The 137,690-nt window shown below is 35.7% G+C and overlaps 20 protein-coding genes, 1 long non-coding RNA gene and 1 other non-coding gene across 39 annotated transcripts; 9 read left to right on the top strand and 13 right to left on the bottom strand.

The window, feature by feature from the left end:
- Window positions 1-5,824: 5,824 nt before the first annotated feature.
- LOC106420604 (protein BASIC PENTACYSTEINE4) lies at window positions 5,825-7,649 on the bottom strand. Of its 3 annotated transcripts, none has more exons than XM_013861463.3 (3): window positions 7,394-7,649; window positions 6,893-7,024; window positions 5,825-6,796 (listed from the first exon to the last, which is right to left on the bottom strand). In XM_013861463.3, exons 2-3 carry the CDS (start codon window positions 6,950-6,952, stop codon window positions 6,002-6,004), a joined length of 855 nt encoding a protein of 284 aa, XP_013716917.1. In that variant the 5' UTR covers window positions 6,953-7,024; window positions 7,394-7,649; the 3' UTR covers window positions 5,825-6,001. The 3 variants fall into 3 exon arrangements, with proteins under 3 accessions (XP_013716917.1, XP_013716916.1, XP_048612221.1); XM_013861462.3 differs by having other exon boundaries at window positions 6,893-6,953; window positions 7,394-7,526; XM_048756264.1 differs by lacking the exon at window positions 6,893-7,024 and having other exon boundaries at window positions 7,394-7,505.
- Window positions 7,650-15,504: 7,855 nt separating this feature from the next.
- On the top strand, window positions 15,505-17,676 carry LOC106420772 (ubiquitin recognition factor in ER-associated degradation protein 1). 3 transcript variants are annotated; one of them, XM_013861616.3, is made up of 10 exons: window positions 15,505-15,604; window positions 15,823-15,865; window positions 15,939-16,016; window positions 16,117-16,141; window positions 16,245-16,277; window positions 16,366-16,487; window positions 16,568-16,698; window positions 16,812-17,035; window positions 17,126-17,379; window positions 17,455-17,676. In XM_013861616.3, the coding sequence occupies exons 2-10, from the start codon at window positions 15,863-15,865 to the stop codon at window positions 17,551-17,553; spliced, it is 969 nt and encodes a 322-aa protein (XP_013717070.1). In that variant the 5' UTR covers window positions 15,505-15,604; window positions 15,823-15,862; the 3' UTR covers window positions 17,554-17,676. The 3 variants fall into 3 exon arrangements, with proteins under 3 accessions (XP_013717070.1, XP_022556865.1, XP_048612223.1); XM_022701144.2 differs by having other exon boundaries at window positions 15,546-15,666; XM_048756266.1 differs by lacking the exon at window positions 16,117-16,141 and having other exon boundaries at window positions 15,560-15,604.
- Window positions 17,677-17,755: 79 nt separating this feature from the next.
- On the bottom strand, window positions 17,756-19,968 carry LOC106420771 (epimerase family protein SDR39U1 homolog, chloroplastic-like). The gene is made up of 11 exons (XM_013861615.3): window positions 19,827-19,968; window positions 19,695-19,751; window positions 19,519-19,594; window positions 19,344-19,403; window positions 19,120-19,238; window positions 19,003-19,047; window positions 18,816-18,894; window positions 18,687-18,748; window positions 18,425-18,588; window positions 18,281-18,351; window positions 17,756-18,191 (listed from the first exon to the last, which is right to left on the bottom strand). Exons 1-11 carry the CDS (start codon window positions 19,917-19,919, stop codon window positions 17,950-17,952), a joined length of 1,068 nt encoding a protein of 355 aa, XP_013717069.1. The 5' UTR covers window positions 19,920-19,968; the 3' UTR covers window positions 17,756-17,949.
- A 113-nt stretch (window positions 19,969-20,081) lies between these two features.
- LOC106420667 (30S ribosomal protein S31, mitochondrial-like) lies at window positions 20,082-20,544 on the top strand. Its single transcript, XM_013861515.3, has one exon. The coding sequence runs from the start codon at window positions 20,129-20,131 to the stop codon at window positions 20,411-20,413; it is 285 nt and encodes a 94-aa protein (XP_013716969.1). The 5' UTR covers window positions 20,082-20,128; the 3' UTR covers window positions 20,414-20,544.
- A 7,847-nt stretch (window positions 20,545-28,391) lies between these two features.
- Window positions 28,392-33,859, bottom strand: LOC106420783 (kinesin-like protein KIN-7E). 3 transcript variants are annotated; one of them, XM_013861630.3, is made up of 14 exons: window positions 33,242-33,859; window positions 32,935-32,995; window positions 31,865-32,135; window positions 31,699-31,788; window positions 31,526-31,626; window positions 31,325-31,438; window positions 31,169-31,250; window positions 30,998-31,065; window positions 30,854-30,919; window positions 30,654-30,778; window positions 30,247-30,583; window positions 30,067-30,165; window positions 29,060-29,961; window positions 28,392-28,971 (listed from the first exon to the last, which is right to left on the bottom strand). In XM_013861630.3, exons 3-14 carry the CDS (start codon window positions 32,082-32,084, stop codon window positions 28,647-28,649), a joined length of 2,529 nt encoding a protein of 842 aa, XP_013717084.2. In that variant the 5' UTR covers window positions 32,085-32,135; window positions 32,935-32,995; window positions 33,242-33,859; the 3' UTR covers window positions 28,392-28,646. The 3 variants fall into 3 exon arrangements, with proteins under 3 accessions (XP_013717084.2, XP_013717083.2, XP_013717085.2); XM_013861629.3 differs by having other exon boundaries at window positions 33,247-33,858; XM_013861631.3 differs by lacking the exons at window positions 32,935-32,995; window positions 33,242-33,859 and adding an exon at window positions 32,280-32,514.
- Window positions 33,860-36,231: 2,372 nt separating this feature from the next.
- LOC106420760 (fructose-bisphosphate aldolase 1, chloroplastic) lies at window positions 36,232-38,312 on the bottom strand. Of its 2 annotated transcripts, XM_013861602.3 has the most exons (7): window positions 37,904-38,312; window positions 37,541-37,810; window positions 37,341-37,450; window positions 37,169-37,259; window positions 36,949-37,087; window positions 36,729-36,859; window positions 36,232-36,655 (listed from the first exon to the last, which is right to left on the bottom strand). In XM_013861602.3, the coding sequence occupies exons 1-7, from the start codon at window positions 38,081-38,083 to the stop codon at window positions 36,377-36,379; spliced, it is 1,200 nt and encodes a 399-aa protein (XP_013717056.2). In that variant the 5' UTR covers window positions 38,084-38,312; the 3' UTR covers window positions 36,232-36,376. The 2 variants fall into 2 exon arrangements, with proteins under 2 accessions (XP_013717056.2, XP_048612225.1); XM_048756268.1 differs by having other exon boundaries at window positions 36,949-37,259; window positions 37,904-38,255.
- Window positions 38,313-39,206: 894 nt separating this feature from the next.
- Window positions 39,207-40,167, bottom strand: LOC106420705. The gene is made up of 2 exons (XM_013861539.3): window positions 39,564-40,167; window positions 39,207-39,457 (listed from the first exon to the last, which is right to left on the bottom strand). The coding sequence occupies exons 1-2, from the start codon at window positions 40,092-40,094 to the stop codon at window positions 39,299-39,301; spliced, it is 690 nt and encodes a 229-aa protein (XP_013716993.2). The 5' UTR covers window positions 40,095-40,167; the 3' UTR covers window positions 39,207-39,298.
- Window positions 40,168-40,197: 30 nt separating this feature from the next.
- TRNAP-CGG lies at window positions 40,198-40,269 on the top strand. Its single transcript has one exon. It is a non-coding gene; the product is annotated as a tRNA-Pro (tRNA).
- Window positions 40,270-48,953: 8,684 nt separating this feature from the next.
- LOC106420732 (protein SHI RELATED SEQUENCE 3-like) lies at window positions 48,954-50,603 on the top strand. Its single transcript, XM_013861566.3, has 2 exons — window positions 48,954-49,683; window positions 50,254-50,603. Exons 1-2 carry the CDS (start codon window positions 49,419-49,421, stop codon window positions 50,559-50,561), a joined length of 573 nt encoding a protein of 190 aa, XP_013717020.2. The 5' UTR covers window positions 48,954-49,418; the 3' UTR covers window positions 50,562-50,603.
- Window positions 50,604-56,179: 5,576 nt separating this feature from the next.
- On the top strand, window positions 56,180-58,459 carry LOC106374813. Its single transcript, XM_013814752.3, has 4 exons — window positions 56,180-56,721; window positions 56,822-57,342; window positions 57,429-57,528; window positions 57,610-58,459. The coding sequence occupies exons 2-4, from the start codon at window positions 57,092-57,094 to the stop codon at window positions 57,997-57,999; spliced, it is 741 nt and encodes a 246-aa protein (XP_013670206.2). The 5' UTR covers window positions 56,180-56,721; window positions 56,822-57,091; the 3' UTR covers window positions 58,000-58,459.
- A 680-nt stretch (window positions 58,460-59,139) lies between these two features.
- LOC125586311 lies at window positions 59,140-61,613 on the top strand. Its single transcript, XM_048756269.1, has 5 exons — window positions 59,140-59,304; window positions 59,614-59,740; window positions 59,828-60,116; window positions 60,188-60,397; window positions 60,530-61,613. The coding sequence occupies exons 3-5, from the start codon at window positions 59,976-59,978 to the stop codon at window positions 60,842-60,844; spliced, it is 666 nt and encodes a 221-aa protein (XP_048612226.1). The 5' UTR covers window positions 59,140-59,304; window positions 59,614-59,740; window positions 59,828-59,975; the 3' UTR covers window positions 60,845-61,613.
- A 5,957-nt stretch (window positions 61,614-67,570) lies between these two features.
- Window positions 67,571-72,480, top strand: LOC106420755 (V-type proton ATPase subunit a2). The gene is made up of 18 exons (XM_013861597.3): window positions 67,571-67,830; window positions 67,916-67,960; window positions 68,050-68,172; window positions 68,266-68,373; window positions 68,634-68,744; window positions 68,825-68,998; window positions 69,084-69,221; window positions 69,330-69,437; window positions 69,536-69,643; window positions 69,736-69,884; window positions 70,208-70,361; window positions 70,622-70,782; window positions 70,865-71,071; window positions 71,173-71,356; window positions 71,440-71,523; window positions 71,624-71,817; window positions 71,924-71,983; window positions 72,070-72,480. The coding sequence occupies exons 1-18, from the start codon at window positions 67,672-67,674 to the stop codon at window positions 72,272-72,274; spliced, it is 2,472 nt and encodes an 823-aa protein (XP_013717051.2). The 5' UTR covers window positions 67,571-67,671; the 3' UTR covers window positions 72,275-72,480.
- Window positions 72,481-76,738: 4,258 nt separating this feature from the next.
- On the bottom strand, window positions 76,739-79,542 carry LOC111213433 (probable cysteine protease RD19B). Its single transcript, XM_022715188.2, has 4 exons — window positions 79,060-79,542; window positions 78,816-78,935; window positions 78,483-78,729; window positions 76,739-78,398 (listed from the first exon to the last, which is right to left on the bottom strand). The coding sequence occupies exons 1-4, from the start codon at window positions 79,516-79,518 to the stop codon at window positions 78,133-78,135; spliced, it is 1,092 nt and encodes a 363-aa protein (XP_022570909.2). The 5' UTR covers window positions 79,519-79,542; the 3' UTR covers window positions 76,739-78,132.
- Window positions 79,543-79,741: 199 nt separating this feature from the next.
- LOC111213435 lies at window positions 79,742-80,298 on the bottom strand. The gene has a single exon (XM_048756280.1). It carries the CDS (start codon window positions 80,296-80,298, stop codon window positions 79,996-79,998), a length of 303 nt encoding a protein of 100 aa, XP_048612237.1. The 3' UTR covers window positions 79,742-79,995.
- LOC125575677 (RNA-binding protein 28-like) lies at window positions 79,742-84,470 on the bottom strand. 8 transcript variants are annotated; one of them, XM_048756271.1, is made up of 17 exons: window positions 84,295-84,470; window positions 84,154-84,214; window positions 84,038-84,067; window positions 83,823-83,953; window positions 83,521-83,717; window positions 83,268-83,401; window positions 82,880-83,017; window positions 82,753-82,805; window positions 82,613-82,653; window positions 82,446-82,500; window positions 82,251-82,365; window positions 81,590-82,103; window positions 81,283-81,496; window positions 81,174-81,210; window positions 80,897-81,065; window positions 80,694-80,823; window positions 79,742-80,490 (listed from the first exon to the last, which is right to left on the bottom strand). In XM_048756271.1, exons 6-15 carry the CDS (start codon window positions 83,356-83,358, stop codon window positions 81,046-81,048), a joined length of 1,278 nt encoding a protein of 425 aa, XP_048612228.1. In that variant the 5' UTR covers window positions 83,359-83,401; window positions 83,521-83,717; window positions 83,823-83,953; window positions 84,038-84,067; window positions 84,154-84,214; window positions 84,295-84,470; the 3' UTR covers window positions 79,742-80,490; window positions 80,694-80,823; window positions 80,897-81,045. The 8 variants fall into 8 exon arrangements, with proteins under 8 accessions (XP_048612228.1, XP_048612229.1, XP_048612230.1 ...); XM_048756272.1 differs by having other exon boundaries at window positions 80,628-80,823; XM_048756273.1 differs by having other exon boundaries at window positions 80,596-80,823.
- Window positions 84,471-86,677: 2,207 nt separating this feature from the next.
- LOC111213436 lies at window positions 86,678-88,110 on the bottom strand. The gene is made up of 2 exons (XR_002663334.2): window positions 87,513-88,110; window positions 86,678-86,974 (listed from the first exon to the last, which is right to left on the bottom strand). It is a non-coding gene; the product is annotated as an uncharacterized LOC111213436 (long non-coding RNA).
- Window positions 88,111-92,607: 4,497 nt separating this feature from the next.
- Window positions 92,608-96,025, top strand: LOC106420798 (SUMO-activating enzyme subunit 2-like). Its single transcript, XM_013861649.3, has 11 exons — window positions 92,608-92,916; window positions 93,003-93,092; window positions 93,262-93,345; window positions 93,429-93,647; window positions 93,731-93,832; window positions 93,918-94,382; window positions 94,469-94,698; window positions 94,782-94,875; window positions 94,968-95,150; window positions 95,238-95,335; window positions 95,450-96,025. The coding sequence occupies exons 1-11, from the start codon at window positions 92,878-92,880 to the stop codon at window positions 95,736-95,738; spliced, it is 1,893 nt and encodes a 630-aa protein (XP_013717103.2). The 5' UTR covers window positions 92,608-92,877; the 3' UTR covers window positions 95,739-96,025.
- On the bottom strand, window positions 95,759-99,657 carry LOC106420799 (probable receptor-like protein kinase At2g21480). The gene is given in 3 exon segments (XM_048756281.1): window positions 95,759-98,251; window positions 98,371-98,992; window positions 98,994-99,657. Coding segments are annotated over 3 exon segments (2,598 nt in total). The 5' UTR covers window positions 99,021-99,657; the 3' UTR covers window positions 95,759-96,302.
- Window positions 99,658-100,384: 727 nt separating this feature from the next.
- Window positions 100,385-103,587, top strand: LOC106420629 (phosphatidylinositol/phosphatidylcholine transfer protein SFH8). Its single transcript, XM_013861485.3, has 9 exons — window positions 100,385-101,041; window positions 101,318-101,664; window positions 101,732-101,998; window positions 102,138-102,215; window positions 102,317-102,418; window positions 102,485-102,534; window positions 102,622-102,721; window positions 102,810-102,893; window positions 102,975-103,587. Exons 1-9 carry the CDS (start codon window positions 101,023-101,025, stop codon window positions 103,032-103,034), a joined length of 1,107 nt encoding a protein of 368 aa, XP_013716939.2. The 5' UTR covers window positions 100,385-101,022; the 3' UTR covers window positions 103,035-103,587.
- Window positions 103,373-107,414, bottom strand: LOC106420582 (phosphatidylinositol/phosphatidylcholine transfer protein SFH3). 4 transcript variants are annotated; one of them, XM_048756283.1, is made up of 14 exons: window positions 107,260-107,414; window positions 106,359-106,427; window positions 105,897-106,243; window positions 105,533-105,799; window positions 105,369-105,446; window positions 105,169-105,270; window positions 105,041-105,090; window positions 104,849-104,948; window positions 104,675-104,764; window positions 104,558-104,575; window positions 104,355-104,469; window positions 103,902-104,251; window positions 103,740-103,811; window positions 103,373-103,654 (listed from the first exon to the last, which is right to left on the bottom strand). In XM_048756283.1, exons 2-14 carry the CDS (start codon window positions 106,402-106,404, stop codon window positions 103,640-103,642), a joined length of 1,650 nt encoding a protein of 549 aa, XP_048612240.1. In that variant the 5' UTR covers window positions 106,405-106,427; window positions 107,260-107,414; the 3' UTR covers window positions 103,373-103,639. The 4 variants fall into 4 exon arrangements, with proteins under 4 accessions (XP_048612240.1, XP_048612239.1, XP_048612241.1 ...); XM_048756282.1 differs by having other exon boundaries at window positions 107,068-107,278; XM_048756284.1 differs by having other exon boundaries at window positions 107,150-107,276.
- Window positions 107,415-112,576: 5,162 nt separating this feature from the next.
- Window positions 112,577-113,593, bottom strand: BNAC04G33410D. Its single transcript, XM_013861512.3, has one exon. It carries the CDS (start codon window positions 113,499-113,501, stop codon window positions 112,788-112,790), a length of 714 nt encoding a protein of 237 aa, XP_013716966.1. The 5' UTR covers window positions 113,502-113,593; the 3' UTR covers window positions 112,577-112,787.
- Window positions 113,594-116,464: 2,871 nt separating this feature from the next.
- Window positions 116,465-118,116, bottom strand: LOC106420632. Its single transcript, XM_022701963.2, has 2 exons — window positions 117,265-118,116; window positions 116,465-117,193 (listed from the first exon to the last, which is right to left on the bottom strand). Exons 1-2 carry the CDS (start codon window positions 118,114-118,116, stop codon window positions 116,465-116,467), a joined length of 1,581 nt encoding a protein of 526 aa, XP_022557684.2.
- Between the last annotated feature and the right edge of the window lie 19,574 nt (window positions 118,117-137,690).

Consider the following 137,690-nt stretch of genomic DNA (forward strand, 5'->3'; position numbering starts at 1 on the left):
ATGTGATCCACGCATATTAACCGTTAACATTTTTCGGCCAAAAAGTTTTATTACGAATTAAGATCAACCGTAAAATGAAGAAAATGCCCCTGGATTCTAAACCTGAAGAAGATATATCATTTATATATTAAAGCACAAGTCACTTTACCAATCAAAATATGCCATGTAATTTATATTGTTAAAATTAAAAAATCAATCAAAACAAATAATGCTAAGAAAAAAAACTGTAACAACAGTTCAACTCCTAGGAACCCTAACCACGGACCACGATCTCTTTCCTTCCTCCACAGACTTTTTGTGGCTATTCTTATATATTTCTAAAATTTGATAGACAAATAACAGCGATTCTCTCAATTGATCGAATGTAAATTAGGAAAAGTATACACTCCTTCAATTTGCATTGCTGGAGATTCAATCAAAACAAAGAGACTTGGAAAAGAAAAAAAAAAGGAAGATATAGAAAGCAAACATGGTGGAATCAGGAGAAAAACATGGGATAAAAGGTAAGAGCACCATTAACCCTATCACCCCAAAAATGGGGTGCTTAATTTTATTTTATTTTTAAGTTTTTTTTGTCTGATTAAAAAAAAAAATTAAAAACAAACCAATCACGGACCGCCACGTGTTAGTGGGATCCGCGAAACAGTGCAAACACTGAAAAAACACGGCGCTTAAATAGAACTCAGAGGCGATAGTGTTTAGTTTTTATGTGAGACCCACCCATTATTATAATAATTTTTTTTAAGAATGTTTAACGAGATCTGGTGATTTAGAAAGGAAAAATTCCCTAAAAATATCTGAACTAAATTTTCATTTGTTGTAATAATACATAAACTATTTTTGTTCCGTTTAATACACAACCTATTTTCCGATATCCAGTTAATACACTGCCAAGCTGACGATGTCAATCGCTTTAACAGATTCCTTGAAACGTCGTTAGTTTGGTAGTGTAAGACTTTCGATTTTTAAAGTTTATATATTAATTGGGTATCAAAAATATGTTGTTCTTAAACAGGAAGCCAAAGTAGTTTATCTATTATTATAACAAATACAAATTACTTCATGTATTTTTAGAAAATTCTTCTACAATTTTAAACCGTAAAATTAATGATAATGACATCAACATTTTTTACAAAATTGATATAACTTAATTGATATTATTAAACACATGAGCTACAGTTTAAGTGGAAAAACATAATTTACAAAATGAGTAGGTGATGTGCTCGATAAGCAAGACGATTCAAAAGTATATGATGTGTTTGATATCTCGTTAACTAGGTGATGTTATCTCTTAAGTTTTTTAAAAAACTATATTAGAGAAGAAAACAATGACCCGTAAAAGGAGTATCTCATAATTTATTGTCTTTAGGAGACTTTAGGCACGCCCGAAACTTCACGAGTAGATAATGCACTTGATATTTCATCATTTTAACGTCGACCGCAAACGAAGGATGGCCCGGCCCGGTTCCCAGGGTTATAGCATTACCTATTATGAGTCTACTCAAATCAGAACTAGTTGGTTCTCTTTCGCCTATCGGCCGGCCGGCCGGCTTGTTGCAATCTTCCGAGGAACGTCTGCTGAGATCCCAAGTCTCCAAGTGGGCCCTCTTGGGCACCCGCGACCTTGGCTTTTTAGAGAATCCCGCTCCTGAGTCGTGGAACTTGTAGCTTGGCAGTCCACCGGGTGGGTTTGTTTATCCTTTCAGTTTGTGTTTACTAACTAACTTGGTTTAGTAAATTCGTAAAGAAAAAATCGTTTGGAGGGAAATTTTTTTTTTGTCAACATTATTTTCATTGAAAGAAATTCAATAGGACAGAGTACAAGCATAGAAAAGCCCCGATTCTCTCTTATACAACTTGATTTAATGAAAAGCCCAAAAGTAAACTAAGCCCAATATATTGACTCAATTTACTAATTCGCGTAACACCTAAGAAGACACGCGTCTCACATGCGCACACCCAAGACATCATCCTTTGATATTATACCGTTGAGTTGTTCCGAGACGCGCCTGCACGCGCCACCGCAAGAAAGAGGGAACTCCGAAACTACTTTACCACCACCGATGCAATGACATACCACCGGCGTTACTTTGTCCATGACTGCGCTTCATCAAACTTTGCTCAAGTCTTGTACTCTCCTAGATTGCTTTCCACCTTACCCGTTGATACTTAAGACAGAGAGGCCTTGCTTAACCGGAATTAAATATGAGGAGACTGAAGTCGAAACGAAGGAAAACCCTTTACCAGACCGTTTTGAGAATGCGAGTTCTTCTGAATCCTCTCCAAAGACAACTTGAAGAATCCTTCTTACCCAACCTTCTTCCAATCAGAGAAGCTTCACATAACGCCGTAGATGGATAAATCAATAGCGAAGTCTGATTCTCCTATGGAGCGGTTGAAGTGAGCGATGGACAAGGCATCTGAATTAGAATCAAACGGAATAGATTTGAAGCTCCGGGTGAAAAGCTGATTGATGATAACTTGACTTTATTTAGGTTCAACCAAATCATAAAAATATCAGAATGATAAGCGGCTCTGAAATTGGTTGAAACTAACACAACAAAATCGCCTAACAAAGGAAGATCAATCATAGATCGAAGCTTTTTACAGACAAAAAACAAAACAAAAGGATGGTAACCAGCGGCAAAAGCCACGGGCCACCGCTGTGAATTTTGATTAATTAAGAACTTTACTTTAGAGAGAAGTGGGAGAACCTTGGAGATAGTTGTTTTGGTTTAGGTAAGTCATGTTCTTTCTAAAAATATATTTTTCGTTAAGAGTTTTAGTTTAGATTTGTAATATATATCTTGGAATTTGTATTTGGATGGAAATTCAATGCTCACTTTATTTGTCAGATCATTTTGTTTGTTTTCAATTTACATTGTTTTATGTGTAATGCACTTTTATTTTCACCTCTTTCTATTTGATTATTTATTTTTTGATGTAAAACTTTGATTTTCAAAAGTTTAGGAATTAATTGGATATCGAAAAATAGAGTGGGTATAAAAATAGGAACCAAAATTGTTTATATATATTTTTTATAGCAAATGAAAATTAGATGAGGTATTTTTGGAAACTTTTTCTATTTTAAACTAGCGACAGTTGACGTCATGGAGGTGTATAACTTGCGATTTTTAAAAGTTTATATATTAATTTGGTATTAAAAAATAGGTTGTATATTAAATGGGAAGCCAAAATCTATTATTATAAAAAAAAATTTTTTAACTCCTAGACCATCCACATGGAATTCCATATCACTAAGTCGAGATCTGTGGAGGCGACATTTGCCTGCGTCCAAAACACATCGTTTCATTAACTTGGAGATTGTGTGGGCTTTTGGTGTAACTCATAAACTTGCGGGAATATTGTCGTCTGATCTTTAGAGCAAATTAGAAATAATATTTTAACAGTATACATTTTTTTTAACAAACAAATAATGTAGTGTTCTTTGTTTTATGAATATGTCATAAAACAACTCTTATGATATTGTTGGTATTCAATCCGATCATATCGATATGACAAATTAATTTTAATCAACATAACGATGATTTTAATTGGATTTACATGTAATCAAAAATACAATAAAATGTTTTTATTTACTTTAATGTGCAAAATAACCCGTAAAAACCAAAAAACTAGATGAACCAATAGGTTTATAGGACCTTGATTGGTAGAGCAGCTGTATGCATTTGCTAAGTTTTTTAATAGAATGATAAGTAGAACAGTATGAATATGTTATTTAAAATTATTATAAAAATTAATATCTAATATATATAATATATTTATTTTTAATGAATATTATATATATATATATTAATATATTAATATATAAAATTTAAATATGTATAATTAATTTATTTTATTTAATAATTTAATATTTACGTTTATATCGAAAATAAATTACTTTAAAATAAATTTTACAATAAAAAATATATTTTTATTGTAAATTTATTTTAGAAATAAAAATTTTATTTTCTGGATATAAAAATAATTTTATGATGCTATTAAATAAAAATAAATGAATTAATTATATATTTTTTCTTAATTTTATAAATTATAAATGCAAATGCTCTTCTAAAAGCTTCATATGAGAGCATTTGGAGAGCATTAACATTTAGTAAATGCTTTTCTAAATGCTTTTATAACAAATATTGATTGGATAATATAGACCATAATGCTAATGCTCTACCAATCAAGACTTTAGTGAACGTACATATAAAATGTATAATATTATATAGTGAATGCAAAATTGAATTTACTAATTTGATATACATATATTGAGCATTTAAACATATGAATAATGTTTTAGAAAAAGAACATAAGAATAATTATTTGCTTTACTCATTTACATCAATTTATTTTTTAAGGTCCATGATTTCACGATAATAGTGGTCCTAACTTCTTCTTTTTTATACAATAACGCAAACATATTATTATATATTACTCCTACTTAGCTATTTGAATAAACGAACACTCTGATATTTGAAAATTTTGAACGATTCCCTTTGTACGGTAAACGGTTTTATTTCAAAGTATTAATACACCAATGCAAAAATATATTTTGCAAGATAATTACACGCATCTGCAGCATAAGCTCTTTATTACATACGAGCATTGGTTCTATAAAAACATCTATGCAATATTATCATTTAATTTAAATATATTGTTAATTCATAACACAAGTTTCCACGGTATTAATAACTTCTAAATTAATAGTAAAACCTATCTAATAAATTCTAAACTTATTTAATAACGACATACCGTTTTCAATTTAAAGAGTGGCGGAGAGGTTGAATTATGACTTTCATTAGGAGAAAACTATCACATTTTAATTAAGACATACACAGACCAAGCTACTCACACTAACAAAAGATTGTTTTGGCTTAGATAATATAAGCTTTTCTTTAACATATTTCTCTATCATGATCATTGTTTAATTATATGCACATGAAGGACATCATTAATCCTATTATATTAAATTGTTCTTCATAGAATAATGAAAGTTATTATCATTAATTCAGTCCAAAATTATTTATTAAAAATAAAAACAAGATCTCTGGATTCTTTTTTTTATATAATATTGTTTTCAATCTACAATTTTTTTTTTAAATGCTTCATAAAATTAATGTAAATTCATATAAAATCGTTTTTTTTTCTAACTACGGGCGGGCCAACCCTAGTAGTTTATATATTATTATAGCAAATGAAAATTTGTTTAAGTATTTTAAAAGAATTTTTCCTTTTCAAAACGTTAAATCTACTTTTTCAAATGTCAAAATAACATTTATTATTAATAGATTCCCAGAACGGTCTGATCACTAAACCAAAGACATCTCTAATTTTTTTGGGCTAACGGGTACGACATGATGTTACTTTACCATGCGACGGAAATGAAATGGCGCGTTTATTCTAGGAGATGACGCGTTTATTCTAGCTGAAGCAACCACAACGGTTAAACTCCGGCAACAGTTTCTCTCGGTTTCGTCAACTCGCTGAGCCTCAGCACAAGATGAGAAAAAGAAGACACATCAAGAACAATGCGTAGTAGATGATCCACCCGAATCCCGTGTGGCTCCTGCCGTGAAACAACCATTCATCGGCCAAGGCAATTCCGTATGTGAACGTAGCTGAGCTGCTTATGACCAAAATTTTCAGAATCGCTGGATTCGGAATTTCCAAGAATGCTCCTCTTGTTTTGGCAAGCCACCCCATCTCTGGCAGCTGCCTCTGAGTCTCCTCCAGCGCTACACTCCAGCATTTTGTTCATTCATTTTTAGAAATTTTTATTGTACTTTCCTCTCCTCGTTATAATAGAAGAGACTAGTAAAGTGAACGTTTAAGTTATAATATAATCACCAACTGGAAAATGAAAATTAAGATTTTGTAATCTGAAAACAGTTGAGATTTGTTTTTCAAATAAAAACATATTTAACATATTTGGTTTTACCATAGACAAAACACCTAAACTTAAGAATTAAGAGCCGAAGACAGTTGAGGCTGGTTACTTGATAGTGATGTAGCGGTTGGTGCCGTGCCTAGCCCAATAGTCTTTTAGGTCAACATGAGACGAGAGATCACATCCTTCTGCTGCTAAATGGCTTAGTAATCTGGAGAAAACGTTTCCGCTCATTTTCCTACCGCCCACACGAGAATGCCTCTTGTTTGGCATCTGCGGTAATGGATACTGCGACAAGTTGGTCGTGCAGCAAGACGATTGCCAACCTCCATTACCCCATTTGTAACACTGATGCGCAGAGCCTGTGCATGTGCAAACCGGCACGGGCATAGTCTTTTCGTCGAAGGTGACCAAGTTTAAACCGAAATGGTTAGTGTCCCAATCTTTTTTACATTTCTTTCCGGGAGCAGCAACTAGAAGGTTCAGATCTTCACCCACTTTCTTTCCTTTTGGTTTGTTATCTTTTTTCCTTTTGATAGCCTTGGTCGTGTTAGTTGATGTAGTAGGGCAGAGATCATCAATAGTGAACAAAACATCATCATCATCCCCTCCTTGACAGCGCTTCCCACCGGACAAAGCAAAGTTGAGACTGTTTTCATGGTGTTGAAGGGCAGCAAAAGCATTGTCCCTCTCAATCAAAGCTTTATCTCTTTCGGCCAGGGCTTTGTCCCGTTGCTGAAGGGCTTGGTCTCGAGCTGCGAGGGCTTCCATTTTGGCGGAGACGGCTTGGTTTCGTTCGTGAACAGCAGCGTCTCTTTCGGCGAGGATGGACATGATCTTTTTATTCATGACCAAGGCATTGTGTTGCTCTTTGATCTGATGGTGAGGCAGCATATTCCACTGTACACACACACATGCACTGGTTGTCAATCAATGGGAGTAAGAAAAATTTGAAAGAAAAGTAAAAATAGATTTTTTTTTTCTTTTTTTTTTTACCATAGAGTGTGCTCCTTTTAAGTAATCAGACCCATTTGCATACTGCCCACCATTCTCCATTCTTATTCAAAAAAGGGAGAAAAAGCGAATAAAAATGAAAGCTTCTTCTTGCAAGAAGCAGAGCATATAATCCTACCAAAAAAAAAGAAGCAGAGCATATAATCAATCTAGCAACTGTGGTAACTTTCCGTTTACTTTTTGTTCTTTCTTACCTTAAAAATCATGAGTCATTTAAAAAAAAACAATTGTTCTTAATTAACGTAATCATTTCCTTGCTAGGGTTCCATCGTCAGTATAATAATCGAAAATCACCAGAAAACAGGTCACAACGGATACGAAAAGTGTAGAATTGAATCAATCTTACAAGCCTTTGCGCCCTAAAACAATAAGAAATTGAAAAATACAAAAAAAAAAAAAAAATCCCAAGGAGAAAAACTTTCAATACCCCTGAACTGAACAGACAAATTAAAAAGATAAGAGATAAAAGGCGCGAAAGCTTACGAGCTTGTAGAAGAAACAGGCAACCCGATATATTGATTGAGAAGGAGATCTTAAGGCAGGGAGACGAAAGTTGAGTGTCGAATTACAAGAAGAAGCAGAAAGAGAGAGAGAGAGCTCAATACTTGTCAATTTACTAACATGCCCTCGTCTCTAAAGGACAACCTCGTCTTTTCCTAACGATCTTTCATTGTGGAAATCAGAATCTGTTTAGTTTTTTTTTATATCATCATGAGTTTACAACAACAATTCAGAATGTCTCCGGTGATGCTATAGTTTCTTTCTTTTATTCATTTTGATAGAGAGACACGAACGTGTGATCATCATCATCAATCATCATTATTCAAGCGTTAGGCATCAATGCCCCCAAAACTTGGCCGGTTGGTTGGTACGGTACTTTCTGTCCATGCTCTTGATCACTTCCATGTGCTCTTGGGCTTCGAATGGTAAAAGCATTGAAAGTCAAATGTTTCTATTGATTTGAACAGAGCTTTTACAAGAGTATATATTGACTAGCTTGTTACAAGATCACAGACTATTCCTAGATAATACGAGCTGTTACAAACTGATTATGAATATTTAAGGGGATATTCTTTCACCTTCCCTGAGTCTAATCGGCAGGAGGCTTGACGGTTAGACTGTTTCGAAATTCCGTGAACAGCGAGGTTGGCAGTCCTTTGGTAAATATATCAGCGTATTGTGAAGAAGAAGGCACATATAGTACCTTTACTTGACCAAGAGCCACCTTCTCGCGAACAAAGTGAAGATCTAACTCGACGTGTTTTGTGCGATGATGCTTCACCGGGTTGGCTGATAAGTAGACCGAGCTTATATTCTCGCAGAAGACGAGAGTAGCCTTGTTAAGCGGTTGATCGAGTTCTAGTAGCAGGTTGCGTATCTAGCAAGTTTCTGCAACAGTATTTGCTACACCCCTATACTCTGCTTCGGAACTCGAACGCGAGATCGTGTTTTGACTTTTTGATGACCAAGATAGAAGGTTGCTGCCTCTGTATACACATTATCCTGATGTAGACCTTCGTGTGTCTGGGCACCCAGCCCAGTCCGCGTCTGAGTATGCCGTCAAGGTGGTATTGTTGGATCTGTACATCTGCAGGCCGTGCTCTTTTGTTCCTTGAATGTACCTGATAATCCGTTTGAGAGCTGTAAGATGTTGTGTGCGCGGATCATGCATGAACAGACAGATTTGTTGCACATCATAGGTGATATCCGGGCGCGTAAACGTCAGGTACTGGAGAACTCCAGAAAGTATTCTGTATTGAGTGGGGTCTGCTATTTTGTCACCAGCTTCTGTTGACAGTTTGGCATTGACGTCTGCAGGGGTTGATAGTGGTTTGGAGTCCTTCATTCTGGCTCGGTCGATGATCTCTGTCGCGTATTGTCGTTGAGAAAGAAAGAGACCAGCTCGGTTATGGTCCACCTTAACTCCCAAAAAATAACTGAGCTGTCCCATATCAGACATGGGAAATTCGTCTTTTAATTGGGAGGTGATACGTTGGAGCAGAGCTTGACTTGAACCTGTCAAAACAATGTCATCTACATATAGTAATAGGTAAGCGAGATCAGCCTTGTGCTTGTACACAAACCGTGACACATCTGATTTGGTAGTGACAAAGCCAAGGCGTAGCAGGAACTGACTGAACCTAGCATTCCAAGCTCTTGGCGCCTGTTTGAGACCGTAGAGAGCCTTATTCAATTTGCAGAAATAATGCGGCTTCTCCTTGTCAACAAAGCCAGGTGGTTGATGCATAAATATATCTTCAGAGATCATTCCATGTAGAAACGCATTCTTGACGTCCAACTGTCGTATGTCCCAACCCTTGTTCAGCGCCACATCAAGAACTGCCCATATAGTCGCTGGCTTTACTACAGGCCTGAACGTCTCCTCAAAGCCGATGCCTTCTTCTTGTGTCTTGCCGTTTGCAACCAGTCGCGATTTATGTCGAGTTACCTGTCCATATGCACCAATTTTGTGCTTATACAACCACATTGAGTTAATAATATTAGCACCTTGAGGTCTTGGAACTAACCTCCATGTCTTATTTTTAATTTGAGCATCATACTCTTCAAACATCGATGGGTTCCAATTCGGATCAAATAAAGCTTTTTGGTGAGTGGAAGGTAAGCGGGAAACAGAGGAAGTGTAACGAGAATAAATTTTCTGGGTTTTACAATTCCCGACTGGCCTCTCGTTCTCATTCTTTGAATTTGAGGATCGAGTGGAGTCGGTTGCGGGGGAGCTTGTGAAGCCTCTGGTACCGGAGCAAGATGAGGAATATGACCAGAGGAAGGAAGGCTTTGTCTTTGAGGATGGATTGAAACATTGGTGATTGAGAGTCTGCACCGTCGAGGAAATTGAAAGTGTTTGAGATCGACGAATGCTTTTGAGCTGCAGGAAAGGTCGATTCATCAAAGACGACATGCCTTGAGATGATGATCCAATTAGTTTTGAGGTTGAGGCACCGATAACCCCTGTGATTTGTCGGATAGCCCAGGAAGAGGCAAGGCGTCGACCTCGGTGAGAGCTTGTGGAGATTTGAGTAGTTGACATTAGGAAAGCACATGCAGCCGAACACATGCAGCTTGTCGTATGTTGGCGTTACGCCGAACATAATTGAGTGTGGGCTTTTTCTTTCGATTGATGAAGATGGTAATATGTTGATGATATGGGCCGCAACATGGAGAGCCTCGGCCCAAAACATTGGAGAGAGCTGGGCCTGAAAAAGCAGAGAACGAATGGAGTTGTTAACGGTTATGATCATCCTTTCGGCTTTGTCATTCTGTTGCGACGTATGCGGGCAAGAGAACCGAAAGGCATTTCCATGTTCAGCGAAGTGCTTATGAAACCTGGAATTGTTATACTCTCCTCCGTTATCACATTGGAGAGTTTTGATCATTGCTCCATGTTGCGTTTTGACAAGGTTGGAGAAGTGAATGAACTTTGAGAAAACCTCACTTTTTAGTCTGAGAGGGTAAACCCACAAGTAATAAGAATAATCATCCAGAAAAAGCACATAATATTTGATTCCACTTAAACTTGGAATTGGTGATGTCCAGAGGTCAGAGTGAATCAGTTCAAAAGGTTGAGAATTTTTAGTAAGAGATTTAGAAAAGAGAATTTTTGTGTGTTTACCCAACTGACAAGCATTACAGAATTGTATGTTGTCCTTATTACAAGAAAGAGAGAAAGTAGAGATGAGAGATCGCAAAGTCTCATTATTTGCGTGAGCAAAGCGTTTATGCCATAAAAAAGGAGTTTCTGAAACCAAGGTAGTGTGTTTATTAGCTTGATGTAGAGGCACATACGAGAGTAGAGGTCCCCTGAGCTATCACTGCGGAGTAAGAGTTTCTTGGTTTGAAGATCCTTCACAGAAAAGCCAAACGGGTCAAATTCAATAGAACACCAATTATCTCTACTGAATTTGCGAACAGAGATCAGATTTTTCACAATATTTGGTGCAACAAGAACATTTTTGAGATGCAACGGTTTTGAATTTGATGGAAAGGAAGAGTTTCCAGTGAAAAGAATAGGAATTTTTGAACCATTACCAATGATGATTGAATTTCCGGTGCGCAAGTTAACTACAGACTGGAGGTTACCTAGTTCCGAGGATACATGAGATGAAGCACCCGAATCCATGTACCAGTGTTGACTTGGTTCTGCTAGGGTCATGGTGTTGAACGCTTCCGCAAAGTCGCGTGTTGTCTGAAAGTTGTTGTTGACCATATGGGCTTCCTGTTGCATCTGGCCAGGAGGGCGTTGTTGTATCATGCCTTGAGCAGGCAGAGCAGACTGGTATGTCATCCATGAAGGCGTTTGAGGCTGGTTCCCATTGTTGTATGGCGTCTGCCAGTCTTGCTGCGGCATGTTCCAGGGCTTGTATTGAGGACGATAGTTGTTGTAGTTGTTACGTCCTCTGCCTTTGTAATCCCGCCTGTTGCCGCGATTGTTGTTCTTTTGTTGTTGACGTTGCTGATTGTCCGACTTTGGGTCACGCTGAGTGGTAAGGAGAGCTGTTGACGACGATGGCGTGTCTGTGTGAACATCAGCTATCTTGGTGTGCTTCTTGTGGCGGGCTTCTTCAAGCTCAAGCATGTTGCGAGCTTCCTCGAAGCTTGGGAATGACTTTTGATGTTTAATCACGTTTATGATGTGATCAAACTTTTCATTTAGGCCATTAAGCATATACATCACAAGTGTTTTATCACTCACTGGCGCTTCAATATTTTCCAGAAGATCGGCTGTAGATTTCAGACCTTGAGAATAGTCACGAATGGACTGATCACCTATCTCCATTGTTCGGAGATCTTTGTCAAGTTGGATCGCCCGAGACTCTTTGTTGTTTCTGAACTGATTCTCGATCCTTAGCCATATATCTCTGGCGGTTCGACCTGTCTTGAAGGAGGACTTGAAGAGGGGAGGAGCTAACGTCCCATAGATCCACAACTTCACAGGTCCGTCACGCTTGAACCAGATAGCGTCAGTATCATCAGTTGGGAGGGATGATCCATCGACGTGTCCAAGCAGATCGAACGTTAGACAGTGCGTCAAAAACAGCTCTCTCCAAGCATCATAGTTAAAGACATCCAAATTAAGCGCTAAAGGGATGTGCGTTTTGATGTTTGTTACTCCAAAGGCTCGCTCAATTGTTGCCATGACTGACAGAGAGAAGACGAGACGATTGAGAGATAACATGAGAAAAAGAAATCGAACGGATGAGAAAGGATCAGGATGAGCCTTGCTCTGATACCATGAAAGCTCAAATGTTTCTATTGATTTGAACAGAGCCTTTACAAGAGTATATATTGACTAGCTTGTTACAAGATCACGGACTATTCCTAGATAATAGGAGCTGTTACAAACTGATTGAGAATATCTGAGGGGATATTCTTTCAAGCAGTTCAAGCAGGACAGATCAAGCAGATCATGCAGATCAAGCAGGACAAATGCAGATAGCGGGACAAATGCAGATCAAGCGGATCATGCAGGAGAGAAGCAGATCAAACCGATCAAATAATTTATTATAACTTATGAATGACAAAATCAGTTCAAAACTATAGATCATATATTAAAACAATAAAAATTATACCTAAATATCTAAATAAATATCTTAGATGTTATAGGATCGGCCGAAATGCCTGTAAATCTCTTATAAGATACTTATACTTTTTTTATTTTCTTTTTAAGTGATAAAATTTTTCTTGAGAGAACCGGTAGGTTACACTAATATTGAACTTTTGGTTAAATTTACCACCGCGAAACTCTCTACCAGTGGGTGTAAGATATTTGAAACGGTAATTAGTCATGAAAATTATTTGATCGTACAACTCAATAAATACACGTTCTCGGTTAAGATTTCATTAAAAATTGTCTTCTCTCAATAGATTTACAAAATTACAATCATTTACCTACATATTAAATATTTTAAAACATTAAAAAATATTAACTACTTACTCTTGTTGATATTTATGGAGGAAGATTAATATCTTTTTTCTTTGAAAATGTTATGTTTTGTTGGCGATTAAACGTCATGCTTATAATTTTAAAACAACACAAACAATATTAGTGTAAACTATATAGTTTGAGCTAATCATTATATATTATTTATAAAATCAGATAAATATATTTTAAAGTTAAGTGTTTGTGAAAAAATTATTTATTATCAAAAAGAAAAAAAAATAGATCAACACCACCAAATGTTAGCGGATGAGATCTGCATGCAGATCTTCCGTTTTTCCACAAAAAGACAAAAATATTGAAATGTATGCAGATCTCCCGTTTAAACTGCTTTTGCAAACAGAAAAACGTGAATGGTGAAGTATTGCGGGAGAACTGCACGTGCAGCAGAATTGTACTTGTCATGCCCTTCCATTCATAACCTAGTCAAAGTATTCTTCCAACCTCTCAGGCTTCAATGTCTTTGGTATCACCACCTCAGCATGCCACTGTCTTTTTGTACTTCTCCGCCACTTCCTGTTTTTTAATATCAAGAACGAGAAGAAAGATTCAGACATCTACACAATGCTTTTTAACAGTCAGTCAAAGGGTTCAATCTTTTTAACTCTTTCAATCCAAACAATAATAAGCTTACATTGAGACCTGGGTCATCCAGACATGACACTGTGCCAAATTGCCAAACCACTCGGCGGTGGAAGTTGCATCTCCCAGAGGAGTATGAGCGGGTGACACAGATACCGTGCTTCACTAGAGAATCACATTGGAAGTAAGGATGTGTCTCTCTATCTGATTCACTGCAGGCTTTATTTTCGAGTAAGCCCAAGCAGTCTCTCTTTAGTAACACGTCATAGTTACTGCAAATGGTAAGAAGAAAATCAGCGACTAAAACAAAAAAAGGAGTTGTTAAGATTTTTTTTTTTTGTGAAAACTTGAACGCCATATCCCATCATTAATCACACTGCACACTGTATAATCCCTTATATATTATTTGTGAAATATTACGACTTCTTTTTGTAGCCACGTGTCATCATTAGGATGATTCTTAGAATTATTAGAGAAATATGTTGGTCCATCTAATTATATAATAAGATTTTTATTAAACTAACCATAAATTCATTATTAATGTCATCTATTATTTCCTTAAATAAAGATTACAAAATTGCCTAATGTGCTAAAGTATATATGACAATTAATGATTTTGAATAATAAAGATCTGAAAAAAAATAATGTATCTTCTATCAAATTTGTTTAATTTTAAAATATTAAAATAATTTAAAAAAATCACAATAACCATATTATAAAAATTTAGATTTTTCTGTACATGTTATATTTTGAATTTTAAAAAACGACTATAAATTACTAAAACTGTTAAAAGTCTCACATTCAAATTTTGCGATCCATGGTTTAAAATTTTTGTAATGACAAAATACAAATGATTACAAAATCATATAAATAAAAGTCTAATTTAATTAATCATTAAGATTTAAAATATATATGTAAATATATCATTCTAAATTAAACTATAAACCATATTGAATAAATAAATATTTTAATTTCAAAATTTACTTTGAATAATTTTGTTTGATAAAAGTTTTGAACTAACATTGATAAATTTTTTTAAATTATAAATTACTAAAATTATTAATCCCACGATGAAAATTTTGTTATCAGTAATTTAAAGTTTTTGTTATTAAAGATACACATGATAAAAAAAACACATGAGTAGAAAGCATCATTTAATAGACATTAATATTAAAAATATACTATGTATGTTAATATCATTTAAAATTAATTACATATCCTATCAATTTTTTTAAAAAATTGTTTGGATTAATAAAATTGATTTATACGTTCGCACCAATTTAATTATATATGTAATAATTACTAACTTTTAATTATTAAATATATATTTATTATTTCATAATATGTAAGAACATATAATACATAAAATAATTTATATATTTAATGTTTATTCCGCGCAAGGCGCAGATCTTAATCTAGTGTATAATTAATAACCAAATATTTAGATGATTGATAGATAGAGCCTCCTATGCCTCTGATACCAATGCTGCGGACCAAACCCATAGAAACAAAGCCTTTTTCCATGTCATCATGCCATGTAGTCTCCAGAGATATATATTCCCCATCACCGCCCAAAGCACTACCTTTGGTTCCAACTCCTGCAAGCACACATATTACTATTAGAGAGGGAAATGCTTATCATGTAACAACTTATTATTATTATTCGCTGTGCCAACTGCTAGAGAACTTTATTTTAGCCGGTCAAATAGGAAGGGATTTGGTTATGCAACAAAATGCAGTGGTCTCAACTTATAACACATGGAATAAGGCAGAGATCTCGCCATGATCTGAATTCAATAGCTGCGAAACCAAGACATATCGGAACTAAGATGATAGCTGAGGCACCATAGTTAAGTAGAATCAGGGCCTCAGCTTCGATTTTTCATAATCAGCTGCACCATCACGCCACATAAAACGTAAGATGAAAAAGACTCATAAAAATCAAACTTGATGATTCCCAACAACAGTTCATAGCTAGGCCCGATGGGCCAATCAATAACAAAAGCTGTAATGGGCTGAATAATATCGTATGTGCAGCAGCAATACGCAGCGTATGGTATATAAAGGGAACGTGATCACCGATTCTTAACTTAACTTTTGCTTCGGTGGTTGGGAAACATCAAACATCAATTGATTCAATTTCCCTTTGCTCGCAGGTAGTAGCTCAATCCCTCCTAGTTTTGGACTTTCTGGTTTCTGGGGATCTTGATTTTTGTGGGTAGGTTCGAATCTTAGGTTTTCTTTATCTGCTGCTGATATTCGAATCTGAGGTCTTAAGTTAGCTCGACTTTTGATTTTCCGGCTGGATAGGAATTGGTTTTATTCGATGACTCTTTGAATTGACTCGACTCGTGTGTTATCTTTTTTTCTGTAGGTTGGCTTTAACTTATATCTATCTAGCAAGCATCTAAACTATGGTAAGTGTGGGTTTTGTCCACAAAGGTTCAATCTTTCAATCTAGCTCACTCACCGCTTTTTGGGACATTGCAGTTTTTCGATGGATACCATTATCCCGGAACCACCTTTGAGCATAGTTACCGCTGCTACCCTGCTTCTTTTATCGACAAGGTCTCCTTTTTATTTGTTTTGATATCTGATTTTCAAATTTGGAATTATGCATATACTTGGCTTGCCATTACTTGTTGTTTCTAATTTCTCTTCCCTGCAGCCACACATTGAAAGTGGTGACAAGAGTAAGACCCCCTTTTTTCATAATATACACACTCATCTCTGTTTCTGTTCTGTGTTACTATTGATATTGTTCATGTCTGACTTGTGTTGTTAAATCTATTTCAGTTATAATGCCACCATCAGCCCTTGATCGTCTCGGTACGCCAATACTTGCTCTCTCTCTCTCGTTTCGAATGTGTTAACAAAACTATTTTCAGAGTCTTATTATTGTGGGAAACTTTTGCAGCCTCTTTGCATATTGACTATCCTATGCTGTTTGAGCTTCGTAATGCTGGAAGTGAACGTGTTTCACACTGTGGTGTCCTTGAGTTCATTGCTGAAGAAGGCATGATCTACATGCCATATTGGGTATGTTTCCTTTTGGATTGTTTGTTGTAATACTCGGGATCATGCTGCTTATATTGTTTGCTACTTTGATCTTACTCCAGATGATGCAGAATCTGCTGCTGCAAGAAGGGGACATTGTGAGAGTTAGAAATGTCACTCTTCCAAAGGGGACTTATGTTAAACTACAGCCCCACACTACTGACTTCCTTGATATATCCAACCCTAAAGCCATGTGAGTAGTCCTCATCCACACCTCTCTTTATCTCGTTCATTATTGCTTTCTCGAAAGGTATTTCCGTATCTATATATATATATATATGACTCTGCGAATGGACCTTCTTGCAGCTTGGAGACAGCTTTGAGAAACTACTCATGCCTAACCACTGGGGATAGCATTATGGTTCCATACAACAATAAGAAGTACTTCATAGATATTGTTGAAACAAAGCCTGCTAATGGAATCAGCATCATTGAAACTGACTGTGAGGTTGATTTTGCACCTCCCCTTGACTACAAAGAGCCTGAACGTCCTAAAGCACCTGCTGCTGCTGCTAAGGCTCTGGCAAAAGGTATGTATCGATGAAAGTAAAGTCATCATATGTAGTTTCTATTTGCTTCAAGTATTTTAATGGGGTTTTCTTCCTTCTCAAAATTCACAGCTGAGGAGGTTGTGGCTGAACCAGAACCAAAGTTTAATCCTTTCACGGGATCTGGAAGACGGTTAGATGGGAGACCTCTTTCCTATGAGCCACCTTCTTCCTCCTCCTCTAGCTCAAAAGACAAACAGCCTGCTGTTGCTAATGGTAATGGACAGTCGTCTGTAGCAAGTGGCTCAGAGAGAGCTGCGCGACAAGCTCAAGGAAAGCTTGTGTTTGGAGCCAACGCAAACCGTGCTCCAAAAGAAGCTCCAAAAGTACTCGATTCAAATTTTTTTGGTAAATGCAATGGAATTAAGAGATACGTTACTTATTGATAAATTTGTTTTCAGGTTGGAGCTGGAAAGGAGACAAAGAAAGAGGAAGAAGAGAAGAAAGAAGAGTCCAAGTTCCAAGCTTTCACTGGGAAGAAGTATTCATTGAGGGGTTGATGACTAACTCAGTCTGCCGGTCTATTTATGATCCCTCTCATGTTATGTGTATTATATAAGTACTAGTGCCTGGATTTAATCAAGGAAACAAATCATTTAATAAAGCTCTCTGTTTTTCTTCTATGGTTGGTTTGATGGTAGAATCACTTGTTTTTGTTTTCTATTCTCTGCTCTTCCATTTATGAGCTAAGAACAGTAGATATGAAATAAGTTATGTGATTTGAATTAATACGTTCTCTACAGTTCTGAGATTTCACCGGAAAACACTTGGATCATACTGTATGATTCATACATACATCGCCTCTGAGTTTTTACTCAAAATAACAAATAGAAAAAGAATCTCTTGTTTTTCTGTGACCAAATCTAATGCTGGAAGATGATCTCTGTGTTGTCCCCTTACTGCATAATGGCCCTGAGTGCATCTTTCACGTATTTGTATTTGAATTCAAAGCCAAGCTCTTTGGCTCTTACAGGTAAGACCTTCTGTCCTTCAAGAACCACAGTTGCACCTTCTCCGAGCAAAGCTTTGAGTGCAAAGTCAGGAACTGGTAGCCACGACGGTCGACCAAGAACGCTGCCTAGCTGCTGACACATCTCCCCAAGCCTAACCGGGTTTGGCGCAGTCCCGTTTATAACTCCTGCAACGACCAACACCAGAATAGCATTCATCTTTTAAACATAAGTAGGTAAACAACATAGAAGAGAAACATGTATGTGATGTTGTTACCTTGATAGGATGGTTTAGTGAGGGCTTCGCAGATCAGATTCACCAAGTCATCCACGTGAATCCAAGAGAACCTACTCAGTGAATTATGCGAAAAAATGGTCAGTTAGATTAGCAGAGAGGCAAGAAGGAATTGTTGGAGTTTACCATTGTTGTCCTGAACCCAGAGGTCCTCCAGCAAACATTTGGAAAAAGGGTATCATCATGGCTAAAGCCCCACCATCTTTCCCCAGAACAACACCAATGCGGATAAGAGCAACTTTTACATCCTTATTGGCTTTCAGCGCGGTTCCTTCCCATTCTCTGCAAACCTAAGCACACACATGTACATATTTTAATCAAAGAAGCAAAACTCTTTTACACAAAGAGTTAGATTCATGAACCAAAACCGGAAGAAAGTGATTAGTACCTCTGAAAGATAATCATTTCCTGATGGACTCTTTTCATCAAAGACTCCTGTCTCACTAGCACCTGTTAATGTAACGTTAATTAGTATTCTTGTTGGCATGGGTCAGAGTGTGAAACTTAGGTGACAGACCATAATAACCAACAGCTGTGGCGCTAACTAGAACGGTAGGTCGAGCATCCACTGGTGAATTATTAATCAACTCAACAACCTTGATGAAGTTTCCACAAAAATAAGAAAGAAGAAAGTTATGAATCAGAATAACTAGTCAATATGCGAAGAGCTAAGAGCAACAATCAAATGAGTAATCACTACTAACTTTAGAGGTGACACGGACTCGGCTGTCCTTGATCTCTTTCTTGATCTGCAAAGCAAGCAAAGATATCAGAAGCAGGATAAAGGAAGAAGCCATCAAAGTTTAGGGAAGAAAGCTGACCTCGGGAGACCACCTAGTACTAATAGGAAGACCAGCCAAGTTGACAACAGCAGTAGAGCCTTGAATGCTGTCTCGCCACTCCCCTTCTTCAGCAATCACGATACCTGGGAAGTCCTTGGCTGCCATCAAGAAGTAGATGGATCAGATCAGAAGAAGATAAGTTTTTAATCACATACAAACAGCGTTTATGATCCTAGCAGAATAGTTGATTACCTTCTTCTTACCAGGAAAAATAAGCTCAGCTTTGGATTTAGAGCGAGTTAAGACACGGATAGAGTGATTATCTGCGTAATGTAATGAGTAAAGCATTTAAGAAACTTGAATGCTTGTTTTAAAAACGTCGTCATCACTCTGTATATATATAGATAATAAGCAAAAGAAGAAGAAGAAGAAGAGTACCAGAACGAAGTCTGTGAACCAATCGTCTGCCTATAAAGCCAGTTGCTCCAGTTACTGACACTGTCATCTTATCTTCCTACAAGTAAGAAACTCTCTAGTCTTTGCTTGGTCTTTGTTTAAATTGTATATAATCCAAATGCAAAATGGGGTTTAGGTAAAAAAAATTAAAGAAATACCTTCTCGGATTTTTCAGAGCTACAGAGAACCATTAACCTCCTCTTTGTACCTCCCACCTAAGGTAAACAAAATCCAAACATTGATCCACGCAAGGAGAATGTTTTACACAAAAAGATACCAAAATAGCGTACGGAGAAAGACGGAGGAACAGATAGAGCAGATGAGAGAGCGAAGGAGGAGGAAAGAGACGTTGGTGAGCGGAGAAGCTCCATCGTGTTTCTCATTTGATCGTTAACACTGAGTGGTGGACGGGACACGACACATACATATTGAAAGAGGAAGCGAACCTAACGGGCCCTTAATGGGTTTTCCATTATTGAATCTAATAAAATCATTAAGGCCCATTTATCTCCATTTGGGCCCATAAGTGTTTTTAGTAGTAGTCTTTGAAATGTTTCCGTCTACGTAGAGCTAGAGCTAGAGCTAGAGAGAGATGGCGGCGGCGATGCAGTGGTGCAGCTCGATGACGCGGCGGGTTATGATGACGCAGCGTACATCTCCAGCACTGACTTGTTCGGCGAGGTATTCTTCGTTATGCCCGGCGGCGGCGTCGATGGAAGTGTGCGGGAGAGGGGACAGTAAGACGAAGAAAGGGAAAAGGTTCAAAGGATCGTACGGGAACTCGAGAGGGAAGAAGCAGAAGATGATTGAGAGAATCAAAGACAAGCTCGAAGTCCCCAGATCCACTCCTTGGCCTCTCCCTTTCAAGCTCATCTGAAGAATTTCATCTATTGTTAAGGTTTTCTCGTTTGCTACAAAGAAAAAAAATGTCGCCGTGAGTTTCCAGTTATATAACTGTCTGTACACTTCTTCTTTCTTTATGAATCATTGATCTGTGTTTTTGTTTGAGTTTCATTGAGCTATTTGGTTTTCAGAACCTAGAGAGTCTTTTAAGTCATCTTCTATAGATACCCATTAGTTGTGTTCTGTCTTGTTAAATTGGATTTGTCCTCTCTCACTCACCCCTTGTCTAATTACTTTATTGTATGAAGATTATAGAACCAAACCACATCTCATGGATTGTGTACCATTTTTGGGTAGTAAGATATGGCCCAGTGACTCTTGCATTTGTAGTTTTATAACTTGTTTGACAACCCGCCGTGACTGTCTAATGCCTATAGCTCAGTTCATAGGACAGGAGAGAGCAGAAGGTTTCCTGATCAGAGCTTACTGTTCCAATATATCATAATTGAGTTTAATTGATCATAGGTTGCTCTCTATAAATCTTTAGAGATATTATGGTTGTTTCCTAGTCTAGCATTTGATTATGATTCTACATCTCCCCCTGCCCACAACATCTTTGTTTTCTTGAGTTTTGGCTCTTCTTTTATTTTGAGTATTTGAACTTTGGATTCCTTTCTTCTCGTGGCTTCTTTCTATGCATATGCATCTTGTTGGAATTAAGTGTTGCTGTTGTTGTCACAAATTATGTTGGTTAATTAATGTGGAAGCAAACTCATTGAAACGCACAATTATGCTTCAAAATATTTGGCTGGGTGATTGTTTAAACATGTCGGACATGCTGAAGATGTTTTAAGCTAATCTTATATGTAAACGGGTATGATTGACCATATGTATTATTTGACTGGCCTTATAAGGGTTGGCATTAATTTTCCACTATTAGCACCAATGCACAGTATATCCAAACTTATTTGCTTTTCAATTGTCCCTTTAAATTAATAATTTGATCTTTCGCAAAACAAAACAAAAAACTAATAATTTGATCATTTTCCACAATTTTTACCAAATTGTATTTAATTAATATAATCGTGTCTGGTAAAACTGATTACCCATTTTATTCCTTACCCACGAACTATCAAACTCAATTTCCCAATCCTACATCGATATATTTCTCATTTTTATGAAATAAAAAAAAAAGGTAGTGGGTGATCCTCCCCGGAAAAAGAACGTGAAAACTCCGGTGACCATGCGCCGTGTTTATTTGGGTTAGCAGCGGATTTGAACTCGAGTCTTTTAGAGATCCACGAAAACCACGAAGCCTTGGGTTCGAATACTGGTCATTGCCACCACCATACTCCCTTTGTTTCCTTCCATTATTATATTTATGAAATTAGGGTTCATAGAAAGTGAATTATGGTTCTATTTCAAGGCAATAAATCGATCTAGGGAAGTTTTCTGAAAAAAATACTTGTGGTTTATCTTCAAGGTGACAAATCGAGTTTAGAAAATCATTCAATGTTCCCACAAGTTGGTGGTGAGTAATTTATAGCAGCGGATAACGAATAATGATTGGATTTAAGTTTTAATCGGAAGGACAATCATTTTTTACTAAATGCAATAATGTTAATTAAGAGTTAACTAATTTGATAAAATTTATGAAAAGTTGATCAAAATATTAATTTATAGAAATAACTGAATAGCAAAAAGTTTGGATATATAGCCTGTTGGTGCATGTAATAAAAAAAAGAAGGAAATTGACGTTAATCCTACCCATTAAGAGCATCTGCAAAAAAAAAACTATATAACTTCAAATATAAAGTTTTTTTTTGCTCTCCAAAAAGAAACTTCAAAATTTCAAATTTGGAGTTTTTCACTTCTCAAAACTTCAAATTTGAAGTTTTGTATTTTTATTTACATTTTGATCCTTATAATTAATTACACATCACATTTATGATTCTTAAATATTTTTTATTTATTTTTTAATCCTTAAAATATTCATATATCATAAATATTTCAAATTTATTTTATAAATTAATTTTTCACATGAAATCAAATAAATTTTAAAAATAAGATTTATAATATTTTAAAACTAGAATTTGACAACAAAAATATTACAAAAGTAACTTAATTAAAAATATTTTTAAAAGATACATGAAGAAATAACTTTTACACAAGTTTAAATATTATAATACCAATAATAGCCTGGTAAATTTTCTCCAGAACCTCCAAAATTTCTAAAATATTGTTCAAACCAATTTTGTGTAACCGAAAATGGAACATTACATAAATAATTATATGGAATAATATGGTATTTTGCTTGTAGTTTAATATTTAATTATGTATTCTATTTATAATTATAGATATTAAGATTTTATTAATTAGTATTACCTTAATATTTTTATATATGTGCTAGTTATTTCGAAAAGCTTAGTGGATTTATATTAATTATAACCAATATAAGGATCATAGTGTACAATATAAATAATTTTGAAGTTAAGTTTGATGTTTCGCTCTTGGAGAAGAAAATTTTGAAACTTCAAATTTAGAGTTTTGTAAACTCTAAGCATCTCCAAAAAGACTCTCTATTTCAGAGTATATTTCAGAGTTCCAAAATTATATTTGAAATTTAAAAATGTTCTTTTCTAAAAGCAAAACTTTAAATTTAACTTCAAAATTATTTATAATTTACACTATGGTCCTTATATTTGTCATAATTAATATAAATCCGTAAAAAAATTTATAAATAACTAGCACATATATAAAAATATTACAGTAATATTAATAAAAAAATCTAACACTAAAATATAAAATTATAAATAGAAATAAATAATTAAATATCAAAATACAAGATAAATACCAAATTATTCCACAAAATTATTTCTGTAATGCTCCATCTTCGGTTACACAAAATTTATTTGGACAATATTTTAGAGGTTCCAGAGCAGATTTACTAGACTACTAGTGTTGTTGTAATATTTAAATTTGTGTAATAATTATGCTTTCATGTATCTTTTTAAAATGTTTTTATTAAGTTTCTTTTGTGATATTCTTGGTGTCTAATTTTAGTTTTAAAATATTATAAATCTTACTTTAATTTTTTTTTTAATTTTATGTGTAAAATTTGAATTTATAAAATTTAAATCGAAATATTTATGATTTAAAAAAGTTTTAAAGATTAAAATGATAAATGAAAAAATATTTAAGAATCATAAATGTGATGTATAATTAATTATAAGGACCAAAATGCAAATAAAAGATGAAACTTCAAATTTAGAGTTTTAAGGAGTGGAACTTCATATGAATTTAAAGTTCATTTTTAGAGAACAAAAAATTTTATATTCGAAGTTATAAAGTTTTTTTTGAAGATGTTCTAAAATAAAGAATTTTTTTTGGAAATGGTCTAAGATGCTAGAAACCAATAATAAATGGAGGTTCGTTCTTGTAAATTTTCATAGAAACCAATTAATTTACCCATTTATGTTTTTCTAAGACAAAATGTGATTGAAATAAAAGAGCTTAGAGGAAAAGTTGTGTTTATATTTCAAAAAAAAAATAAGAATGGTACATTATATGACATCAACTTTATATTGCATTGATTAATTTATAGAATAATGATGTATAAATTAACGATCGATGAAACAAAGAAAAAAAATGAAGAAACTAGACTTGTTAAAATGTAGAATGTCGGTTTCAGCTTTTCCAAATGTTTGTATGGTTACTGATTTATGTTTATTGTGAATGGTTGAAAGATGAATATGAACACAATTGCAATGATGTTACTCAGAAACTTCATGACGGTTTTGTTTATTATAGGCAAATTACTGCATCAACCGCTAAACATGCGGAGAAAAAACAAAACTGAAAGGTTCCACCTACTCAATTGCAAGTAATAAACGGTCAGGAGATTTTTTGAAGGGTTATAATCATATGATAAAAAATAATAAGAATTAACACAGTTTGAATCATTCTATTACTTCAAAATTAAATCAATTATTAAAAAATGATGGAGAAATTTAAAACTATAGTTAATCATATTTCTGAAATTTCTCTATCATTTTTTTGTAATTGATTAATTTTTTGGAATAATAGTTTATTCTATTTTTTCTGATATAGTTGTGATACTTAGAAAAGCTTTTCACGACCATTTACCATAATATATAACGATTTTCAAACTATTTTTTTCTACGAAAGTCAAGAATTTTCAAAAAGTCTAGAGTTTTGCAAAATCGTCATGATACATTTGAGAAACATCAGTCGTTGTTTTCTTATCTTTCCATCACTTACAATAACCACAAACACAAATTTGTTGCCAGAAAATTTCTCTCGTAAAATTGAAGACTGCAAAAAGAAAATTCTTTCAAGTTTTTTATTTTATATGACATCTGATTAACAAGGGATTTGAGGGTACCGGTTTTTTTATCAAAACTTTTTTTTTTCATCTTCAAGCAAGTCAATTTGAAACAAAGAATGAACATCAATAAATGTTTAATGTTAAAAATATTGTGCCTATAAGATATGTTAAAGTTCGTTTAGATTAGTCATGCTAGTACTCATTTAATTGGTTGAGTTATTGTCAACAAATCCACCATGACTCATGTTCAAACTATTTTTTTTTTTACGTTGATCAAAATTATGTGATGGTTTCACTTTTTCTGAAAATACGATTTGCTTTTGAAAGGTTCAAATTTTGGTTTTTTTTTTTTTTTTCACCGTAGAACTATTTAAAGTCCAATAGAGATAGTAAGGTAAGTAGGTAACTCACTCTTTTTCGGTGTCCTTCAATTCTTAATTGATTTCTGTTTTTTAACTATTCAACCAATTAACTGTTTTACAAAATCAATTTTTTTTGCTTAAATATTTCTTTGTTTTAGAAAAATAAAAATAAAATATTTCTTTTTAATACAAAAATATTTCCTTTTTAAATACAAACAAATATTTCTTTAGATATTTCAAATTAAAAAAAAAACTCAAATAACTTATAAGTATTGGGTGAATATTGTGCATAAGCATAGGTTGTTTTGCAGATATATTTGTTATATTCTTAGCGTATTACTGTTTTTTTAATATATGAACTGATTTCCATAGAAAATATTCAATGTATATCTTGGAATATCATATTAAATTTTATAATATAATATAGTTTTTTTGTTTTAGGTAAAGATTTTTAATGTTTTATGTCCATCTAATTGGTTTGATTTAAATGTGTTTCAAACCTTTTTTACATTTCTAGTTTCACATTATTTTCATATGTTTCTACGTTAAGTTTAGTGGACACGGAACATTTGATATCCTGGAAAAAAAAATCACAAGTCTTAGATTCAAGATATCACTACAAAAACAGAAATAATGATACCAATGTGAGAATTCATACTAAACTGAAGAACAAATGACTCTAGCAGAGAAGATAGAAAACTTAGACTCACGAGAATGTTAAGGATGAGAAATATGTATTTGTTAGATGATCGCAAAGAAATATGAAAGCCCACAGTAAATAACTGAAGAATTTTATCCCTAAAGGTATCATGCCTATATAAAGAGAGATGTTGCAATAGAGTTAAGGTTGCAATATGGTGATCCATTCATTTTCATTATCTTTCAGTTTGTGAACCGATTTCTGATTTTGAACTGTTCAGCCATTCTATTGTTTTAAAGACAACAAAAAGCTTTTTTCTATATTTTTTTTTTAATATTTCAAACAATTCTAAAAACGTATATAGCTTATAAGGACTAGTGAATATTTGTGCATATGTGTAGCTTTTTGATGATACATTTGTTATTTTCTTAGTGTATACCGTTTTGTGTTAATATATGAACTTATAAATGAATTGATTTTCATAAAAGTATTTAATTCTTATTTTGGGGATCATATAACTAAATTTTCTAATATAATAACATATTTTACTTTTAGATAAAATATTTTAATTTTTTATGTCCATCTAATTACTTATTTTAAAATGTGCTTCAAATCTTTTTAATATTGTTAGTTGCACATTATTTTCATATGTTTTATGCCAAGCTTTGTAGACACGGAATATATGTTATCCTCGATTTTTTTTTTAAAAAACTCTTGAATTAGATATTTATAAACAATCAAGGTGACCAAAATAAGTTTATCAATGATAATCATCAATAAATTAAAGTAGAGCAGAATTTTAGACTAATAAATCAAAGGGGAATTCTATAGAAGTACCCCAACTAAATTTCGTTAAAGTTTTTTACTATCCAATTTAATATCTTAAATAATTATTTTGCTCATGTTAATACATAAATTTTTAAATGTGTGCTTATTTTTAATCAAAAAATATTAATAAGGAAAATTCTCTCAAATAGTCTTTTTAAGTTTTTGTCACAAAAATAGCTTTCAAGGAAGAAAAATAGCTCATTTTTATTTTGAAAATTTTAATATTTATTTTTTATTTTTTAAAATTTGAAACTTTATCTCCAAAACTTCACCACTTAACTCTAAACCTTAAATCTAGTTTAGTTAAACCTATCATAAAAATGTATTTTTACCCTTTAATAAAACTTGTTTTGGTCATTTTCTTCATTGAAGACTATTTTTGTGAAAATAAACTAAAAAGAAGTTATCTTTGGGAATTTCTCTAATAATAAGTTTCAAATGATTTTTTTTCAGTTAAAAAAAATTCTTAAAATTTCTTCTTTTTTTAAGTTTTAACTTTACTTGAAATTTTAATGATAATCATCAATAAATTGAATCAGAGCAGCAAATGTAAATAAAGAAAGTTTACCTTGATTGCTATGATAGAGTGCTACGTTACAGATGACCCGCCACCGTCAAGGTCCGCTTTTCAGTATGGAGTGCTTCCGTGTTTTTGGCTTAGGAGCGAAGCATTTGGGCGGGTAGTGTTGGGGATGGTCAAGAGATGCACCGAAATGTGTTGAGGTGCTTCGCTCCAAGCTTTTATTGTGGTATCTTGGTCTGTCATTAACACCTAGTGTCTATAATGCGTTCGTCTCGTGAGGTCTAATAAGTAGGCTATAGGAGCTAGGCAAGGGTCTTGATGAAGCTGAAGCTAGTCACAAAAGGCTTGAGTTTTGTCTGTGTGCTGCATTCATATCTTTGGAGACAAAGGCTTGAGTTTTGAGCAGAAGTTGTGACTAGTTTAAAGTATCTCAGGTTTCATTGCTTACGCTCATTTGGTCAAAGTAGGTGGTTTAAGAGACAACTCTTTCGGGTCTTAGGAAGAGTTTTTCTCATAGGTTGTGGAATTATAGCAAAGTTTGATTTCAGGTAGATTAGAATCCAATGAATCCAATCTAGTGATGTTAAGTGATACTAGAATAGTTTGTTTGTAAGTGTGGTTGAATCCATTGTGGTGAAATCATGTACTCCCAATTTGTTTAATATGAAGTTGATGATGAGTTAAAAAAAAAAAGAAGGGTGCTATGTTACCACATCAAAACAACTCACAGTCAACCGTACCTTTCAAACCTTCCCATTTTCACCCTCTATCCCAACCTTCTTTGAAGAAAGTACAAGTACTGTAATATGTTTCTTTTGATGGCCATTACCATCAATGTAAATACATACATATCACACATAAGAAGCTAACAAAACTTCAAAATTTGTATAAAAAAATATATGCGCGGGATGAGGTCTTCTTTCAACAAATTTTAATCTCAGCATTTTTTTTTTTGTCTCATCAATTGTTCTTTTAGCCATCTTCATCAACTATAAATTAACCAAGGCAATGGAAAGTCAGTGTCATACGTTGTCCATTCTTATATTTCCGAAATAGAAACACATTTTTCCACAAAGCTCTTTTCTTTTAGTCACATTTTATCTTATAGAAACATAGCAAATCCAATCACTTTTAGTATTGGTTTCTAACATCATTATGAGTAACTCCAGTCAAATAATGTATAAATAAATGTCTTTACATTAAAAACTTGGCTCAAAACATCTTCAGCATGTCAAACCTGTTTACAGAAACACACGGTCATTCACATAAATTTCATTTATCCACTAATCAGTAAGCAAATCTCGATTCCAGTTCACAAAAAAATGGTTCCCAGTAATATTTGGTTCGATTGAAATCAATTCCAACCCTGAGTTTTAGGCACATGTGAGGAGGTTTTTCGTTGCAATAAAATAGGACAAGAGTCGATGACTGACCAACGCAGACAGAACATCAGAATCAGATAAGTCTTGTCTATTTTCCAAATCAAAAGCCCCTGTTAAAAAAGCAAAAGAAACAGACCTAGAAGATTTACACAAATTCAACCTCATACTCCAACGTGTTTCACTATCAGAAAAGCGTTGCCATGCTTTTTCTCCAGCTATGAGACCTCCGACTTGTCGGAAGCGGAGGCGTGAAGCTAAGACCAAACATCTCCTTCATAGCTCTTCCTTGCTCCACGAACCTGACCAGCTTCGCTACAACGGCTGCACTATCTACCACATGGATTATGTCCTTGGGTTTACTCCACAGCTGGTTCGCCAGCTGCAACCGCCTGCGTTTCGAGTTCACATCGATCCCAAACTTCTCGTAAAGCCTCTTCCTTTCTTCTCCAGAGAACCTCTTCCCCACCAGCTTGCTTAGCATCCGTCTCTCCCTCTGAAGTGCCTTCAGGCTACACAACGAAAACCAATACGAGCGGTTAATGAAAAAACTTTAGCTGTCCATTGATGATGCAAAAACACTAAAAAGCGCTAACTAACCTGGAAGCCACGGTAAGGGTTTGTCCTCCTCTTTCAAAGGCTTGGTTACCCTGAGAGAAGCTTTCTTTCATAAAGGAGAGTCTTCTTAGCTCTACTCCCATGTATATCGAATCTGCTTGATCTCCCTTGAAGAGCAAGAAGAAGTATGTTCTGTGCACCAACGAGACGTTACATGTCTCCCAAAGTTCCAGAATCTGTTCCCTCTTTCTCTCAAATTCCTCCGACCAGTTCGTCATTGTCCCAGACACCTCTTCTTTGTCCAGACCAATGTCATCATTCCTCATCTCCTTGAGGCCTTGGACAAATGAACTGATGCTGGTGATACCTCCATCGTCTCCCACCATTGGTGTTCCAACGCTGTGAGCCTCAGTGGAATCGCTTCCGCGAGAAGACATTGAATCACTCCTCATCAATTTCATAACAGAGCCAAACTCTAATCCAGGCAACGCAACATCATGAACCTCCGGTCTTCCAGGGTAGTAGTCAGTCTCCAGTGCATCAGGAGGAGTACTTGTCCCTTCTCCGCGGCTCCAACTCTTCCTCACCCTTACGCTTCTAACACTTGACGGATTCCTGTTCTGAGCGAGACCTGTTTCAGGGTTTACCTCCAGATGTGTTTCTGCTTCTGTCCTTTCTTCTTCATCGTGGTTAATAACGTCACTGGCTAATGATTCTTCCATCTCAATGCATTGTACTTCTTTGCAGTATTCTTCTGACTGATCACCAGGCGACAATACCTCCTCCATAACTTCGTCAGAGTGAGACCTAAATGCAGTCGACTGAGGCGTTGACGTGCCATCTGATATGAAACTAGTCCTGTCTGGATCGACAACGCCTGATGTCTCTGACACTGAACCATCCTCCCACTTGTTTGCACGGTTACGGAAATGTGGAGTTCCAGCCTTTGTAAGAGGAGAAATGAAGAAAAATAGCAAATGATTGAGCTTAAAAATGCTATAAAATTTACAGATTATTGGATTATATGTCAATTGAATGAACTACGATACCTTCGAAGACTCATCGTGTGCAACCATCTTCATGAAATCTTCAAGCGGAGATTGAGCAAGATCCCGCTGTTTGGTCATATCTGCGAGCTGCTTCTCCATCTGCACAACATCAAACCTTAATCAGAATAAATCCAACTATCCAAACTCATGCCAAAGGATCTGTGGAAACTAAGCACAGACCTTTTGTATCTGAAGATCTTTCTTTCTTAGCGCAACCCCGCAGTCGCAACTTGAGGTGGCAGGGGCTGGGTTTCTCAGCTCGCTTTCGAGCCTGGCTAGCTCACGCTGTAGCTGCTTCACCAAAGCCTTGTCTGACATGACAACATTGATCTGTGCCTTGGTGGTGACTTCCTTGGCACAACAGGCGAACAAAAGCGTGTTTCTAGTCTGCTCAACATGGCTCCTTGCTGGACTCAGCGTGCAGACTATGGCGGTTCTGGCATTCCCACCCAAACACGGCTGAAGAATGCGTGTGAGCTTGGAGTCTCTAAAGTTGATGTGTCCTTGTCTTCCATTGCTGCATCATGTTGACAGTTTTTATATTAATGCACATTAAGTTACAAAATGACAAAGTATCAGTTACACACCTGAGTTTGCGTATGACAGTTCCTAGAGTGAGCAAACTTCGATTGATATGACAACCCTCCTTAAGTCTTGCACCAGCTGATAATGCCTGCGATGCGCGCTCGCTCCCCGCCAAATCAATGAAATTCTGTACACGAGCACAACCAAGATGATTCGTCAAAGCTTAGGACCAAAAGTAGATAAAGAGCAGATGAGTACATACCACACTCGCCAGGAGAGTGGTTGAGTTTTCTTTGCCTAGGAACTCACGCGCAGAGCTTTCAACTGTCTACAAAAAAAATTAAGAGTTTAGATAAGTTACAAAGCAAAAAAAGAGAGGAATCTTAGTGGTAGATTAGAGATTTACTAGTTTGATAATTTGATGAGATCTTGAACTTCTCTCATTCAATGAGGTTTCACCAATCTTCCGCTGGGCTGCAACAAGTACAACAAGGAAACGTGACAAGAGATTCTTTTCAGGCAGCACTTTGTACTTAACTATCAACTGGTTCGTGGTAATGGAAAATGAGGTTATTACCTTCACAAATAGAGATAAGATCCTTAAAATGGTTCCAGTCTCTCAGGACTTCCTCTCTGGTTTTTTCAACGACGGCCCCTTTCTGAATCGCAGGAAAATAAAATATTATCAACTATAAAAGAGTTGGCGCAGCAAGGAGAAACAACAATATTTCACCTCAGGGTCATCACGTAGCCTCAGTGGAGTACTATCCGGGCTGAGAAGATCTTGGATGGCCTCATTGTAGATCTCTATAGCCGAAAATTTCACAACAAACGCCCTGTCTTCATGCTGCAGCAGTCCGGTACAATTAGTGAAAACGAAGAATAAAAATATCAAAGTAGTGTGTGTGGAAAATATGAACTTTTTTAAGCGTACCTTAAATATATAGTCAAATATGTCAGCGACAGCAAACTCAGTTATACCAGTCATGGTGTATGTCTTTCCACTACTCGTCTGACCATATGCGAATATACTAGCTGCGAACCAATAATTCTTAGCTTTTAATGCCATTGATGTTTATGTCATCACAAGAATCAAAGGAAGCTTACAGTTGATTCCTTTGACTACCGAGAGAGCAACTTCCTTGGGGCCATCCTCGTAAACTTGTCTTGTTGGAGATTCACCTCGGTACACTCTATCTGTCATCAAAATGTCAAAAGAGAAATGGCATCGATAAATCAATTGAACTAAAAAAAAAAACAGTACAAGTCTTACCAAAAGAGTATGCAGAAGGAAAAGTTGAGCCTTCACGCAGAGTGTTTCTGTACAAGACGGTGGTGTCGTTGATGCATTCCCAATCAGCAGCTTCCTTAGCCAAGATCTCTTTGTCGTTGAGAGGTCTGAGTCTCACCAGAACCAGTATCTTCTCCTCGCGGGCTACATGCACCTGTGTCTTGTCCATTTTCTTCAGCTCCTCTCCAGCAATCGCCCCCATTGGTTAACTTTTTTTAAGGTCTTTGAGCAGAGGAAACTCGAACTCGCTTTCCTGAAACAGTTCAGACGTTAACATTGATGTATTTGCACATTACATTCATATTTTTAAACAAAAAGAGCTCTGGGAAGAGACCCAAAAAGAGTCCAACTAACACAACCATAAAGAAATGAAAAAAACTCAGACATGTCGTCTTACCAAACCAAAGACAAGAGGTTAAAACAAGAGGCATGCCTAGAAAATCCCTCTAAAGAAGAGAAAATATAAAGAGTTAAACAAAGCAAACTGGTAATGTCAGAGGACGTGGATTGCAATGCAAATACAGCACTAGAGTTTAAATGTATACAAAAGAAATCGAAAGAGAGAGATGACTTATTAGCAGGGATAAGGTTGTTATAAGAATGTATATGATAACAGAGTTTACTTAGAAGGTGATCAACAACCTTTTAACTGAAGAAGAAATAAAAAAAGAAGAGAGTAGTGGTCACCCACTATGCTTGAGAAGGAAGTCATGCACCATCAAAGTTTCTTTCTTTATTGGAGAATATTAAGTAATAAATGACCCCACAGTGTTCCACCCTTCTCTGTTGAAATGCATATATATTTTATTGGAAAAGCTATCATAATTTAAGTACTTTGATTGTAATCTTTACACACGGAAAAGCAGACAGAACAAAAAAAAAAAGAAAGAATTAATAATATTAATTGTTGCATTCACAAGACTTTCTCCACAATTGGTATTAAACAATCATGAGAATATTTTTAAAATATTAGACATCACAAATCTCAGAACTAAACCCTAAATCTTATAATCTTGTTGTGTATGAATTTACATAGAGAGAGGCTTCTGTACCTAGTGGTGAGTAGAGTTGTCTTCTTCCCTAAAGTGATGTCGTTTCAACAGAAGCTCTGATCTGAAACATCCACCACATAAAATCACAGCATTAATAAAACACACATGGAGAACTAATTTTAAGATAAAATGCCAAAAATAGCAATCTCTCGATCTATAAAGAAAATCAAAGTATTTGGCCAAATGGGAGGAGGTCCCCGATGAAACAGTGATATCGAAAACTCGATGGGATCTCTCTAAACGATAGCGCGAAATAAGCGGAGAGAAACAGATGATAAAATAATAGGAGAGAATCAGAGTACATTACAGTACCCTTCTTCTTCTTCTTCTACTCCATTTTCCTTCTTCTTCTTCCTCTCTCTCTCTCTCTCTCTAAAAAGAGGGACCAATGGGGGTCATTGATTTGGTCCCGCAACTCGCCTCTCTTTTTCTATTCGCCGTACCGAGAGAGAGCGGTGGAAGAAAGATACCAACCGAGTGAAATTTCTATTTTACCCCTGGAACGTTGTCGGGAATCTGAAAAAAACTGCCACGTGCATTAAAAGCAATGGCCGTTCCCTTTTTCTTGTTTTCCATCTTCTCTTTTTCACACCTGGCACGAGGACCGCTGCTTTTTTAGCCGTTGAACTGTCCGGAGCCCAAGGGTTTGTTTTGATACAGAGCGAGACTCTCTCCACTAGAGAGAGGGTTTCCCTTCTCATTACTATGATTCTATTTTTTTTGTTCTTTTATATATTCGACAATGCTCGTGAAAGATATACATACTCAACCATATTTACTGACATCCCATTCTACTGAACAAACGTGAAATAAGTAACATCCCGAAAATCACGCCTCGCTTTTCTACTTTTGTCGGTCCATCAACCTTTTTTTTTTTCTTTTCTTGCAGCTGATAAAACTTAAACTTCACAAACAACAAAAATATAAAGTCAAAAGCCAGAAATGGTTTATAAGCTCATAACCTCTGTTTGATCTCAGACCATAAACATTAATCAACTGTAGTTAATGCCCCCATTTGTTTAGTTAGTAACATTAACTATATTTAAATTTATCCTCATTTACAAATTAAAAGTTTACCCTAATCCCAGCTCTCTAAATTGATAAGAGCATCTTTATCGCTCTAAGAAAACAGTTGCTTATGATCTGGGTCCTACCAAAAACACAAACGCCGTTGCTTCCGCTTGCAAAATAAGCACCGAGCTTTTTTTGTTGCTTGTACTGTTCGTGGGCTCCACCAACACGTGACGGCCCGCGATTGGTGCCCTTTTTAATTTTTTTTTATTCAGACAAAAAAAAAAATTAAGCAACCTATGATGATACATATTAAACACACAACATCATACATATTTAGTTATTTACTAATGCAATTATGCAAACCAGTGGTAGGGTTTACGCATGAAAGCCCATTATTATTTTTCAAGACCAGAACGTAGACATTGAAAATTGCGTATTTGGATGTTGAGAGAAGAGTGGGAAAAATATGGGATGCTTGTGTGGATGGCTGAGCAGGTGCGTATCCTTGAATTTTGGATCACCATTACGAGTGACCGATCTATTTCGTAAACTGTGTTTTTTCAAACAAAGTTAAACTGTATGTATTTCTTTGAAAACGACTATTTGAAATTTTGTTATCTGATTAAAACATGCAATAAACAAGATTGCATGTTTTTTTGAGAAAACAAATCTATTTTTCATCTTAGCTTAACTCTTCTCTTGCATATTCATAATGTAAGCATTGGTTGCATATTCATAATGTAAGAAACTAGGAAACAAAATTAAAATTGTATGTTGCCTAGTTGCATTTTCATTGTTAAATATTCGATAACAAGATCTGAGATCCTAAAATCTACGCTAAATATTTTATAGTGATTAAAAGTTTAATCTGAGGAAGAAAAAATGACGTGGACAACGATATCTTTAAAACACAACGATATAATCAGATTCCAGTAGGCAAAGATTGATTTTATTGATGAATAAGATCAAATACAACAAGAGAAATAAGATTTGACGTTACAAATGAAGTCATAAAAGAAAAGACTTAAAGCGAGGTGAAATGAGGTCGATGTGTGTGTATAGCTCTCTCTAAGGTTTTCTTTGTGTTTTTCCTCGTGCCCATCGATCTCTTCTTATAGTGGATTAGTCTCGGATTCTTCTCAACTTCTCCACGATCTTCGTAACCACCATCTCGATCTCCGATCTTCCATCTCTTCGGAGAGCTCATAATGGACCTCATTTCCCGTTCTGGATCGCGCGGCCCAAACCTATATATGCCCAATTCGGTATGTGGACCAAAATTGGGTCTAACAATCATCATGTGTTGTATGTCTTCACATTTTTTTGCATATAGTCACCGTAACCAAACAGTTTTACTGGGTAAAAAATGCAACTAATATTACATTGTGATAAATTTCATTATATATATAACAAGTATATAAAAAAAATGGTTTTCATATTTGAAATATGCATAATTTTAAGATAATGAGTGAAATAAAAAATAAATGTATAATTTGAGGAATATAAAGTGAAAGTGAAATGTTTTAGAAATAAAGTGTAGATATTAAATCAGTTTTGACAACTAAACATGTAAACTGAAGAGAAAATAGCAACAAAAACAGTAAGGGGACAACACAAACCTTTAACTTTTTCACAGGGGAAATTAGAACAAATTTGACCACTTAAACCATAAATTTTATTAATTATCAATGAAATAACAACTATTTTAATATTTCGTAGGCGCAACTGCGCCATTTACCTTTTCTCTGTGCCAGTGCGTATAACATTATTTGTGGTGAATTATTTCGGTTTTCTACCATATACCAATTGATCTAATATGTATGTTACTATAATCGAATGTTATGTCGATGCAGTGCTTTATGATCGAATCACATAAGCCATTGATTATATTGCGAATATGAAAGAGAAGAGTTAAGCTAAAAGGAAAAGGGGTTTGTTTTCCTAAAACTAAGCATAATGTAAATATACAGTAAATTGCAATGTAAAAAGCATTAGATATCAATGAAATCAGGGATTAAAGGAAGCATAAATAGATGAAGTGGAAGGAAAGTCATTAAGCAACGTTTTTGAACTCAAATAACAATGTTCTCTCCAAGTATTAACTCCTATGCTAGTCATGCATAAATACATCAACTCTTGTTGGTCAACTACACTCATATATGTATTATGATCAAGTTTGATAGGTTTATAAGACTTGTTAACATCAACTCTCACTGGCCGGTTTACCCTCTTATAGGCATTCCATCGAAATACCTCTCAGGCATATTTACGAGTTGGTACAAAGAGTACAAAACGATAATATTAACGACGATGAAAAAAAAAACAAAACTAGTCACATAAGAAGAGTATTATAATAACTCAAACACCAAAATCAAGCTCAAGCTCAAGTTTTGAGTTTTGGTAAACGGAACCTTTCATACAAAATAGCTTAATAGGTGTAGCCTTTTACAAACATACCCTCCTTGGCATCCTCGGACTCACCTTCCCCTGTGTATTTCCCGAGCTGAGCCAGCGAGTTCGCTTTGGCTCTGGTCAAGAGAGTGTCCTGAGCCGCCTTCACGTTCTCTTCTCTGCCTCCCCATGTCTTCAAGCAAGTGTTCTGCAAGGCACGTGCATAGGAGAAGGACACGTGCCATGGGTTCGGTCCTTGGTTCATCGCGTTCAGGTTCAAGGTCGCCTCCAACTCGGACTGTCCACCAGACAGAAACTGCATACATAGATAGATCAAATATCATCAAATCTCAATCATAGTTTCTTCACGTTAAACAAGAAAAACTTGCCATGATTCCGGGAACAGCGGGAGGAACTCTGTTGCGGAGGAGCTTGAGAGTGTAGGAAGCAACTTGCTCGGGAGTAGCTCTGTCTTTGGACTCAGCACCAGGAGTAACCATGCTTGGCTTCAGGAGGATACCTGTTAAAATCCACAAAGCTTGGGAAAGTGCTTTAAATGAAGCCACAAGCTTAATCATTTTTAAACAAAGTTCATATTTTAAGTATCACCTTCGAACATGACGTTGTTCTGAGCGAGATAGAAGAAGACCTCAGACCAGACCTTCTCCGCAACCTCGTATGTCCTGTCAATGCAGTGTTCTCCGTCCAACATAATCTCTGGCTCCACAATCGGTACCAGACCGCTATCCTGCAGAACGCAAACGCTAAAACTTATAGATACATACAGCAATATGTTGTACCTGAGAACGGTTTTACAAAAATATTGTACCTGAGAAATAGCGGCGTAGCGGGCAAGTCCCCAGGCTGCTTCTTTAACAGCCAAAGCAGAAGGTCCATTTGGAATGCTCACAACAGTACGCCTAATAATAATTCAGTGTCCAACCAATTATAATCAAGTCATGTACATTTTGATTTTGCAATGAGAACATATAGAAACGTACCATTTGGCGAAGCGAGCACCTTGCTGGTAGTAAGCAGCGGTACGAGAGGCTAAACCGTCAAGTCCTTGGCACCATGACTCGTCGTTAGACCCAACAAGTGGCACCAAACCCTATTTAATATATATAAACTCATTCATCATAATACACACGAAAAGAATCTCGAACCTAAACCTATAAGGTTTATATTTATAATTAATTACCTTGTCGACTTTGATGCCAGGGACGATGTTCTGCTGGACGAGAACGTCGACCATTTTCTTGCCGTCGACGGTGGACTGGTAGAGAGTTTCCTCGAACAGGATAGCTCCGGAGATGTACTGTCCCAGTCCTGGAGCCGACACAAGCAGTGTCCGGTAAGCCTGACGGTTAGCCTCTGTGTTCTCTAGCCCAATTGACGCTAAACGCTTCCCGCAAGTCGCGTTTGACTCGTCCATCGCTAAGATTCCGCGTCCCGGAGACGCGATTGTTTTCTGCCACGATTAATAACTCAACCGTTAAAACATTGAACGATCGTTCAAAACAAATTGAGAGAATAATAGTTTGATATGATAAGTCCTAATTACAGCTGTTTTGACGAGCTCGTCGGCGTAGGCAGAGGCGGCATGGACGGTGAGAGCGGAAGGTGCCACGTGGCTGCGGATAGGCGAGACGGAGGAAGGTTGACGGAGTAGGAGACTCTGTCCTTTAAGCCAGTCGGATTTCACCGGCGAGGCTTTGAACAGAGTCGCAGAGCTTGACGCCATCGTTGCTTATCTTCTTCTTGTTCACGACTACGCTTGAACTCTTAAGACACTCTGACCACCACTACAACCATAGTGCGGTTTCAGTGGCTGATATATAGAGGACGGAGAGAACACCAAAGATTGGGAAGTTGAGGTTCTCGTGAGCCGGCTGACGAGGATTTGGCACGTGGACGATATAAAGAAAATGAGTTTAAGAAACCATAAATAAAATAACCCAAAAGATTACATCTAGATGAGTCTGTGAGTGGTTTTTTAAGGCTGAGGTTATGTTTTGAGATTTTCATCAGATATTGTGAGGTACGGTCCACAAATCACTGCCATGTCAATTCCCACGTTAAATCATAGTTCCACGTGGCGAAAAGTGGAAGCCGTTTCATTGACTCGTAATAGTTGAGCTTCGACCAGACACTAAAGGGTTTCAGCACCTTACAGTAAGTTAATAAGTTCTGCAAGGATCGATGGGCCGATTTTCGGCTGGATCGATATGGATCGGGCTCTTATACCATGTTAAGCTAGATGGACTTCCAACCTAAAACCAATTGGTGATAAGTGGATTGACTCATCTATCTTATATATTGCTTATGATTCTTTCTAACTACCGATATGGAACACTTTGTGTCTAATACCACAACTACTAAAACTGTTGTTGATAAATGAAGGCTGGAAGAAATCTCAGATATACCAGTTTGTCAGTGACGGGATGCTTTGCCTTTAACTTGTTGGTTACTCACTCAATTCAATCTACATCACTCTCCTGAATTCCACAATAGATTTTTGCAACTCCCTCTCCTCTTTGGATTGTTTTCAGTTGATTAAAAACCTTCTGGGCAATGGATGATTTGGCTTGAGTGGGATTCCAATGGGTAAGAAAATTGCTGCAGCCATATAACCCAAACCATATAACAGACATACACTTTGCTCTTCTAATCTAACATGAATTTATTTCAGGCTCAGTCGAGACAGAAAGAATCAAATATGCAGAGAAAGTGAAGGCTGCTTAGCTCAGAAAGTCACCATATACTAAAAATAAAAGTAAAAAGGGAACAAAAATCAGCATTATTCATTCAGTTGAGATCAATGATACTATGTTTGAGACTGTTATTCTTAAAGAACAGAAAAAAAAAATGAAAAAGTCTTGCCATAGATGGCACTGTTTCGGGTCCACTCAGTCCTGAGATTCCACTATATAATAAGGATCATACAACTAATCTGTTACTACTCAACAACCTCCCCCTTTGCTATCAATTTGGTGGGACTAGGACGGTAAAGTATTACAGTCCGTCCAATTTTCCCTACTACTACAGAACCAGTAGCTTCCTCCAAATGTAAAATCATGTCCTCTAGCGTTCCAGGGCATGTCCTGTGTATTTTCACCTATTCATGGAATCACTCAGGCATAGCGTTTCAGGTTCAGACTTAAATGTTTCATTGAGCAAAGAAAGAGAGACTGTATCATGCATATGGCTCATAAAGTTGATACCTTTAATAGCTCGTTCTTCTCCAGCGTCTCTAGGACGGAGAAGACGACTGAATCCGTGACCCCTGACTTGCCCACGAGTTGACATTTCAGCTTCTCTCCAAGGCTGTGCGCGTAAGAAGCTAGCTTTTTCTTCTCCCTCACCGTCAACTTCATTGGCGAGCTCTCAGCCATCACCTCTTCAGAGCTTCTTCGAATTTCTCTCGTGGAAACCAGTGTACGGTCCGACCCATCCTCTTTGTCTTCATCGTTTTTTGCGCTATGAGAGGGTAAGGACACGTTGTCTTTATCTTGTTCTGGTTCGCAAGCAGAAGACAAGTATTTAGGTACGAGGAGAGAAGAGAGTGAGATGTAAGGACACTGGAGAGGTAAAGAAGAGGATATCGGCGAGAAGAAGAACAAGGAACGGAAGCCACGCTGCTGATTGGGATTACTGATTAATCTGCGGAACAGACAAACTGGAGACTTTGGTTTGGCATGTCGGAGAAGATGTTGAATAAGGTACGTCAAAGTCGATGGTTTTACAGTCGTCATTGCAGCTAGGCCATGTCCGGGGTCTCCTTCTGCTCCCTGAGATTTATGTGGGCTTATACCAACATCTTCATTAATATTTTCTTATACACAGGTAGGACAAAAAGGGTGGTTGGTCTAGTGGTATGATTCTCGCTTCGGGTGCGAGAGGTCCCGAGTTCGATTCTCGGAACACCCCTTTCTTTTTCATTTTAAAATACGCATTGTTTTCAAAACCCCTTTGTTTTGTTTTGTTGCCTTTAAAACGGCACGAATTCTGTCGCACAAGAACAACACTGCAGAGAGGTTTGTGCTAGCCCTGGGCATAAAATCCGTACCCGACGACCCGATCCGATACCGACCCAAAAAACCCGGTTCGGATCCTTGCCCGACCCGTCTAAAATACCCTATTGGGTAGCATTGTTCAAGACCCGAAGAACCGATACCCGGTCGGATCTTACCCGATACCCGGTCGGTTTTTCTAAGACCCGAAACATGCTAAGCGCCTAAGCTACCTAAATCCCTAATCCTTTCCTGATTCCTCTACTTTCCATTTATCTCTCAAATCGATTCCACTTCCCAAATTCTCGTTTCCACTTCCCGAAATTTAAGCGATACTCAATCAATATTGTATATCTCGTTTGATTCAACCACAAACTGGAACCAAGGCGCCAATTTCGAAGCTCAGCGTCGTCTCCTCCATCAGAGGCGTCTCGGTCTCGTAGTCGATCGAAGGTAACTCTCGAACTCGGTCCTCTTGTTCAATTTGGAGTTGTTGTTTCAAGTTCTTGTTTGTAACTTTTTCTTTTGTGTATCATATAGATGGCATCTTGTGAACATCCAGAGGCGGCAGTTGATCCAATGTGCGATGATGGTGATGATACTAATGCTTCCGGAGATGAAGTTCAGACACCAATTTCTCGAAATAAAAACAAGCGTAAAGAAACAGATGAAGGCGGTAGTTCAAAGAAGGCTAGATCATGGGTGTGGGATCATTTCACCAAAAAGATAGAAGATAAGGACAGAGCTAGTTGCAACTACTGTGGGAAAGAGATGGCAAGTGCGAGCAAGTCTGGAACAACTAGCTTGTCAAAGCATTTGAATCTCGCTTGCAAGAGTTTCCAGGTGTGGCAAGCAGCGAATAGGTTTGGTACACAAGGTGTGATGTCTCCAGTCGGTTAAGATGGTGATCTTATGGTGTGCAATGTATCTAAAACAGTCTTTAGGGAAGCTACAAACGAGATGATGGTCTTGGGAGAGTTAGCTTTGTCTTGGGTAGACAGCTTAGCGTGGAAGCATTTCTGCGATAAAACGAAGCTCTACTCACCTCATTCTAGGAGAACAGCCATACGAGATATAGTAGAGATGTATGTGAAAAAGAAAGAGGCGATGAAGAAGATACTTGGAGAGAACAAGCAAAGGCTTTCATTGACTACTGACATTTGGACTGCGCCTTATACAAGAGCAAGCTACATGGTAATCACAGCTCACTTCGTAGATGCTGGATGGAAGTTAAGGAAGCTCATCATTGGATTCAAGAACGTTGTTGATCATAAAGGATCATCTATCTCTAAGGTTCTTCTTGATTGTTTAGAAGAATGGGGTATCAAAAGAGTGTTTTACATCACTGTGGAAAACGCTACAGCTAATGGTTCAGCTATGACAGGATTTAAGGAAGGTTTCAAGGAGATTGGAGATGATGCGATGGTTTTAGAAGATTGTTTTCTACATATTCGCTGTGCTACTCACGTTTTGAATCTTATTGTCAAGGAGGGTTTGCGGGAAGCTGACAACAGTATAAATGCAATTCGAAATGGTATTTTGTATGTGAGGTCTTCAACGCAGAGACAAATAGCCTTTGAGCAGCGTGTTGAGTCAGGAAAACTTCAGCGAGGAAGCTTGCCTCTGGATGTCACCACGAGATGGAACTCCACGTATCTGATGTTAGAGCAGGCAATGAAGTTTAAAGTGGCTTTTGAGAAGATGGAAGCAGAAGACAAGCCATATAATGATTACTTCAACGAGTTTGTGCAAGAAGAGAAACGAATTGGACCACCAACTAAAGTGGATTGGGAAGCTGTTGATAGGTTAGTCCAGTTCTTAATCATTTTCTACCAAGCTACATTGGTTTTGTCAGCTTCAACTTCAGTCTGTGCGCACAAGTTTTATCACGCTATCTACATAGTCACGAGAAATATTAGTGGGTTAAGCACTGCTCCTGGTCCTGATGCAATATTGAGGTCTAAAGCTGCATCTATGCTAGGAAAATTAGGCAAGTATTGGGATCCATTTGGGGAGAAAGTGGAGATGAATAAACTCATCATTGTAGCTGGTGTTCTTGACCCAACGAAGAAGATGAAGTTTGTAACTAAATGTTTTGAGAACTTGTATGGAAAAGAGAGTGTTGAGGCAACTCAGTTGGCTAAAGAAACCGAAGACATTTTGAGGGATTTGTTCAATGAGTACAATAGCATTTACAACGCGAACAAGAATGGAGGGCCAGGGTCCACTACTGCGTCTCATCATAGTCAGTCTCAAGGTACCTCTTCTCAGTCTCAAGATCTGTTTGTTGAAGAAGTATCTCAGAGAACAGTACTTGGGAATGGTGTTGCATATGAGAGCATGAATGACATCTATGAGGAGCTTGGCCAAGAAGCTGGTTTTCAGGAAAAGACAAACGAGTTGGATATCTATTTGAAAGAGAGTGCGGAGAATCATCATGTGATGAATGGTACAGAGTATGATGTACTCTCTTGGTGGAGGGGAAATAGTGGTAAGTATCCGGTTCTATCACTATTAGCTAGGGATGCATTTGCAATGCAAGTGAGTTCTTTTGCTTCTGAATCTGCTTTTAGCACAAGTGGTCGAGTTTTGGATCCAAGCCGAAGCTGCTTGACACATTACATGATAGAAGTATTAATGTGCACCGAGCAATGGCTAAAATGTGAAATTAAAGTCAGTGGCAGAGGAATTATAAGACAAGAACAGCTACTTAAGGAGGTGGAGGCAGAAGATGATCTTATGAGAGGTAATTTCGAATCTCTGTTATTATTTTTTCCAAGTTTTATGTATGCTTGACTGCTTGTTACTAGCTTGTTACTTGTAATTTACTAACCTTTAGTTTTTTTCATTTTATTAGAATTTGAACCTGGTTTTAGGCATGACTCATGAGTGAAGAAATGGCAGCAATGGTAAGCCGTAAGCTTGTTAGTTGTTACTTGTCATTCTTTGTAGTTTGTACTTTTTAATCTGAATGTTACTTGTCATTCTTTGTACTTGTCGTTCTTAATGTTCTTACTTCTTAGTTTCTGGTGGTAGAGAGTAGAGAGTAGATCAGTAGAGACTTAAGAGATGGAAACTGATTACTCGCTTCTCGTGTACTGGATAATGATTCTCCATGTCTCAGTCTTGTTTGTTTTTCCCTTTGTTTCGCTTTGGACATTTGCCTTGGTGTTGTTTTTGTGTTTTCAGAACCTTTATGTTTCAGTTTGTGATGTTTTTATTTGACTTTGTCGTGTTGGATTGTGGAACATGGAAGTTTGAATTTGATGTTTTAAACGTTTATTGATATGTACGGTTCTGATCTGTGTTAAACATGCTCATTTGTCAAGTTCAGTTGTGGTATAGTATAGGTTTTAAAGTAGGTAATGTCATGGAAGTGGTGTAATTTTCGGGTTATCCGTAGGACCCGACCCGAAATTTTCGAATTTTACCCGAAACCGATGAATTTTACCCGAAACCGACCCGACCCCGAAGGGAACAGAAATTATCGGGTTTTTTACGGTTCTCTGAAAACCTGACCCGGACCGACCCGACCCCGACAAGACCCGAACCGACCCCGAACCGATAAATTCAAATTATCCGATTGGGTCCTAAAATACAAGACCTGAAAGACCCGGACCCGAGACGACCCGACCCAAACCCGAAGACCCGAATGTCCAGGGCTAGTTTGTGCAATAGTGTTCTAAAGAACATATATGATTTACAAATTACAACTATAAACACAAAGTTCAAAACTCTAAAGGAGAAATGCTATTCATTCTTCTTTTTTTTTTCCATCTGATTTTCATTGATAACTTGAAAAAGATACAAAATTGAGATACTAAAGCCGGCGGAGCACAAAGAAATCCTCGGAAGCTAAGCCCACAAGAGGAAAACAAGAACCCAAACATACATGGGTGACATACCAACATCTAGAGATTAAACGAACCACCTACACTCTTTTTACAAAACACAAACCCAGCTATCCATGATAAAAGAACAGAGCTTTAATGAACTAAAACTACCCGGAACTCTTAGCAACGAACTGAACAAGAGAGAGCAAGCAACGTAGAGTACTTCTTTATGGAGAGCAGAACTTCATTTGAACCACCTGTTCATAATGATAACACCCACACCACTTCAACGAAGTGAAGACATAAAACCAGGATGTAACAACACCCGCCAGAGCACCATACTCAACCGCACCTTAATCTAGAAACCTCCATGCCTCAACCTCTTTCTATTGCTTCAAACGAAGCCACGAGGAAACCAGAGACCTAAGGAAGACTCAGATAAACACTGAAAAGAAAGGCGGGAGAAGGCCTCCAATAAACTCTGAAACCACCTACAACTCAAGGACCAAAACCTGCAACTGCTCACCATACACCCCCACGCCACTACTACACTGTTGCTGAATCAAAGACCATCAAACACAAGTTCGAGAACCTAAGAGAGCTTAACCACACATAACCCCTCGGCCAGAGGAAGTCACAAAGGCGGAAGGACGACTGGGACAGAACTGAAGAACTCTCTCTGCTGAGACACCGAAGCATGAACAGAGAAGAAAAGCCAGCAACCTCACTACCGTAGTGGACTCATCACTCCGGCCGGATCTGAGACAGAAAAGCACAGATCTGACAACTTGACAAATCTGTAACAACAAGAAACCCAGATCTACAAAACCGTTGATAACAAATCCGAAAATGAATCACAGATATGTCATCAAATAACTTTAATAGTGGTTAACAAAAGCAATCTAAGCCAGAGAAAGTAAAAGAAGTGTAGGTTTGAACAGAAAAGAAATAGAACAGCTAAACACAAAGACAAGACGTACTGCTCCGACGGCAACGCTGAAGACGCACCACCGTCGGAACCACCACGAATCAACCGGAGAAGAAAGCCTAGAGAGAGAGAGAAGGGAGGTTCGTCGCTCACACCTATTCATTCTACTTACTCTTATTGTAAAAAAGCAAATAAAATTAGAGTTATCTACTCTACATTGTACATGCATCTATTTGATCAATGCATCACTAAAATCAAAGTTGGATCGATGTGCAAGTAGTGACCAACCATAGAGTAACAATATTTTTAAAAAATTGCTTGAAATCGTTGATAAAAAAATAAAACAAAATATTTTAAATATTACTAATTTATAAAAATTGTATTGTTTTTTATTATTTTTTCTTCGTAAAACAGACTAACGACCCCCAAGCACTTGAAACAGAAAAAGATTAATGCTTCCATAGAAAATCGAGAGGCAAGGAGAACCGTCTCTCTTCTTGATTCTTGGCATCGCCGTGTTTTTCTTGCTCCGGCATCCACGCTTCTCTGGTAATGCTACTGGTCGCCACTATGAAGCTGCGCTTGCTGGCTTTTCCTCCTCTGATATATGTTACTAGGTCACCACCGTGACTGCATATTCTTAAAGAAAAAAAAAAAAATTCTTGGTTTTATTTTCTGTGATTTATGGTCTATATTCTTAGTCAGGCCCGTCTCAACAATATAGTGGATCCTCAGTTCAAGAAAACTTGGGGCCTACTTCCCAAAACAAAATAATTTTTACACAATTAAGCACTAACTTAAAGAAAAAAATCAAAAATTTGTAATGGGTCATGTGCAAATGTGCATTCAACACATGCACAAAACCGGGCCAGCTCTTCGTTCTAGGTTGGTTTACCTTCTTGTATACCGGTAAGCAATGAGGTTTAAACTCTCGGTTTAAGGTTTTCCCCATTTGATTTGATTTACTGCACATTTCTTCTGAATGACTAAAAGAATATTACGTGTGGAACGGTTGGGAATGTGCCAGGTGATTTAAGGCAATAAACATGAGTTTGATTCGATTCATTTGTTTTTTTCTTTTTGTCGATTTATACGTAAAAGAAAGTGAATATTCTCACATGCTGATACATAGTCTGATAATCACCGAGTTTATTATATATGCATGGATTGAGAACATGATTCTGCTTATAATATGTTTGAAATCGATTACACAAATTCCAAATTAGAAATCTTAGACGTACTATGCAATTCACGAAGAATATGAATAAAATGACGGCCAACAATAGTACAAAGCATCGACCATTTACAATTCATAATGATAAAGAAAAAACCATACCCAAAGATCCCCACTCGCCATTTTTTAATAAAAAAGGATTAGCATATAGACACGCTTTCGCATTTTTACAAATAAAACAAATCATAACATAGAGTGATCTCAATGTGATTAAAGGGGACCGTTGGCGATTTACGTGGCTTTTGGTTATCCTCTGTGAATGCAACTTCAACACATAAGCATAGTATATACAGAACGGTAAAAATCAAGGTCGCTACATCTGGTCGGGATGTATCTCTCAGAATTCACTAGTTCAGAAGTTACAAGAGAGTACATACAAAACCCCAAAACCCTTTCTCTTGGTCTAAATCTCTACCCCTTTCCAAGGAACAAAATTCAAGTTTATGTTATGCAAAATGTTCTTATCTTCTTGTCTATTTCTCTACACAATCTATCATATATATAACAAGAGAAACCGTGACCAAGACCACCTCAAACGATCCCCCTTGTACTGCTTCATTTAATGAACTCGTCGATATATATCTCTGTCCATTAGCTGCGAAAACGCAGTTTGCTTTTGTCTTATATATGGGCTGCGGCAAATGAATAGTCTTGTGATCCTGCAAATAGAGTACCACATGATTTTTATCTTTGATACATTGTTCTTTTTTCTCCACGTCTAAACCTTCTTTCTTTCATGATCTTAATTATTTACCAAAGCTTAACAATTCTCCACCTAGTAAAGAAAGATCAGAACAGACATATATGTATCATCATACCTGAAAGATAGAGACATACACTTGTGATGTGGTCTTTTGGATTCCAGTCCTGGTTTCTAAGTGTTACTTCTCAGACTTGACCCTCAACAAGTTCAACGCAGTTTGAAACTTACAGACTGACAAGATTTTGGTGAAGATATCTGCTGGTTTACTCAGCATAGATATCTTCAACACTTCCACGAGTCCATCTCCAATGACTTGTCAAATCTTGTGAAACTTCACATCAATGATTTGTCTTTTCATTATGGACATTGTTCTTTGACAGGGATATGTCGCTTTGTGAATCACAAAACACCTCAACACACTCTTCTATTTGTACCCAAAGTCTCTTAACAGACCGTTGAGCCACAAAGCTTCCTTGACTCTATCATCCAAGACCATATATTCAGCTTTTGTGGTTGATAAAACTACAACCCTTTGAAGAGATGACCTCCAACTGACAGTATTTTCTCGGAGAGTAAATACCACACCACTGATTGATCTCCTCGATCCTATCTACATCTACAACATATATAATTAGAATCACAGCAGCCTCTGGGAACAAATTAAGACCTCTTGTAGCAAAGCTTTGTTTCCAGTGTACCTCTAATATATCTCATAACCCATTTAACTCCCAACCAATGTTTCTTGATTGGATTCCCATAAATATGCTGAATTGCTGATGATTTCACCTGGATAAGACATGTCAGGTCTTGTAACGATCATAGAATTTATAACTAAAAACGCTATATATTAAATAGTTAAAATTTGTAACTAAATGTGATAAAATAATTAAAACATTATATAATTTATACAATGATTTTCTTTTTAATTTACTAATTTCTATCTTATATTAAATAATAGTTACTTCATTACAAATAATTAAAATTTAAAATATAATAATATAAAATACTATTTAGTGTAAAATTTAATATTAAAAGTAAAGTTGTAAATAAAGTAAAATACCAAATACTAAATTTGATATTATTTCAATACCAAATTTAGTATGTTGGTTAAAATTTCCCTAATGGTCACACTCTTCTGCTTCTCCTATTGCAGTTTCAAAAATACCCTGAATCAATCTAAGATTTTTTTAATGAACACGGAGATCATTTTCTCTTTTTTTAAAAAAAATATATTTACTACAAAATCAATAAATTTTTTTATATCATTTCTTAAAAAAAATAATTTGGATATGATGTTGGATATATTAATAATTAACTAAAATATTTTGTTTTCTAGTGTTCAAAGACAAACATTGTGTTTGAGATAATAGGGTCCGAACCTTAATTAATATCTATTTTCTTTTTTTTTTGTTTAAAGAGAAAGATTACAATTGAGAATGGTTCGACTATTTTATTATTTGTTTTCTGATTTTTTTTTTTAAATTGGTATTATTCTCTTAGAAATTTGAATTCTGTAGAAAATATATGCATATAGAACTTATAAATTTTAACTAAAATTACTATAAAAAATCTATACTACTTTTTGAGAAGTGATTTTTCGCATTTGAGCTATTACGTTAAAAATTAGAGTGGTTAATATCGATTATATCCTTAGTGAATAAATTAGTCACAAAATAAAAACGAAAGTAAATTATTTTAAAATAAGTGAAATTAATAATAATAAGAATTATCCAAAATGTAAAATATAATTTAAAATAAAAAGATAAATTATATATATACTGTGTTGTTATCTGGAAATATCTTTTTAATAAAAAATAAAAATTAAAGAAAGAAAACATGTAACTAAATATCAACCAAGTAAAAATTTTAGTTTTATATAACTAAAAAGATAATACTGAGTGATTTTAAGATTTATTTATTAATAATGAATATAGTCTAGAGATTTTTTTTCAAAAACTTTATATGTAAGAATTTTCAAATGAAAATAAATAAATATTAATTAGTTTAAAAAAGAAAACATAGTGTTAAAATATTACGGAACAAAGCTATAACAAACATGTATCTCCTATTATATCATTATTATTTGTCATTGCTATATTTATCATCTTTAAATTGTTCGGTTTCTAACCACACACAAAAAGAACTGTATGCAAGCGCTAAAAAAATTAGTTACCAGTCGAACCCAACTAATAAATCCGAATGGACACACTTTCCACTTTTTCATTAAAAAAAATAAAAGAAAACTAAAAGAATTGATCTCTCTTTTTGTATATAAAGAGGAAGCAAACAAAGAGAGCAAAAATGGCCGGCATCTTCTAATAATCATCTGTACATATATATGAGTATGATGAGAAGGCAGATGTAATCTATGATGATGATGGTAACGGGGAGAAGGTGTGAAGACTGTGGGAATCAAGCTAAGAAAGAGTGTGTGTATATGAGATGCAGAACTTGCTGCAAAGCGAAAGCCTTTCATTGCCAAACTCACATCAAGAGCACTTGGGTTCCTGCCTATAGAAGATCCCACAAACACCAATCGCAAACGCAAGCACAACCACAGCAGCAACCGCTCTCTATTACAAACCCTAAACGTCTCAGAGAACAGCACCCAACTTCTTCCCCTTCATCATCAGGTTCTTTTTTTTTCTCATTGGTTCTGTGTAATTAGTGCATGCATTTAATGAGATCTCTCACCATATAACATACGGGTTTTGGAGATTCTCATGATCTGAGTTCTTCCAGCTATATTTGTTTTCCTTTTGGACCTGATCGTGTTGCACATAATTATAGACTGAAATTTTGGATAATCAAATCTTGTGAATATAAAAACAGATTGATAAGTGAAATATATATATATATATATATATATATACATATATATATATATTTGGTCAATTAAGATTTTTTTTAGTACACCACATATATATTAGTTCTATATCTATATAAATGTGATGCTGCTTAGCGGTGATGGATTTGCTTTTATATATTTGAAATGATAACAAGTCTTTTGCTTGTGATTCTTGATTTTGTATCTTTATATGGCCAAAGTGGACTAATTTGTGATTAGTGTATCAGTAAATACAAACTACCTCAATAGTCTCTTATGATAGTCTTTGACAGGATCGAGAAACGTAATATCGTGTTTGTTAATCATTTCCTTAAAACTTATATAAACTATACGAAACATTCTTTTGGGTCATTAGGTGTAAGAATCGGCACTAGTACGGGACATTTTCCTGCGGAGTTGAGTTCTGTAGCGGATTTCCGTTGCGTAAAAGTGCATTCAATCGATGACGGAAAAGAACAATACGCTTATCAGACGACGGTGAACATTGGAGGACACGTTTTCAGAGGCATTCTTCACGATCAAGGCCTCGAAAAAGTGGACTTAGATCACCACCCTGCTCATCATGATCAAGCTTTACTTCTCCCGTCATCTTCACGTCCCTTGATGATAACTAGTCATTTTACCGATTTCATGTCCGGCACCCACACCAAAAGTCTTCATTAAGAACAATTTCGTAAAATCACTGTAAATTGACTAATTTTTAGATTGATACTCCATCCGTTTCATTTTACTTGCCGTTCTTGACTTGGACACACAGATTAATGAAACATTTAAATTTATCTATTTACTAGATAAAAACATCATTACCAATACACCTAATCAGATTTCAACCAATAGAAAAATATATTATAATAAAAAGTCAATAAATTTTGCATTGAAATCATAAAACGACACTAATTTTGAAACGGAAATTTTGCTCTAAAACGAAATCTAATTCGAAACGGAGGAAGTACAAATTAAGTTCTTGTAATCTTTGTCATCTTATGAAATGGTTATAATGCTGTTACTCCAAGCTAGGGCTCATCATGGTTCGTATATATGTAGCATAATAATGTCTATCGCTATTTTTTTGTATCTCCTAGCTAGCTAGAACGTATGAATCTAACTATCTAATTAAAAAAAATCTAGGATCTAGTTACCAAAAAGTTAAAGATATAACTTGTTGTAATAGATATAGAAAGATAAGTGAAAGTTATAAATAACGAAGGAAAATGACAAAACATTTAACATGATTTGCCAATTAGCTATCTACGTCTATGGGAAAGGGAAACAAATTATTAGTGGAAACTGTACTAGGTTATATGAATAAAATATATACTAGGATAATAACTGCGCCTTGCGCATGGTAAATTTATATGAAAATTATTTAAGAAATATCGTATGGAAAATAAAATTTATATTATTGATCGAATTAATATTTTAGACCCTTAAACAATTTTCAAAAACTTTTTTTTAATTACATAATTTGTTTACTAATGAACTGAACATTTTTTAAAAAATATTTTAGGTTAAAAATCTATTTATCGCATAAAAATCTAACGTTTAGACCGAAGAATCTCATGTCCACTATTTGGTTACAATGAAACTATGTCAGTTCGGTTTTATATCTTGATTTAGCAATTTAAAAGTTAATTATGGTTATGAGAAGTTTACGTTTACGTGACAATCATATATATCTTTGATATTTTTCTTCTTTCTGTGTCATTTTGGTTATTGATCGATATAAATATTGATTTTTGAGTTTATTCTCATTTCTTTCTTTTATTTTGGCATGAGATTTAGAAAATGTTTAAGATTCAAAATTATTAAACAGATACATACTTAGGTTAAGATATGTACCTTGTGAAGAATAAATTTTTTATATTTATTACTTATTTTATATTTTTCTGCATATAATGAAATAACAAAATAATAACTATATATTAAATAACTAAGAAATCAGTTACTATTATGTAATAAATTGGCTTGCACATATAAATCAAATGACCGTTCTTGTTTATTCGCAATCATTTTAGGATTATGATATATATATGGCAACACGTGGCAACACGTGACTAGTTTGGATCACTTCAGTGGAGCCAGGATACCTCTGTATAATTCAATTTTTTTTTTCTATCATATATGATATATAAGTAAATTTAAACGATATGAAGTATATACTTTTATTATATTAACATAAACACTTATTAAAATAAAATTATTTATTTATATAATTTTATTATCATTGTATCTTATTATAGAAAAAAAATTTAAACATTGATCACAAAAGTTTATGTGAGACTTTTAACAGTTTTAGTAATTTATACTCATTTTGAAAAATTCAAAATACAACATATACAAAAAATCTAAATTTTTAATACATGATTAATGTAATTATGTAATTTATTTTAATAATAAGGAATTAATCATAATCATATTAGGTAATTACGTAGGTAATTTAAGAAAATAATATATAATAAATTTTAATTTGATAAATGAATGGTCTACAATGGACGTACTGTATAATATAACATTCTTTAGCAATTTAATTTTGGATTAATAAAATTCTCAATTGATTTTCAAGCTGCCACGTAAACCAATTAACATTCCAATTACGTGACAACTTAGCATGACACTTTTTAAATTAATATAAACTACATGTTCTAAACTTTTTAAATGTTTCTCTATTAATATAGAGGGGATGTTAAACCATTGATCATTAGTTTTTAATATAATAATTTTAACAGTTTTAGTAATTCTGTCATTTTTTAAAATTCAAAATATAACATATACGAAAAAATCTATATTTTAATTTTATAGCTAATTTGATTGTTTAATTGATTTTAATAATATAAATTTAAACAAAAACGATGGATGAGATATAAATTGTTATCAAATCTTTATTATTAGAAACATTAATTGTCATATTTATAGTAGTCATATTTGATAATTCCATAACTTTTATTAAAGGAAAGAAAACAAAATAGTAATGATTTTAACTAATTTTATGATTAGATTAATGAAAAGTATATTATTTACTTAATTGGACCAACATATTATCTAAGGATTCTGAATTTTATTATGGTGATGACACGTAGTTACATTTAAAGATTGTAATGTTTCTCAATTAATATACGAGGGATATGAAAATTATAAGGATCTGAAATCCTAAAACTAATGAATTCGCTGAGTTTAAAATGACTAAATTGAAACTACAATATATATAGGTTATTTGTTGCAGTTGAAACATATCAATACAATTAACTTTTATTATTAGTTTATGTTGAGTATATACGGCGATTACCGATAATGATAAATATGGTACATCTTCCAAAGTCTTAACTATAGGTTTGTGTACATTTAATATAGACAAATAAGTAAGTTAACAGGTGGTTGTTGAGGGGTTTAACTTTTGCTTTCTACCTACTAACTTACCTAATTTACTCAATAGCAACCTTTTTTTTTCTTTTTCCGTCAAAGTTTATTTAGTAAAGGCCCAAGGCCCATCACGATTACAAGGTCCACAACTATTACGGCCCACTAAAAACCACTAAAAAAACCGCAAGCCCAAGAAAGGCCCTAGACACTACAAGAAAACTTGCTTTTAGCCACAACTTAGCCACAAAACTTTTGTGGACAGTATAAAACAGCTACAAAATCTCCGCAAAATTAGCCACTACTTACAAAATCTAAAATTTGTGGCCATTTGTTGTTTTTTTTTCGCTCCATTGCAGCAAAATAACTTTTGTGGCTATTCGAAGAAACACAGCCACAATTAACTACAAAAATAAATTGTGGATATACATTTCCACAAAAATCCCCCACAAGATTCATGGCTTCCGTATCCACAACTTTACTCGCGGATAATTGTTGTTATATAGCTACAAAATGTACTTTGTGGCTATCTCGAGGATAAAAAGCCACAATACGCTTCAGAATAAATTGTGGACATATATTATCCGTAAATATCCACAGAATTTTTCGTTAACATTTTAACCACATACTTAAATTGTAGCTATCCGTAGAAATATAATTTTTAAAATGGCATGTGGTCACAAATGTGGTTGTGGTTATAATATTTAAAAGATTATAATGTTAAGAAAACATATCAGCATGTTCAAATCTGGTTCCATAATTAATTACATTAACTATCTACGCTTGTACTAGGATTTGTACGATACATTAAATATGTTATACATTTTTTACTTTTTTTTAGGTTGCAGGGAGAACATATCTTTATATTACCAAAAAAAAGATAAGAATTTTCTTTTAAAAAAAATGAAGATACAAAGTAAAACAATTTCACATATCACTAGGCATTTCAATTCTCGGTTTGCTTCATGGTTTGGTTCTTCGGTTCTAAAGGTTTAGGATCTATTAAAATATTGAGTTTGGTTTTGTTTTGTTTATTTCGTTTTTTTTGTTTGGTTTGGGTAACCAAGTTGAAATCCGTCTTATTTCCAAAGTAATTTAAGATTCTATCCGGTTTTGATTTTTTTGTTAATTTGGGTTAAAAGTAAAAAAAAACAATTTTTTGAGATTAATATCAGATATTTTGGGGTTGCAGATAAAAACTCGAATAATTCAGATAATTTTAATTATTTTGGATCAAAATTATATTAGTCATTTAACTTTTTGGTTATTTAACTTATAAATAATTTTAAGTTATTTTTATTTTTGAAATAAATATAATTAGTATATATATATAGATATATTATATTATAGAAATTTGGGTACTTATTTGGCTCTCGGTTTGGTTCGAATTCAGTTTTTTTTTTTTGGTTCAATAGATATATATGGTCCACTAATATAACTGTTGGGATTCAAACTCGAACCGAACTTATTTTCCGATTTAGTTTAATTTGGTTCTTTGGTTCCAGATAAATGTGTGAAAGACTAGTTGCATCAATTATAAAAAAGCTAGGAAAATAATTATTTTAAATATTTAGGAAGTAGCCATAGACTAGCATCATAACTACAAAAGATATTAACTAGATTTTGGGACCAAAAAATAAATGATTCATCGCAACACTATTAAAGAGTAAACACAAAAAATGAGTAATGAAGAATCATATATTATTGACAAAAAAAGAAGAATCATATATTAACAAGTCACATGTTGTACATTAAATATAAGTCATATAATCAATCTCTCATAAGGTTGTAAGATGCATATTTATTGGTTCAGACAAATAGTTGATGGGGCAAAGAATATACTCTTTAACCACAAATATAGCTATCTAAAGAATATCTATATTTGATGGAGCAAAGAATATATTTTCTTTAGCCTCAAATATAACTACGTAAAGAATATGTATATTTGATGGGGAAAAGAATATATCTCTATAATATTATTTGAGAAGTCAGTTTTCCACGTGTCATGTTCACGTTAATCTTTACAACGGTTATTTACAGAGATACCCTTAATGAATTAAAATATTGAATTAATATATTATTATTAATTTTTTTGTTTAGTTTTCTTATAAAAAGAAAAAAATGACAAAGTTTAAAAACGAATTTAAAAACGAAAATATATGTATATAAAATATGATTTCATTAAAAAGGAAAGTTCCCAAAATAGTAATATTCCGTTTAAAACATATTTTTACCGAACAAAAATATACTTATAACCGAGAAATAAAACTAATTTGATTTGAATTAATTAGAATAAAAAATAATTTTACTTGAGTTTGAATTTGACAGAATTTATTTAACTCGACTAATCCAATTTATATCCTAAATCAAAGATCTAACCACAATTAAAATATATAATTTATAATAATAATATATTTATTTTTATACATATTTATTGTAGGATGACTCAAAATATATTAATAAATAAAAATAAAATATTAACTAATTGTTACAATATAATTAAATATATATATATGTATGAGTCTTCAGAATATTATCATTATATTCATTTATGTTATTTTCAATAAAAACTTCATTTATTTTTTACTTAATTTTAAGAAAAATATATATTACGTTATACATCATCTTACTAAAATATATTTACATATCTGGAAAAACAACCAATCTAAATGCAAATAAGAATTTAATCAAAATTTACTATATTTAGAATAAAATATTATAGTCTAGTTCGGAGAAATAGATGCAATCCAACATACCTAGGTGATAAACAAATCGATTGTTTACCCATAAACAACCAAACCGACTAAATAAAACATATCCAAAATCATATGTCTAGTTAAAATAATATAATATTATCAAAACAAATTATACAAATAAATTATAAATTTAGTTAAAGCCAAAAGTAAATATCAATTAATTATAATATATTATCTTTATAAATATTTATATCCGTGCATGATCACGGGAGAATCACCTTGTATATATATATACATTAGATGGAGCAAAGAATATATTCTCTTTAGCCATAAATAATTGATGGGGCAAGGAATATTTGTATTTGAAGCCTAAGATGATTATAAATTGTAAACAAGCTCGACATCGTTTCATAACACAAGAAACAAACTTTCTAAAAAATGGGAGATTTCTTTCAATCAAGAGAATGGATGTATAAAAGATTAAAACGTTCTGATCATAGTTTGTGCGGGAAATTTATTGAGGGTGTAAACACTTTTATTTCTTTTGCTTGTAATCAAGCATTTTCTCTTGAGTGTGGGAAGTTGTTTTGTCCTTGTAAAAAATGCAAGAATCAAAAATATCGCGATGTTGATACAGTGACGAAACATCTTATGTTGAAAGGATTTACAGAAAATTATTACTTGTGGACGCATCACGGAGAAAATTGGCAATACAATGATGGTGAAGCCTGTTCATACGGCAATTTCAAAACCTGTTCATACGGCAATTTCAGGTATTCAATATTTGAAATAATAATTATTTTTTTGCCAAAAAGATATAATACTCTTGCTGAATATTTTTAATTAATATTCTTATTTGTTCGATTTGTGTAGATATCGCACTCTTCTTTCGAGATGTATCTGCCAAAATCTTGAAGATTGAAGATGTTGCTAGACTGAAAGAAAATATTGCAATTATGCTTTGCAATCTTGAAAAAATATTTCCACCGGCATTCTTTGATGTGATGGAACATCTACCTGTCCATCTCCCAGATGAAGCTTTACTAGGTGGTCCGGTCCAATATAGGTGGATGTATCCGTTTGAACGATACATGTATCATCTGAAAAAAGGTTAAAAACAAAGTCAGGATCGGAGGATCAATAATGGCTCAGTGTGTGAATGAAGAAATTTCTTACGTGACAAATAATTATATTGCACCTTCAACAGTTCAAGTCCCTGAAAAAGATGTCAACGAAATCAGATTCACTTACAAATATCTTGATGTTCCAATAATGTTCCAGCAAGAAGGAAAAATCAGTGGAAAATCAAGTAGTGCATGGTTAAATGATGAAGATTATAATATTCTTCAGACATTTTTATTGCTCAACTGTGAAGTATTTGAACCATATGAGAGGTATGTTATGTTATTTATAATTAATAATGACGTGGATGGTTATGAATATATAATGGATATCTAGAAAACCAATAATATATATGCAGCATGTTTGAAGATTATATGATGGATAACCACCCAAACATAACTTCTAACGATATGACAAGAGCAAAAGATGAAAAATTTGCAATGTGGTGTAAAGATTACGTAAGTGCGAAAGTTATATACATGTTATAACATATTATAGACATGTTTTTATCTCAGCTATTAAATAAGAAATATATGCAGATTAACAATGCTAGCAAATCATTTGAATTTCCATTGTGGATGTTGGAATTTGTACAAGGTCCAAAGCACCAAATCACGTCATGGCGTATGTATTATTCGAGAGGATATCATTACCACACACAAAGCCATGGACAAAATAAAAAGACAATGAATTTTGGTGTTTGTGTTCCTGGAACTACTGAGACCGAGTATTTTGGACTTATCGAAGAAATATTCATGATAGAGTATCATGGTGTCGTTGGGTTAAAAGCCATGATTTTTAAATGTCATTGGTTCAACATCAATCAAAGAATACGAAGACATCCATCTGGCAATGTTGATGTTTGCCCACAAATGCATTATGACAAGTACGATCCTTTTATATTACCAGAACAATGTGATCAAGTATGATATGTTCCTTATACTCGTCTACGATCAAGAAGAGAAGAATGGTGGACAACAATAAAAGTTATGCCGAGAGGATTTTTTGAAACTAAAGAAGTTTCTCAAAATGCAATACAAAACAATATTGTTGATCATGTGATATCATCCACTAATATTGTGCGAGTCAAAGCACATGCAGTCCAAGATGATTCAAATTACGAACCGATGCCAATGATTAATCCAGAAGATGAATATTTATCTGAAAATGATTTTATCGATCAGTATGACAAATATTCTTATTCAGATTCGCATTCGGACTAATAATATTGTATGAATAAATGGTTAAAAAAATAATGTATGTGTTATAAAACAAATAAGAAGATAAATAATAATTTGTAATGTATTTAATATTGTATGAATAAATGGTTAAGAAAATAATGTATGTGTTCTAAAACAAATAAAAAAACAAATAATAATTTGTCATGTATTTAACTTAATTCCTTTGTTTTAATATTGTTTTTAATTTATCTTTGAATTCTAAACTTTATCAAAATTCCTATTTAATTATTAATAGTATTATTGTAAAATACTAACCACAAAATTCTTAAGTGGCGGGAGTAATTTCCCGGGTATATAACTCCCGTAGAAACAAATAGCGACAAGTAGATTGGTAACAATTTAAAAATTAGAAAGTAATCACGAAATTTTTCACTTCCCGGGTTATTTTCCCGGCTAAACCAATATCAGCCACTTGATTTATTAATTGAAAAAAAGGAAGCTAATCTACTTGTTTGCTCCGCCTACAAATATTACGTATCTATCTTGTCCTCTTCTCACAGTCAATCTCTATCCTTTCTCACAGTCAATTTAAAAAAAAAAAAAAAAGCTAACCCTCAGTATCCTTTCTCTCTTCCTTACGTTCCTCTGTTTAAGGTCAGAAATCTCTTATTTGTTTCACTTTTAGATTCGTATATTGAAATCTGAGGGGTCAATCTTCTGGGTTTTTAATTTTCATGTTCTGTTTCGTTTTAGGGTTGGGGTCAATGTACAACCCATATTTGTAATGTTCAAGTATTTGTAATGTTTTTTTTGTTCTTTTGCAGATGAATATTCTACGTGGTTCTTCTTCAGGGCCAGCTAAGAGGAGCCGTCAAACTTGTCTTCCTCCTGGTTGAACATGCCTGCTACGTCCGCTTCTCTTCCTCCTGGAGCGACCAGGCCGGCTTCGTCTGCGTCTCGACATCCACTTCCAAGCTTAGCTGCTGTGATGAGTGCACCAGAGAGACGTAACATGCCTCTTCTCCATCCACAAAGGCCCAATGGAACTTTATGGTGAGTTAAGTGTTTCAGTTATTTGTTTGTCGTTTTAGTGTTTGAGTTATTTTTAAAGTTCTGTCTTTTGAGTTATTAGTTCAGACAGGAACTAAAGGATAAAGATGATTTGTTGACTTGATAACGTCTGTTTAAAACGACTGTATTTTTAATTATGTGTTTGAGTGTTTAATTTATTTGTTAAGTTTTGTATTTGAGCTATGGTTCAGACAGTGGTCTTGTACTAGGTCTAAGGGCTATTGTAATGCTTTGAGTTTACATTGGTCTTTGTCTCATCTAACAAAATGTTTTGGTGCTTTTTTTTCATAGGTTTGGGATAGACGATTGCATCCGGAAAGATGTAGTGTCAACATATCAGTCAAACTTTTGGGGACCATGGTGGACCTACAGAATGGTGCCAGATGAGAAGAAGGTCGCTTGGTGGACTAGTTTTCTGGTAGCTTCTCTAGATTTACTTTGTTTATTGGTTGATATAGTTGTATAAGCTCTCACCTTATTCTAATTAACTCTGTTTTTGTTGTAGCAACAATACTATTGGGATCCTAAGCATCACAGTCAAGTTCGTTTTCAGTGGGAACAAATTCTGAAAAGCTCAATCAGAGACCTTGCTTAGGAGGAGATCAGAAGAAAAAAAGAAGCCAGATTTTATTGGCCTAGCAGATTGGAACTTGATGCTAGAGACTTGGCAGGAGGAGCCACACCAAAAGAGGAGCAAAACGAATTCTGAGAATGCTTCCTCAAACCCAGATGGTTTAGGCACTCACCGTCATACTTCAGGATCAAAAAACCACAAGCGTTATGCTTATGACTTGGTTAGTCAATTTTTATATTCCATCAGCTTTATCTTCTGTAACTTACATAAATTTTTTAACACCATTTGCAGACTGTTAAGGCTGGTGGAGTAGCACCTCCAGTCACTGAAGTAGTGCGTATGACCCATACTCGCAAGGATGGCACTTTCATTGACAAAAGAGCAGAAGGTTTTGTGAAGGCTGCCGAGGCTCTTGCATTGGAGCGATCACAAGGTTCCTGTCTGACTGATGAAACCCCATCAGCACCCTCTACCCAGCAGCTCAACGCTGCTTACATTGAAGTAAGAATCTCCTAATCTAACTTACATAATCTATTTTAATAGCAGAATGAATTTAGTTTTGCATAATGAATTGATTGACACTGTTTTGTTTGTCTATATCCATGAGTCTTTTCAATTTTTTTTTTCTTGTAGGTGGCAACCAATGGCAAAGGGCGAGTTTATGGGCTTGGTTCAATTCAGGATATTGATGATGAACCAAGTGAGACTGCACCAGCATCTTTATTTACACATCTGGCAGTTGATGGACGCTTGACCACCATGGAGGGTGTTGTAACTTGCTTGAAGGATGATGTTTCTGGCTTGAAGGAGGATGTAATTGGTATTAAGCGAGGCATTGAGGTTCTGATGAAGATGAATGGAGTGGACCCTGTTACCTTTGAACCTATTCAGCGTGAGAGCGATGCATCTGTTCGAACTCCCCAATCAAGCCAAGGTAACAGGGTTTAACTCACGCTGAATAGGTTCAAAGGTAACAGGGGAGTTCTAACATCAAGATCAGAGTTAATATTCTCCCGTACATTAACTCTGATCTTGGTGTCTTTTGTGTTTATACTAAGTTAAGCTCTAACATCACTAGATGTCTTTTGTAAAAACATCACTAGATGTCTTTTGTAACTTCTGAAGAACATCATTAGATGTCTTTTGTAAAATCTTTTTATAATTTTAATGGTATTTGAATGTTTAAATTAATTATTATGTTGTTTAATGCTTTAAATTTGATTTCAAATTATTAATCAGTACAGTTTAAAAAATAAATCAAAATAAATAATAAAGCCACAGAAAAGCACATATAAATTTGTGGCAATTTTTAAAATAAAACCACAGATTTCCACATAATAAGTTGTAGTTATACAAGCCACAAATACAAATAATTGTGGTTATTTTGTGTCTAAATTTCCACAAAACGTTTTGTTGTTATCAGTAGAAATAAAGCCACGATTTTAAGTGGCACGAGTTGTGGCTAATAAAACCACAAAAAAATTGTGGCTATTTGCGTATTACATCCACGATTAGTTTTGTGGCTGTTTGTAGAATATTCTCTACGGTTTAAAATGTGGCTTTTTGTAGCAAAAATTGCAACGAATCCGAGTTAGCGCTATTTGTGGCTATTGTCCACAAAAAACCGTTTGTGGCTAAGTTGTAGAAGCACAGCAACAAATAACAACGCTTATTCGATTGCCACAAGCCCGTAGTCAACGAAATTTTTTTGTAGCGATTTGTGGCTAAGCGTTAAATAGCCACAAATATTAAGCGATAGCCACAACATTTTTCATGGCTAATTACAGAATTTCTTGTAGTGAGACCCAAGAGAGCAATTGATGTCGGCCGCATTCCATCGCGATCTGCCGCATCACCTCTGCCTCGACTACCACCGGAGAACCAACCACCGATTCACCGAACCACACCGAAGCTCATCGACTCCACACCTTCTTCACCGCGACCGCCTACCCTCCCAAGTACGCCTAATCTCGGAGAGAATCAATCGTGACCGAGATCTCATCCGCCATAGATCAATACAGGGACCAAGGAGGAGGCTTCGCTCAAACATCGACCTTCCATCAGAGCTTCCATCGACCTCCGACAAGAACTTAACCAACAAGCCCGAGCCAACTTCACATGACTAGTGACAAACACAAAAAATAAAAGAAACTAAACCCTAGAAAGGAACTAAGGGGTCAGAAGCCGGCAACAATGGAACTGTCTGAGCCTCCACGTTCCAGAAGCTTAGCCGGCGCTGCAGAGCTGACGAAGCCTCCACAACCCGGGAACTTTAGCGGCGATTGAAGAGCTATGGGAGCCTCTACATCCCGGGACCAAAAACGACGCTGAAACGAAGATCTGCCTGACCTACCTCCTCGCCGCGAATCCAGAGGAAGAAGAGTCGCAGCAAGCCGATCTCTTCCCGAATCAAAACCCTAACCTAGATCCGCGCGCATGTCGGAGATACCTGACAGATTGGAACAACCACACGAAGGTTTGAACGGAATGACAAGGAAAGGAGCCAACGGCGCCGGTACACGCTCGGACGCGCCACCGGACGCCGTGGCTGCTGCAAGTGTTATTTGTTTAAAAGAGACTTTTCTTGAGAGGTTTTCTACTTTCAGTTTTACTCAATAGCAACCTATACTCCTAATTTAATTTTGCATAGATAAATGTTTTTTAACGATTGAATGCATCAAGCTGATCCACCTGTCTATAATGTAACTATCAACAATAACGAGACTATCCATAATAACAAAGCAACTCATTCATAATTAATTGTATCGCACATGACCACATTATGTATAAACTAACCGATGACACATATGAAATTGGTGCTTGCCCACATGTTTTTATGCATGAGAACACAAGCTTTTAACAAAAAGAAGGAAAAAAGTTCTTAGTGAAAGCACAACTTTCATTCTCTTTATTATACTTGCAACTAAACTTATGAAAACAAAGCAGTATATCTATACAGAAGATGAAAGTCATATTGTAGTTAATATTGATCTAGTAAACAAAAAAATTTATTCTGCTTTTTAAGTTATACGAATAAAACTAAGAAAATATTCTAACTAATCATATCAATAGTGTTGATACAAGATTGCATATATAGAAAAAATGATAATCGTATTAATTACACAATTACAATTAGAAAACTTATCATAGGCAAAAAGGAGGGAGGATTTCTTTCAATTATAATTAGAACACTCAGCCTTGCCTCCCAATTTTGCACTAGGCTGTTTGTCTATAAGCAAAGTTAGGTGTGCGCCTTTTACTTAGATGTTCTTGTTTAGGGTTCTAATATTTTGATTATATATGTCATACTTTGGTGAATCATTCTTTATCATGCCCCTTTTTTTCTTAATAAGTTTCCCTAAACAGGTGTCGATATCCTACATTGATGGTGCGATTTCCTTTTAGCATTTGGTTCTTAGAATTATTCCCTCCCTGAAAAGGTGTTATATTATTGTACTATCAAATTTAAGGTTAAAAATTAAAAGGGGTTAATGGGAATCACACCCTATGGAGTGCCTATGTATGTTAAAGCTAAGCTATTACCTTAAAAGTTGAGTAAAATAAAATTGATTGATAACTGATTAGGATTTTATGGGTACTAAAACCAAAAAGATAATGGGCATCAATATGAATGTAAGCATGCATGTTCTTAGAAAAAGAAAAAGAAACTAAAATTTTAACATTAGCTTTATATAAATATGTATAAATGATTTTGTCTCATTCGATACTACACAAAAACCTATTAATATCGCATTTAGATACCTGTTTTCCAATTCGATCAAAGTATTCATGTTTGATATATCCTTTCTGAAAATTTAAACTAAAATCTATACTATTAAAACAGAAGATACGATTTAATTCATGTGTGATTTTTTTTTTTGACCACATTTAAAAAGTTATTTAAATGACTTTTTTGAGAAATATTTGAATTAATCAAATTATTCTAAAACAAACAATTAAAATAGATGTTCCTATATTTTCTCTGAAATTGTATCTGAATAAAAAGTTTCATATATTTTTATTTACAATATAAATATATATTTATTTTTTCATTAAAATAAATATTTAAAATATTTAATTAATTTCGTGTTTATTTATAACATATGTGTACATTTCATTTTTTACTCAAAAACTTTTAAATATTTAGTTTCGTGTTTATTTAAAAATAATGCATGTTTCATTTTAACTAAAACAAACATTTAAAATATCTAATTAATTTTATAATTATAATTAAACTAATGTATAATTTTGTATTACTATTGTGATATTAATTTAATATAATACTTTTCAATTAAATATTTGATCTTTAACTAATAAGACTTTCAATTTAGAATTTTGTATCACATGATTGAAAATATGCTATCATTGACAATCCAAAAAAAATAAATTCAATTATTTCATGTGAATTATAATTTTTTTTATTTTTTCAAATGCTATATTAAACAATTGGTAATATGATATATATTAAAATTATATACAATTAATCTTATGAAAAAAATATTTATTTGTGTAAAAATGAAAATAATTACTCGCACGGTTGTGCAGATCAATATCTAGTTTATCTTAAAACGATATTTCTTTCATTATGATTTTTTTAATAAAAAGATATTTAATTTAAATGGAGAAATATATTATAAGGAAAACAAATATAAAATGTCATTCGTATGATTTTAAATATCGTGATTGCTTTACACAACCATTATTTTTTTCACAGCTACATTAAGTTACCAATCATGTTTTACTAAAAAAATATAAATCTATAGGAGTATAGGGTCCAAATATATATATTTTAAAATATATTGATTCTATTAGAAATCAAATTTCTACATTTATATGTTGTCATTTATTTATTTTAAAAAAAATTCACAGTAATAAAATATTCTAAAACTGATCTGAAGTATTTACGGCTACATTTTTTTTTTTTTTAATAACGGCCTATACCAATCAAACATTAAAAATCAAACTAAGAACCTACGTAGGTTTGTAGTTCATCAATTAGTTGGTTTCATTTGATCACACGTGTAACACATGAACATTTTGTATGAATAAGTAAAAGGTTTGTAGAAGGTTAGTCTGCACTGTAAAAAAACTCTGCAGATTTAACATATTGAAATGCTCAAAGTTTCTTTGCAAAGGGACGAAGGTTGAGTTGTTCAAAACAAAAAAAAAGGACGAAGGTTGGCAAAACAAACACATGACTGATTATTAAATCAATTACCAATACACGAACGGAATATATATTGGCCTAACTCTAAATAAACACACCTTATCATTATGGTATTGGTATCATTTTCGTTAATTGGTTTACTTTTTGGAATAATAGTGTACTGATTACATTTCTCGAATGTCAAATTAAGCTTTTTCTAGAAAACCATGACATACAGCCAATTATTCCACGTTAGGGTTTCTTTTATCATGATTTATAGTATAGATACAATATGAATAATTTACATGATTGCGTACTTATAATTGGTGTATGGGTAGTATAATCCTAAATATTTTAAAAATATTTTCTCATTAATAAAAAAACGTTATTTTGTATCAAAATTAACAATTTTTTTTTTATCAAACTAAAACCATCTCACCGTTGCTAGTAATTGTGATAAAATAGTATTGATATTAGATAGTTAACGTTCCAAAACTGTTTATGAACGCATCAGAATTTCCTACACAATATGTAAATTGGAGGTCTAGCTAAACAATCCTATCCATATAAATATTTATAAAATAATTTATTTTTGAAAATTTTATGGATAATCTTGTTATCTAGTATTGAAAATAATAACTGCCAAATAAAATCAAAACAAAAACATTCAGTTTCATCCATTTTTATCACAATTTTAGATTTTATAGTTAGTTTGTTACCGTACTAGCTAGCGATCTGAAATATTTCTGGTTTGAGATAATATGTATATACATATATGGAAAAATAATTTTCTCTCTCATTAAACTCTTCCACCTAATTCTCTCCCTTCCGTGCGCGTGCTGCTCCTGCTCCGACGTACGGCCAGCGCGTGAGCGCTTCCGCCGGCGTCGGAGGCTTCCTTTCTCCCTCATCTCCGTTTTGCTTTTGCTTCTCCATAGTTCTCTCACTCTCCCGTGGCTGTTAGGCGAAGGTCCTGGTTTGAGCTTCTTCGATCCGGCGCGACCTCCGTGCGCAAGGGAGTCAATCTAGTGTCGATTTGCTCCTTCTGGTTCCCTAGCGAAGTCGTGGTAGTGGTTAAGGGTGGTTGGAGTCGGTGTTTAAGGTTCAAGAGTAGATCTCGTTTTCAAATCTGAGATTTACCTTCGGTTTTGTTGCTCCTTGCGGTGGTTACAGGTTTGGCTTCTCCACAGAGTCTCACCGGTCTCTGGCCTTGGTGGAGTCGTTCGGCTGCGGCGGTGGTCTTTGTTTTGCTTTGCGGTGTCGTAGAGTGAATAGAGTCTAGTCTCCGCCGTCAGGTGAGCTCCAGTGGTTTCCTCTAACACGGAGACGAGTCATGGGTCAGGTTATGCAGGAGGAGCTGGTAACTTGGCTCAGTGGCCTGGCTCGTGTGGGTTTGTGAGCTTCTTAAAGGGTTGTCGTCTATGGCTTCTTCGCGGCTGTTCGCTGCCCACATCACTTCGAATATCCCTGCTTTGTCTCTCTCCACAACTTCCGAGGTCGACGGCGGTCTAGTTTCTCAGAGTTGTCTCTTGGTTTGTCATGTTTGCTCCTCTCCATTTGTCCGGAGATTAGCTTCTCTTGTCTCATGCTACTGTTGTACGTTTCTCGTGTGGCGGCAAGTATTGCGAGGCTGAGGACCCGTCCTTAGTCTCGGAGTCAATGCTTGGCTATATCACTCATCCCAGTGCCTAAGCTGCTCATTTGTTCAGTTTTGGTAGTGTGATTAGCTAGTTTGTGCAGGTGCGGAGACTGTTTGGTCAGAGTTCAGTGACAATTTCAACCCGTTCTTTGGTCGTTTGGTGTTTAGGGGCGCTGTACATTAGTACTAGGTGTTCTTTGCTCGTCTCCGGTCTAATAAATGCTCGATTTAGTTGAGGCGGGTGTGCTTGGACGCTACTATTGTTGTCTGTTCGTGTAGGCAGGTGCTATGAAGCCCTCGACAAGCTGTTCTCAGATGGGTCATTATCTTTAAAAGCGGATCATCGAGGAAGCCAAAATTACCGGGTTCCGGCTCTCGGTTGAACTTGGTTTATCTTTTTGCGGCAAGCGCGTGGTGTGGATTTGGTCGAGCCTCTGGATAGCGGCCATGGTTTGTTGTGTCTGCCTCTGTTGATGCTAGATAGAGTTGTGTTTAGTTTTTAATTTCGTTTTCTCTACTTCTTGTTATCCTTTGTAATTTTGTCAAAAACGTAAAAACTTGGTAATAATATCTTTACATTTTAAACAAAAAAAAAATATTTCTGGTTTTTTGTTTTACAAAATAAAAGAGAAATATATCGCAAATTAGCCCTTTCATCTATGTTTAGCGAATTAATGGGTACCGCACGACAAAGTCTAAAGGGCTATCAAGTTGAATGTATGATAGTGTGCTAAAACAATACATGGGCTATACCAGCTAGATAAAGCCCAAGTTAAAAATGGGCCGTAACGATGAGACCCAGGACAAAACTGTAATTTGGAAAGCTTCGTAATCATGTGAATCACCAAGGGTCACATCACGTGGGTCAAACTGGTGAAGGATCACATTTAAAATATAGTACGTGGCAGTAACTACACAAGAGGAGGAGGAGAAGACAACGAAATCAAAATCACCTCTTGAGAATTGTCGTTAAGCTCATCTGATCTCGACATGGCGGAGATTGGCGGTGGTGGTGGTGGTGGTTGCTGTCCGCCGATGGATCTGATGCGGTCAGAGCCGATGCAGCTCGTTCAGGTCATTGTTCCGATGGAATCTGCTCATCTCACAGTCTCTTACCTTGGCGATCTCGGCCTCGTCCAGTTCAAAGACGTACGCACTCTCTCTCTCTCTCTCTCTCGATTGTATTCTGTTTCCTTGAACTTTGATCTTCAATTGCGATCTTTGATCATCGCAGCTTAATTCTGATAAGAGCCCATTTCAACGGACTTATGCTGCTCAGGTAAACTTCATATCTCTTTTCAAATGTTGAAAGAAAGTTCCCTATCTCTTACGTTGGTGTTGATCTATTTTCTTGATTTATGGATGAAGATCAAAAGATGTGGAGAGATGGCTCGAAAGTTGCGTTTCTTCAAAGACCAAATGTCAAAGGCTGGAGTTTCTCCCAAAGAGTTCCTTGGCAATGATGTTGATATTGATTTGGATGATGTAGAGGTGAACACTGCTTTTGTGTTTTTTTTTTTGGACAGCCATTTATTTTTGTTTGTTTCATGCTTATAGTTGGATTCCTTCTTTCCCCTTTTTCAGGTCAAGCTTGGAGAGCTAGAAGCTGAACTTTCCGAAATCAATGCTAATAATGACAAGCTTCAGCGCTCTTACAATGAACTTATGGAGTACAAGCTCGTTCTTGAGAAGGTTATATGCTCTCATTTTACTCAGTGTTTGTAGACGCAACGTCTCCTTATTACACAGAGAGTCCTGATTTGGTTTGTGACTAGTTTGCCAGCTTTGTGCTTCTGTAAATATATTTTACCTGAGCAGAAAAGTAGATACTACTATAGTCTATAGATAATCTTTGGTCTGCATAGTTTTAATGACTGTGTAGGACTTTCCATAGTGCGAAATGTATATTTACATCTCATGCATCTCATGGGGCTGTTGTGTTTTCTTTTCAGGCTGGTGAATTTTTTGCTTCAGCCCATAGAAGTGCTACCGCTCAACAGAGCGAGATTGAGTCACAACAACAAGTGGGTGAAGACGCTCTCGAGGCTCCTTTGTTGCAGGAAGTACGGAATCTGCTACTGTTTCACTTCTTAAAGCTGTGTTTTCTGCAAATAGCCTTACAAACTTTCTTTTTTTTTAACAGGAGAAGTCTGTTGATCCAACAAAGCAAGTAAAACTTGGATTCCTCACTGGGCTGGTGCCTCGTGAAAAGTCTATGGTGTTCGAGAGGATCCTATTTCGTGCGACTAGAGGCAACATCTTTATACGACAGTCTGTCATTGAGGAGTCCGTTGTTGATCCCAACTCCGGGGAGAAGGTTAGCTACTTATGTTCTACTCGTAGCTTATTATGTTTGCTCAAGTTGAGATTGACTTTTTTTTTTATCTAAAATAATGCTTCAGGCTGAGAAAAATGTATTTGTTGTCTTCTATTCTGGGGAAAGAGCAAAAAGCAAAATTCTTAAGATATGTGAAGCTTTTGGGGCCAATCGCTATCCTTTCAGCGAAGACCTCAGCAAACAAGCTCAAATGATGACTGAGGTATGTATTATCTTTCGATGTGTGAGGATTTATCTGATGTCCACTATGTTTTGATACGTATATTCTCAGAAATTATTAACTTTGTTTAGTTTTCTCATAATGTTTCAGGTTACGGGTCGGTTGGCAGAACTTAAAACTACTATAAGTGCTGGGTTGGATCACCGCAAGATTCTTCTGGAGACCATTGGAGATAAGTTTGAGCAATGGAACCTCAAGGTCTTATATTATTTTCACTAGTAGAGTGCTCATTATTGCCCAATGTCATATATTTGTTTGGTTAGATCAGTAATCATCATTAACCCTCACCCATGCAGGTTCGCAAGGAAAAAGCCATCTATCATACTCTGAACATGCTTAGTCTTGATGTGACTAAGAAATGCCTTGTGGGTGAAGGCTGGAGTCCTGTCTTTGCAACGCCAGAAGTGAGTAACTCTAGATAGTTGCATATAATTGAAATCATTGCATATGTACTGGTGGTGGTGGGACAGGGATTTATAAAATTTTGCATGTGCAGATTCAAAAAGCGTTGCAGCGTGCTGCGGTTGACTCCAACTCTCAAGTTGGATCAATTTTCCAGGTCCTGAGGACCAAAGAGATGCCTCCAACGTTTTTCCGCACAAACAAATTTACCACTGCGTTTCAGGAAATCGTAGATGCATACGGGTAAGCACCTCTTTCTGGAGTTTCCTCTATTCTTTGGGAAAGAGGAATTCGAAAATTCATTTGACTATTAAACAACCTATTGAAAAAGACCGTATAGTTTTAAGATTCTGCATCTTACATACTCATTAGAATATAAACTTTTTTTTGTTTTTGTTTCAACTGTTTTTAAGAACTTTGCATTGCTTCGTCTCTTTGTTCAGTCTGGAAACTTTTTTATAGAAGCTGAGTTTTCCTTAATCAAATCAGCTGGTAGAATCAACCTTACTTGCTTGCTTCATTTTTTTCCGAAGGAACTGATCCTTTTTTTTGTCACTACATTTCAGTGTAGCCAAATATCAGGAAGCTAATCCTACTGTATTCACAATTGTTACCTTCCCCTTCCTGTTTGCTGTTATGTTTGGTGACTGGGGTCATGGAATCTGTCTGCTGATTGCAACTATGTATCTAGTATTGAGAGAGAAGAAACTTTCCAGCCAGGTAATGTCCCTAATTGGCACCATCTATGGTCCTACTGAGCACAGTATCAGATTGGAAAAATTCCAAATTGTTTGTTATATGTTACTTTTTTTAGAGCTGCGTGCTAATGTGCAATTAAATATAATTCAACTGAGCATTTAAAAAGGGTGTGATAAACTAAGATATGCCATTTCCTTAGTTGTTACTTTGGTTGGTCGTCAATGTTTTTCTTTCTTGCAATTCCATATGCTAACCCATCAACCCTTGCTTCCTGACAACAGAAACTTGGGGATATTATGGAAATGGCTTTTGGTGGCCGTTATGTTATACTGATGATGTCACTCTTCTCAATATACACTGGTTTAATCTACAACGAGTTCTTCTCTATACCATTCCCATTGTTTGCTCCCTCGGCGTATGAGTGCCGGGATGCCTCTTGCAGGTTTGTCGATTAGTTTCACTAAACCCTTGAGAATAAATCTTTACGTTTCTAAGTTTTTGCCTTCTACTCTCTTCTTGTTCAGTGAGGCTACTACGATTGGTCTGATCAAAACCAGAGACACTTATCCATTTGGAGTAGATCCTGTGTGGCATGGTACCCGCAGTGAGTTACCGTTCCTCAACTCCCTTAAGATGAAAATGTCAATCCTTCTTGGAGTTGCCCAAATGAACCTTGGAATCATTATGAGCTTCTGTAATGCAAAATTCTTCAAAAGCGCTGTAAACATATGGTGAGTTTATTCTAGTTCTTCATCCTATATCCCAAACAAATAAAGTCTGAATTAATCATAGTTAAAAAGTATATAATGGATTGATCACGCATGATTTCCAGGTTCCAGTTCGTTCCCCAGATGATATTCTTGAACTGTTTGTTTGGATACCTCTCCGCCCTAATCATCATAAAGTGGTGCACTGGTTCTCAAGCGGATTTGTATCACGTAATGATCTACATGTTCCTGAGCCCAATGGAAGATTTGGGAGAGAATCAGCTTTTCCCTTACCAGAAAACAGTACAGGTTTGCATCGGTACCCAACAACAATGCTCCTTCTCTGTATTTATGTATATATTCTCTCATCTCAAATCTTTTTCCGGTTTCAGCTCACTTTCCTCTTTCTGGCACTAATATCTGTTCCGTGGATGTTGTTGCCAAAGCCGTTCATCTTGAAGAAACAACATGAAGCTGTGAGTCCCTTTCCTCGTCAGTTTAGTTATAAAGCTTTTCAAACTGAATTAATATGATTGACCATAACTGAAACGTTGATTTTTTTTTGCTTTTCTTCAGAGACATCAAGGTCAGTCATACGCACAGCTTGGGGAGACAGATGAGAGTCTTCAAGTAGAAACAAACGGGGGAGCTCATGGACACGAAGAGTTCGAATTCAGCGAAATCTTTGTGCACCAGCTCATTCACACCATTGAGTTTGTGCTTGGAGCTGTTTCCAACACAGCTTCTTATCTTCGTCTCTGGGCCCTCAGGTACAAAAGACAACCAATGACTTACTAGTTTAGTCACATATAGTATTATCTTACCGGTTCTTTTATGTTGAAGTATATAATGATTTATGTCCACGTTCTTGTTCAGTCTTGCACACTCGGAGTTGTCGTCAGTCTTCTACGAGAAGGTCCTCCTTATGGCTTGGGGGTAAGTAAATGCTGTTACATCTTTCTCTAACTAATCTCACAGTTCATGTTGATAGTAACATCAGAATCTCACTCTCTTCTTTTCAGATTCAACAATTTCTTGATCCTGATCGTTGGGATCCTCGTCTTCATATTTGCAACGGTGGGAGTGCTTCTGGTGATGGAGACTTTGAGCGCGTTCCTTCACGCACTGCGTCTTCACTGGGTGGAGTATCAGAACAAGTTCTACGAAGGCGATGGCTACAAGTTTGCTCCCTTCACTTTCACACTCCTCGGAAACGAAGACGAGTAAGTGAGTGATGATGATTTTCTTTTGCCCGCTTCTGCGTATGTGCATATATAAGGTACGAGAAGGACTCGGAGAGTTACCTGCTTCAATCAAATTATTTTATTTGTTTTATTCAAGACAAACTTTGGATGTTTTCTACTTCCCATGTGTTGTTGTGCTTGTTTATCAAGAAACCAAACTATTAGTAATGGAGGTAATAAGTTGGGGAAGGCAGGAAGGAATTATTTAAGCATAAGAATCCTCCTTTGTTGTTTGTCGAGAAACTAAACTAATGTAACTGAGCTAATAAAGCTATTCTAAAGCTAAAGCCTCATTATCCTCCAGACACAAAACCACTGGAATGTAGGGAGACATAATATGGTTCAGCTTGTAAGGAATAGATAGTGAGAGAGAGAGCTATATCCTTGTGCAACGTAGAATCTAGAAGCACTTTCAAAGCTGAAACTGGAATTAAATATAGTCCCTACGTTTTTTAATATAAGTCCATTTTAGAATTGTGCTCGTAAATTAAAAATTAATAATAAATTAAAAAATCATTAATTTTTTATATTTTCTAAACAAAAACATCATTAATTATTTACCTAACTATAAGTCAACCAATAATAAAATAGAAGGTATATTATCATTGGTCATATAACATTAAGTGTTAGTAAATTTTATATAGAAAACCGAAAACGTCATATAACTTGGAACATAAAAAATTCTCTAAAACGACTTATATTAAAAAACGGAGGGAGTATTTATTTACAAGAAACATCAAAATCAAGTTGGTCGGTGTAAGAGTAAACAGAAACTAAAAATAAATAATTTTGTGATTTTATATCGCGTCTAAAATCTAGTTATTAATTAAGGTTAAAATCCTCCGTTTGTTGCTGTGTTTGCTTGTCGAGAAACTGAGCTCATACTATTTTTTTATATCATTTTCTTAATAACTACTGTGGGCGTAATTAGTATGTACGGAGAAGATAGAGTAAAGTATACTTCCTTCTATAGAAGAAACAAAGATGTACATGTTTACATTCAAGTTTACATTACTTTGCAACATCTGGACGTCGCACTTGAGAGCTCTTCACCGCCATTAGAATTAGGTTCAAGTAGCAATTGTAGGAAATTTATTTTACTACCGTAGGACAACTGATATTTGTAAAGAATAATAAGAACATAAATTAAAATTTCAATATCGAAATATAAAAATAAAGAAGAATTGCAGAGTCGAGATAGTTAATCTCTTTCCTTAAATCTTTATACGCCCCATAGTATAACGGTTTCATGGTGCTCAGATTCTCAAGTTACAACTGCATCATTGTTTCTGTTTACCATCACCGAAAAACAGAATCTATCGACATTATTTCTGTGATGTACTCTCAGACTCAAAATAAATAAAAAATACTAGCATAACTATTTTGAGTGGGAGAAATGTTTCTTGATTGTATGAATGTGTGTATTTTCTATAATGCTAGCAAGCCCTTTTATAGAAAAATCATGAGAAGCACAAGTTTCATTTTTCAACACAAAAAATGAAACCTCCATGGTGCACTAATGGAATTTTTAATTCTTGTCAATTATTATGTGAATTTATTCCACATTTTGACCAAGAAATTAAAGAGTAAAATTATTTTTTGTTTGACCAATTCAAACTAAATAATATACTTTAAAATGAATTTCTTTTTTATATTTTATCACTATAAAAGATCAACATATATTTGATTTAAGTTAATGAACATGAAGTCCAACTAACAAATCAAACTCAAATCCAAGATCAAATATCTAATGTATGTATTTGCTACTTTATACAAGATTCTCAAATCACACACATTAGACCTCCATTTCTCATTCAAATAAAACTTAATTTTTGACATATGAATACCTTATTCATAATGTTCAAAAAATAGTTCCAACAATCCCCCACATGAATAGAAATGACTCTAGACACTAGACGACTCGACAGACTTGACTTCCTAGACAAGACTCGACCTTAGGACTTTTAAGAGTACAAACGAAAAATCCACTGCATGATGAGTTGGTAGCAATTTTTCAGCCTTGAACCAGTCATTGTTATCGGATTTACTCGGCCAGGAGGTGGCCATGATGTCTTGAACCTACCGGGCTTTGGTGTAAACCTAGACAATAGCTATAACACAGCTTCATTCTCTCACATAACTAGGTTCTCTATTGTGTTCATTTTGGCTGTGAACAGTCCTGGTTAATTATGAGTGAACTTGGAGAATATAGCATTTCCTTCATTCTCCTAAAAACGGCCCCATTTCACACTCACAAGGTGATTTGCCATTAGTTTTGTTTAGAGGAGTATCATGTACTACTCCATTCATATCTCAAAACAATGGACACAAATCATTAAAAGCTAATGCTTATCATTTATTTCTTACATGTAGCACTGTTTAATCATCATAGGAACTGAGTATAGACCGAAGTCATACAGTGCTTTGGGCAGATTTAGTTTGACTTAGTTGTCTCCTTGAACCTATTTCTTGGGATCTCCAGTCAGTTAAGTAGAGTTACCGCCAAACCTCATCTTAATTCACAGGCTAACCCATTCCTCTTGATGATATACAATATGATCTCATGACACACCTTTAATAAAGGATCCTAGGTTGTCATCACAATGAACATAATCTCTTGAGATTAGTCGAGATCAATTGTCTAATGATTTTTGTCATCTTTTTCCAAGATAGAATTAATCATTATACAGAAAATTCAGTGTATGACACTAGTATTTTTTTTTTAAAAATCATATTGTGATAACTATCACTAAGTTCATATGACCTCTTGCCAACGACTTTATATGGTAAGTAAAGCTTCCCCCACATTTGTTGAGATAACTCAAAAACATGCATATTTATATTTAACATCTCTTAAGAGTTTAGAAAGTTAATCTACAACTCTTTTTGATTTAAATGAATAAAAAGCAATTTCGAAAATTATTACAATTTTCTTGAAAAATGTGTTTCATTCTTAGAAATTCACATTTTACATACAACTATTTTCATAGTTCTCTCAAGTTGATTTATAAATACAACTTGTATGTTTTGGATTTTTCCAAAACCATATTTTGCTTTTTAGCAAATATACATATCATTATAAGATATTATTTTTGCCATCAAAACCATTATATGATTATTCTCAACCATATTGACTTAATAAACTACAATACACATGTCAGTTTTAGCCATGTTAGTCTGAAAATTCTCACTGTTTTTGCATGGTCAATCTTTTTTACAAAATTGTATTTAAGCATTGATGAAATAGAAATGTTTTTGATTAATATCAATACATTTTATTTCCTATGACAAATGATTTATATGTGGTAGACCTCTCCCAAACTTAAGTTGGAGCGTCGACTCACAAAAATCCATTTCCATCCATATAATTTTATCTCTCAAAGATCAAAATGTTTTTTTTATAACTATGGTATCACCATACTTGAAAACTGTATCAATTTTCTTTCCTTATGATCAAGCACTTAATAATCAAATTAAGTTTTTCCAAAAAATCTGAAACAAGAAATCAAAACGTTAGTCATTCTCATTCTTGATAATTAAAACAAATAAATTGTCTTTAACCAAGTCAAGCATTTACACATTTTTGACCATTGAAAAAAAACGTTTTTAACTATTTAATAACAAAAATCAAGATACCAAATCAGAATCTCTAAAGTCTTTAAACGCTAGATTGCTTGAGATGGAATCAAAAGAATTAATTTTTTTTTCTATTCCGGTTAATCAAAAATTGACTACCAGACAAATCAGGCTTTTAACCAATAATATAAACTGATGAACATTCTAGTCATTATTTAAACCGGACCTCGTGGTCTGGTGGTAAAAGAACCTCAGCTGAGGTGCCCGCCATCACGAGTTCGAGATCCGGCCACAGATGACTTAGGCCCCCTGGTGGGTACAGACGCAGGCTGGTTCCGGGTTCAGGGGGAGATTAAGGCCGAAGGCCCGAACCCATCCTGGTTAAAAAAAAAAAAAAATATATTAACCAAAGGCGAACAATGCTAATAACCAGTGAATCATGCAAATCACAACCAGAAACACATAATTGGAAGAGAATTATTTTAAATAATTCAATCGATCCTGCAAAAAATAAAATGTTAGCGCAAGAATACAAGCTTTACACAATATCAAAAACTGGTAGGAGAAAACACACATCCAGATTTCCACATCTTGACTATTCTGGTTCGAAGAATGTTATAATTCTTGTTTCCATTACCTGTTCTTAAAAATCAACTTTTAACAAATATTAATATTTTTAGTGCAAAAGCACAAACAATATTTAAAGATTTAAAAGTGTAGGAACTTTATTTTACTACCATAGGACAACTGATATTTGTAAAGAATAATAAGAATATAAATTAAAATTTCAATACCGAAATAAAAAAATAAAGAAGAATTGCAGAGTCGAGATAGTTAATCACTTTCCTTAAATCTTTAAACTCCCCGTAGTGTGACGGTTTCATGGCGCTCAGATTCACAGGATACAACTGCAGCATTGTTTCTGTTTACCATCACCGAAAAACAGAATCTATCGACCCTATTTCTGTGATGTACTCTCGGACTCAAAATAAAAAAAAATACTAGCATAACTATTCTGAGTGGGAAAAATGTTTCTTGATTGTATGAATGTGAGTATTTTCTATAATGCTAGCAAGCCCTTTTATAAAAAAATCATGAGAAGCACAAGTTTCATTTTTCAACACAAAAAATGAAACCTCCATGGTGCACTAATAGAGTCTTTAATTCTTGTCAATTATTATGTGAATTTATTCCACATTTTGACCAAGAAATTAAAGAGTAAAATTATTTTTTATTTGACCAATTCAAACTAAATAATATACTTTAAAATATATTTCTTTTTTATATTTTATCACTATAAAAGATCAACATATATTTGATTTAAGTTAATGAACATGAAGTCAAAACCCAAATCCAAGATCAAATATCTAATATATGTATTTGCTAGTTTATACAAGATTCTCAAATCACACACATTAGACCTCTATTTCTCATTCAAATAAAACTTTATTTTTGACGTATGAATATCTTATTCATAATGTTCAAAAAGTAATTCCAACGGCACTTACGTAACCCTCATGCATTACGTCAAATCTTAAAGCTAAGCGTTAACATTTGATTATACATGTACCGAATGGCATGGTTACAGCTGGTCTTTGGGAAAAAGTACTTGAAGCTTTCTAAAGGCTATCGATACAGGTGATTGGTAGTTGATTTAGGTGTTGTTCACAGCCCTATTTATTTCTACGGCACCAAATTCAGATCAATCAAGTTTTAAATTTTTTTTTGAAACCACAACTTTTAAAATAACCTACAGTTGTACAAGTGTTCTGCAGAGCCAAATATCCAAAGCAAATTTTTAGTGCTTTCCATAAAATTCTACAGCAATAAAATCTAAAGCCACAGCAAAAAGTCTACAGATTTTTTTCTACAGCAAAAAATTTAAAACTACAGTCATTACCAATCTCATGCGGATTCTGCAGAAATCTAAAGCATACTCCAAACACAAAACCAGAAATTTAGTAAATGCAATTAATTGTTTGAAATTTACAATTATTATTAGTTGATAAAAGTGCTTCGAAAATATAAAAACTTATTTTTTTGAAACAATTTTTTCTAAAACATGCATTTTATGAAGAGTATGTTTTATGTCCTTGGATAATGATGGCTGGATTGTGTTGATTCTCTATCTTCTTTGAAATGGTTCTTGTGATGTTGGTTTTCCAAAAAAAGATTCACAGAGAAATGCATTTCATTTAATTTATTTACAGGTTTTATAACAGAGACAAGAGACAAATGCGAAATTGTCTTAATAATAAAAACCCTCTAGACAGCGGCAGCGACGGTGGAAACCATACTGTCAACGCCGCAAACATTACGGCCTTTGCATAACTTATAGAAACCATTCTCACCCCAGGTTTCTCCCCATGAGTTTTTGATGATCCAATACGGCTTTTCCTTGAACCTTGCCTGAGAAAAACCGGCCGAACCATAACCCACCAACAACACACCGTGGTTGAGCCTCTTCGAGCATATGTAAGGGCACGATACTCCTCCCATGTAGGTTTGCATGTAAGCTGCATTTAGAGCCACTGCAAAGTCCAAAACGCAGATATTAGCCTTAAAAGGTTAGTTAATCATCAGTGATGTTAGGAGCGGAGAGAGTTAGTTGATACCAGCTAGAGGACCGTTTTTGACAAGATTTGCAGCGATTTGATCTTCGTTAATAGAGACAACACTGAAGTTGGAGACAGATGCAACAATCTTAGACTTGTCCAACTTGCAGGTCCCACCATCGGTGCCTTCGTAGGGATAGTCATCCTCTCGCATGAGCCCCCCGGTTTTGAGGGTGTACTCAAAGGCGCTGTTCATTAGGCCGCCGTTGCAACCAGAGTCACACGAACCTTCCTGTTCAGGATCACACTACAAACACAAAAAGAGATAGGCACTATTCAATTCAAAAGTACGTGACACGAAGCAATGATCATAAATGAAAAGACGAGACTGACCTCGTGATCACAATCTACGAGCTGTTGTTCACTGAGACTAACAAGTTGGCCAGTTGAGAGGAAGTGAGCACCTTCAAGCGCTCCTGTAGTGCTGAAACTCCAGCACGATCCACATGATCCCTACAGAAAAAAAAATTAATCACAGTCTTGGTCCGTAAAATACACATCTTACTGTCAATATATCTATAAGACCCCGACCGGCCACGGCTAATCACAATTCGGGATGTTACATTATCTCTAATACCTGATTCTTGACGGGAGTAACTGCTCCACGATCTCTCCAATCAAAATCCTCTGGGAGGTCCTTGGTAGGAAGAATCGGCGCCTGATTAGCGTCCTTGGGAAGCTTAAACCCACCTCTAACCCCTAAATGCATTCTCCTAAACTCAGAAGGAGTCAGATCGGAGAACTGCGTGACGCCATGGCGAGCAGAAGGATCCATCCTCTGATGACGCATCGCTCTCTGAAGATTAGATCTGAAAACCGCGAATCTGTGGTGGTGCTCCTCGAGAGAACCGTAAACCTTTCCGAATCTCCTCTTGAACAGAGAAAAGTGATCCTCCTCCGATGACAATACCTTCGGCTCCGATCCGTTAACCACTTGCCGGATCAAGATATCGTCGCCGTCGTTCTCACAGAACGAAAGGGAGACGAAGAATGCGAAGAGAAGAGAGACTGAGAATAAAACCCTAAGATGTTCCATCGTGTGTGTAATGGAGAAAGCAGAGAGGTCAAGAGACCGGTTTATATAAGATATTTTAAATCGGAAAAAGCGGAACGTGTGAAACAGGATTGTAGCCAATTATAATCTGCCACGTGTTAGATTGACTTGTAGGCTGTAATCTAGGTTTCCCGCGAGAATGTTCGTTGGCACCCGCGTGTATTCTGCTAATTCAGGGGTTAGGTGACTAACCGTTTTTAGGCTGTATTTAAAACATGCTATTTTCGTTGACGTCTTGCTTAACCGGTTCTGTTGTGCTAAACCGGTTTAAAAACAAATCCATGGTTTGGATCTGGTCAAGTTATGGGGATGGATACAAAGCAAAAATGAAACTAGAAATGAGATTGTGGAGATTTTTCAGACAAAAACAAGGTATCAGGACTGGAACCATCGCCTGACTTGTCCGGATCTTTGTTTTTGTGGACCGGTTTTGGCTGAGCTCTGCGAGAACTTAGACCTTTACTGTTCAATCAACATATCGAGTTTGTCCTGAACCTCGGGAGGTCCACCTTGCTTCTTCTTCTTCTGATTCTCTCTTTTCCTTTGCCCGTTTACTTTCTCTCCACCTCTAACCTCTTCAAACTTTCTCTTTCTTGGCGCATCGCTCACATCTTTGGAAACCTGTCTCTTCTTCCACTGGCCTTTCTTGTTCCCTGCATCTTCTTTCACTGAGAGACTCTTCTCCTCCGGTTTTGCTTGTTCTTTCCTCTGTTCACGTTGACGGCATAGCCTTCTCTTCCACTGGACCAGTGTTATCCCCATCCCTCGTTCTTCTTCGTTTTAAATCATTGCCAGGATGAATGTCTCCTGCCTGCGCCTCACCGTTAGACTGCTTCTCCTCAGATTCATTCTGTCTATTGCGTTGAAACTGTTGGTTGGCTTTATGCAGCTTCAGCTTCTGGACGTTATCAACAGCAAATTCAATAACGGGACGGTGTTGAGGACCAAATGTCTCTGCCAAACCAATGAACATAAGGTAATATATCAGATTGTGATTCTTGGATTCTACTGAATATTTTTATTAAATGGAAACAAGATTATAATTCAGCAAATATTTACCAGGATTGTTGTTAAGTACTCTGATATATTACCTTACGTTCATTGGTTTGGCAGAGACATTTGGTCCTCAACAAGATTATAATTCAGCAAATATTTACCAGGATTGTTGTTAAGTACTCTGAGGGCAACAAGAGCATGGTCATGCTCTGTGAACTCTACAAATGCAACTCCACGTGAGTAGTTCTTCGTATCAACTTTACCCTTCTTCTCGTTTTGTAAGAACTTTATCTTCATTCAAAACAAAAGAAACCAGATTAAAGATGGCAGAACTATGTTAGCACAAAGGAAGCGAATATGTTACCTGTCGGACAGTTGGCTTCTGCTTTGTAGCTCGTGAAGTAACAGCATCAACTAAGAGCTTTTGTAGTTGCTTTTCATTCATTGACTTTGGCAAATTGTAGATAACAATCCTCGTTTTAGATACATGGAAGTTAGGAGACTGAAGCTTTTTCATTTTGTTTTCATGCAATCTGCAAAGTAAAACCACACATGCTCAATCAATCATCTCTTTTCCCTAGACAGTAACACTCTTGTCTGAGCAAGAACAAAAACAAAGAGGATATCTTCTGCAGACACACCCTCAGCAGCAGGTGTACCTTCAAGGATCTGACCTTCCTGCGGAAAGCCAAAACGGGGTCAAGTCAATGCAAGAGATTTTGAGAGGAAACGAGAGAAGTGTGTGTGTACCTTAGCAAGATAAAGATTCCGATGGTCAAGATTCTTCTCCTTTGTCTTTTCGAGTCCAATGTCTTGTGCAGATTTCTTATCCACAGCTCTCATAACGCTCACTTGCCTGCCTTTAAGAAGGACACCGACACCTGAGGCAGTACTGGCTGCTGAAATGGCTGCATCTGATGCATCTGCTGTTTTGAACTTTAGAAATGCCGTCCCTTTTGGTCGTCTGAAAAAAAAAAAAAACACATAGAGATAAATGTGAAAACAGTAGCGCTTTTTAATGATTGAATGAACTTTCAAAGAATAGGAGGATGCATACTTTGTGACTGGGTGGAGAACTAGGAATAAAGATTCAACTTGCCCAAACACGGCAAACCTCTGCGTGACCTCTTCCTTACTAACATCAAATGGGATGTTGCTTATAAACACAGTTCTCTTAAAATCATCATCTTCCTGCGTTTCTTTAGGAGCCACCTCTTTGGTTTTCAAAGGTTCAGAGACACCAGAAGATTCAACGACAGGCTTAGCTGATGAATCCTCGAGTTTGTTTTTATCCGACTCCTCTGTCTCTCCATCATTAGAAGCAATATTTACTTTTGAAGACGCAAGAAAGTTCTTAAGCACCTTTCTCGTAACATCTGCTTCCTCTTCAAAATTCACATCGGTCACAGCATCTTTCTCTAGTACAACTGATTCACTTGGTTTGTCACTGCTGTCCTCCTCATCATCATCAATATCATCTCCGGAAGATTGGTGGCTTTCTACAGCATCATCAACCTCCTCCATATCAACACTACTGTTATCACTCTCCTCATCACTCCCATTTTTTTCACCTGCCAACGCCAAAAAAGTATGAATATTCTGTTAGAAAAAGGCTCGGCCACTAATAGATTATCAGATCCCATACACAATAACTACAAGAAATTTAAAGCCATTTAATTATAAGATTCACAGCGATAAAAAACAATATAGAAACATACCATCTTCTGGAGCAGTAACGGCATCAGCGGCACCATTATAGAGATTCTTAGGTACAGCCCAGTCTACCACTATAGGTCTTTTACTAAACATGTGCCCGTTGAACTTTTGAATTGCCTGAAGATGCAAATACAAGTAAGACAAGAGATCTGAGTTGAATATGACCAAATCAAGATAACCATGTTTCTAAAACTTACATTTTCTGCATCTCTCTTACACGTGAATTTGACAAATGCAAAACCCTTGGGTAACCTGCCAATATAATTCACTAAATGAGAATAGTGCACATTCATTTATTCATAACCAAAGAAAACCACCCAGACGAGTTTCCAAATTTTTAGGAACAAAAACATCCCATACAAACCCTACTGCTGAAAAGACCTCTTTAATTTCACTTGGTTTAGCCTGCAAATTCCACAAAAAAGATCAATGAGAAAAACATACATAACTTCACGTATGAAACTTTAGAAATAACAAAAAGAATAATAATCAGGTTGTAAGAACCTTAAAAGGAAGATTTCGGATAATAAGTTTCCACTTCTGAGCCTTTGACCCCTGCCTCCAACAAAATACCAAGAGATCATGAAATGTTCCGGATGCTAATCAGTTAAACGCAAATAATGCTCACCTCCCCCACCGAGCTGACGCGCCCAAACGAGATTTCCCTTTATCTCTGTTTGATGTAGTGCTGCAACAGCAGCACAAGCAGATTTGACACTCGTAAATAAAACAGCTGATGCTTCTGTCCTGCATCCGTCTTGGGTAAGACCTGATAAAGACAATACATTTCAAAGCTTAATGAACACAAAGTCTGGCGTGCTCTTATAAGAGAATCAACTAAGTTTTAACTATATGCTCAAAGTATTAATTAACAGGTGGATAGGGTGTTTTCCAAACATTCAGAAACCAGAAATGGCATGTGCACACTTGATACCAAAATCATATGATAAATATCATTTACAAAATAAAAACCATGCAAACAGAGATTTGCCTAGATTTTATTAACAAGATATCAATACCATTTTGTTGAAGCTCTTCTTTGGGGAGGGGATATCTGACAGAGCACACAGTGCCAATCTCTTTGACACGACTATGGACTGCCTCTGCCATGTCAGCATTAACAAGGCCACCAAAGATTACAGTTCTTGCCACTCTTCACAGAACGAAAAATACATAGATATATATTTTTAATGATACGTATAGAACAACTTGCTTAATTTCAATTAGAGAGTCTTCCTTACAAATGGACAGCACGTTATTATAGACTCATACCTTTGCTTATCTGAACATGTTTCTTTATCAGCTAAATCAACATGAAGCTTAGTTGGTTTTTTGCGCTCAATTGGCTTCTTCTCTATTTTTTCCTCGGGTGGAGGAACTGATGCAACTTACTTAGACTAAGAAACCAAATCTAGGCAGACTTATACCTTGCGTGTCTGTCTCAGGGAAATTATCAGGTACTGAGATCCCTAGAGAAAATAAGAAGCATAAGAAATCGATGTCAATGAATTGGGTGAATGCTGAGATAAACAGTATTATTTGAAACTATCCCAAAAGTTCACTACAACGACCACCTTGGGCTGCTTTTGAACGACGCTCTTTAAGAGAAGGGCGATGGGTGGCCTGTTTGACTGTAATCCTACGGCCACCAACAGTGGAACCGTTCTTCAACTCAATGGCACGGTTAGCATCTTCTGGCAAAGCACTACCAAAAGGACACATTATAAATATGATAACTTTGCTCAGCAAGAGAATCAGTTAGTTAGTTTCAACAAGTGGGTTAGCTCACAATTTGACAAAAGCAAAGCCTCATTAGATCCTGTAAACAAGAAAATAGAGAAAAGATCATTAGGTCCTGATGGGCTGCGAGATAGCTTTTTGTGTTTCAATAATAATGCAAGTCACCTTTGTTTGTGACCATAAAGCAAAGCCAAACGGGACCAACGTCGCTAAAGGCTTCTTCAAGCTGAAACAACAATTTTAATAAGTCAACTGAAAATTCAGAAGCTCGTATTCTCGGATCCAAACTCGAACTAAGAAAGGTACCTGCGCGTTGGTGAAGGAATAAGGCAAGCCAGAGACGCATACAGTGGCAGCAGAGTGTAGAGATGTTTCTTCTCCATCTTTCCTCTTGTTCTTCCCCATTGACTTTGATTGATGATACCTTTCAGTCTAGGGTTTATTTTTTCAAAACCATTAAACCCAAACTTAATCGGCTATACCAGATATTTACTACAACCGAACCGAAATACACCCTTTTCTTGTCAATTCGTTATAAAATGAAAGCCCAATGGACAACAGTACACGGAAAAGTAACACATGGCCTTTTTTAAAAATACCCAAATACGGTAGTCTCTAACCTGTAACCTTCCTTCAAATAATAAGAAAGAAAAGAACGACGAGAAATAAAATAAAAGGAATGAAGAGTAATATTTATTACTATGTTTCTCTTCAAATTTGATATGAAATAAATATAGTCTATAATTCCTTAAATGTAAAAACATATTAAAGAATCATAGATAACAAATAGTCCTCGTAAAAGTAATGACAAGGAATTCACTATTTTCACTCATTAATTTGATCAACATTTAGAGCTATAACAAATTTACATGTTTATGTTTTCTTTTTTTGAAATATTATGTGACACCATAACTACACAAAGTTGAATCAATATTCCGCCGACTAAAAGTTCAAAACCAGCTTCCCTCTGAATTCCATTTTTTATAAAGTTGAATTTCTCAGTTAATCTTTCGAAATAACACCAAGAAGACCAACAAATCTGCTTAGATCTAAAATCAAATCACAAAGGAAGCACGAGAGATGACTAAACAAGAAAGAAGAGATGAAAAAGAGAGGCACTCTACACCGGGTCAAAAATCCAGCTACGGGGGGGTGAAGATCTAAAATCACTTTAGTTTTTTCACGAGAGATAGTGAGAGAAAGAGGAGAGAGAGAACAGTTGTCTTTTGATCTGCTCAAATTAGTTTTGATATTAGACATATGAATTCTTGATAACCAAAAATACGGTATGAAATATTTCTTCTATGTATAATATAAAAAAAACGCAGGCGAAAAACAGTTGTGATTGGAATATAGATTTAAACATGTTGGGTCATAACTGTGAAATTGTGATCTTGCTAATGTTATTATTTAAAGTACTTATGATGGTAGCAACATGGTGGATACAAAAAAAATCATCATCAGGATATATATATATATCTGGTAGGAGGAGCGGTGTATTATTTCGACTGATCAAATTATGCTGGTATACAAACACATTCTCCAAGAATACAAACATAATGGTCTTTATTAGGGCAATCACTAGAAGGAGGACAACCATGATCCGTTTTGCATACGGCCAGCTTAGTCTCGGTTTTTTGCGCCAAACAACTGCACTTTCCGAGCACACACTCCCCATGTCCTCTCCCTGTTCCTATAAAACACAGCAACTCACAATCTTTTGATTTCAAGCATGATAGTCCTTTGCCTTGTCCAGAGACGTTCACCAATAATGTGCCTATTAATTTTAAACACAAATTTCACAGTTTAGTTGGTTTCTTAAATCGATTTAATCCATATATAAAAGAAAATATATAAGCAAGGAAAGAACCTGAGAGGCAAAGGATGAAAACAATGAATATTGTTGTTTTTGCTTCTACCATGTCTTTTGCTTACCAGTTTATAGTTTGTAAATTCCTTTTGATAAAGTTTGCATATTTTTACATGATTTTTCGGATGCTTATATAATGTTTCTTGAAACATGGAAGTGGTAATTTAGTGTACGGCGTTGACTTTGTTCAAAAAAAAAAAAGTGTATGGCGTTGACTAAATGTATTATAGTTTGTTGACTAAAGTATAATTCAAGTAGATTTTTTCACAGTAGTATATTTAATTAAATAGAAAATATCTTTCTATTTTATATATAGATAAGAAGTACCAATTTGGTGTGTAGCTTATTATAGAATAGTATATAGCTTATTATAGAATAGTATAGTGTGTTTTCCAAACAAAAAGGAATAGCATAGTGTACATTCTATTTTATCGACAAATGCACTGATGATAAGAACAAAATGAAAATAGTCTCAGTTAGTAGGTTGACCATTTTCGATCATGAAGATATAGGGGTTGTTCGTTTCATCATCTGTCATCTCCATCCAGCTGTTTAATCTATGTTATCCATCCAGATTTTAATGGGCTATTCGTTTCTCCATTCAGATGAGCCATCCAGATGAACTATTTGGATGAATTTATGTTCGTTTCTTATTTCTATTTCCACCCAGATGAATTTAGTAAACAAATTACAAATATACCTATATTTTGATTTAATCATATGTTTGATATTAATTTTTACTATACTAATTTTTATTATATAGTCTAAAATATATTTACACTGGAGTTATTTTAAAATTAGCATTTTGACATTCATAAATTTATATTTAAATTTGCATTAAAATTTAACTACAACTATAGCTTCTAATAAAACTCAAAGTAGCAACTCAAATTTGAATAAACTTCCAAACAATTCAAAGTAGAAACTCAAATTTTATAAAACTCAAATTTAAAAGATGAAGAAAGCAACCGTAAAGAGCTTCATGTACTCATTGCTATATTAAAATAAGTTTTCATTGCTACACCAAAATGTCTCCAACAAATAATCATCTTGAATTTTTACCCTCTTCACTCATCTGCTTCATTACTATCAAGACAACCCAAGAAGAGAAACAACCTGCCATATAAAGAGGTCTTGGTCAGTCAATCAACAATGGGACACTCAAATGCAAAAAACTGGAAAAATGGACTTCACCTCACCACTAAGCAAATCGCAGAATGGTTACAAAACATCACACTAGATTCCAAGTTTCTATTATAAACTGCATGTCAAGTTTTCAGTATCTTCCCTTTTACAGAGACTGCAGGTTCATCATTTTCAGCTTATAATCTCAATACTATTCCGGCAACAACAAGACTACAAAACCACTAAACAAGAAGATCCCACTAACCGATTAACCACTAAACACCAATCTCAATCTAAGGCTGGATTTTTCTTAGTGCCGCAAAGCTAAAACAGAGTAAACACAAAGGCTGGAATCTCAGCCTCCAAAACTCAAATAATCCATCCCAAAAGATTTTCCACAAGTACAGGGCTCTGTGTATTAAACCTGAGACAAAGCTAATGATTTATAAACCGATGAAATTCCATCAAATAAGAGATCTAGCTTTAGCAACGATTTGAACTCACAATATACACAAGCAGTAGTGCATACCTGTTTGATTCTAATATGGAAGTCTAGTTCCTCTTGCCATCTCTAATTAATAAAGACTACTGCTAGCCTGAGTTCTCTCGCTTCTCAATTTTGATTCTTTCCACTTCAACCTGCAGATATCACAGGAAAATAAGAGAATTCAAACCAGTAGATCCAAAAAAAAGTCAAAAGAACAGAAGGCCAAAAACATCGCATCTTTATATGTGTACAAGAAAAGGATAACTTAAAGTACACATATAAATAATTTGTTAAGTTATATATTAAATATTGTTATTTTAACCCATGTACTTATTACTTAAATGAAACAAAAATAAAAATTATTAAATAAAACAATTATAATTATTAAATATATATATTCCATTAATATTAAATAATTTTAGTTTTAGTAAATTATTTGATTGCCCGTCCGAATGCACAGAGTTGTTTTCTAGTATTTATAATAAGAAGAGAGAACCTTCTTCTCAAATAGAAACGTGTGGTTAGTTTTATCTTCAACCCTCTTTCATTCATGAATACCTCTCAGATTTCTTCGTAACTTTGTAAGAATAAGCTACCAATCCAAACATAAATTAGAGACGAAAGTTCATGCAAAATAGCCACAGATAACAAACAAAGCAAAAAACATACAGAAAGTTCATACAAATTAGCCACCAAAAAAAACAATGCAAGAAACCTAAAAGTGTTTCAAAGAGAAAGCAAAAAAACCTAAAACAAGACAATATAAAGATTTACAAAAAAAAAACAATATAAAGAGTTAGAAAACCACAAACCTTGCGTTCATATCATATTTTCTTTGAAGCTAAAAGCCTAAGCATTATTAAGGGGTTTGAATCAGATCGGCAGATGGAGCTTATGAGAGTAAAGAGTCCAAATGGTAACATTCGGGACAACCGTAAAACAAAGGTTGTGCGGTTTGTAGTGAATAAAATATATTAAGGCTGACTTAGGAAACCATAAAGGAGGTGTTATTAAATTAGTGAATTAAATGGAGTATAATGGAATTAAAATTTTAAGTGAAATTCAGTCATAATGTAACCGTAATGTTTGGGAATCATAACTCCCATGTAATGTTTAAATAACAAGCCGTATTCTCTAACTCAGCCGTAATTTACCCATAACTCAGCCGTAAGCAGAATTCATACATTGAAAACACAAACATACATACAAGCAGAATTCATTAAAAAAACACTATCATCCATACAACACTTTTACATCTAACAAATTTTGGCATTATGCCCACCCTGTTTACAACGAGAACATGTGTGTTCTTTCCTAGGACGTTTGTTCTCAAGGGCAACTTCCAATACATATTTCATCCTATTCTTAGGCATTCTTGGTTGCTGACGAACAAACGGGGCTACGTTACCTGGAACTTCGAGCGCCGAATCAACCGGAATGATCGATTCAACATATGTGTCTCCAAATATAGCCACTGTTATAGTAAGGACTACACATGGATATACGACAAACATTCATGTACTCGGCAGCTGCGATTGCATGGACGCATGGTAATTTCTCATGTTCAAAATGCCGGCATGTGCATTTTTTATCTTCCAAGTTCACAACATGCAAAAATGATCCAAAAGTTACACATGTAACTTCAGTGTGATAAGCATCATTCCTCTGTACCGTCATTAGTCTGCCGGCAATAACACGACCCTATTATAAATACAAAATAAAATACACAAAGGCTGACTTGTGGAACCATAAAGGCTGACTTATGAAACCATAAAATATATTAAGGCTGATTTATGGAACCATAAATAATAGTAACAAAACATATAAATACATATGTATATGTAAATATTTTTGTTACTATTGATATGGGTGCGGTCCATCAACATTTGAAACCTAAATCTAAAAATCTGAAAAACCCAAAAAATTAGATTTGAAGCTTAGATGGTTGAAGCATTTTGTCCACGATAGAAGATTCTTACTAGAGAAGGAGATTGACGACTTGGGTGGTCCACTCAATTCCTTTCTAGTGCAGGAAAAGCAACAATGTTACAATCAATCCTCTCAGCTATACCTACCTTTGCTATGACATGTTTCCTACTTCCTGTGAGTTTATGTAAAATAATTCAATCGGTTCTTCGCAGATTTTGGTGGGATGCCAAAGCGGGACAGAGGAAAATTTGTTGGCTCTCTTGGAATAAGCTCACGATGCCAAAGAGCGAGTGTGGCTTAGGATTTCGGGACATACAAGCTTTCAACAAAGCCTTCCTGGCTAAAATTGCAAGGACACTCCTTACCGCCCCAACCTGCCTCTTGTCCAGAATTATCTTGGGGAAATACTGCCACAAGACTTCATGCCTGAAAGTCACAGCTTCCTCGGCCATCTCCCATGGCTGGAGAGGCATCCTGCTGGGCCGAGACCTACTACTACAACATTTGGGGAAGACTATTGGATATGGTGAGTCTACGAACATATGGTCGGACTCTTGGATCCAATCGGATGCTAAAGCCCTATGGACAAGAGGCAGGTTATTAGTCTGCCGGCAATAACACGACCCTATTATAAATACAAAATAAAATACACAAAGGCTGATTTGTGGAACCATAAAGGCTGACTTATGAAACCATAAAATATATTAAGGCTGATTTATGGAACCATAAATAATAGTAACAAAACATATAAATACATATGTATATGTAAATATTTTTGTTACTATTGATATGGGTGCGGTCCATCAACATTTGAAACCTAAATCTAAAAATCTGAAAAACCCAAAAAATTAGATTTGAAGCTTAGATGGTTGAAGCATTCTGTCCACGATAGAAGATTCTTACTAGAGAAGGAGATTGACGACTTGGGTGGTCCACTCAATTCCTTTCTAGTGCAGGAAAAGCAACAATGTTACAATCAATCCTCTCAGCTATACCTACCTTTGCTATGACATGTTTCCTACTTCCTGTGAGTTTATGTAAAATAATTCAATCGGTTCTTTGCAGATTTTGGTGGGATGCCAAAGCGGGACAGAGGAAAATTTGTTGGCTCTCTTGGAATAAGCTCACAATGCCGAAGAGCGAGTGTGGCTTAGGATTTCGGGACATACAAGCTTTCAACAAAGCCTTCCTGGCTAAAATTGCAAGGACACTCCTTACCGCCCCAACCTGCCTCTTGTCCAGAATTATCTTGGGGAAATACTGCCACAAGACTTCATGCCTGAAAGTCACAGCTTCCTCGGCCATCTCCCATGGCTGGAGAGGCATCCTGCTGGGCCGAGACCTACTACTACAACATTTGGGGAAGACTATTGGATATGGTGAGTCTACGAACATATGGTCGGACTCTTGGATCCAATCGGATGCTAATTTGAAGCCCTATGGATCTGTGCTCCTGCAAGACAAAGACCTTTTGGTTTCAGATATATTGACAAGAGAAACGCGATAGTGGAACGTAGCTCGGATCAATAACCTTAGACCAAGTCTCTTGGATACTCCTGACTCTTTTATGTGGCATCTCCAGAAGTCAGGATCCTACTCTGCCAAGTCAGGGTACTTTGCACTGACATCAATTAAAACAAAAGCGCTTCCAAGGTTGCAGTCGGAGGATTGGAATTGGAAAAATAAGCGCTTCAAAATTAAAGTTTTTTATGTGGAATGTGCTTCATAATTCTATATCCACTAGAGACAATTTACAAAAGAGAGGGATGCTCACAAACACCTTGTGCCTTCGCTGTGGAGCACCGGAGACCCATGAACACATGTTCTTTCATTGCTCCTTTGCGCAAGAGGTGTGGTCCCTAAGACCGTGGACTTCAATCTTCACTCCAATTCCATAGATTATCTTTGCAAGTGCCCTCCAAATGTCGTATAACTGGAAGAACCTCCCTCCTTTTGGGATCGTAGGGAATTCCTTCCCCTGGATCACTTGGAATCTCTGGACCTCTTGGAACAAACTTATCTTTGAAAACAAATCAAGTTCCTCTCAGAAGATTCTCTCTCAATCAATTAGATCGATGAAAAAATGGGAACTGGCCCAACCTTGTCGCCCCTCTGCTGCCCTAAAATTGACACATCCGACACAATCTCTAACCCTTCCAGCTCTGACTATCTTTTGCAACACAGACGCAGCTTGGAAACCGGAATTCAAATCAGTTGGGCTTGCTTGGACCTTCTCTGATCAGTCTAATACGGAGCTTGTCCACGCTTCTTCAGCTCATGTTCATGTCTCCTCTCCTTCCATGGCTGAAGCCCTTGCAATCCAAGAAGCCCTAACTCATGTGGCCTCCCTCCACTTCACTCATATATGCCTTCGAACAGACTTTCAAGTGCTCTCTCGAGCAATCAACAGGAAGACTTGGACGATGGAGCTCTACGAAATACTATCTGACATCAACTCCTTTCTATCGCCTTCGACTTCGTTTTCTGCATTGTCGTTTTCATTCCCCGTTCTATCAATGGGTCTGCTGATTTATTGGCAAAAGCCCAGATACTCATTTGGTTGTAAACTCTAGGACTTTTTAAGTATCCAAAACTCATTTTATTTTTAAATGCAACTAGGTGTTTTGCCCGCACATGCATGCATAATTATTTTATAGATATTTATTAATAAATGTATTATTAGTTTAAAGATAAAAAAATCAAATAAAACACTGAATTTATACTATTTTATGAATATTTTAAATTCTTAATTTCTTAATTTTTAACTTTTATTAATTTAAAAATATTATTTTTGGATAACAAAATTAATATTTTCATTTTAAAATATGTTGTTATCTTTAACCAGTTTATATTATATTAATTTATAAATAATGATCTAATTAAGTAAACAAATATATAATTGTTAATATAAAGTGATGTTATTAAACCAAATTCTTGGAATTACCAAAACCTACAAAATATCAAAATAAATCAAAAGCACAATAATGTTAAATGGAACCCAACTTTACATATTATATTAATCAAAATAAATAAAACTATGATATATATGTATTGTTCTCAGATAATAATATATATTTCAGTTAAACAAAAAAAACTTTAGATGGTATAGGAACGTCCATATATATCATAGTTTTATTTATTTTGATTAATATAATATGTAAAGCTGGGTTCCATTTAACATTATCGTGCTTTTGATTTATTTTGATCTGATTCGAACACATCTTCTGTTTCTTTGGATAAACTACTAACAAAACTAGAAAGATAAAATTTACAGAAAAGCCCCCCAAGTGAGAGAGAGTCTCTTTGTTTTCCATCGGAGCAGTCTCTTCGTCCGCCCGGATCCACCCACATAAACCCTAAGAATCTCCAATCCCTCTTTCGATTTGAAAACATTCAGCCCTGAAAAGCTTTCATTTTTCAAATCTGACATATCTCCGTCGCATAGCTTATTGCTCCGTCTTGTCACTTCCTCCTCCCCATGGATACGCAGCAGCAGCAACAACAATCCGCCATTCAAGTAAAGCTCTGAAATGCTACTCTCTCTCTTTTTTTTTCTCTCAATCAATCCATCTCTTTTTGAATGTTTTCGTTCCGGGGTTTCAGGGGGCGAAAGTGCTAATGGTCGGAGCTGGTGGGATTGGCTGCGAGTTACTCAAGACTCTTGCTCTTTCTGGCTTCCATGACATTCATATCGTAAGTTTGTGATTTAGAATCTCCGATTTTGATTATAGGGTTTAGGATTTAGTTACATCTTTAAAGCTTTTTGATTCGGATTCTACCTTTGCACATTAGGAATGTTGCTTTTATATGTATTTTTTAATCAAATATGCTGTTTAAGCTCATTTGCTCGCTTGTGTTGCAGATTGACATGGACACCATTGAAGTCAGTAACCTCAATAGGCAATTCTTATTCCGTCGTTCACATGTCGGCCAGTCCAAGGCTAAGGTCATTTTTCTTTGCTTGATCTAACTCCCAAGGGAGTTCATACGAGTTAATATATCTTCCTTTTTTTTGCCATATCACACCAGGTTGCCAGAGATGCAGTCTTGAGATTTAGGCCTCACATTAATATAAGATCATACCATGCAAATGTCAAGAATCCAGAGTTCGATGTTGATTTTTTCAAGCAGTTTGATGTTGTTCTCAACGGACTTGACAACTTGGACGCAAGGCGGCATGTGAATCGCCTCTGTCTTGCAGCTGATGTTCCTCTTGTTGAAAGCGGGACTACAGGCTTCCTAGGACAGGTTAGAAGCACGCTTTAATGGTCTTAACTCATAGCATTTCTCTCTATCTGACGTTGTTATACTTGTTTGTGTGTTTGAATCAGGTAACTGTGCACGTAAAGGGAAAGACAGAGTGCTATGAGTGCCAAACCAAACCCACTCCAAAGACATATCCTGTCTGTACAATAACCAGCACTCCAACTAAGGTATTGATACTGTATTGTCCATCTTATCCTAAGACATAGTGCTTGAGTTTGATTTGCCAATGGTATTTTGGATTTGATCCTACAGTTTGTGCACTGTATCGTCTGGGCGAAAGAGCTGCTCTTTGCGAAATTGTTTGGCGACAAGAATCAGGATAACGATCTTAACGTGCGTGCCAACAAGGCGGCTAGCTCATCCAAAGAAACAGAAGATGTGTTCGAGCGTGCAGAAGATGAAGATATTGAACAGTATGGTAGAAAGATATATGATCATGTCTTTGGTTATAACATTGAAGCGGCTTTGTCCAATGAGGAGACATGGAAAAATCGTAGACGGCCAAGGCCTATATACAGTAAGGACGTCTTGCCTGAAAGTCTGAGTCAGAAAAATGGAAGCACTCAGAATTGTTCTGCCACTAGTGTTGATGATTCGGCGACGGTCTCTGCCATGCCGTTGCTTGGCCTGAAGAATCCACAGGAACTGTGGGGTCTAACACAGAATTCTCTAGTGTTCATAGAAGCATTGAAGCTGTTCTTCGCAAAGAGAAAGAAGGTCGGTCTGTAAACTCTGCCCCGTCTATACATAAGCTTTCAGTGTACTGATTATATTCATGGTTTTGTATATATATGCTGCTACAGGAAATAGGACACCTTACTTTTGACAAAGATGACCAGTTAGCGGTAGAATTTGTCACTGCTGCTGCAAATATCCGTGCTGAGTCTTTTGGAATTCCTTTGCACAGTCTTTTTGAAGCCAAAGGTATCGCTGGGAACATTGTTCATGCCGTTGCTACGACTAACGCCATTGTTGCTGGTTTGATTGTTATTGAAGCTATCAAAGTGCTGAAAAAGGATGCGGACAAGTACAGGTTTGTTACTTTTGATATCTTATTAGCTTCAGAATCCTTAGTATATTGTTTAAATCATTTTTATTCTCATTGTGTCTCTGTAGAATGACATATTGCTTAGAACACCCAAGCAGAAAGATGCTTCTTATGCCAGTGGAGCCATTTGAACCTAATCCTTCTTGCTATGTCTGTTCCAAGGTATAAACATTACTTCTGTTTTCTGCATTCCTTCTTGTATTTTGTTTGCATTTACCAATCATCAGGTTTGTTCTGTATTTTATATTTGACAGACCCCTTTAGTACTTGAGATCAATACTCAGAAATCGAAACTAAGGGATCTAGTTGATAAAATTGTCAAAGCCAAGCTTGGGATGAACCTACCATTGATTATGCACGGGGCATCACTTCTTTACGAAGTTGGTGATGATCTTGATGATATTATGGTTGCAAACTACAATTCTAATCTCGAGAAGGTTCGGTCTCGGTCGTTCTTCAATATGCTCTTCAGGCACAGGCTGTGATTTCGCAGTTTCTTACATGTTAAGTGTTCTTTATTTCAGTCTTTATCAGAACTTCCTTCTCCCGTTATCAATGGAAGCATCCTCACTGTGGAAGATCTTCAACAAGAGCTATCTTGCAAGATTAATGTCAAGCACAGGTTTCTTATTAAAAAAATACATTTTAATCCTGTCTCGATATCATTTTGGTTTTGAGGGAATCTTAGCGTAGACAGACGATTTAGACATCCTCTGGTTATTATGTTGTGTCACAGGGAAGAATTTGACGAGGAAAAAGAACCGGAAGGAATGGTTCTCTCTGGATGGACACAATCTCCAGCTACCAACGGTGAGAGCGCGTCAACATCAAACAATGAGAGCGCTGTTGAAGTCACAGAGAGTTCCTCTGGACCAGAGATTGCTTCTAAGAAGAGAAAACTCTCCGAGACACAGCCCGAGAATCACAAGAGAGAAACAGAGAACGTCGAGAGTGAAGATGATGATGATCTCATGGAGATTGAAAATCCCATGACTGTGAGCAAGAAGAAGAAAAGAGTTGCGTAGACTTTTCCTTAAGGCATCTCTGAATACTTGCTCTTTTCTTATATATCTTTCTAACTTTCTGAGGTTGTGTCACGAGAATTACAAGTATGAACTAGGGATTCTTTCATGGGGGGAAGAAACCACTCGGATTATTAAATATTTTGTTTAGGACAGGATCCTCTGGAGTAGGGAGCTCAGGAACTCTCGAGTCGTATAGATCCTGTAACATTTTCACTTTTTCTGTTTACTAACTGTAAAAGCTCCCTTTGTATCTGAATCCTCGTCACCATATATGATCTACTTTTTCATTTGGAAGAAGTATCAACTACTATTTCAATTCATATAATGATCTGTGGTCATACCCAGGTAACATCTCAAGGCAGTAAGCCAGTAAGTAAGAGACTGAGTTTACTTCACAGACACGTAAGATAAAAACTTGAAAATGTCTTATTGTGAAACCTAAGTATCAACAAGCTACAATATGGGAGGTTGACTAGCTAAATCTATAAGAGTATTATTCCAAAAAAAAAAAAAAATCAAATTGTAAAAAAAAAAAGAAACAACACGTTATATTACAAATCTTGTTTATCTTCCGTTGAGGCTTGCAAACTGAGTAAACCTGGTGGTTCCAGAGTGTTGGTCCACGGCCGAGTCATCCTTCTCTCCAGTTTGAGAAACCGGACCTTCACTTGTTGTGGCGGCAGATGAAACAGGTGGAGCCGCCACCGTAGCAGCCACGGTCTTCCCGGTTTCAACCTCCTCAGACTCAGTTTTTCCCTGAGAAAAGGCTTCTTGAAGCTGAAGAGCATATTCCAAGTTCCACAACACATCTCCCATTGATGGTCTATCAACACCATATTCAGCAAAACACTTCTCCGCAGCTTCCGCAAACTTCTTCATAGACTCAGGACAGACACTGCCAACCAGATGAGGATCAATGATCTTTTCCAGCAACCCTTTCTGTTTCCATTGCATAGCCCATTCGGCTAAGTTCACCTGTTCCCTCGGAAGCTGAGGATTAATAGCCGGTCTCGCACACAAAGCTTCTAGAAGAACAACACCAAAGGAATAAACATCCGACTTATCCGTAAGCTGTTGTCTCCTGAAGTACTCCGGGTCTAAATACCCGAAACTACCTTTAACAGCCGTGCTGACATAGTTTTGTCCGTAACCAATGTCTTTGGAGAGACCAAAGTCCGCGACCTTAGCAACCAAAGCTTCGTCAAGAAGAATGTTTGTCGATTTGACGTCGCGATGGATAATACCTTGAGCTGTTCCAGTGTGTAGATAATGAAGCCCACGAGCAGATCCAATGCATATCTCTAGTCTTTGTTTCCACGTCAAAGGAGAGAGAACATCTTTACCATAGAGATGGTCTCTGAAAGGCCCATTGGACATGTACTCATACACAAGTATCATCTCCGAGTTCTCGTCGCAGTATCCAATCAAAGAGACTAAGTGTCTATGTCTGAGCTTAGAGAGCATTTGTATCTCCGTGTGAAACTCCGTGATCCCTTGCTCTGACTGCGGATTACCTCTTTTGATAGCCACTTGAGTTCCGTCGTCGATTGTTCCTATGTACACGTTTCCGAATCCACCCACGCCGATGATCTCGGACGCATCGAAGTTCTTGGTGACTTCTTGAAGCTCCGAGAAGGAGAAACTGCGTCCGAGACCAAGCGTGGTGTTATACAAGTTGGATTTGTGACTTGACGAGAAAGTAGTGTCACCCGAGTGCATAGGTAGCAGCCAAGAAGAGAAACTGTTCCTCTTCTGCCAATCTTGCGGCCTCTTTTTCCACTTGTAAACCATCGCTCCAAGGCCCACGAAGGCGCCGAACATCATCACGAACCCCGCGGTCGCAACCATCCCGTGCCTCCCTGCTCCCGTTGTTCTACCGTCAACTCCAAACTCTCCGTCAAGACTGTCCACTGAGTTGCTCATCTTCATAACCTCGACCCCGTTCAAAATCGCGTTCTTGGTCCCCGTGTCTTCTCCCAAGGGACCGATCTGGACCTGAAGCTCGGGTTTCATGAGCGTGGAGTTGACCACAATGTCTTTGTAGTAAGGAGAAGAGAGACCCCCGGCTAAAGTGGACAAATCAAGTCCGGAAATAGCAGTCTTGCCATTGATGTAGACGTTGAAGTAGAGGTCGTTGAGGGACTTGCTGATGATGTCGCAGAAATGGAGACGGATGAGGTAGTGGAACGATGGGTTTGATGGGAAGTTCCACGTGACGTTGAAGTTAGGATCCATGGTGTGAGAATCAGCCATCTCTGCGGCGGTTGCGTAAACCGTCTGTGGTGCTATGAGGGGTGTAACCCCTGGAGGATACTTGATGGTGGCCGAAGAGGTTGTTTTGACATCTTTAGCAAAATTCTCATCTTTTAAGTATTCTTTGTCGGGTGTCCATGTTCTTCCTAGTGTGTCATTCTGTGGCGTGATCAAGGGGCCACCGACGTTAACCCTGTAAACCGACTGGTACGCGTAACCAGACAGACCAGAAAAGGCGTTGACAGGGAAAAGAGAAGTGCCTGCACATAACGGAGGTCATTAGCTCAACTGGAAATGACTCTTGGCCATTGTGTCAAAGATCTTCGGTTCGAGTGACAGCTGAGACGAAACTAATATTACATGCTATGAAAAGAAGTACCTGCATCAGATATAAGCTCGTCTGGAGCAGACACGACTTCGATAGCGTTGATGAAAGCGGCTGAGTCTTTCATAGGTTTGAACCTGAGGGAGAACTGAGCATCCGTTATATTGACGAGGTACTCCTTCTGAAGAACAGTTTGGCTATCATTGTTGTTGTTGTTACTCAGCTTGAAGTTATGAATCAAGACGTATTTCTCTGTTAAGACAGAGAACGTTGCTTGTTGGAGATCAAACTTGTCATTGGGGAAGGCAAAGAAATGAAGACGAACCCAATGCCAGCCTGGTTGAGTCATGTGGAACTTGTAAATGGCTTCTTGTCGGAAGATCCTCGCGGTTAGGTAAAGAGGAGAAGGGAGTTTATCTGAAGGTGGGGCAGATATCTGAATATGATCTTTGGCTTCTATGAATTGAACCGTCTCTGAGTCACTCTTGAAGACTCTACCTTCAGGTGTTTTGGCTGAAGACTTGGCCCCACAGTCGATGAGAATGTTATCTGCTGGTTTAAAAGCAATGGTTGGGCCTCCACTTGATGAAGCTAGGCCGGTTAGGAAGAGGATAATGGTCAAGAGAAGAGCCATCAAGGATCTGGAAGAATTAGAATCTAAGTCTAGAGTCATGGGGTATATTTGGTTCCTTTCTTATCTCCATCTCTGCTTTGTGGGGAAGAGGGAGAAGGGAGAAGAATGAGGGAGATATATGAAACGAGATTGTTGGGTTGCTTGTGGTTCAAGGAAGAGCGAGAAAGAAAAGTGTATGAAGGAGAAAAAGGATGAGATGTTGTTATGTGTGGTTCTACTATAGTAAGTTATAATTAGTGATATATTGTTTTATTTTTAGTAAATTGTTAAATTTGCTTGATGATAATTTATTTTGACATTGAAGGCAAAAAGGGACAACTGTACTATGATTTCTTACTTCAAGAAAATTTTAAGAACTAAGTAGAAAAGAATCATGATTTCTTTCTGATCTTCCTGGAGCTAGGTGCCAGCAGACTATAGTTATAAACGATATGATTTGATAACATGATGAGTTAACAGAAGAAATTACATGCTAGAGCGTCTGCCACAACATAAGAGGAGATAAGACGCACATTAAGCAAAATATATAATCTTTTTTATAGATAGAAACAAAATGATACAATGTTCACATCCACAAAACTTAACTAGCTAGTAGGTACGGAGGTACCACATTCATAACTGATAAAAGCCCTACATTAGTACAACCGGTTTATTCATACGGGCCCCTCCAAGAGTGCCATGTGTTTATGTTTATGAGACGTTTGATTTAACATATCTGATCACGAGATTGTTTTACCCAAAAGAATGTTCGGAGTCTGGTACTGAAAAAGGAGTTTGGATATACTCTCTGTTCCTAGATGATTTAATATATAAGATGTTTTCATTTTTTTAGGTAATTTTTATTTTATAGTCTATTTTGTAATTGGTTGAATACTATTAATTTATAGTTTTAATGATATTTTCTAGACAAAAAATAGTTTTCTTAATATGTGTGTTTCTACCTAAACATCTTATATTTAGGAACAAATGAATCAATCAACAAGCATTGGAATCTGAAGTTGGTGAATAAAATTAAATATCCTCTCTTGTTTCATTTCATCCTAGAAACTCAAATTCAAGATTACATTTTTATTTAAATGACAAAAAAATTAGTGAATTGGCCGAGAAAACATTTTGAGAAATATGCTAGTGCATAATAGTCTAGCAAACTTCTCAAGAACTCTCATAACTCTAAATTTATCTTTCATTCCAGAAGACTTTTAAGTAAGTCTATTAGTGCATAACTTATTTGCATATTTTTTAAGAAGTTTTTTTTATCTTTAAACCCTAAAATTAAATAGTTTAAACAATAAATGTTTCATTAAACACAAAATCAACTTATAAAATGTTTAATATATACAAAACTAAACATTTATATGTCAAATTTTAATTTAAAAATATATACATTTAAGATTCTAAAATTTAACAGTAAAAATAGCATTACTTGAACATGTGCTACTAAACTCTAACCAATGGACAATCATAACTTACAATCTATATTCAGTTATCTATGTGGAATTAAATTTTATTAAATTTAAATTTACATGATTTAGAATTTTTAATATTTACATGATTTCAATTTATTTTCTATCAATTTTTTTTATAAATTAATTAAAATTAAATACATAAATATGTTTCTTAAAAAGTTTTTTTTTAGATTAGTAGTCTTCTCGAGAAGTCTTCTGGAAAAGATTACATTATCTCGAGAAAACTTCTCAGCACTATAATCGTAAAAAAAAATATTTTTGTTTGTTCATAAGGAGATATTTATAAATTCACTATCATTTTAAGTTATTTTTTTTTGGATCGAATTTGAGCTATAGATTGTTATTTAAATTCAAAATTTTAAGTTATTTTTGACAAATTCCCCTTCATGTAATGTTTATACTTAAATAGAATAGATATTGCTGTAAATGAAAAATTAGAATATTAAATTATTCTTACAAGTACAAAAATTAGATTTATAAAGTTAATAATATATATCAGATATACGATACATGCATGGATTTGGTGGTATATTGTTTCGTGAATCAGCCCATCTTCTCGAAGATATAGATCAAAGGAAATAGAAGATTTTGTCGAAGGAATCCAAGATGTCATGCCCTAGACCATGTAAAGAGATCTCATCTCCTTTATTATTATATCTTTGGATTGATTGATTATACTGCGTCAGGTATTGTAGCGTAAACTCCGAGGATCCCATCTGATAAATTATGTGAATCGTATCTCTCAGATAAATTTTTCGTGACTTTTGCTGAAAGTTGGGTTTTTTAGGCTCAAATTTAAGGTAGTTAGGTAATGTAAATTGTCACCTATCTGCTGCTATGTTCTTGTAGATTCTTCAATTGTTTTGAGCTAATGCAATCGTCACTTTATGGGTTTCATCAGGTTTCGCAACAGCTTTTGAGGTATTATTGAGCAGTGATGACAAAAAGGAACGAAACTCAGACTTTAATGCATCTACCAAGTTGAAGCACTCTCTCAACCAAAAGAGCGGAAGAAGAAAAAGTGATGCTATCTCCATTGAGGATGTCAGGGATGTGGAGGAGCTCCAGGCCGTTGATGCCTTCCGACATGCATTGTTAACCGACGAGCTGCTTCCAAGTAGACACGATGACTATCGCATGATGTTGAGGTTCTTGAAAGCCAGGAATTTTGACATTGAGAAAGCAAAACTCATGTGGGCTGATATGATACAATGGAGGAAAGAGTTTGGCACTGAAACCATTCTTCAGGTTACTTTTTAACAGATGATTGGTATTGTAAACCCTTATTTTTCTAACCTTTTATATGTCCCAACAGGATTTTGATTTCGAAGAGATTAATGAAGTTCTGGAGTATTACCCGCACGGTTATCACGGTGTTGATAAAGAAGGCAGGCCTATTTACATTGAAAGACTGGGGAAAGTTGATCCTAACAGACTCATGCAAGTTACAAGCATGGATCGATATGTAAGATATCATGTAAAGGAGTTTGAGAGGGGCTTTATGATCAAGTTTCCTTCCTGCACAATTGCTGCTAAGAAGCATATTGACTCCAACACAACTATTTTAGATGTTCAGGGACTGGTAGTTAATTTCCTACAACCTCTAATTAATGTTCTTTCTCAGATTTAGCATTGTGGAATGAGTTTTTTTTTTCCCCGAACATTATTGTCGGATAAGTTTCTCATGCCTGTTCTTGCTTCATATAATTTTTTTCTTCTAGGGATTGAAAAACTTTACCAAGTCTGCTCGGGAGCTTATCACACGATTACAAAAGATCGGTGGGGATTATTATCCTGAGGTACTTTTTAATTAAAACTTCTATAATACTTGATCCAGTATGTATTGAAAGACTCTTTTATCATATGCTAATTAATCTTCGATGTGTGTTAATTCATGCAGACTCTACACCAAATGTTTATTGTGAATGCAGGGCCTGCATTCAGACTGCTTTGGAGTACTGTGAAGAACTTTATAGACCCAAAAACAACATCCAAAATTCATGTAATATCATCTTTAATTACTTGTCATCAGTTAATATAAAATTCAATTTGGTCCATTGTGATGTAGGTCCTTGGATACAACTATATGACCAAATTGCTTGAAGTGATTGATGTCAAGTATGTGAATCCTATTACTTTTGTCGCCTTTGGATTCTTCTTTAGGGTCTTATGCTTATGTCCTAAACCGTCTGCATTTTTGTACAGTGAGTTGCCTGAGTTCTTGGGAGGTGCATGTACTTGCGCGGATCAAGGTGGTTGCATGCTTTCTGACAAGGGACCATGGAAAAACCCGGAGATTGTGAAGGTCATTTCAATTGACTCATATGTTTCTTGCCTATTACATTGTACTAGTTCTGAAGCTGACACAACTGGTTATCTTCACTTTCTTTCAGATGGTGCTTCATGGGGGAGCATATCGGACGAAGCAAGTGGTGAAAGTTTTGAACAGCGTGGGGAAAGTCATTGATTATCCATGGGTATGTATGTAGATATTGAATCTTAGAACTAGTCTCAAAAGTTCACGTGTGCCTTAACTCTGACTTTTGTCTTGAACATAGATAAATGGAAGTGACACTTCCACTGCAGAGTCTGGATCTGATGCAGAAGATATTGGGTGAAACGAGCTTGGCCGGTAGTTTTCCGGGCTATAATGAGTATGCACCCAGTGGCGGAGCTATGTAGTGGGGGAGGAGGGGGGTCAGCGTCACCCCTATCACTTCTATATAAAAAAAAGAAAAGATATTTCAATTATGTTTGTTAGGTAGTTGTTCGAATCTTTAGTTTGATCCCCATGTTTTAAGATCAAATCTCTCCCTTGACCCAACTTAATACTCTCTTTTTTCAGTCTCTGCTTTTTTTTTTCTTTTTTTGGTAAAAACCATTGTGTTTTCTCTTTTGGTTTGATATTTTAGAACTATTTATTATAGAGATTTTTGTTTCTACTATGGGACATATATATTAACAATATATAGTTTTTATACATAAGAGTATAACATTTTTTTTTACATTTTTTGGTTACAAATTAGGTGTGAAGGAATGACGAATAGTAAACATAAGCTTTCAGTTTTTTTTCAATAGACAAACAACAGAAACAATTACAGAAAGCATATCTCCACATTTTAATCTTTAATACTCTTCGCGAGTAATTTTATGTTTATATATATATGGTTTTTAAAAATATATTTTCCAGGTTTTTCATAGTCCCGAGGCATCATCAAGTCTTTCAGAATCCAAAGAACTGAAAAAAAACAAAAACAAATAAACAATATACTCAAAATTAAGTAAATATGAATAATCGTCAAGAAGAGTGTTTGTTTGTGTACCTTCTTCTTCTTTTTCTTCTTCTCGATGTAAGCCACTATCTCTAGCTGCTTAGCCATGGCTTCGTCCAGCGTCTGATATTTTCAAATAAAAATAAATTAATCGCTACATCATACGTGTTCTACACGTTACATAACACAAACAATAAGAGACTGGTTGGTTACCTTCTTGGTCTCAGACAACTGAAACTCAAGCTGGTCGACGCGGGTTAGAGCGGCGTTGAGAATCTGTTCTTTCTCCGCGGAGAATGGAGCCGGCTGATTGTCCAACGACCTACATTTCTCCTCCAGCTCCGCCATTCTCTTCACCATCGACATGTACTCTTGGGTCGACACCATAGCTGTCTCTCCTTTCTCTGCTGCGCCGCCGTAAATGGCTGCCTCAGTGAGCTTCCTCGGCATGTTCTTGGTTAGCCTCACCACCGTCATTAACCCCATAACCAACGACATCACGCCCCCGAATAAATATCCTTCTCCTCCTTTCCTCTCCGACGGCTTCACGGCAGAGTATACATCTGCTCCGGCAAAAAAAAACAAGACACATGTAATGACTTTAGAAAATACAATAACAGAATCACATTTTAAAAATTTGAATCAATGTTTTCTGTGTAAGGTAACCTTCAGGCTCGGTGAAGGTTGTCTTGTGGAGACTTGTAGGCCAAGTAGACGAAGCATCCACAGTTTTGTCAACAATTGGTGTGAATTTCTCATTCTCTGCATTGAATGAGTTCTTCTGCAAAATGGGATTTTAACATCAATCAAACAGAGGATCTTAGAGGGATAAAAGACTTAAAACTTTATTGACAGAGAAAGAAACTGACCTCAAAGGTTTCACATTTCTTCAATGTGTTGTTTCAAGCAAACAAAACCAAAAACAAGAGAGAGACAAGCTTTAGAATTTTACTATGAGTGTGAAATATTGAGTTTTGTGTGTTTACCTCAGTTGTGCTCTCATACACAGAGATTGTCTTCTCTTCAATGTTTGACAATGTCTTCCTTGGGCACTTTCCTTCTCCGTTTTGAACCATCTAAATAGTTAAAATACTAATGTTCAGTACCCTAAACCCTAATTGTTTTTGGGTTTTGTGCGAAGATAGTGTCTTAAAAAGTACCTTGAAGATGTCAGGGTCGTTCCATGGACCTTTGTCTGAACGCATGCATCCACCTTTGTCTGCACAAGTGCAGTTACCACCCAAGAACTCAGGAAGTTCACTGAACACACACAAGAAAAAAAAAGCAGAGGTTTAATTTTATGAATCTATGGCTACAAGCCAGAGTTACTTAGGGCTTTGTATCTGTCTTACTTGGAGTCAATAATCTCAAGCAGCTTGCTTTGGTATTTGTTGCCAAGAACCTATACATGAAGTAAGTAAGTAAGCAGGACATTTAAGCTTATGATCTTTGGAGTGTTAAAAACGAGAAGAAAGATTACGTGAATTTTAGCAGTGGTCTTTGGGTCAAGGAAAGATTTGACAGTGCTCCACAGAAGCCTGAAGCCAGAACCAGCGTTGATAATGAACATACGGTTCAATGACTATATGATCCATAACACACAAAAACACACTATCTCAGTGCTATTGTCTTTGAGTTATTAGCTATAAAACAAAACTAGGTCTAAACCATCATAGTTACCTCAGGGTAGTTGTCACTATCAATCTTCTGAATACGCTGGAGAAGATCCCTTGCAGCCTTACTGAAGTTCTTCAACCCCTTGAGTTAAATACCAGCATAATCATTCGCAATATCTTTGAGTTTGAATACCGAAACAAATCTGGTAAGAGACTACAAAAGCATACCACGCCTTGCACATCCAAGATGGTGGTGCTCTGATCAATGTGCCTCTTGGCAGCAATGGAGCAAGCCGGTAGCTTGATATTGAAAGCCTTCTCAAACTCCCTCACATGGTAATTCACGTACCTATCGATGGTAGTGACTTGCATCAGTTTTGTGGCATCAACTTGGCCTAGCCTCTCTATGTAAATAGGCCTTCCTTCTTTGTCAACACCATGGTAACCTTGAGGATAGTACTTGATGACTTCGTCTATTTCCTTGAAATCAAAGTCCTTTTGAAAGAACAAGAAGAAAAGAGATACAATTTAATCCTAACGTGAAGATGATGATGATATTAAAAAATGATATTGGTTATGTTTTTTTTTAAACCTCCATGATAGCGTCAGTGCCAAACTCTTTCCTCCAATTGATCATATCACACCACATCTGCTTAGCTTTCTCGATATCAAACTTCCTGGCCCTCAAAAACCTAAGCATCATGTGATGATCATCGTGTCTTGAAGGAAGAAGCTCGTCTAAGATGAGAGCTTGACGGAAAGCGTCAACAGCTTGAAGCTCTTCCACATCAATATCGTCAACTATTGAGACGGACATCACTCTGCTGTTCCTTCGAGTTTTCTTGGTGAAAGAGTGTTTGAATTTGTTCGAGGCATTGATTGCTTTCTTCTTAAACGAACAAAGCTTTGTTTTCTTGTCATCCTCTGAGCATTCATGATCTACATTACGAAAATCAGAATCTTTGCTTAAAGATGTCTCCTTCATTAACTTTAAAAAAAAAAAAAAAAGATGTCTCCTTCATTGCATAAAATCTTTACAATATTTTTTCCTTACCTGGCTTATTATGTCGATCCATATGAGCAGACATTGTATCCGCCATGCTTTTAGTCTGGATTTAAAATTCTGTTGTCGCATAAACACATAACTACAGGTTAAAAATGATCTCTGAATCACTAATAAACCCCACAGAATACAAAATAATTTCATCAAGAGATTTTATAGATAATTGCTAAAAACAAATATCTAAGCATAATAAAATATGTCAAATCATAATAAATATTTTGTCAACTCAGAAAAATGATCTCTGAAACGCTAATAAACCCCATAGAAAACCCACAGAATCCAATCTAACTTCACCAGGAGATTGAAAAAACAAAGGTATTGAATCCAGAGGGTAGTCCATGTGACGGTTCCTTGGCTAACAATCAACCAATGAAAGAAGAAACAAAGAAACCCATTTAGACATTTGATCAAACATTCATAATAATCACCCATCCTTACGAGAATTTAAGATAGCTAAAACAAAATATATATTCAATTATCATATGAAACGATAAAAAAGGTTAACTTAGAGGAAACCAAACCCACATTTTTTATTATTATAAGAAACAGATAAACGGAAAAACTTAGGTAAAACTATAATCAGGGAGGATGGAAACAATCGTTGTATTCAAACATCTAGCGGTTGAGAGATAACAAATGAGAGAAATGAAGAAGAAGAGACAAAATATAAGAGGGTTCTTGATTTTCCTGAGTGTTTTACCTATTAAAGATCAAAAGCTAAGGGAAGAAGAAAGAAAGAGAGGCGTATATAATCTCCTCTCATCTCTCTCTCTGTTACCTACCCCCAAATAAAGGATGGCTCCAGATTTACACAACGCCAAATCTCAAAGAACAAATCTAGAAGAGAGAGAAAAGCTTATTTCAGCACAAGGGTATTGACAAAGGGTTTTACCTTCTTTTGAAATCCAGAGAGAGAGAGAGAGAGAGAGAGAGAGAGTTAGCTTAATGATCCATTTAAAGGGGGTTTGAAAAGGTTTGACCTTTTTTCTCATTTTTTTTTAATTTTTTTTTTAACACTGAAAATTATGCTTGATGAAACAAGTATCATACAAGTGGAGGAATGAACCTTCCGAAGCAAAAGCAATAAGAAAAACAATAACAAAAGCATCAGAAGATACTTAACAAGAAAAACAACCAGAAATACAGAGGCCATAGGGCAAACTTGATCTCCTCTGTAACAACAGTCACGTTGACGTAGCCTCCGCACAAAGACGCAACTGCAACCAGCGTGGGCCACCACGTGCTATATAAGATGAGAGACGATTCTCATTTATGACACTTTGCGCAATCTCAGACGCTGGCTTGTTCCGCTCCTCCATCACATGAACACATTGCCAACCATCAAGATCCGTTAACATCATATGGATAGAGTCTACAAGCCCGTGAACCAAAACGTATCTCTGAGGGAATAACATAGCCTCTCTAACCAACTGATAATGAGATTCCAGAATAACTCCACACTGATGAGTAGAAATCATGCTCTCCACTGCAAACTTAAAACCCAGTAACTCTGCTTCCATCTGGGACTGAACCCCAGAGAATGAACGACGACTATGCATGATAGTCTTCCCATTGTGATCCCTTAAAATCCAAGCAGCTCCACTGTACGCATTTGGTCTCTCCCACGCAATACCTATGTTACATTTGAAGTAACCAATAGGTGGGGGAGACCACTTCAGAACCTGTCCCGACGCACACGAGTGATTTACTCTTTCTACCTCCTCGGTCGTATTGACTGCAAACCAGATGTTAGCATCCTCTATGGCTTTAGAGAGAATGGAGATAGGGTTTGTTTGTCTCCTCTCAAAAACCAACTCATTTCTCCCCTTCCAAATCTGCCACATAATCCAAATGAAGCTCTTACTTTGTACCTCATTACCATTTTTCCCATTAACGATCAACAGGTGGTAAACATTGAGGAAAACCGAACTTCTCGAGAAACCACCTCGAGGGATTTTTATATTTGATCTCTCCCAAACTTCTTGTGCTAAAGGGCAGTTGAAGAGCAAATGACATATAGACTCCGATGCAGACGAACACACCGCGCATGTTGTATCCAACTGAATACCTCTGGAACGAAGTCTATCTTTCACAGCAAGGGCGCCAGCCAAAACCTTCCAGAGAAAGTGTTTGAGCTTTGAAGGGGCTTTAATCTTCCAAATACTACTCCATAACTTCTTCTCAATAGGAGGTAAGCCTCGCTGAGGTTGAACTATATTTTGCAGAGTCTCAAAAAACCGGTAACCACTCTTAGAAGAGTAAACTCCATCCTTTGTAAGGCCCCACTTATATGAAATGTATAAGAGACGAGAGTACATTGTAATTTGTGTAGAGAGAAGAGAGAGAAAGAAGACGCCAGTTTTATAGGACAAGGAAGAAAGGCGCGTGCTTTTCCCGTTTTTTTCTGTTTGACAGGATTTGTAAATTTACGAGGAAACCACTAACATCTTTTTTTACTTACATCTCGTCAAACAGTGCAACTAATGCCTCCAACAAATTCACATGTTTCATAAAGAAAGGGTGTTAATATGTTCCAAAAAGTGTTATTTTAACATATTTTCCTTTTATATAAATATTATTTTAAAATATCAGTTCAGTTAATATCTATTTTTTTAATATCAATAAAAAACATATTGATCTTATAAATATTTTAATTATCTCAAACGTTATTAGTTAATTATTTTCTTAATTTTCTGTGAAAATTTCAAAATAACATTCTCAATAAAACAATGATTATATTTTACAAAAATTGCAAATGTTATTTGTTCAAATTAGGTGACCTCAGTAATTCTAAGCTACAGTAATTCATTTTGTTCAGATAATGTTCATCAGCATTTTTTGTAATTTACATTTTCTTAAAGAATACATAGAAAAAACATTTTTTTTTATTTTTTATGAATGTTTCAAATTAAATATTGTATTTTAAAGGTAAAATTTTGTTTTGTACGAGTCGCTTTTATACTTTTTATGCAAATTTTTAACAAAATTTCCAATTTTATTCATATTCATTCAACTATTATTCAATAGTATTAAAGAATTTTAATATCTTAACTAGAAAAATATGAATTGTTTTTAATATGTGTGAAAACATTAAAATAAACTTATGTTGAAACAGAGGAAGTATATGATACTTTACTTGTTTTATAACAATTCTATATATTTATGCGTTTTGGGAATGAGTCACTATGAATTACGAAAAAAGTACTTATATTTCTGATTAAAAAATTAGTGAAACATTCTAAAATCAATACTACGATCATGATAACTATTCTTCAAAATTAATTTAAACATAAGTTTTATCCACTCGAGAAAATTTTTTGGTCGGTTCTGCTACTGCATTTATGTATGGGTAAATATATACTCCATCCGTTCTGAAATGTAAGATGTTTAGAAGAAATTTTATATTTCAATATATAAGATATTTTCATATTTCTAGATAACTTTAATCTCATCAAAATATGTGTAATCAATAAAATTTAATAGTTCTATTTTGTAATTGGTTGAATAGTTTTAATTTATAGTTTTAATAATATTTTTTAGATAAAAATAATTTTATTAATGAACGTGTTTTACCTAGAACATCTTATACTCTTTCTGTTTTTGAATAATTGTCACTTTAACATTTTTTTATTTGTTACATAAAAAGTGTCTAACTACAATTTATAATCAATTTCAGCTAAATATTAATTGCAAAATGCATTGATCTTATAAAGAAATTTGTTTATCTCAAATACTATTGGGTAACTAGTTGTAATTAATGAAAACATAAATATATATCAATCATTTTTTTAATATGTATGAAAAAGTGACTAAGTAATATTTTTTTACGTAACAGAGAGTATTTAGGAACAGAGATACGAATTACAATCATACAATATTTTTTCTGACATAAGAAAAAATAATAATGATAGGGAAGAGCTGGTTTTCTTACTTTGAAAATTGTTAAATGAATTTTCTATTTCCGACAATATAATTATGAACGGGATGGATGGCTTCGGCTTTCCCAAATTAATAAAGCAGGCTGATAAAAATAACAGTTAGTATCATTTATTTCTTTCTTTTTCATTTCTCTATGTCGACCTTATCATTTAATTTTTCCAGCTAAAACCTATAAACTCTATTTAAATTTTGATATATGGACCGACCATCACGAATGAACACAAGCCTCCAGCTCCTATATTAATTAACTTTATAATATACACATTAATGATTACTCTTCTAAAAAGAAAGAGCATTGCAAATAGAAAAATATCAGGTCAACATTTCACAGCGGCCTTATAACATTTTGACATCAAAAGGGTTTACAATTTTTAAAATAGAACAAATAACATTGATGGCCCGAATCAAGGCCCTTACACCATGGTCAATCCGGATTCTTAGAGTTGGATTTTTAGTTTCGGTTAAGAACCGTTTCTTTGCTTTTAACTAAGAAAAGTTAAGAATCGTCTCTTAAATAAGATATATAAGAGCTGGTTCTTAAGTTCTTAACCGAAAAATGTAAAAAAAAATAAAAAAATAAAAAAAATGTCAAATCATGAGTTAAGAATACCAAATTATGAATCTGGGTTAATCATGCTCCTATCCTTTTTTGTTTGCATCTGATTTGGAGAGACATATTGACGGTTGCGTTCTTCGTTCTTCGTCGCCGTCTTCATTTTCCATGGCAACTTGTACTGTTACGGCGACTCCAATGTTTATGGTGGCCGAAGATCAATTTCTGGTGCCAAATGCCTAAGAAATTAAGGAGATTGGAGAATGTGCATGGCTATGATAGCCTCGCTTGACATGCATCATCGCATTAGTAATGTCAAATCATGAGTTAAGAACACCAAATTAAGAATCCGGGTTAATCATGCTCATATCCTTTTTTGTTTGCATCTGATTTGGAGAGACATATCGACGGTTGCGTTCTTCGTCGCCGTCTTCATTTTCCATGGCAACTTGTACTGTTACGGCGACTCCAATGTTTATCGTGGCCGAAGATCAAATTCTGGCGCCAAATGCCTAAGAAATTACGGAGACAGGAGAATGTGCATGGCTAGGCATGGGCGTTCGGGTCTTCGGGTCGGGTTCGGGCCGGTTCTTTTCGGGTCCGAGTCTTTCGGGTCCTAAATATTTAGACCCAATAGGTACTTAGAAATTTTCGGTTCGGGTTCGGGTCTGTTCTTCTCAGGTCCGGGTCAGTTCAGGTCTATAATTAAAATACCCATAAAATACCCGTAATTTTTCGGGTCCATATCGGGTCCGGGTCCGGTTCGGGTATTTAGGATCTGAAAAGAACATGACATACTCAATTCCATCAAATTTAGTTGATATTTGTCATATATATCTACAATTTTACAAAATAACTTAAATGAAACTATTAATACTTAAAATAAAACATTTTTAAACTCTAAATTTTACATTTTAAAGCTTTATATTACTTAAAAAATGTTAAAAAATAATAACAAATGTTGTTATCAAAAGATATTTCAACTGAATCATAAAATAATATATATAAAATAGAACACAAAAACATCATAGTTTTAGATATACATGTTTTTAAGTCGGGTACAAATCGGTTCTTATCGGGTCGGATCTATTATGGTCGGTTCTTTTCGGGTCGGTTCTTTTCGGGTCCGGGTCTATTCGAGTCGGTTCCTTTCGGTTCCGGTTCTTTCGGGTAAAAAAAATTTAGACCCAAAAGGTACTTGTAAATTTTCGGTTCGGTTCCGGGTCGGATATTTTTGGGTCGGTTCCGGTTCGGGTCTTCGGGTCCAGATTAAAATGCCCAGACCTATACATGGCTATGATAGCCTCGCTTGACATGCATCATTGCATCATCGGTGCATACTTTCTCTATACATGCATCATCACACATGATTCGGTATGTATACATAAGTCCAATTTTAACATTATATTATATTCCCTTTGTTTTTATCCGCAAGTAGTTTTAGTTAAAAGTGTAAATATTAAGAAAATTTTTGTTTTTAAAAAAATAGCATTTAATACATAATTCGGCTCATACGTTATCTATGTAAGTATATGTTTGATCTCTCCCCAAAAATGAAGAGCCTATCACTTGGAAACTTCTGATTTGGATATATTGGGGATGTGAGCTGCTTCATATAGAGCTATGAACGGCTCTTTTAATACTCTCCTTGTTGGTTGGTTCTTGCTCATCACGTGATTATATGTCTACAACAAAATTAATCATTTTAACATCAAACTTACAGAAAACAAAAATATATCTCTCTTTACAAAAACGAACAAAATTATACAAAGAAAATAAAAAGAAAAGCTAAACAACATTTTATGCTCGGGCTTTAAAATATTTTTACCCGTATATTTACAAACACGCAAAATATATGTGAATGTTATTGCATAAACTAAAGTTTTTCCTTATTTTTCTTTTTTCTTTGCTTTTTTTTTTCTTTACATCTAAACAATACAAAACTCTTCATCCTTTTGGTTCCTCCTCTGTCTCGCAATGAAAGACTCGATCTTGTATCGGAGTTCATCATCAGAATCATCAGCAGGCCTCTCAGTCTCCGATCTCTTCAACCTTCCACAAGAACTCTTCTTCGAGCCCTCGAGCTTCTCTGACCGACTCCTTTCGTAACTCTTCTTTGGACTTTCCTGTTTTTGGGTAATGATTTGTCTTTGTCTCTTCACAGTTACGTCCTTCTTGCTATTCTCCTCGCCAGAGCTCTGTTTCGCACTGTTATCCGTCTTTTTCTGTTTCTCTCCCTTATCTTCAGTGCTCTGTTTTGCCTCGCTTTCTCTGCATACCATATCTGTATGTAAACTCTGTTCTTTTCTTGAGCTCTCTCGAACAAACTCGTCGTAAAAATCATTGCTGTTTCTCCGTGCATCTGGTTCTTGACCCACAAAGAGACCACATTTGGCGACTATAGTGATGACTATCGCGTTCCCCAAGACGAAAGCAAGATGGCGGTTGATGAGGAAACGTGTGAGACCAGAGTCCTCGAACATGATGACTAGTTGGTAACAGAGCTTGGCTACTGTAACCATAACCATAGTTATTTGGATTACCCGGTAAAACAAATCTAAGAGTATTTGAACTCGAGACTTCTTTACAACAGCCTTCATCTTTCTTGGTTTAGCTTTTTGGGTACTAGTAAGTGAATCCATCGGCGTCGATGAGGAAAGAATCAGAGGAGGGTCTGAGTCTGATTTTCTCTTAGTTCTTTTGTTTTTATTGTTGGGTTGAGAGAATGTAGCTTCGCAGTGTGAGTATTTATAAAGGGTCACTGAGTGCATTTGCTTTCTTTCTTTTTTGGGGCACTAATCTTCTTTTTCGAGTGAATTATTGTTATTTTGTTTTGGGAATACTGATTTTTAGAAAAAAAAAATAGTAACTATGTTCCTTTAGACTAATCTATATTTTGTGTCATATTTTTTTATAATACCCTTTAATATTTACGAAAATAATTTTAATAAATAGTTTTAGAAACAAAAAAAATTTGGAAAAATAGTAACATTTGTTAAAATACCTATATGAACTTAATGGTATATTTTTCAGTTATAAAAAAGTTAAAATTATAAATTTCAGATTATGTTCTTAAAAAAGTAGAAATGACATTCTACGAAGTAGAAAACGAAATCTACTTTTTTCATTGAATCTACAATGTTTAGAATACGTGATCTACGTAAATAGGAGTATTCTACAAATATGTAGAATACACATTCCGCGCTTAACCTACCATTCTAAAATTCTTAGAAATCAAAATCTACACATTAATCTAATTCTAAAACATGTAGAAACCGATTTCTACAGATTTACTATAAATCTAAAACATGTAGAAATCAAATTCTAAACATTACTATAATTCTAAAAAACTGTAGAAACTGATTTCTACATATTAGTTGTATTCTACGGATAAGAAATCAGTTCCTAAAAATATGGAAACAAAATATTTGAGAATATTCACTTTTATATTTTTTTAAAAAAATAGATTTAAAAAAAAAAAAAAACGAAAAATGAACAAAAAAAAGCGACAAAAAAACCTTGGCAACCTTCTTCGCCGTCTTCTATATTCCATTGATTGTTCACAAAATTTTCACAAAATTTTCACATTATTTCTACCATGATTCATGTCTATGCTTCATGTGGCGTTTGGGAATTGGTTGTATCTTCAGGTTGGAGTTTTAATGTTGATAAAAAGAAAGGGGGAAGGTTACTTGCTTTGGAATTGAAGTCTTCTCTGGAAGAGTTACAGAAAAACGTTATAGAAGATTTTGGTTTTGAAGAAACAGATGCTGATTTGGAGTTGAGTTACCTTCCTATTGGATTGATCAATTCATCAAAATGTCCACCAGTGATCATTGGAAACTCAAGGCAAGTTCAAAATTTTCTAGGGTTTTGTAAGAAGCATCAGTCAACTCAATTGTGTGTCAGCTATAAAGCAAAGCAAGGAAATCCAAATAAGATCGACATTGATCTTAATAAGATGCCAACTGATGCAAGTACTAGTGAAGAGAACGAGCGAAATCCTTGTGACATTGGGACCGCTTCAAATATTGTTAAGGGGGCTAAGCATAACGAGAAGAGGAAAGGGAAGATGCAGCAAAGTGAAGTTGATGGAGATGATTATGATGCTGACAAGCATAACGAGAAGAAGAAAGGAAAGATGAAGCAAGACGAGGTTGAAGGAGATGATTATGATGCTGACAAGATCAATTCTGAAAAAGAAAACAGAGAAAAATTGGCAAAGAGTCAGGTGGTGGAATTGGTTAAGACGGGAGATCTTTTCCTCAACAAAACTGTTTTGAAAGCGAGGTTTGAGTTATGTGCAATGAAGCATAACTTTCACTACACAGTTACCAACACCAATAAATCAGTTTGGTGTATTAGATGCGCTGATAAGGTGTGCTTTTGGGGTGCTCGAGCTGAGTGTTTGAAGGGCTCCACATATTTTATTATTAAGAAGTATGTCGGTGTACATTCCTGCGCACCTTCAAACAAAACCAGTGCCGGAAAGACAGCTTCAGCGAAAACGATAGGCAGTCTGCTAATGCATAAATATGAAGGTATCAAGGAAGGGCCTAAAGCGAAAGATATTGTTCAGATTATGCGTAATGATTATGGATGTGAGATCTCTGATTCTTTAGCATGGGATTCCCGTGAATATGCAGTCAACGCTGTTAAAGGTATTCCAGAGGAAAGTTATGGGAAAATACCAAAATACTTGCACATGCTGCGAGAGGCCAATCCGGGTACACATTCCTCTTACAAGACTGACGTCGATGGTAGATTTCGATATCTGTTTATAGCGTTTGGTCAATCGATCAGAGGCTTTAAAAAAGTCATGAGGCGTGTCATTGTTGTCGATGGAACATTCTTGAAGAGTAAATTCAAAGGGGTGCTACTGGTTGCAACTGCTATAGATGGAAATTCAAATTTATATCCTATTGCATTTGGGATAGTAGACTCTGAGAATGAACAGTCTTGGGAATGGTTTATGAGACAATTAAAAGTTGTTGTTGCTGATGATAATGGTTTGGCTTTTATTTCGGATAGACAAGTGTCAATAGCGAAGACACTGTAGAAAGTGTATCCGCTAGCGAGACATCTAATCGGACCGCTGGCTTCTTCAATGATTTTAGAAGTTCCAATAAATCTGTTGACTTCAATGATTTTGGAAGTTCCAACCAATCCAATGAATCTTCGACTTTAGCTTGAGAAGGATTCAAACCTTTCACAAATGTGTCTAATGGAAGGTTCTTCATGCAACTTTCCAGAAACTCTTGTGTACCCATACGAAGATCACTAGCTGATGATTGAGTAACTTTTGCATGAGGTAAATTGACACACGAATCAGCAGTCTTTAACTCTTGGTTTTTTACAGCCTGTTGACAAACACGTACAATTACAAATTACACATACAAATTTCAAGTTCAAAATAGAGAATAGACATAAACGACAAGTTAGAAATCCATAATAAACATACAAACTTCCAAATACATATTACATTAAATATAGTCATTACATAAACGACAAGTTTCAAATACATATTATCGCCTCATTCCAAGTTCCAACAACCTAGCTTCAAAGACCTACATTCCATCGCCTAGTTCCAAGCTTTCAACAACTTTTAACTCTTTCTCTTATTAGTTACCTTTTTCTTTGATGGAGCAGTGCCTTTTTTGCTGGTGCTAGGACCACTGTTGATTTTGGTCATGCTAGGACCGCTTGCTTGATCACTCTTTCCCATCAATTCAGTCACCACTAAAGTTGTCCTGAGCTGTGTAACCTCAGCCTCAATTTTCTCCAATCTGTCGGTTACAACTGTCTCAAATTGCCCAGTTCTCTCCGAAGCTGTCCTGAGTTGTGTAACCTCAGTCTCAATCTTTCCCAACCTGTCCGAGAACTGCTGACAGAATTTCTCCCCAAAAGTAGTAAAAGAAGCTTGTACCAGATCCTCCAAGAAGTTTTTCATATCTGTGTCAATATTCCCTTTTGATGAAGCAGCTAGGTGGCACAAAACATTCTTCTTCCTTGACTCTGCTCCTCGGTCTGCATGCTTTCTCTTGTTTCTTCCCGAAACATCAGCTGTGCCATCAACATTCCCTGCAACATGACTATTTTCACCTCTCTCAGTATCAGCTGTTTGATCCTCTCCTTTCTCTTCGCCAGATTCCTCAAATTCAGAGTTCGTAGCTTCTTTTACTCCCCAAACATGATTGTTCCAATCATGTTTGCTATTGATCATATCCAAAATGCGATCTACTCTTTCATCTTTCTTCTCATCCTTCTGTACAAAATCAGTTGCCAAAAGGACCACTCCATCTATGTTGGATTCCATGAATGAATGCAAAATCCCCTACAAACAATCAAATCATTAGTAAAGTGAACAAGACAATAAATATTTTAATTAGAAAAATATATGCATACATTTTCTGGGAATAAGTTCTCAGCGCCAATGATATCTTCATAAGAACATTTTGCACATCCTCTCCAATTACCACACAGTGGACCTGTAAAATTTTTACTGACTTTTGTGCCACAAATCTCTCCTAAAGCAGGAACAACTTCCATTATCCAAATTTGGAAACCAAACAAGAATCCTTCCATCAGATACCCCTCTTTCTGCTCCAATTTATGCCTTGTTTTATCAATTTGCTTCAGAAGGAAATCAAACGAATACAGACCCCATGGGTAATTCCGAAGCTTCTCCAAATCCATCGCCAACTTCATGTACTGATGCGGGATATTCACCTTCTCATCCTTCCCCATCACCACACCCATAATAACGCAAAGATATATCAGTCTCACTCTATCAACCCAAGTCCAGGTATTGCTCTCTTCCAAATGCTTCTTTTTTATGATCTGCAAATTTATTTTTCCATTTGTCTTTATCTGCTTGCTCCAAAAACCATCATCATCTTTCCATGTCACTAACCCACTGTTATTCTCTCGCTTCACTTTCAGACCAGTGACAACATGATACTCTTGCAATCCAAAACGCAGAGGTCTCCTAGCGAAAGTGAACCACTTCTCATGTTTCTTGCTTGTCATCAACTCCTTACACAAGAAAGAGTGTACCAACCTCGCTGAAAACTTTAGATCATTCTTCTGGATAACCATAATCTGTGAAAAAATAGGATCTTTCATAACTTCATCGAATTCTGGCTCCATTTTTTCTTTCAGCAACTCGAGAAGTTTTAGTCGGCAGCTGTTATTAATCTTCTTAACCTGAGGTTCCAATCCCTCACCGTATAAACGATTAGGCAACTCCAACTCCATACCTTAAAATTGAATACAATACAACATATATCTATTAATAACAAATATCACAGCTCAGTTAAATAATGTCTCTTAATACTTTATCAATAACCAATGTCAAAGAATTAGCATTCTCACTGTATTAATTTCAATTTTTGGTGTTTTGTTTTTTTTTTAAAATAAAATACCTAAAATTCCTAAATCTATCCCAAAATATGATTTAAGCCATGATTGTGTACAAAATCTTCTCTAATCAGCATCTTAACACATGATTGAAGCCTAAACATCCTAACTAACTCAAAAAATTTACCTTTTACCTTTCTATTTTCAAACTCTAAAAAGAAGTGGAGATAGAGTTTCATACCTTTGCAGAACGAACTAAAGAGTGATAGATTCGTAAAAAGCTCACGAAATCGTATGGGTTAGGTCAAATAATCGTCCAAATCAGAATGAAATTGAGTGAGTTAGGGTTAATGAACTCGGGTGAGAATTTGATTTTCTCCCCCTTTGTTCGTGAATGGGAAATTATGGGTTTCATCCCAGAGAAATCGAGTTTAAAGAGTTGAAATCATGCTTGGTCGGTTCAAATCAAGTGGGAATCAATCCGGATATAATCATACAAAACCAAAAAATTCGATTTGGGATTCTTTCCTGGGCACGGGATCGATCGATCTATCCTTACAGATTGGTCGATCCGTGTAAATCAACCTTCGCCAATCGAGTGAAATGGACCAGGTCGATCAGTATATATTTCGCGTTTTTTTTGTTCTGAATAATGATCGGGATCGATCGATCCACTATACCTTGTAAAGTGGGATCGATCGATCCCCCTTGTCGAACTCAATATATATCTTTTAAAAAAATTACAATTTTAAGGGCATTACTGCCATTTTGGAAAAAATTAGTCTAATAGGACATAAAATAGTATAGATTAGTTTAAAGGGACATAGTTACCATTTTTTTGCTCTAAAAAAACAGATTTCCCTTTTGTTTTTATATGCAAAAAGACTTCATACATGATACATATTTCACACTTCAATTTCTTAAAACTAAAAACCTAGCAATAATATATTCTTGTGTCCTAATATTTCGTGACTTACTTATTCATAAACTCGACAGATAAATTAATTAAACATAATTCTTGTGACAAAGATCCAGATTTTTAGTGATCTGATAACCATCTAGTTTTAAAAAGAATTAGCTCCTTCGTTAATTAAAAGTTAAATGTTTCAAATTATGAGAAGCTAATGAGTTCGAACCGAAAATAATGGATCAGAAAATGTATAATTAATTAATTATATAACTCTGAATAGGTGATTCAGAATTGTGGCTCACTGTCTTATAGTATATCAATCAAACAAGTAACATACTAACTTTGTTATAAAATACTATTTGATCATGGAAAGTGTGCAGTTCCTAAAGGGGTTTGTTAGCTAAAAGGCCATGTCTCACTTGTCAAACAATGTAATACAGTCTATTTTATACTTCTAAATTTTTAATTATGTGCTATGTGATTTACATTTATGCAGTCAAGGTAAAGAAAAATCATTGAAGCTAAGGAAAAGGCCACGATATGAAACACGTTTAGTCATGGAACAAGAAAACGAACACTATTTAGTCATGGAATGGTTGCAATTAGCTTTGGGCATTTCAATTTTCGGTTCCGTTCGGTTAATTCACTTTTTGGTTCTATAAAATATAAGATCCATTCAGACATTTACGAAATCTAAATGAAATCTAGTTCGATTATTTCGATTTTCAGTTCAGTTTGGATAACAAAGTTAGAAATCGGTTAATACCAAAAAAAGAAGAACTTTTGGTCCAACTCGGAAAGTTCGGTTCCATTTTCAGATAATTTCGATTAATTATAAAAAAAATTTAGCATAACTCGAATTTTTGGAGAAAATATCAGAATTTTGTTTTTTGGATAAAATATCAGATAATTAAGATAATTTAAATATTTTTGATAAAAAATTGAATAGTTCAGTTTCTTGGATGATTGGTTTATAAAAGTATTAATATATATATATATATATATATATATATATTGTATTTAAATATTTGGGAACCATTTGGTTTTTGGTTTGGTTCTGATTTTATTTTGTTTTTTTTGTTTCAGAGATATAAAATTGGGGTTTTTGCCAAAACTAACCCACAACTTGATTTTAACCCCAAACCTATACCCAAACTTGAATCAAATGCAAAACTAACCTAAAAGCCTAGTGAAATTACAGCTCAGCCCCTTGTGACCAAACAAAAAAACAGAAGCCATTTTTACGAATATAGCCCTAGTAAATCGTCTGAGTCGTCTGAGATGTTGGAAGTCGTCTGGACGACTGAAGTGTAAGTCGTCTGGTACCGGTTTATTTTAAAAATAATTTATAAATCTTGTAAAAAAATATTTTGATGTGTGAAAAATAAAAATCAAGTAATTATAAACAGTTTTAAGTGATATAAATTAAGATATGATAAAATTGATTTGTTTTGAAGATAGATGAGTGGAAGTAGTGAATCATGAAATACTTTGGTTTAAGAGTTTGGCAAACATATGTTGTAGTATTGTATGTATTGTTAGGGTTAGATTTTGGAAAACTTAAATGTTTTTTTCAAAAATTAGTTTTCACTTATATGTGTTTATTTATGTGTATAGTAAACACTTTTTAAGTTTGATTTGATTTTATGAAGTCTTTAATTAGATAATTAAGTTTAGGGGTTATGTTTAGGGTGTGGACGACTTATATTTCAGTCGTCTGTTGAATAATTTACTCGGACGACGTATATTTCAGTCGTCTGTTGAATAATTTACTCGGACGACTTACATTTCAGTCATCTGGTGAAGAAATTAAAACAGACGACTTACATGTAAGTCGTTCAAATATTCCCGCCTAATTTTTTTTTTAAAAATTATTTTCCCGCTTAAATAATTTAAACCAGACGACTTGTTTTAATTTCTTCACCAGACGACTGAAATGTAAGTCGTCCAGGAAGTCGTCTGAGTCAAAAATATTTAACCTAATTGGATTTTTTGTCTCCCTATATAAAGAAAAATTTATACATTCTCTCTCCTCCTCTCAAATGGCTGCAACAAAAATGTAATGTTCATCATTCTAAAACTCTCCAATCTCTCTCTAATCTCTTTGACTTGAAAACACCAAACTTTATATGAATTTTTCAGTTTTGTCTCATGTATTTCTTACTAATCTATCTCTTTTGCAGGTTTTTAATCAAATGGTACTCATCTTCCACTAATTTAAAGGTAAATCTATTAATTTTATATATGTATTTTTGTGTGTTCTATAAATGTAGATTTATCTAATCTTCCACTCATTTTCTCTATTTTTAAGTCATTTGAACGTTTCTGGATATGCAAGTTTTTCAGATCTGGATTTGATATGCAGGTTTTTCAGATCTGGAAGACTTCTTGGACGACTTACCTGTTAGTCGTCTGGAAGTCGTCTGGACTTCTTGGAAGTCTTCTAACAAAGTCGTCTGGACTTCCAGGAAGTCGTCTGGACTTCCAGGAAGTCGTCTGGACTTCCAGGAAATCGTCTGGACTTCCAGGAAGTCGTCTGGACTTCATGAAAGTCTTCTGACGAAGTCTCGCTTTCATAATAGATCTGAGCGTTTTGGTAAGTTCTTATGTCTGATTTTTCTGTATTTGGTAACTTCTTGTTGTATAAAGTTCTTACTTTTTTCCCAAACTAAAACTCTCCAAACCCACTTTAATCTCTTTGACTTGAAAACACCAAACTTTATATGAATTTTCCAGTTTTGTCTCATGTCTTTCTTACTAATCTTTTTTTTTGCAGGTTTTTAATTAGATGGTACTCATCTTCCACTAATTTAAAGGTAGATCTATTATTTTTAGATATGTATTTTTGTGTGCTTTGTAAAGGTAGATTTATCTAATCTTTCACTCATTTTTTCTGTTTTTAAGCCATTTGAACGTTTTTGGATATGCAGGTTTTTCAGATCTTGATTTAATATGCAGGTTTTTCAGATCTGGAAGACTTCTGGGACGACTTACCTGTTAGTCGTCTGGAAGTCATCTGGAAGTCGTCTGGAAGTCGTCTGGAAGTCGTCTAGAAGTCGTCTGAACTTCTTGGAAGTCTTCTGACAAAGTCGTCTGGACTTCCTGTAAAGTCGTCTGGACTTCCTGTAAAGTCGTCTGGAAGTCGTCTTAACTTCCTAAAAGTCTTCTGACAAAGTCGTCTGAACTTCCTGGAAGTCGTCTGGACTTCTTAGAAGTCGTCTGGACTTCTTAAAAGTCGTGTGGTCTTGTCTACTCAAGTGGAATCCAAGTTTGTCTTTGTAGAGAAATGATCTATAATAGTTTTGTTTGTGGTCTGTTTTGTGAATTGCATGTCTACTCTTTTAGTTGTGAATTTTTTGTAAAATCAGTAATAATGTTTTCCAAGATGTATTAAATGTGCTAACAATGTGTTTACACATTTACAAATCAATGAAATAATAGACTTCAGTAGCCTTTTTCTTATCTTTGGATCTCTCATATGCAATAATAAACTCCAATGGCCTTTTTCTCATCTTAATAAACAAGAATGTTGGTAGCTTTATATTGATACAACATTTTAAGAAGCATTTTAACCCTTCTTCCAACTCATAACAATAGTCATCATTATTGTCTATAACAATAATACTTAAGAGATGGAAACAAACAATAGTAACTAGTCAAAGCATATCATATTTTATTATAAGTTTGCGTTGAAAAACTTAGTCAAATTTAGTAAAACTAAGGGAGAAAACTTATTTTGTAAATATGAGTTTTACATATCTTGAAGTTACTTATCACTCTTAAAAATATAAGTTATTCAAAAACTAACGTAGAAGACTTAAAAACTAGCGGAGAAGAAGCGGACGACTTCAATCTAAGTTGTCCAGACGACTAAACTATACGTCGTCTGGTCAACGCAAAGGTTATTTTTGCAATTGTCTTTGAAATCTGTTATTTCGGACGACTGAAAAATAAGTCGTCTACTATTGTTTGGCTAAAAAAAAAACTCCAAAAAAGCTAGACGACTTACATTTCAGTCGTCATAGGTTAGTTTTGCATTTGACTGGATTATTTCAGAAGTTTGACTTTTCTGGACGACTTACATTTCAGCCGTCTAGTGAAAATTAAAATAATAATATTTTTTAAAAAGTAGACGACTTACAGTTAAGTCGTCATAGGTTAGTTTTGCAATTGAAAAAAAAAACTTCAAGATTTAATTATATACAGACGACTTATAATTCAGTCGTCCACGAGACGACTGAAATGTAAGTCGTCCAGGATTTACGAGGTTTGACCAGAATCTCGGAAAAAAATCCTGGACGACTTACAAGTAAGTCGTCTCGTGGACGACTGAATTATAAGTCGTCTGTGTATAATTAAATTTTGAAGTTTTTTTTTTCAATTGCAAAACTAACCTATGACGACTTAACTGTAAGTCGTCTACTTTTAAAAAATATTATTATTTTAATTTTCGCCAGACGACTGAAATGTCAGTCGTTTGGGGAAGTCAAACTTCTGAAATTATCCAGTCAAATGCAAAACTAACCTATGACGGCTGAAATGTAAGTCGTCTAGGTTCTTTGGAATTTTTTTTGAAACCAAACAAAAAAAGACGACTTAACTTTCAGTCGTCTCAGGTTACAGATTTCAAAGTCAATTGCAAAAATAACCTCTGCGTTGACCAGACGACTTCCAGGTAAGTTGTCTACAGCCAGACAACTTCCCAAGTAAGTTGTCTGACGAACAGATCTGGAAAAAAATTTGATGTCATACCTTAAATTGGTGAGATAAGTTCCTTAGCATACATAAGGCTTCTCCAAGCACACAAAATCACAAACGAAAGTAACCCACCCAGAATCGTTAGCTTCTATGACTCTATGAACCATAAAAAAATGTAGAATCAAAATCTTGGGTTTTTTTAGCTCATTGTGGAGAGAAAGTGAGAGATATGTTGTGTTTAGTTCACAAGAATGGAAAAAGAAGAAGGGTAAATCGATTTTGGGAGCATTAAGAGCTTCAAATTGGTTGTTCATGGTGGTTGTAGTATTGATGACAATAGCAATCTTGTAATTACTTGAAGATGATGAGGGTGAGAGAGTAAAAATGTCATTTTCGAAGAAAAAAAGAAAAAAAAAATTGATGGCATTTTCGTAAATTATATGAACTTGTGGGGTGAATAGGGCAAAACCAATTTTCAAAAAAAAAAGAGGTTAGTTTTGTGTTTGACTTTAAATTATAGGTCAATTCTGCAAAAAGCCCTATAAAATTTATGTAGATATTCATGAAATTCGTTTCGATTTTATTTTTTTGGTTCGATTCAGTTTTTTGGTTCCGAATAAATGTGTCCATAATTAGCTGCAACGCTATTTTTTTAATTTATAAAATTATTATCATGACTCAAAATTAAAATTATTTTATAGAATTGAAATTTAATTCTGCGCATGTATGTAAATATTTAGCAATGAAAGTTAATATTATGTTATCAAACAATATCTAATGTATTTTTTTTCAAAAAAAATAGATGAACTCTATAATAGAATTGGAATTTATTCCAATGTATTTTTGTAGAATAACAATCTTTAATTATAGAGTAAAAATAGATGATTGTTGTTTCTTCTCCTCTTTATATAGCAAAAAATATTAATATTTATTTTAGAGAAAGAAATATAGTTGGATTGAAATAGATTTGCATCTAGAAGTTATTATAGAGATAAATATATAGATGAATTGGAGCATTGCTAAAAAGTTACATGCACTATCTGCAGCATTTGTAATTTCTTACTCAGCTCACAGCAGCACACCATTATTTTTCTATATCAGTTAAGTAGCTTTTTGTTTTAATCAAAATAAAATAATCTCTTAAATTAATGTGTATCACCATATTTAAAATTAAAAAGAATTGCAAAAGTCTATAGGACTTGAAGGATTAGTACAAAGCATGTCTATCGTGTCAAATTAAAATACTCTGGGATATATAATATAGTATTGTAATCGCCTACGAACTCAATAAAGTTTATAAAACCTGTTTTCATTTTTTTTTAACCTGTTTTCATTCTTTGTTCTATAAACTAATTTGTAAAGGTTTGGTAACACAGATCAACCGCGAAATCAAACGTTCCTGATAAAAAAATATAATGTATTATTTTGGCGAAAAGTATATTATTTTACATTCTATGATATTTTTGTCAACTCAAATCCATAAATTAGATACTGGAAAACTATGCAACTAAAAACGGTTATGGGGTAATTTCTATTTATAATCAAACTTAATCCAAGTTTAATTTTAATGTAAGCGGTTTGACAAAAAAACAAGTCAAACTTAATCTAATATAGCCACAATTCACTTAGGAATTGTCTGCGTAACACTGTAATATATAGTTTTAATGCGCTGACTTGTACATTTGATAACAATCTTAAACATTACCTCGCTTGTCTGGTATATATCATTGTATTACATGTATAAGCAACCGAATATAAATTCTGATCAATATTTCTACTTATTTCAAGATGCGGATAAATAAAAACCCTTTCTTACAAGAACATCACTCTATTGTATTTATTTATAATATCTAATATCTATCATCAATTATGCTATTTTGTTATTAGATCTAGTATACAGTACAACTGTTTATATTGATATGCAGTATATGGAATCTCACACTGAAATCACAAAAACACACAAAAATATGAATACGTTAAGTCATACTTTTAAAATATAGAAATAAACCATTCCTTCTTCACTAAGAGATTGAGAGGTGGCTTATACTTCCACAACGTCTCTTTGTTAATGTGTTCCTTTATGTCTTGTCTCTTTCTAACCAAAAAAGCATATATATATGTGGTTTCATTTTAATTTCAATTTAAATTTTGCTATTGGATACACTTTGAAGAAAAGATAAAAGTCCCACTTCTTTGTGAGACATCTTCATCAATCATCATTGCCCATGAGCGTAACGTGTCACTCGATGCTTCAATCTACATTGTGCAAATTATGAAGTTTTTTTGGTACTTTTTTGAACATTAATCACTCTTATTCATATTTAATTTACGCCTTAGATTATATATAAGCTAGTTTTGATCCCAAGTAATGTGAATTATACTCAAACACGATTTTCATCCTGAAATTTAGAACACAAACTAGTTTGTCAGAGGAGTAACACAAACTAGCACTACAAGAAAACAGCAAGGATTCTGAGGGAAAAAATCGTTGGAATTTCGTCGGAATATCGTTATTCCGACGACATACCGACGAAACAAGTCCTCGGAATTTCTTCTTTCCTCGGAAATCCCTCGGAATTTTCCGACGGAATTCCGAGAAAACAAATTTCCGAGGAAATTCCGAGGATCACGAGTTTGTCGGAAATTTCCGAGGAATATACCGAGGGAGAACTTCGTCGGTATATTTCCTCGGACGTTCATCGATCGATGCGTTTTTGGACATATATACATCGATCGATCGGAATATTCCGAGGGACATGTTCCTCGGAATATACCGAAAGACATGTTCCTCGGAATATACCGAGGGACATGTCCCTCGGTATATTCCGAGGAAAGGTGTCCCTCGGTATATTCCGAACGTTTTTTTATAAACAGATCGATCAATGGATTTATGTCCAAAAACGCATCGATCGATCGAGTAAAAAATATAATTAATTTCTTCGGAATGTAAAAAATATTAATTTTTTTAAAAAATTAAATTTTTGAAATTTAAATTCGAAAATATAAAATTAAAATTAAAATTGAAATCATATTAATTAATATTCAAAGTTTCACAAATAAAAATAAAACATTCCGAGTTTTTGGAAAAAAAAAAAACTACGGGTCTGGCACGTCCGGGAACACCTCGTTCGGGTACATCCTCTGCATCATCTCCATCATTTGCTGGTTCAGCCTCCTCTGTGCCTCATAGCCCGCCTGTTGAGCCGCCATCTGGGTCTCCAACAAAGATATGCGATCATCCTTGTCCTTCAACTGAGCCGTAAGTACTTCTGGATCAACAAAGGGCGGTGGTGCAGAAGAAGGAGGAACCGACCGGGTGCGACGACCCAAACCGACCAAACGTCTCTTCTTCTTTGGAACCGACTGAATAGAAAATAGCCAAATTTACAAATTTAAACCAAGAAATAAATGAATTGAACTTTAAAAAAAAAGAACTTACGGATTCAACGATTTCGTTGATTCGAAACCGGGACAAGTTGGTCGAAGCCGTCGAAGCGTCATCCTCGGTTTGAAGCTGAGACACTTCGTCTACCACCTGAGTTTGGACCAGGTCGACCACGTCCCTCACAAGACCGTCATCAATCTGGCCGGTCTTCTTGTTGGTATACGCCCTCCTCATTAGGGCGAGATCATCAACCGGCTCGCCATCATTTTCTTCCGCCTTGAAAAAAAACATAAATTAAAGAAACATTAGAAATTAGAAGAAATGCACTATAAATTAAAATTCTGAAACTCAAATAATTGAAGAAAAAGCGGTTGAACTTACCATGCGATCTCCCAGAGTGGCAATAGATTGAGCACCCAAGTTATGCTTGTAGATGCCCTTCCCTTTACGGTCGCTCCTGCGGTTGGTGGAGTTGGTGGAAGAAGTTTCTTTCGTCTCTTCCTTATTCCAATGCGCACACAACTCTTTCCAGACCGTGTCGTTAATCGACTTTGGGACCTTTTAATAATAAAAAAAAGAAAAGAGTTTAATAAATTAAAAAATAGTTTAATAAATTAAAAAATTGTTTAATAAATTAAATCGAACCTTATTGATTTCCCACTTCTTCTTCCGCTCGTGGATCTGCTTCCCATAGTTGTCCATAACTTTATGGACAAAGTGGTGATAGATAAAGAGCGTCTCATCGGAATTCCAGTTGAACTCTTGCTGAAAAAAAAACACAATTAGTAGAAAATTTATATTAAAGATTAAAAATATAAGTAAAAAATTAGAATACTTACAGCAAACTGACGAAACCACAGAACCTGCTTGTCTGTAGGGAAGTGAGTGAAAGTCGGATGTCCCCTGTCGAGGGCCGAGTACATCATACGGTTGATCCATGCGCTGATCCCGTTCCCGGATCGGTTGAACCTAATAAAAAGAACAAACGGTTAATAATGAATCCAAATTTAAAGAAAAAAAATGTTTAATTACCATGTTTGACCCCGTCCATGTGGATACGGAGTGAGATACGGAAGATGGTCACGACCGGGCTGTTGAACCAACTCCGCAACACTCATCACTCCCGGAGGACCCGGAGGAACAGGAGCGGATGCAGCAGCGGGAGCGAGAGGAGCAGGAGCGGATGCAGCAGAGGGAGATGTATGGTTGGAGCTGTGGGGCGAAGGGAAATCCTGAAAATGGCTGGAATCCCGAGACTGGCTCCCCGTACCACCACGACCACGACGCTGTCGAGGCCGGGTCTGATCATCATGAGACCTGTAAATTAAAAAAATATATTTAATAAATACAGAAATATATAAATTAATTTTTTTTTTAAAAAAATCCCAAATAATTTAATCACAAAAAAAGATTTATATATATTAAAAATATTTAATAAATATATAAAAATAGTTCTAATAAACAAAAAATAGTTTTAATAAATAAAAAATAGTTTAATAATTACGAAAAATAGTTTTAATAATATATATATATTAAAAATATTTTTAAATCCCAAATAATAGTTTTTAATCACAAAAAAAGTTTTATAGATATTTAAAATGTTTTGTAAAATCCAAAAAATCGAATTTATATACAAAAAAGATTTTGTAAAATCCAAAAAATCGAATTTATATAGAAAAATCATTTTGTAAAATACAAAAATCGATTTTATATACAAAAATCGATTTTATAAATACAAAAAAAATAAAAAAATTATAAAAAAATTCTAAATCAATTCAACAAAACAAATTATTCAACCAAATCACAATTCTAAACCTATTATACAACCAATCACAATCTTAACCAATCACCCTAACAAAAATCTATCAAAACAACACAAAAATCTAACAAATAGAACCTAAGAGAGTGGGATAGGGTCCTTACATGATTTGTGTAAGAGAAGGGGGAGATCGCCGGAGATATCGTCGGATTTCAGGGGGAAATCGCCGGAGGGAAGAGAGGAGTCGCGCAGAGGAAGAAGAGAGAAATGGGGAAGAAGAAGGGGCTCGTGGTTATAAAACCTAGGGTTCGACGGACATTATCCGTCGGAATTCTAATTTTAATTTTCGCAAAATATTTGCCCGGTAAAATGAAAATATTCCGAGGAAATTCCGAGGAAATACCGAGGAACTAGTGTTTGGGGTTTCAAAACATCAATTTTTTTTGCCGTATTTCATTTCTTATACAATTGTAATGCATACCATTGAGAATTCTTTGTATAGATGAGCATAAACCATGAAATAACAAATTTCAAAACTAATTGAAAGTATTCCCTTTACCGTTCATTAAAAGGTATAAGTGTTTCTCTTATGTTGTGGAATTTCGTTCATACAATCGGAAAAGTGTAAATTATACGGTAAGGAACAAATTTTTGACTTCATAATGAACGTAAGACACTAAATAAGGGTTATATAGGTGTTATTCAAACCGCAAAACGTTGTTTTCGGTTTAAAAACCCTATTTCCTCAGAATTTCCTCGGATTATTCCGAGGGAATTCCGAGGAAACCCTCTTCTTCCTCGGAATTCCGTCGCAATATTCCGAGGAAATTCCGAGGAACTAGTGTTTGGGGTTTCAATACGTCAATTTTTGTTTTATAAAGGATCGATCGATGTATATATATCCAAAAACGCATCGATCGATCACTAAGATGGACCAAAGCGTAACAATGTGATCGATCGATTAAGCTATCCCATCGATCGATCGAGAATCTCAAGCTTTCCTCGGAATGCCCTCGGAAAATCTCGTAGTTTTTTAATAAACGGATCGATCGATGTGTATATATCCAAAAACGCATCGATCGATCACTAAGATGGACCAAAGCGTAACAATGTGATCGATCGATTGGATTATCCCATCGATCGATCGAGAATCTCAAACGTTCCTCGGAATGTCCTCGGAAAATCATGTAAGTTTTTTTATAAACGGATCGATCGATGGATATATATCCGAAAACACATAGATCGATCACTAAGATGGACCAAAGCGTAACAATGTGATCGATCGATTAGATTATCCCATCGATCGATCGAACAAAATCTCGGGAGCCTTTTTATAAACGCATCGATCGATCCGTATTTGTTCAAAAACGCATCGATCGATGCGTGTGCGGGAAACAGAATTATAACGCAAAACCCGAACCTTTTGGATCAAAACCTCAAAACTCTCATCCCCTCCGATATCCCCTATAATTCGCCCCCCCCCCTTTTTCTCTCTCTATAATCATCCGATTTGAACAATTTTGGGCTCTATTCCCCTTGAATTTTCGAGCTCTACCTGATTCCTACACTCGTTTTCACCCTAAGACAGGTATACTCCGCGAATCTCCACATTCTGAAATCGTGTTCTTGAGCAATTTTTTGGGTTTTGTGAATTTATTATTTCCGTGTTGATTCCTTGATCAAATATGCATGAAACAGATGTTTAAACATGGAATAAAACACAATTGTCTGTGATCAACGAGTTTGGAACAAGATTTGAGATGATTTAGGGATTGAAATTTTTTTTCAATTTGTTTTTTTTTATCACAACTCGATTTCGCCTTTCATTTTCATGTTGCTTTGAGTTCTTAATTGATTATAACCATGTTGAGAGCAATGATTCTATTTTGTAGAGAATGAAGCGCACGAAAACATCAGCAAAGAAGAACACACAAGAAGAGGGTTCGTCTCAGCGAGAGAAGCAAAGGCCAAAGAAGTGGGATAAGTCTGATACCACCCACTACAACAACATGAAGAAGGTAGCCGTTCCGGCTACACAACTAGCATGTCCTGAGACGATGACAATATTGGGAATCAAATCAGACATTGAAGGGCTGTTCCAGAACATGGGTCTAGGCCAACTATGCAACCTCAACGAACCCACTTATCCGGAGTTGGTACGCCAGTTCATAGCATCCGCATACGTCAGCCGTCCCGATGATAGCCATCAGGAAGGTTTTCTGGCATTCGTAGTGCAGAAAGTATACTTTGAGGTATCTTTCACAGACCTCTGCGGACTATTTGGATTGAGTGCAGGGGAGAGGACATCTGGTCTTTATTGGACTTCAGAGCTGTTGAACTTCTGGGAAACGATTGGCACAGGGGTTTATAGATCTTCTCAGGCAAAAGAGTCACTTATCCGGAGCCCAGTACTGAGATATGCCACACGCCTCATTGGCTCATTGCTATACGGGACAACCACAGCCGCATCAGTCACGCAATGGGAGTTGTGCCTCCTGTACCAAGGTGTGAGGCATTTGCTACCGGCATTTGGAAACTCTACATTCCCACCTGCTACTGCCTTCAACATGGGAGCGGTGCTGGCCGCAAACTTAGCAGGATACAAGGGGAAAGTAACCAAATCCAAGAGCAATGCATGTGGATTTGGTGCAGTGATTACTCGGATCCTTACACATGTGGGTGTAGACTGCGAGAACCAGCAGGTAGCACTGGACAGATCGAACAACATTGCTTGGAACTACCTGGATGTCATTTCTCTAGTAAGTAAGGAGTTCATAGCTGGTCCCCACTCGAGGATCGATCGGGATGGTTCTTAAGTCTGCGTATTCCAGGACCGAGCGAAGAAAACACTCTACTGCCACCTGCCTCAGATCGGCCTGACTTCTCTACTTTCAGAGGCTGCAGTTGAGTTCCTACCCCCTGCTACCGCACTAGTAGACAAGCCATCCTTCTTCACGCCAAAATATCAGACCAAAGGCAAGGCCGTGGTTGATGAAGAAGGAGAAGATGAGGCTGCACAAGCCATTCCAGATGATTCACAACCCCATCAGCTACTCCCATCAGACTCCAGCCAGTACAAGCTGCAAGAGCTTCCACCGAACGCCACTTCGCGCCAGCAACAACATTGGAGAGATCAGAGCATAAAGACAAACAACGACATGCTACACAAGATCTGGGCTGCCATTTCACGTATCAGGCCGTGTCGTTGCCAAAAGGATGATGTAGTTCATCGGGACAACTCTCCATCCAGCTCTGGTTCGGGTTCGAGTGGTACACACAGGGTAAGAAAGAGGTCCAAGAGACCCAACGATGCAGGAACATCTGGAGCAGGAGACGAGGAGTAGGAGCTATCACCGGCCAGTATTGCCATTTGATTTCCGACCGCGCTATTTTATTTTCTTTTCGATTCTAACGTTTTATGGTCTTATTTTCTGTTAATTTTGAACTTAGTTTTTTTTTTTTTTTTCTTAATTATGAGTTCGTATTTCTTTTACATGGTTTCTTCGTTTTATTTGGTTGTGTTTTGAGTAGTTTTTAATTCGTATTCAGCTTTGCCTTGCTAGATAAACCAAATAACTAATATCCGAGGAAAGAGGTTATATCAAGTGTTCCTCGGAATTTCCTCGGTATTTCTTAAAAAAAAAAAAAATCAATGGTAGTCTGTTTCCGAGTCATCATCACCAGATGAATCTGAATCTGGATCTTGGTGAAACTCTCCAATCACTGGTTCATCCTCTACGTGAACGACGGCTTCCTCTCCAAAGTCGGTTAAATCGACTACAAGGCCAACTCCAGCTAAATCTTCTGCTGCACTTAAGTTGCCGGATGTGCTTGGTTGTAGTGGGTCTTCCAGCTCAGAACTTCCCTGAACTCGGCCTCTCGGGTTGAGTCTTGTAACAGTAACCCATGGATCATCTCTGTTCCTTACCCGGGGGTACTTGATATAACAAACCTGTAACATTTAGAAAAATTATAAATTAATACACATGATGATGAATCATTCTGAATAATTAACATTTAATTACCTGATCGGCCTGAGAAGCAAGAATGAAAGGATCATAATATTGCAGCTTTCGCCTCGAATTTACTGATGTAACACCAAATGCATCTGTTCTCACACCTCGATCTGGAGTGTTGTCGTGCCAATCACAATAGAAAACAGTACAGCGCAATCCAACCATGCCCAAATACTTGATTTCCAAAATCTCATGTATGTGTCCGTAGTATACATCATCTCCTGATGCAGAACAAACGCCAGCATCATAAGTCGTACTCGAACGTCTCCTCTTCTGAGTTGTGAATGCATATCCTCGAGTACAAAATCTCGGATATGACTTCACAACAAAGTTTGGTCCAACGACCATCTCACGTATCCAATCGTCAAATGTTTCACCTCTGGCCAAACCAGCAGACACCTATTAATAGCACATATATATATGTTATATCAATAAATGTGAATTAGTATAAATATGTGATAAAATATATTTAATTTGTTTAAAGCACTCACATAAGTAAACATCCATCCAGTAAATTCTCTCTGCTTCATTTCTTCTAGTTCGTCCTCTGTGGCGTATCTATACTCGAACCGCTTTTCTGCCATGAAAATCCTGTATATGATGACAATAATGTAATTAATTAAGATTTAAATTTCAACTTGTTAAAATAAAAATTTGTAAGCTCATTTATTTACCTCTCATATTGAAGAACGTCTTCGCAGTTGGTGAGCAAATATGTTTGCAAATGACTGCGCTCCTGCTCAGTAAGTCGACGGTCCTTTGGTTTTCCGCTAAGTCGTCCAACGTCTGTGAAAATGTCTGGAACCGTAACATGATATGTTGCCCGTTCGCCTCTATCATCATGCCGAGCAGGTCTTCTGTTTTTGGTCTGAACTTCTGCTGGAAAGTAGTACTCGGCAAAGTTTGAAGTTTCTTCATTGATCATCTGTGCGACTATAGAACCTTCCACCCTACTTAAATTTTTCACCATCTTCTTCAAATGGAACATATACCGCTCATACAGATACATCCATCTATACTGCACAGGACCACCAAGTTCCAATTCTCTTGCCAGGTGAATAACAAGATGCTCCATAACATCAAAAAATGAGGGAGGAAATATCTTCTCAAGGTTGCACTGAATCACGGCTATGTTAGTCTTCAAATTTTCAATACCTTCAAGAGTCACTGATCTCGTGCATAAATCGCGGAAGAAACCACTTATCCCTGCAATTGCTTCATGAACATTTCGTGGTAATATTTCCTTGAAGGCGAACGGAAGGAGGCGCTGCATCATTACATGGCAATCGTGGCTTTTCAAGCCAGTAAACTTTCCTTCCTTTCTGTCGATACAGTTACGCAAATTTGATGCGTAACCGTCTGGAAATTCCACATCGTTTGAAATCCAATCAAAGAACGCATCTTTTCCCTCTGCATCAAGTCGGTATATGGGAAAAGGAGCCCTACCATTCTCATCAACATGAAGTTCTGAACGAGCACATATATCGACTAAATCCAGTCTTGACTTCAAATTATCCTTTGTTTTACCTTGAACATTAAGGATCGTGTTCATGAGATTGTCAAAAAGTTCTTCTCAATATGCATGACATCTAAATTATGCCTTAGCAGATGATCCTCCCAGTATGGCAGATCCCAGAAAATACTTTTTTTGTGCCAGTTATGTAGTTCTCCAACAGCATCTACCGGAAAACGCTCATGTCCACCGACGTCTGGCGTCCTTTCTGCACCAAAATCTCTTAGTTGTATCTTCAAATCTTTCCCACAAATTTCCGGAGGTGGACTGTCAAACACCCTCTTGTTCTTCGTAAACAAATTCCTACTCCTACGATATGGATGATCAGGTGGTAGGAATCTCCTGTGACAGTCAAACCAACACGTTTTCCTTCCGTGTTTTAGTTGGAAAGCATCAGTGTTATCTTGACAATATGGACATGATAGCCTTCCATGCGTTGTCCATCCAGACAACATACCATATGCTGGAAAATCACTTATTGTCCACATTAGTACTGCCCGCATTTGAAAGTTTTCTTTACACGAAACATCGTATGTTTCAGCACCTTGAGCCCATAGTTGTTGCAACTCATATATTAGTGGCTGAAGAAACACATCAAGTGATCTCTTAGGATGCTCTGGTCCGGGAACGAGAATCGAGAGAAACAAAAACTCTCGTCGCAAGCACAAGTTTGGGGGTAGGTTGTATGGTGTAAGAATGACGGGCCATAGAGAATACTGTCTTCCACTCTTGCCAAACGGACTGAAACCATCAGTACATAATCCAAGGTAGACATTTCTTCTCTCATACGCAAAGTCGGGATACTTTGATTGGAAATGCTTCCACGCTTTTGCATCTGAAGGATGTCTGATCTCACCATCTGTTGAGTGCTCCGCATGCCATCTCATTGGTTGCGCTGTGCGTTCAGACAGATACAACCTCTGTAACCTTTCCGTCAAAGGTAAATACCACATCCTTTATATGGCACTGGAACTCTTCCACTCGTATCTTTATAACGAGGCTTTCCACAAAATTTGCATGTAACCCGCTGTTCATCTGCCCTCCAATAAATCATGCAGTTGTCGCTGCATACATCTATTACCTGATACGATAAACCAAGACCAGCTACGAGTTTCTGAACCTCGTAGTATGAACCAGGAGCTACATTATCCTCGGGTAGAATACCTTTTACAAAATCAGCAATCGCATCCACACAGTCTTCAGCCAAATTATAATCTGTTTTAATGCCCATCAATCTTGTAGCAGATGATAAAGCTGAATGACCATCTCTGCAACCTTCGTACAATGGTTGCTTTCCAACATCCAACATATCATAAAATCTCCTAGCTTCTGCATTGGGTAAATTTTCCCCTCTAAAATGATCATTTACCATCTGCTCAGTACCTACACCATAATCTACATCCGTTCTAATTGGTTCTTCTAATCTAACCGCTGGCTGAGGTTCGCTAGTACTACCATGTTCATAATCAGTTTCCCCATGATGATACCAAATTTTGTAACTTCGTGTAAACCCACTCAAATATAGATGAGTCCAAACATCCCACTCTTTAATAACATTTCTATTTTTACAATTAGAGCAATGACATCTTAACATACCTGTTTTTGCTTCCGGTTGTCGGTGAACTAACCCCATGAATTCGGTTATACCTCGTTAGTATTCTTCCGTAAGCAATCTCGTGTTCGGATCCAAATGAGGTCGATCGATCCAAGAACGAAAATAATTTGAAGAAGACATATTTTTTATGAATCAAATTCGTGTGTAAATAGAGTAAGAGGGAGGATGAAGATATGGAGTGAATGAAGAGGAAGAAGAGTGCTTGTATTTATAGTTTCAATCCTGCCGACACACCGAGGAAATTTTGACGGAATTCCGACGCCAACGGCTAGTTTGTCGGAATTTCCTCGAAATTTTGTAAAATCCCCCCAACGGCTATAATATTTCCTCGGAATTCATCGGTTTTTTCCGAGGAACACATATTTCCTCGGAATTTCCTCGGAATATTCCGACGGATTGATATTTCCTCGGAATTCCGTCGGTATATTCCGAGAATTTCATTTTCCGTCGGAATGTCCGTCAGAATATCGTTGTTTTCTTGTAGTAGTGTAGTTTTACCAGAGAAAAATCTACTATACTTAATGATCGTTCAAAAGAAAATATTCTTAATCATCGTTGCATGGAATCTATAAATGAACCAAGGAGAGGAAAAAGAAAATAAATGGACTGTAAAACACGTTTTTGTTAATATATCACCCAATATAAAAATACATTAAATATTATAATACTTTGTATTTGAAGATATCTTTTTGAGGTATTTGATAAATTTAATAAAACTATCCCTTTTGTATAGACTATAGAGAAATGACTGGACTTGATGAAGGACACAAGAGAAAATTTCCTTCTACATAAGATTTGTATGTGGGCCTCTTTTTTTTTTTTTTTTTTGTCAACTTTTCTTTCATTGAAAGAAATCCAAATAGGGAGAGATACAAGAAAGGTAAAAGCCTAAATCCCATACTATTACAAACTCGATTAAAATTAAGCCCATATAGTTGTCAAGCCTAATATATTGACTCGAAACCTAATCGTGTAACACGTAAAAGGCCACGCGTCTCCCTTCCAAGGACTTCCTAACACGCGTCCTTCCAGGTCACATTCCACTCGAGCTTCTGCAGACGTGTCTGCACGCGCCGCCGTAACAGATGGGAGACTGAGGAGTCGTTTCTATCGCCACCACCGATGCCGGTACTTGTCGCCGGCGTAGCTTTTGTCATGATTGATCTGCCTCAAGCTTTAACCTTAAAACTTGAATTCTCCCTGAATGCTTTTCACCTTAACCGACAGTACTCAAACAGAGAGGCCTTGATGCACCGGATTTTATATCTGAGGACGCTTAAATCGAGGTGTAGAAAGACTCTTTGCTGGACCGTCACAAGAACGCCAACTCTTCTGAACCTTCTCCAACAACGATTTGGAGCCTACTTCCGATCAGAGACGCTTCACAGAACACCACAAGTGGATATATCAAATAGCGAAGACTAATTCTCTTAGAAAGTGGTTAGAGTGAGCGGTGATAAAGGCATCTGAACTGAGCATCACCGGAATAAGAATAGAGCTCAGAGCGAAAAGCAGATTTCAAACTTTATTCAGAATCAATCAAATCAAAAATAGATAGCGAGTGATGAACAAGTCT

This window comes from Brassica napus, chromosome C4 (assembly GCF_020379485.1).
Source record: "Brassica napus cultivar Da-Ae chromosome C4, Da-Ae, whole genome shotgun sequence".
Classification (NCBI taxonomy): Eukaryota; Viridiplantae; Streptophyta; class Magnoliopsida; order Brassicales; family Brassicaceae; genus Brassica; species Brassica napus.

Bases quoted from the DNA above. Each gene is read 5' to 3' on its own strand.
- LOC106420604 (XM_013861463.3), bottom strand. From the start codon at position 6,952: ATGGAGAATGGTGGGCAGTATGCAAATGGGTCTGATTACTTAAAAGGA. The intron at 6,797-6,892 runs GTAAAAAAAAAA...GTGTGTGTACAG, and splicing joins TAAAAGGAGCACACTCTATG to TGGAATATGCTGCCTCACCA.
- LOC106420772 (XM_013861616.3), top strand. The intron at 16,142-16,244 runs GTAAGACCCCCT...AATCTATTTCAG, and splicing joins CATTGAAAGTGGTGACAAGA to TTATAATGCCACCATCAGCC. The intron at 17,036-17,125 runs GTATGTATCGAT...CAAAATTCACAG, and splicing joins TGCTAAGGCTCTGGCAAAAG to CTGAGGAGGTTGTGGCTGAA.
- LOC106420771 (XM_013861615.3), bottom strand. From the start codon at position 19,919: ATGAGAAACACGATGGAGCTTCTCCGCTCACCAACGTCTCTTTCCTCC. The intron at 19,048-19,119 runs GTCAGCTTTCTT...CTTGCTTTGCAG, and splicing joins GTACTAGGTGGTCTCCCGAG to ATCAAGAAAGAGATCAAGGA. The intron at 18,589-18,686 runs GTACTAATCACT...GTGTGTGCTTAG, and splicing joins GAAATGATTATCTTTCAGAG to GTTTGCAGAGAATGGGAAGG.
- LOC106420667 (XM_013861515.3), top strand. From the start codon at position 20,129: ATGGCGGCGGCGATGCAGTGGTGCAGCTCGATGACGCGGCGGGTTATG.
- LOC106420783 (XM_013861630.3), bottom strand. From the start codon at position 32,084: ATGGGGGCGATTGCTGGAGAGGAGCTGAAGAAAATGGACAAGACACAG. The intron at 30,779-30,853 runs GTATGTACTCAT...GCTCGTGTACAG, and splicing joins CCACTCTCCTGGCGAGTGTG to AATTTCATTGATTTGGCGGG. The intron at 28,972-29,059 runs GTTAGTTAGCGC...TTCGTTGTGTAG, and splicing joins ACCCTTACCGTGGCTTCCAG to CCTGAAGGCACTTCAGAGGG.
- LOC106420760 (XM_048756268.1), bottom strand. From the start codon at position 38,083: ATGGCGTCAAGCTCTGCGACTCTGTTCAAAGCCTCGCCGGTGAAATCC. The intron at 37,451-37,540 runs GTAATTAATTAT...TATATTAAATAG, and splicing joins CTGGCATCAAAGTCGACAAG to GGTTTGGTGCCACTTGTTGG. The intron at 36,860-36,948 runs GTGATACTTAAA...GGATTTTAACAG, and splicing joins GAACAACGTCATGTTCGAAG to GTATCCTCCTGAAGCCAAGC.
- LOC106420705 (XM_013861539.3), bottom strand. From the start codon at position 40,094: ATGACGACTGTAAAACCATCGACTTTGACGTACCTTATTCAACATCTT. The intron at 39,458-39,563 runs GTATCAACTTTA...TTCCATGAATAG, and splicing joins AGAAGAACGAGCTATTAAAG to GTGAAAATACACAGGACATG.
- LOC106420732 (XM_013861566.3), top strand. From the start codon at position 49,419: ATGATGATGATGGTAACGGGGAGAAGGTGTGAAGACTGTGGGAATCAA. The intron at 49,684-50,253 runs GTTCTTTTTTTT...TTGGGTCATTAG, and splicing joins TTCTTCCCCTTCATCATCAG to GTGTAAGAATCGGCACTAGT.
- LOC106374813 (XM_013814752.3), top strand. From the start codon at position 57,092: ATGGCTCAGTGTGTGAATGAAGAAATTTCTTACGTGACAAATAATTAT. The intron at 57,343-57,428 runs GTATGTTATGTT...ATATATATGCAG, and splicing joins GTATTTGAACCATATGAGAG to CATGTTTGAAGATTATATGA. The intron at 57,529-57,609 runs GTAAGTGCGAAA...AAATATATGCAG, and splicing joins CAATGTGGTGTAAAGATTAC to ATTAACAATGCTAGCAAATC.
- LOC125586311 (XM_048756269.1), top strand. From the start codon at position 59,976: ATGCTAGAGACTTGGCAGGAGGAGCCACACCAAAAGAGGAGCAAAACG. The intron at 60,117-60,187 runs GTTAGTCAATTT...CACCATTTGCAG, and splicing joins AGCGTTATGCTTATGACTTG to ACTGTTAAGGCTGGTGGAGT. The intron at 60,398-60,529 runs GTAAGAATCTCC...TTTTTCTTGTAG, and splicing joins TCAACGCTGCTTACATTGAA to GTGGCAACCAATGGCAAAGG.
- LOC106420755 (XM_013861597.3), top strand. From the start codon at position 67,672: ATGGCGGAGATTGGCGGTGGTGGTGGTGGTGGTTGCTGTCCGCCGATG. The intron at 71,524-71,623 runs GTGAGTCCCTTT...GCTTTTCTTCAG, and splicing joins TGAAGAAACAACATGAAGCT to AGACATCAAGGTCAGTCATA. The intron at 71,818-71,923 runs GTACAAAAGACA...GTTCTTGTTCAG, and splicing joins CTTCGTCTCTGGGCCCTCAG to TCTTGCACACTCGGAGTTGT.
- LOC111213433 (XM_022715188.2), bottom strand. From the start codon at position 79,518: ATGGAACATCTTAGGGTTTTATTCTCAGTCTCTCTTCTCTTCGCATTC. The intron at 78,936-79,059 runs GTATTAGAGATA...TTTTTTCTGTAG, and splicing joins TTACTCCCGTCAAGAATCAG to GGATCATGTGGATCGTGCTG. The intron at 78,730-78,815 runs GTCAGTCTCGTC...TTGTGTTTGTAG, and splicing joins TCGTAGATTGTGATCACGAG to TGTGATCCTGAACAGGAAGG.
- LOC111213435 (XM_048756280.1), bottom strand. From the start codon at position 80,298: ATGGGGATAACACTGGTCCAGTGGAAGAGAAGGCTATGCCGTCAACGT.
- LOC125575677 (XM_048756271.1), bottom strand. From the start codon at position 83,358: ATGGCAGAGGCAGTCCATAGTCGTGTCAAAGAGATTGGCACTGTGTGC. The intron at 82,806-82,879 runs GAGGTGAGCATT...TTTGTTGGAGGC, and splicing joins GGCGCGTCAGCTCGGTGGGG to AGGGGTCAAAGGCTCAGAAG. The intron at 82,366-82,445 runs GTAAGTTTTAGA...TTGCATCTTCAG, and splicing joins GTAAGAGAGATGCAGAAAAT to GCAATTCAAAAGTTCAACGG.
- LOC106420798 (XM_013861649.3), top strand. From the start codon at position 92,878: ATGGATACGCAGCAGCAGCAACAACAATCCGCCATTCAA. The intron at 93,093-93,261 runs GTAAGTTTGTGA...CTTGTGTTGCAG, and splicing joins GCTTCCATGACATTCATATC to ATTGACATGGACACCATTGA. The intron at 93,833-93,917 runs GTATTGATACTG...TTGATCCTACAG, and splicing joins TAACCAGCACTCCAACTAAG to TTTGTGCACTGTATCGTCTG.
- LOC106420629 (XM_013861485.3), top strand. The intron at 102,722-102,809 runs GTCATTTCAATT...ACTTTCTTTCAG, and splicing joins AAAACCCGGAGATTGTGAAG to ATGGTGCTTCATGGGGGAGC. The intron at 102,894-102,974 runs GTATGTATGTAG...TCTTGAACATAG, and splicing joins AAGTCATTGATTATCCATGG to ATAAATGGAAGTGACACTTC.
- LOC106420582 (XM_048756283.1), bottom strand. From the start codon at position 106,404: ATGGCGGATACAATGTCTGCTCATATGGATCGACATAATAAGCCAG. The intron at 106,244-106,358 runs GTAAGGAAAAAA...TTCGTAATGTAG, and splicing joins GGATCGACATAATAAGCCAG to ATCATGAATGCTCAGAGGAT. The intron at 105,271-105,368 runs GTAACTATGATG...TGGATCATATAG, and splicing joins ATAGTGACAACTACCCTGAG to TCATTGAACCGTATGTTCAT.
- BNAC04G33410D (XM_013861512.3), bottom strand. From the start codon at position 113,501: ATGGATTCACTTACTAGTACCCAAAAAGCTAAACCAAGAAAGATGAAG.
- LOC106420632 (XM_022701963.2), bottom strand. From the start codon at position 118,116: ATGGAGTTGGAGTTGCCTAATCGTTTATACGGTGAGGGATTGGAACCT. The intron at 117,194-117,264 runs GTATGCATATAT...GATTGTTTGTAG, and splicing joins AGAACTTATTCCCAGAAAAT to GGGATTTTGCATTCATTCAT.